At 40.6% G+C, this 106,903-nt stretch overlaps 4 protein-coding genes across 5 annotated transcripts; all 4 read right to left on the bottom strand.

Annotated features, from left to right (window-relative positions):
* Positions 1-11,196: 11,196 nt before the first annotated feature.
* Positions 11,197-50,740, bottom strand: hcn2b (hyperpolarization activated cyclic nucleotide-gated potassium channel 2b). Its single transcript, XM_034582164.1, has 8 exons — positions 49,691-50,740; positions 48,079-48,502; positions 42,932-43,093; positions 33,758-33,976; positions 23,110-23,256; positions 21,854-22,094; positions 16,719-16,883; positions 11,197-12,375 (listed from the first exon to the last, which is right to left on the bottom strand). Exons 1-8 carry the CDS (start codon positions 50,530-50,532, stop codon positions 11,405-11,407), a joined length of 3,171 nt encoding a protein of 1,056 aa, XP_034438055.1. The 5' UTR covers positions 50,533-50,740; the 3' UTR covers positions 11,197-11,404.
* Positions 50,741-52,300: 1,560 nt separating this feature from the next.
* bsg (basigin) lies at positions 52,301-65,978 on the bottom strand. Of its 2 annotated transcripts, none has more exons than XM_034582167.1 (9): positions 65,867-65,978; positions 65,708-65,836; positions 58,615-58,783; positions 57,598-57,686; positions 56,865-57,001; positions 56,372-56,648; positions 54,515-54,527; positions 54,348-54,420; positions 52,301-53,461 (listed from the first exon to the last, which is right to left on the bottom strand). In XM_034582167.1, the coding sequence occupies exons 2-8, from the start codon at positions 65,769-65,771 to the stop codon at positions 54,360-54,362; spliced, it is 810 nt and encodes a 269-aa protein (XP_034438058.1). In that variant the 5' UTR covers positions 65,772-65,836; positions 65,867-65,978; the 3' UTR covers positions 52,301-53,461; positions 54,348-54,359. The 2 variants fall into 2 exon arrangements, with proteins under 2 accessions (XP_034438058.1, XP_034438057.1); XM_034582166.1 differs by having other exon boundaries at positions 54,515-54,539; positions 65,867-65,975.
* A 1,763-nt stretch (positions 65,979-67,741) lies between these two features.
* Positions 67,742-73,979, bottom strand: LOC117759784 (E3 ubiquitin-protein ligase RNF126-like). The gene is made up of 9 exons (XM_034582165.1): positions 73,819-73,979; positions 72,314-72,372; positions 71,395-71,455; positions 70,552-70,787; positions 70,337-70,405; positions 70,156-70,225; positions 69,869-69,962; positions 68,922-69,037; positions 67,742-68,782 (listed from the first exon to the last, which is right to left on the bottom strand). The coding sequence occupies exons 1-9, from the start codon at positions 73,891-73,893 to the stop codon at positions 68,612-68,614; spliced, it is 951 nt and encodes a 316-aa protein (XP_034438056.1). The 5' UTR covers positions 73,894-73,979; the 3' UTR covers positions 67,742-68,611.
* Positions 73,980-83,923: 9,944 nt separating this feature from the next.
* Positions 83,924-88,372, bottom strand: fstl3 (follistatin-like 3 (secreted glycoprotein)). Its single transcript, XM_034583607.1, has 5 exons — positions 88,150-88,372; positions 87,604-87,783; positions 85,714-85,929; positions 85,377-85,604; positions 83,924-85,282 (listed from the first exon to the last, which is right to left on the bottom strand). The coding sequence occupies exons 1-5, from the start codon at positions 88,217-88,219 to the stop codon at positions 85,230-85,232; spliced, it is 747 nt and encodes a 248-aa protein (XP_034439498.1). The 5' UTR covers positions 88,220-88,372; the 3' UTR covers positions 83,924-85,229.
* Positions 88,373-106,903: the final 18,531 nt, after the last annotated feature.

The following is a 106,903-nucleotide window of genomic DNA, read 5'->3' as shown; positions in this document are numbered from 1 at the left end:
AAAGGAAAATGTCGGCTCAGCCAAACAAAGCTGGCTGAGTGACAATGTAATGAAACGGAGATAATCTTTGAGGGGGCATAAATGGTTAGCTGATTAGACTGTAGGTTTTCAGATGATTTGCATGGCAACACACATGCTGACGCTCTTCATATTCTAGGACATGCATGAGATGGGGATTGAGAGTTTTATGCTTTTTTTTTTTTTTTAATGATATATCACCTTAATGATATGACAGCTGTTGAGAAATTAAAGGTACATTCACACACTGAATGTGAAGGAGAAGGTTGAAGGGTGAGTGTGTTTTCTCACCTGATAATATAACCTGATTTCCTTTCATGCCCATAAAGGAAAACCTTTTTAATGGCACCAGACAGCAACAGGAACTGGGATGTAGCTGTTCTCTTATTAGAATGGAGACGTTTGACATCTTTGCCGTCTTGCCTCACGCTGGATAAAAAGACATCACTCGCATATCACATGAGGAATATGAAGTTGGAGCCTGCAGATGTTGACTGGGTTTCTTTAAAAAATAAAGTCCAGAGTTATAATCAGAATTTTAGGCCTTGAAAAGTCCTAAATACATTCAAATGTTAGGTACTAGATCTTGAATATGTTCAGGGAGATTTTAATTATGTTAACATTCATTTGACACTGTCTCCATCTGTTGTAGTTCTTTCTCAGCGATGCAAATATTAGTTAACTGTATTGAAACTACAAATAAGACCAATATGGCTGTGATAACTGAGTCTATAAACACCCTGGTCCGAATTGATCTCTGTACACTCGGGGAAAGACTAAATATACCTACTGTCTCTGCCTAGTTTTGAGGGTTATTCTCTACTTTTCTACTTCATCTTATCTTCAATTATGAAGAAGTATAAGTAATTCAGGGACTTTCTAATTTACCTCACATCTGTCATACTTGACATAGGTCATTAATTTAATTCATGAATGTCTTAAAAAAGTCTTAAATTGAACTTGCTGAAACCTCCAGAAACTCTAGTTTTGCATAAGCACTCGAAGGAGGGAAATATCCAACCGTGCTCTACCTGCACGCAACAAAATATACCTACCATGTAAAAGATTATGAATTTTTAGGAAGTTTTATAATGTTTGTATAAGCTGCAGAAAAATTGGTTTGTGTGCAGAATTGTTTCTTGGGTGCAGGAACAAGGGCATCATGGATTTAGTTTCCTTGGGACACAAGAGTCAGGCTGTTTCACCCTGTTTGTCACACAGGTCACAAGCAGAATAGATGGGACTTGGTCACATTGTGACTCCTGTAGCTGCCAAGCTACTGTTAACTCCATCATCAGCAGCCAGTCCAACCTCCATAACATCTAAATGATGAAGCAAAGTCAAGGTGTCCTCCCAGCATGCATCAGCCCAGCGTGTCTCTCCTTTCCCCTCGTCTCTGTGAGGCCACTTGTCAAGGACAAAGCTCTGTGCTGTAAAGTGCTCTCAGCATCTCACACACTCAACACATATCACATTTCACAACTTAACTCTGACGCACAGCTGCCTGAGAAAAAACCCCCACCTCTGCACTACGTGACCTGAGCTCAACACCCAGGAGTGGTCATGGAGGGATGGGTGGATGGAACTGGGACATGTCGTGTGTATAAGTGGATCAATAGCTGTGACTCATGGCAGAGGGAGGGTTGGACGGTTATTAATTAGCGTTAAAATGCCGACACTACAACAATTAAAATACCTCGGGGTGCAGAGAGGACGGTCAAGGATCACACACTCACTGAATGTGGGTTTTTGATGATGTGTGTGTGTGTGTGTTGTCGGGTGTAAACTACAGTTGACTTTGACCGAGGGAGTAAACAGGATATTGAAGATGTCCTTACAGCTGCCGCATGCCTTGATGGGTCCGTCTCACTTTCCCTGGGGTGATTCCAAGGATGTCTGCTGTCAGACCTCCGAGCTGCACCAGTCCGGCCTGCAGTAAGGGAGCGCAGGTTGTGCTGTAGCAGGAAACGACCAGATCATTGCCATTACCGGACGTCTACAGAGAATACACACACGACCTGCTGATGAGGATTTAATAGAAGAGGAATGGATGGATGTGGCAGAGGATGTTTTTTCTTCTTCACTTTATGTCCATGGTTATACAGGATTTTGATATTGATTGTGACTACTACTGATGGTGGGGTTATCTGTCTGTTTAGAAGAAAGAGATTGTCTTCACGTAACACCATCATAATATATTGTAAAATCTCTGTAATAACCTGGTGAATAAAAATCAGCACTACGCTGCAACAGTCAAAGAATGTTCATCAGTTTATGAAAAGAAAAAATCCATAAAATAATACGAATCATTTTGTATGAGCTGTTAATATTTTTTCTCTTTTATCTCAAATGTTTACCAGCACAGGCTCATTTTATTCTATTTCATCTGTATCTCTCTTTCATCTATGTATGTATGTATTATGCCTTAATGAACAAACTCATGTGCTCTTATAAACCCATTTAATCTGCTCTCCTTTGTAGCCAAAGACTGATGAATACAGATGTTCCATTCTACTCTATCTATTCTATTCTATTCCATTCCATTCTATATTCTAGCCATCCATAATGTACTTCCTGCTCTTTGAAGGTCATGGGGGGAGTTGGAGCCAATCCCAGCTGACATTGGGCAAGAGGCGAGTTACTGGAGAGGTCATGAGCATATCACAGGTTCAACATGCAGTGAGTCATGAGTCTAGTGTCTTCATGTCTATTCTATTCAATTCATCTATATTCAAATCGATTCTATTCTATTTTATTCAATAGATAATTCATGAGGAGTAATTTATGAAATCAAAAAATCCATATTTAACATTCTTAGGTTTTGGTTTGTAATCTGAAATCGTTGATCCTTCAGACGAGGGAAACTTCTGACACCAGTGCAGAGACGATAGTGTGAATACAGAACGTCTCTCAATACCCTGGTGCTGAATTTAATTAATTCACTTAATTAACATTCATTCTTCTAGTATGGGGAACATCTTGATATTTTGCTGTCATTCCTGCTGCATTTTCAATAATTTCCTTGATTTCAATTTCTAAATGTATCTTCTTGGAAAGTTGTAAATGAGGCAGCAGTGTGGCTGAGTGATGCTTGATCGTTGTTTTTCCATGTGGAGTTGTTGTTCGTCCAGGAAGCCTTCGATCAGCTCAGGTTTTTCACCACCACACAACCAAAGCATGCTGGGATAGGGTCCACACCTCTATGTAGAAAAAGCAGTAATCTGGTAAAAAATAATGGACAACGATGTGTTGATGAAAATGAAAAATAAAATCAGTATTTACAAGGCAGGCATATAAATATGGAATGTGGCTTGTTGTCGATGTACCATAAAACAGCATGACTGACATGTTTGCTGATTTGATAATATGTGAATGTCCTGCATGTCACTGACTGATGTCACACCAGCAGCAGTAAGTGTATCACATGCAGTGCAGACCGGAGCGTGGGGCTTTTAGCGAGCTCTCAGCATCAAGAGAGAGCGGACACTGTGGAAGTGCCGGCCGCTATCTGCCAGGCATATGCCGGAGCTGGAAGCCTCTCCCCGATAGCTGGACCACTCACGCTCACTCGGAGCACTTTGATTCCTGTGCCAGGCTGCCCGGGCTCTCCCGGCCTATCTCCTGCCGTGGTGTCGTGAACGGCCGGCACTCAGCAGCACAAGCAGAGGAGCAGAGTGGGCAGACAATCCTGGAGTGGGGGAGAGGAGACGGGAGGAAGCACAGTATGGAGGGAGAGCGGGAGTGTGGGAGTTAAGAAGGAGACAGGGGTAGAGTGTGGGGAGAACTCAGCAGTGATCCTGCACAAACACATATTTAGTCAGTATTTGTTATGTCTGCTGTTTCATGCGGGTCAGAGATAAAAACTATACACTTTGGAGCAGTTTGTCTTTGTCTGGTTCGAGGTGCTCAGCTGCAGAAACCAGGCTCCATCACAGCTTATCAGCTAATCAGTTCTTACAGATCATCATCTCTGTGAGGATGCTTCTTGTGTCCGGGGTTTTCACTGCCAGAGAAACTCTGTTGCTGCACGTTTCCACATGTAATGATGTTCCTTTGTGTCTTTTCCATCATTGTCTCTGCGAACTTGGAAACAACTTGATGCAGTTTAGTAACGACATGTAACACATACATACGTACAGCCGGAAGGGATCCACACTGAAGAACATATTTCCTGAATATTTGTACTTTTTTGTTTTATTGCAGAAACAAATAAAAAATATATATATATATATATTTTTTTTTTTGTTGCTTTTTGTGTTTCTGATTTGTATAGCGACCATATACAGCCCAGATACTGGAGGTTCCACAATAAACAAGTGCACAGTATAGTCTCTTTACATTTGTCTGTCACTCTGCTGCTCATCACGTTTCTCTGCTCTGATTGGCTGAAGGTCTGCTCTGTGACCATTGTCCATTCCAAGTCTTGGAAATTGAAAAGGAATTTTCAGTGAAATGGTTCCAGAGCAATCTACAAATGCGAATTGTTCTGGCAATGCAAGCTCATGTCCTTGTTTGGTCCTGAAGATGGATGAGCAGTCCATTTCAGGTCTTCATGTGTTTTTATTCATGATTCATGTTTTTATTCATGATTATAATTTCAAATATGAAGCAGCCATTCTAATTGTACTAAAATAATGTCCTGTCCTGATCCAACAAAAATATGTTGTTGTCGATGTACTCTTAATTTTTATTGCAGCCTCAGTCTAATTTATCGGAACTTGGCTGTTTAAAAACAATATCATAAGCAGGTGCCCAGGTTTATAGTAACAGTAACTATCAAATATTTGTTCTCATGTTCTGTTGGACTATTTTTTAATTGTGTTTTAGAAAGTAAAAACATTTAAAGGTAAAAAAACAGGATTTACATGTTAAATGCACCTAATCTACTAATTTCATTCTTGGCCTCAAATTTATCCCTGGAAAAATGACGATTAGTGTAATTGATTTAATTTAAGTTTTTGTCCGCTTTTGGTTTATTATTTAATCAAAAGGATATCGGAGAATGTTGAAATCAAAACCCACCTTTGTTTTCATCTGATGAACTTTGATTTGTTTCCTATTCTATCAAGTGCTAATTAATAAATCAACCACTCATCATATTTAATCTCCTCTGTGATTTGGATAATGATTTTTTCTTTTTTAGCAGTCAAGTTTCATTCAGACAAAATATTTTCTGTTTCTTCTCCATAATTAAAGCTTCGAGGGGATCGACAGCTTCCATTTGATTGTTCGCAACAGGAACACTGATTAAATGTTTCCCCATTAATGAATTTAAAAGATAAACATAGATCTGTTCAAGTAGGGGCTCTGATGTAGCGTGAGCAATTTTGTTTCAATTGGACAATGTTAGCACAATTGAATATTCACACTGATCAATAGGTGGCGCTATGACCCTGCACTAATATTAATATATGGAGCTGTTCAGGTCAGGATTGTGATCATAGGTCCGTCCGTCCGAATGTCTGTCCGTCTGGAAAAAATTTAAATGATATGGACAGACAGACGGACGTCCGTCCGTCCATCTGTCCGTCCAAAAAAATTATAATACGGACGGACAGACAGACAGATGTCCCAAAAAATTGCACCTCTGACCTTTTTTGTTTGTCTGGTCATGATACACCTGGGCTACGATTTTTGTGAAGATCGGTGAAAGCTAACTGAGGGGCTTTTCCTTAGATGGCGCTGTTGAGCCATTTTGCCACGCCCATTTCAAATTACTTCAGAATTCAAATACTTTTTAGGGTTTTGAATTTCCTGCAAACCTTGGTGAGAATTTGAGCATGTCTAGGCCCTGAAAAAGCCCCAAAAGGGAAATACAAATCCTTCAAAATACAATAGGGCCTTCCACCGGAGGTGCTCGGGCCCTAATTAACCACCAGAGTTTGAGAAACCCAGGAGGTTGTTACCTCTGTTCTGATGATGTTTCAAGAATCAGAAAATACTCAGACTTCGAACAAAGTAGATGAGTTTTGTCCACTGTAGTTCACCATTATTAATCATCAACCTTCATCAAAACGCAGATCTTTATAAGAATCTGGATAAATGAGCATGAGGTAACTCTCAGACACAGAACCCCACGTTGGTTTGTTGGTTGGTTTGTTTGTTTGTTTGCTGTTTATGTAAAATGATTTATGGATTTCCATGTTACTTAGTAGAAAGAGCATGGAAGAAAACTTGACACTTTAGCACGGATCCAGAGAAAAATTGCAGGTGCAGGATTTTTTATCACCTTTTTAAACATTATGACATTATTTACTTTTATATTTACACTAATTTCCCAGGGAATAATTCATACATGCTTGGATCCTGATGAAATAAATCTAGTATATTTAGGGGACTTATATCTACGAGTTATTTGGTGCATTCAGTTATTCAACATATAAATCAATTTTATCCAATTTCACACTAGTAAAATTAAAATCATTGTATTTAATGTGTTTTGAAAACCACCAGGCAGAAAAATAACACTGAACCAGTAAAAAGATCCAGAGAGCATCGTAACCTTGACACATGACAGCAGGCGGAGCTTTCACCATCACAAGCCTTTCACAAGTTCTGCTTCTGTGAAGAATGTGTAGGTTTAATAAGTGAAGAAGTTTTGGTGCTTTTCAACCAGCTCACACAAAAGTAAACAACCTTAGCATAAAGCAGTGGAATCACACTGTATTCAAATACAGTTTATTGGTTTTCCTCTGTACATGTATTGCAGTGGGATATAACCAACAGTGGTGTTTGCATTGTGGAGGAGCTTGCATTTATTTTGTACAGCCACACACACACAGAGAGTATAGTACATGTATGTGGAGTCTACGATATGCTAGGCACTATAGGAAACAGTACATTATAATGGGAGGTGACAGGTGTGGAGCGGCTCGATAAAAGAAAATCAGGTCCCTGACCCAGAAACACTCGCGCTGCAGCGTCTGCTCTGAGCGCCTGTGATCGTCTGTTTGCTTCTGGGGGATTCATGGTCAGTGGTGAAGAACTCAGTGTATGTTCCCTGCGCACATTCGTCTGTAGTGTTAAGGTATTGATTGCTTTCGGTCTCAGCTTTTTTACCCTCATCATTGAATGCCATTACTCACACCAACATGTCTGGGATCGAAGAATGTACAAAACAAATAAATAAATGCGGACTGCAGTTTGGTATTGACTCATACTGTATTATATTCTGTAAAATACATAAACAACTAGTATAAAAAGTGCATTATATATTGTTTTAGTGTTGGTGTTCCTCATTATTGGCCAATGGAATAGAAAAGAATCTGAACTCATGAGCATCAATGTACATTTGTGAGATAGAGACACAAAATCACATCCTCGCTCAGTTCGAATGAACAGCCCTTGTAAGTAAACATTTGAAGCACTTCCATGTTTTTACTGCCATTGATGAACCCAAAGACACGTGTGAATGAAACATTGGAAAATAGCGTTAAACCCGGAGAAGCTGTGGCATTGAAGACAGGAAGAAAAATGAATGAGTCTTTTGAAAACTTGGCGAACACAGATGTTTGTGTTGACCCTGCTGTGTGTGTGTGTGTGTGTGTGTGTGTGTGTGTGTGTGTGTGTGTGTGTGGTGTGTGTGTGTGTGTGTGTGTGTGTGTGTGTGTGGCACAGATGTCATCCTCACCAAAGCCTGCAGGGCGAACAGCTGAGTTGTTTGTAGCATTTACATAATATGTTTGTAACGTTGCAGAAAAAACAGGGAAAACGTGTTTACAGAGTTCTGTGCAACATGCTATTCAGGTGGTAACGGCAGAGAGAGAGAAAAAATATCAGTGAGCAGCATTGGTCAAAGGTACAGGATTTTCAGGAGGTGTGAGATCCGAGGTGTGAGATCCGAAAGAAAAGAAAACCCAAACAAGAGAAGAAACCGTGCAGACCTCACAGCAACTGGCACAGGACCTGACACAGACTGCGGGTGGTACTGTGAGTCACTGTGGAGAAAGGAGAAGTGAGACATCCTCTGTAATACAAATAGTTTCGCTCTGATTCAATTCCTACGCTCAAGAAATATGGGTTCATTCGAGATGATAATATCCATTTTGTTAAAGATTAAAAAGATTTTTTTCAAACTTGTGTTTGAGTGTGTCTCTGTAGTGACAGTAAATCAATGTAGTCCGATGTCAGCATGGCGATCATGTATTTAAAACTGGATACACGCTCGTACTCTTCCAGACTTTGAACAGATTCTCGTTAAAGTTTGAGAACTCCGTCCATGACGTGAAATATTGCATCTCCATCAACACCTCAAGAGAAAATCATTGCATATAGTGACCACACTCTTCAGCTATTGCTTTGTGTGCCTGTGTGTTAAACTTCACTCTCAGACTGTCGGAATGATTTAAGGGTATTACTCTATTTGTATGTTAGACACAGTGAATAGTTCAGTCTGTGACATGTTGTTTGTGTCTTAACATCCTGAAATATTTGTATCCATGAAAATCCCAGGCCTTGAAACTTTGGTATCATTGGGTTCATTTGTCATTTTGTATCGTTGATCTTTAAATCTAGGGTTGGTAATCTTGGAAAAGCAAGCGAGAACAGGCTACACTTTGGAAATCTGCAACTGATACATCCCGCCCCCTCGCATCAGCAAAGCTACGCCGCCAAAACACGTGAACGTGAATGCCTGACAAATGCTACAAGTCAACTTCTCTGTTACAGACACCGGCCTTTTTTTCAGATGACTTTATTTATTAATGGCGAGAAGATTTCAACACATGGGATAAAAAGAGTTTCGGGAAACAAGTGACCAACCCTACCTCTAAGTTATTAATATCTGATTGTAATTTGACTGAGGTTATTGACCAATTTCTATCCCGTCTTCCTCCTTCTCACCATCTTCTTCTTCTGTGAGCGACATTAAAAGTTTGTAGACTAATTTTTGTCGTTAAATCCATTTGTGCCCTGAGACAGTTCCTTTCAGGAGACAACGTGGAGTTCAGCGAAAAACACTATTCTCATAACAAGCCTCTGTATTAATTATATGTTCCATGATAAGTTCCACAGGGCATCATTTGGGCAGAAAGAGCAGACCTCAAAAACACCGTATAAAAATACTCATAAGCTTTCGACTTTGTCCCGTTTGGAATCTGAACCGAAACATAACACAATGAAAATGCAAAAACGATCATGCGAGAGGATTATTGGCACAGTATAATGAAATCCAATGGAAGGGGAATGGTAACAGTCCCAAACAGACCAGAGAAATTCCAATTTCCACTCTCATTATGCAGTAATGGCTCAGGCATTAGTGAAATGAGGTGAATAGAATGTCAGGTCCGGGAGAAAAGGTCCTCTCCCAAATGCGTTTGGACGCAACTCAGCGGCATCTGATGAACTGTTACTGGGGCATTAATGATAGAGGCACACTGAAAGATGCATCCTGCAAAGTATCTGCACTGTCCTTGGCTGTTGATCAAAACTTTAGCGTTTATAGTGAGGTCGAGCTTTGTAGGAGTTTCATTATCTCTACGAATTGGCTTTGGCAATCGCGACTGCCGCTGCCAGAAATGTGACATTCAGAGTTAGAAAAGAATGGATTTACATTTTGATTGTGTGACTTCGAATGAGTTTACATTTAGACTGGTATAAAATTTCTTGTAATTAACTGGCAGTATATTATTATTTCTACGAAGTAATACTTTCACAAAGTGTGAGATATAACTAATCTATTCAGAAAACATTTCTGCTGTTAAGACGAGGTGTCGTTTACTCAGGTATAGCTGTTGAATTTTAAAGCTACATTAATATATATTCACCCACTTGGAGGCAGAACTCCAAAACAAACAGAGACACAGCTCTGACAATGAGATTACAAACAAAGTCGATGCAAAGAAGCGATACGAGTTTCAATCCTCTCACGTCACAACCGCGCAAAATTTGCATCGTTCACTTCATCCTCTTGAGTTGAGATATTTGAACTGAGTAAGATTTGCACGACACGATGTTGCTAAAGCCAATCAGTGACGTTAACTGTAATGGTAACATTATTTGCTTGCTTGATAGCTTACAATTAGTTTCATGTTTTTATCCAAGACAGTCTGAGTTTAGGCAAGTACGATAGCTATTAAACCAAAGGGTGCAACGTGTCTCTGTGTGTCTGGGACAGACACAGAGACGTCTCACTGTTTATCAAGCAGTTCAGTCAACTCTGTCGCCACTAAGAGTCTTTTGGGTTGACTTACCAATGCAAAATCATAAACTATCAATTAAGTACAAATGAACGAATGAATACAGAATCGTTACCACTTCTCCTCCTTGTTAGTTTACTGTACGCTATACAATGTAAACTACGACTTTGACTTTTCTATTTGCAGATTGACATAGTTTAATGTTTCCTGTTTGTTTGTGATGTTCCTCCCTCACCACTTGTCTTCTCTGTCCAATTTTATTGGAAAATTCCCTTTGAATTATAATTATAATGTAGCAAAGCATAGACTCAATTTGGGATGGTCCACATTCAGAATAGCTTAGATCGTATTTCGGGATGTTCTTTATGGTGAGAATAGTTTAAAGCCCCCGACGCTAGAGTAATTGTGGGTCTTAAAACCAAATGAGCTATATGAGGCTATAAATAAGCAGATTTGAGTGATCACTCGCATTGCACTCATTTGACTAACTGTTACTATAAAAAAATATTGATTAATGCAGTTTTAAATAAAAAAAATAGACATTTCCTTTTGAAATCGATGGCTTGGCTGGAACAAAACATCTTGTCCCACAGATGTAATTTCAGTTTGAAGGATATTCATCGTATATATATATATAAATAGTTCACTTTTGTGCTTACATTTGCTCTGATGTTCTATTTGAGTTGAGAGTCAATAACAGTAAAACACACCTATTTTAATATCAAAATTGTTCATGACTTTTTATGAAGCCATGGATTATTATGCTTTGTGAGGAGAATAATGTGGTAGATACAGTAGTTAAGACACTTTAAAGTGCCAACTTCTGTTATCAGGTCCCTGATTTTCTTTTAGTCCCATCTGGCCCCAGATTTCCATTAAATGAGCGGAATGAAATGGACGGTGAAGCAGATATACCCATTTGGTTTTAACTACTTACTGAAATACAATAAATAAAGGAGGGGGATATCAGCAGATGCTACGTTACCACTACTGTTATGTGCATCTACTATTTGTGTGAGTAGAAATGTCTTGATGCTGCAGATTCACAAGTCACCATACAGGCTTTATTATATTAGAACAGTCATCTCTAAGATTATCCTCGCAGCCACTCAGTCAACATTCATACATTCGGAGAGTCAAACTGGGGTGAGTAGAGAGAAGAGGAACTGTAGGGGGGAGAACAGAAATCCTCCCATGTTCGTGCAGGGATGCCCCCTAACTGAGTCCCTCCTGCAAGAGTTTGATTAACATCACAAGTTTGATGACAGCCTGGATCTAACTTTGATGTGGTCTGTCTCAGGAAGGCTCACAACAGAGTCCTTCTTGGGTCGTCCCGAGTCCCCCAGACCTATTCCCACACCCCCGACCGCCAGTCCTGCAACAGCCCCAAAACTCTGTGCAGAACCAGGCAGCGATGCTACAGGGAACGCCCCCACAGACATTTGGTGGGGCAGTACCACCCTGTGTGGTATAGCGCTGCGAACCCCTGTGTGACCTGATGGGGTCTGAGGGGGTCCAATGGAAGTAGAGGAGACTCGTGTAGAATGGGGTGGACTAGGGCCACCTGGTTGGGCCCCCTCATGAGGCAGTGAGGGCTGAGACACTGACAGTGCTCTGGCGTCTTGGCTCAGACTGGCCATTTGCAAGGAATGGGTGCTCTTATGTGTGCTGAGCCGGTGTGCAGGGCTGGCTATGTGCTGCTGGGCCAGTGAAAGCTGAGAGCCTGAGGCGGGACCAGCCAGTGCACTGGACCCATAATGGAATGACCGTCCTCCAACAGCCAGCGGGCTCTGGACAGGGGGGCTGGTCAGGACCGGAGCAAAGGCACCAGAAGCAAGGAGCTGAGCCTGCAGGGGAGAGGCTGAGACAGGGCTGGACACACTTTGCACCACCTGGAATCTCCTCACCATCCTTGGGGACTGAAGGTTCCCTGCTCCCACTGAGTTCCCCTGCATTGGGGCACAAAAGTTCATGGCGACTGCCTGCTGCAAAGTGGCAATTGCTGAATTTTGAAGCTGGTTGGAGGAACCCGGAGGAGAAAAGATCCCACTATTTAGAGAAGGTGTCATGGACATGGCCCGTGGTCGTGGTACATCCACCTGTTGAACCATCTCCCGATCATATTTAACTATCTCCTGGATCATCTCATTCTCATGGTTGTTGAAAACACCCGAGTTCAGATCATGTTGAACTTTGTGCATCAGGATCGAGTTCTTCTTGCCTGCAATGAGACAGAGACAGAAAAGAGCACTGTTGCTGAAGTAGATACTAATGGTGCTCCTGCCTTTTTTGCTAGAAACAGAAATAACAACTTTATCATTTACCGTTATCTATTTCATTCTATTCCTGGTGATACCACACACAGTGCCCTACACATAACCTATACTTTCCCTGTCATGGGGACAGGGAGTCAGTGTTGTTGTAGACTTACCTCAGCAATGACATTGTGACAAGGAGTATGTGCTTCTACATATGAAACAGCTGATTCGGTGATGCATTTGTGTGTGTCTGTGTATATGTACTCAGATACTCTGCATGCACTGGCCCTCTAGGAGAAAATAGAAGTTACCTTGGTGTAATTCTAGCTCTATAGGTATGTGTGTAGCTGTGACCGTCCGTGTGCTAGAACAGTTGCAGTATTTGAATTTGATGGCGTGAGAGTTACTAGATTACCAGCATCACATGGGCTCCCCTAACCCCCCTGTCTCCACACACTCAAAAATCAGAGAAGAAGTACAGCAGATTGTGTAGAATTCTGATACAACAAGAATTGCACAAACCTGTGGATATACAAAGAACCCAATAAAGGTCAAGGAAGAACCCCTTTTTTTTTTAACTCCTCTTGTATGGATTCAGCAGTCTATGGCATAGTGATGTCCCCTCCCAGGCATTTTCAGTTCACTTCACACTTAAAATCAGGTGACTGATGATCTCTCATGACAGCCACACCACCTTAACAAGTTAAAAATGACCTTGACAACTCTCGTGTGGCATCAAGCTGTGAATGACGCATACAGATTTAATTGACTGTGACTTTTCACCAGTAAGTGAGACTGACGAGGAGGAGGAGGAGGTTTGTTGAATACCCTTGAATGCAGATGACCGATCATCGACCTGCAGAATGCTGCAGAGTTTCGGAATACCTACAGTCACACCATCAAAATGTAAATCAATGCAGCATCGATAAAGTTGTGCAGAGATCCGGACTCATGAGAAGGGGCATAGCCATTAGCAATAAAACATACTGCTGCACCCACTACACGAGTCATGATTGAGACATAACAGAAGGAAAGAGTGTGAGAGAGTCTTCACATCTGTCCTCACATGGTTTATCACTGACCATGGCTGTGCCAGCAGAAGCATGAAGAGCTGAAATTCCATCTTTACTGCTGACAGGAAAGTAAGACGAGTTTGCTGAACATTTTTGTGTCTTAAATCTGCTGAGTTCCTGCTCTCTGCAATGATGCAGGAGGTAAACAGAGACATATCTCTTCTTGATGAACAGAGACAGGAGAAGCCTATTTGGCAAAGGAGTCTTTCTAAAGAGTGAATTACTTGCTTTGACACGTGAAGAAAGGCAACTAATGACAAATTGAGGCAGACAAACCCTCGTTATGCAGCTTTCTTTTATTCAGTTAAGGAGAAAAGTAGAAAATACAAACCAGGTGATTCTCTGTGATAAACACAAATAAGATCCCCACTACTGAATCAGATGTTTCCGTTGATGGATCAGGATGCATTCATTTGTTGGACAACACCTCCTTTTGTCCATTTTTCTCTGGACTTTTTAAAGGATGGATGGGCTGAAATGTTGGTATATCCGGAGCACCCAGCCATTGATAATGATGTTAATGCTAAATGAGCCACAGGGTCAATTCCTGCTCAACAAATGCTGCTCTGGAACAAGTTTGGGACCAAAGACAAAAAAATTCTGCTGCTCCCCACAACATCTGTTGTACCTTAGGGACAGGGAGGGACTTGAACATGTCGAGACATGTGCATGGGCCTGTGGGAAATTGAAGTAGTGCATATAGCTATTTTCCGCACCACCGTCACTAGCAGTAAACTTGGTTCTCCAATGCAGCAGGTGGGCTACAGAGTCAGCCTGAGTGATACCTACTTAAGGAAAAGGTCACCAGGAGGAGAGGGATGGGAGGAGGCAGATGTTGACTGTGATGACTCTTCTGCCCTCCTGTTGCATTGATTCCAGCTGTGCCAAATATACAGAGACTACAGCATGGGCTTCACATGGGAGAAGCCAGAAGAATAACTAAGACTAGGTCTTCATCATAGTTATGGTCTGGCTCGTTCTTGGTATACCTCCTGGGGAATGGTCAGTAGCAAACATATGGTAGGAGCAACACCTAAGGGTGACACTAACTCGCTGATGGAGCTTGAGGGTGGGCTGAAAGAAAAGGGAACAGGGCATCCACATAGGAAGATAGGAACACGAGTTGTCCCAGGTGCCACTAGACGTTATAAGTCCTTTATAGATCAGAGCCCATAAGATACCAAAGTAGTTGATAAGCTGAAGCTGCCACTGTAGCAGACATAAGCAAACACAGGTACAACACATCCACTATAATTCCAATGAAAGACCTCTGTAAACCCTCAAATCACTGGTATCCTGTTTCCTGTACTGATCTTAGGTGACACTGTGTTTACAAGCATCTTCATAACTGTACGAAATAATGACAAAGAATCCTCCAGCTTCTTCTTCTTCTTCTGTATATGAGTAAGGTAATATTATTTAATGTTTTATAGGGTATGGCTGATGTAGGAAGCCTGGTTTCATAAATAACATGTGTAATCATGCATCAGTCTGAACTGGTCCAAAATGTGATATGCAACAAAAAACTCTTGTCAAACATGACAGAACTTTAAGATAAATTTTAGAGGAAGATAATGTTGGAAGCGTTGGAATAAATTGAATTTTAAAATGAGGATCTCGTCAAGTTGCATCCATCTCTGTTTACAGTTCAAACGATATGTTGCGTCATTATTTTAGAGTGTGTCATTAGATTTTATATTCTTACCATGACTTCTGATAACCCCCACTGTGTTTGATCCTTTTTTCTGACGGAGAGTTAATTAAGATCCCGTTAGTAGTCATTAATATGTATTAAGTACACATGGAGTCAAGTGGGGATATTTAGTTGGTGGTTACCTCTTGAAGCAGAGAGGTCAGTCTCCCCCCGAATACGTGATCTGACTGACTGAAGGCTGCTCATGTGTGGAATCTGGCTGCTATGGCAACAGCTGGCAGCTGGCAGATGCAGGGCTTTTGTTAACATGTGAAGTGTGGTCATGTGACAGGCGGATGTGACATCAGCTGCATTGCTGACCTTGGGGGGGCATAATGTCAGAGGACAAAAAAAAAATAGCACGTTTTGTTTACTCCCTTACAATGAGCTCCCAAGGCTCCAGTAAGACAGCCGTGTGTGTGTGTGTGTGTGTGTGTGTGTGTGTGTGTGTGTGTGTGTGTGTGTGTGTGTGTGTGCGTGTGTGTGTGTGTGTGCGTGTGTGCAAATACAAAGCGAGGATTGTCACTGCTGAGCATTCATTCGATCAAATTAGTAAATGCATCTAGAGAGGGATTACAGAGGTACAGTAACACAGGTGATCTTTCTCAGCACATTCTGTCATATTTCAGGTGTCACACACACAGTTTGTTAAGTAACTGTTTTCCACAGGGAACATTCGGTTCTCTTACACAAATAAACCCAATATACTCAGTGATTCACAGCCATGAATACACTTTTACACGCTTCCTTTTCTCCGCCCCACACGTCGTCCCTGTCAGCACCATTCATACATCACACCACAGCTGTCAGACACAGACATCATGCTAATGAATGGACACATTCTCCTTATGCTTCACTTCATCATATGAATGAATCATCTATACCTGGGGGTTGTATCTGGGAGATATGATGCTAATTTTCCAGGAATTAATCTCTTTTTTTAAATGTTTATACGTATATATATATTTATAAAAATACAAAAAAGGACTTAAAAATAAATGCTTCATGGGCTCGTGAGCTGGTTGACTGGACAATAATTTGACAAATTTCATGCCAGCGTTTTGTCTGAGTAAAAATGTATCTGACATTATGTTGGATGGGCAAAAAATAAAATTGAAGTAATGAGGTAATTCTACACAATCAGAGAATAATAATATAACTCAGTGAGCACCTGAGTTTAAAAGATGCTGTGAAAGACATGTGCCCGAAAAAGGGCTGGACGATATGGACAAAATTTTTATTTTTATAGACTGATTTTTGCTCCGATGTAAAGGTTGTTGTTTTAAACTTTTCTTCATGAACAGAGAATTACAAGCGAAAAGCATTGAACAGATCTGATTCAGTTGATCAATTGTGTGTTTTATCTCCTGCTGACACAATATATCAGCATTATGTCAATATATATTGTTCTTCTATTATATTGCTAATGATGAAAATTGTATTGCGCTAATTTATGATATTGTTTTATTGCCAAGCTCTAGCCCAAATTCAAAAGACACTAATCAGCAGTGTTTACAAATACGTCTCCGGGTGATCTTACCTATTCTGTCCAGTCTGTCAATGGCCACCGTCTCAAAGGCCCTCCTCATCATGGGATACTCCTCCAGCACCTCGTTGAAATTGTCCACCGAGAGGGAGTAGAGGCGACAGTATGTGTCCGCTCGCACGCTGGCCGTCCGTCTACCTCGGGTCAGCAGGCAGATCTCTGGTGGGGTGAAAATAAACCAGACGAGGGGCTGTTGGTCAGATTTTTAAAAAAGGCCAGGCCACAACACTTTATATTGTAACAACACTGTTACAATAAAAAAAAATAGAGCTTAAAATATGTGTGGGTTGTACAAAACTATGTGCAAATGTGCGATCATAGTGAAAATGGTTAATGCAGGCAGTCGCTGTGTGGAGTCAGGATGACGCACTGACAGTAACACTGAGTATTTCCTCCAGCACTGTACAGTTATGTTAAGGAACCACACTATATTTGGAGATGTGCAGCTAAGCTTCATTACATTCAGTTGTTCTCTCTCTCCCTCCCTCTAGTATTTTAGCTTTCCTCATCTATGGGCTGGGGATGACTGTTGTCTTGACAACCATATGCCCTCCTTTCACCTCTCGACCTCTCCTCACTCTCTGGGAGGGGGGGGGGGGGAATGAAATGCAAGGAGACTCCACTAGAACGTGCATGGTGGCACTGGACTGAAATAGTCTGTTCATGACTATCTGTAGCAGCAGAGCAGAGAAGAGGTTTCTACTTGCAAATATACAAACCCTAATTCAAATTAAAGAATGCAAAAATTACAAGCATTAGAGGGATAGTTTGAGACTTTGGAGAATATGCATATTTGCTTTTTTGTCGCGAGTTAGATTAGATTGATAGCATTGTAACTATTCAATATGCTACTGCTACCAGCTAGCTTAGCACAAAGACTGTAAAAGGATGGAATTAGCTAACCTGACTCTATCAAAATCAAAATCAAATAGCTTCAAAGTTGACAAAAGCTCAGTTATTATGAGTAGTTATGTAATAAACTATTTCTTGACCAGGTACAGTCTCTTCAGGCGATCTCCACTGGTTGCCTGGCCAACTCACAGTGATGAAAAGACTCAAAATTTTATATTTTTGAACTTAAGTGCTTTGGACAGGCTAGTTCTCTGTAGTCTTTATGCTAAGCTAAGCTAACTTGCCTCTGGTTCAAAGGATTCATTTATGCTACAGACTACTATCTTCTTGTCTAATTTTCAGCAAGAAAGTTTGTCATCAACTGTGTGGGCCTCGTCAACATATATTTGGCAGTGTTTGGTTGTATTTGCCTTTTTTTTTTTGAATAAAGTCATAAAAAACAAGTTATCTTTCTGTTTGAATGGAATGACACAGAACGGTTTGTTAATTTTGTCTCTTCTAATAATATGGTTTTACTACCAACAAAATGGAATGTCCTCCTGGTTGAAAAGTTTTTTTGTTCAAGTTGAAGACTACAAGCGGTCCTGCGAGTCACGTCCAGGTCGGACTGAATTCAGACCCACCGTGGTCCAAGTAACTTTCACACCTGTTATTTTGGTTTGGACTAAACTCAAAAGGTGGTGCAGAAAAAAACAAGATAGTGTCTTTCATATGTCAAAATGTTTTTCTTTCTTTAATTTAAGTTTAGTGATAGGATCCAGGCCATGGCCTATTAATCATACAGTACATTCACATAAACCACATACACTCAAGACTCAGTAGCTTTTTATTCAGAGGTTTTTTTTAAGTGCGACCTTGAGTGTGACTATGTTTTCCGCATATCTAATAAAAGATTTATATTTCCCTGGTATATTAATGATTAATAGCTTACACAGAGAGACGTCACTGTGCTTACAGGACATGAGTGGTTAGACGTCTTATGGTCAACTGCGGTAATGAAAGTATAAGCTGTGGGATGTACTGTACAAAGACAGAGCTGTGACATGCAGTCAAAACATCAGTCTGTTGATAAACAGCTTATTCATTACATATAATCTGGTCAAAATAGCTGAGATGTCAGTGGACAGACATCTTGACCAAACCAAACTCAGTCATGTTTGGAAGGCTAACATTTCATATGTTCCAGTTTTGTGAGAATTGTGGAAAACTCTCCATAAAATGCCCAAGACGTCCTTTCATAAAGTGTCTCTTGGGATTTTCCTGGTTACGCATAACACAGGCATTTGCATATTTCCAGCATCATTACAGTGGAAGCGCTGGGAGAGGATGATAATCTGTATGAAGCCGCTGGGGCTGAATTAAAAAGCTGTTTAACACCACGGGATAACCATTTGCAGCTTGTGGATAGGGCAGCTGTCATTCTCAAATATCATGAAAAATGCAGAGAAATCAATGATGGGTGAAATTTATTCTAGCATTTATTTGAATAGTCCCTGCATTATGGGATCATGACTGCAATCATCCTTTTCCTCCAGTCCAGGCACTGATTCCTGCCCCTATAGTTTTAATATATGAAATCATCCTTTAATGGTCTATTGCCTGATATGTTTACAGGAAAACTCCTTCTGTTTTAGTACCAATATTGACATGTTCTTTCCTTGATCCTTCCTTGGTACTTAGCATGGCATAGAACAAAAGCTGTCTATGTTGCGTGTCCCAATTGAAACTGTGATCATTGTCGTGATGACCATCATGGCAGCACCAAGTCTCAGACCCGCCCACCATCAATTGTAAACAAAATGCATAGGTGTGAGTCCAGTATTACAAGCCCCACAATTGTATGTAACACAGCCTTCTGATGGAGAGCTCTTTAACCTCAATCAGTGCTTGCACCTGCTTTAACTAATTCAAATTCTAAGAAAAAACTGACTTTAAGGCAACATATTGTGAGAGCATGGTCTTCACCATAAATCAATTCAGATTCATTAACTACTCTACTGCACAAAACTCAATACAAAATTTTACCACACATCCATTTTAGGATTACAGACTTATTCTATGAGAAAAACGTGGAAGGACAAATGAGGCATTGTTCTAAATGTTATAGAATTACCGCACTGCGGTTGTATGCCTCCGCCGACCAGGGCAGTTTCCATGTACATACGTATTTCTGTATTTTTTCCGATTCATATGAGATCAGTGTGACCTTTGACCACTGAAATGTAATCACTTCATCTTTGAGTGCGACAACAAAAGTTGAAGAAATTCCCTCAGGCAGTCTTTTAATATCACATTCAAGAGGCCAACAACATGTTTTTATGGCCACTTTCGACAAAAGAAATCTAATCATTGAGTCCAAGTGAGCATGCGTCAAGTTCCCTTTAGAGGTTCCAGGGATATTACATTAAAAAGGAAAAACATGTGTTTGACTGGTCACGGTGACCTTTGACCTCCAAAGTCTAATCAGGTCATCCATGAGTCCAAGTGAATTGTGCCAGATGTAATGAAATTCCTTACGGGCGGTCCTGATATATCACATTCGCAGGGATGTGAGGTCACTGTGACCTTGACCTTTGAACTTTGGCTACCAAAATCAAGTGATTTAGTTTTTGATTCCAAGTGAATGTCTGGCCAAATGTGAAATGTTTCCTTAATGGCATCTCCGAGATATAATTTTAAGGCCAAAAATGTGCTTTGTGAGGTCACTGTGACCTTTGACCATCAAAATCTAATCAGTTCATCCTTGAGTCCAACTGAATATTTCTGCCAAATGTGAAGAAACTCCCTCAAGGCATTCTTGAGATATCTGGCATTAAAACAGATCCATTCAAGCCAAGTTTTACAAGTGAAAAATGAGTATAAAATGTGGAATTCTATGATCTTAGTACTGAAATATGATGGGGGAGATGATGCCTATTGAACCATATGATCTTACTCAGCCTGTCTGACAGGAAGTCCTAATGTCAATCTGTAACATGCAGTCCACAACCACAAGTGTAAGAATAGCAAAATCCTATAAAGAATTTAGTGCATGTTTGGCTTGATACGACTATTTGCTGTTACTTACTAATTCAAGGATTTTACCACAGACACTCTGCTGCAGTTAAAGTCAGCTGTCCCTCCAATCCAAGCTCACCGCTAGTTTTATGTATGAAGAGAGACCTGCGATTCCCTCCCTGGTGGCAGGGGTGACATTATAAATGACCCCGTCCTCACTGTTCTGCGCTGCTAATTAGCTGTTATTAATTGGCTGTGTGATTTGTGTGCCATGCGTCCCTGCCACTGCAACTTCACCCCGGGCTGCCGGCACATCAGCGCTGCTGTCAGTGAACTTTGGTCAACTGCAGAGGGCGAACGGATGTTAAAAACCCCACATAACTTAAAGTTGCAGTGTGTAGAATTTAGTGACATAAAGTGGTGAAGCTGCATGCTGCAGCTGAACACCCCTCACCTCCTCACCCTCCCCTTCCAAACATGGAAGAGAACCTGTGGTAACCTTCAGTTTTCATAAAAACTCAAAGGGTGTTTAGTTTGTCCAGTCTGGGCTACTACAAGAAACATGGCGGCCTCCGTAGAGAGGACCCCCCCTGATGTAAATATAAAGTATTTCAATATAAAGGGCCCATTCTAGGGTAAATAAAACAACAAACAACGGCACCATGTTTCTAAACATCCACAGAGGAACAACAACATGGCAAAGTGGGACATAAGTGGCTGTGAGGCAAAAAGTCAAATGTCAGGGTGCTGTTTTTTTCTCTTTATGTGCTTGTTGCTACAAATAATATTAAACAATAAACATAAGTTATAACTGAATTGAGATTTATGAGGTAATTAACATTTGCATAGGATTATAGAATAGAACAGAAAACAACAGAGTAGAGCAGAATAGAAGAGGAGCTGATGATCCTACACTGTAAAGAATGCACTGTTGTTATGGTTGACATTGACAACCATGATTAAGCAATTTGTCTCGTAAGGATATCACTAGATCTTTTGAAAGATTAATTTCGAGGCTGAGTGCTTTAGTTGTATAATATAAGTCTTCTTATTGTCAGTGGTTTGAATGGCACTTTGAAATAAATAAATAAATTATGAGTAAAAAAATATCATGAGGAATAATCTTTCTCTATTGTGCCTTTGTTTATTTTGGCAATAAAACTCTATATTCTAACAAAAAAAAGACTAAATTGTTTTACCTACCTTTTTCAATGCAATCGGTTTCCTATATTTTTTAAGTAAAACTAACTTGTCAGATTTTACAGTAAACAGCAACAAACCTCCAAAGTAGGATCCGTCCATCAGCTTCATCCCAATGTTTCCTTTGGTCAGGATGCTGACCACGCCGTGCTGGATGAAGTACATCTTCTTACCGATGGTGCCCTCTCTGACGATGTAGTCTCCGGGCTGGAAGACTTCAAATCTCAGTTTGGTCAACATGGCGGTCACAAAGTTGGGATCGGCGTTGGCAAACAGCGGCATGGACGCCACCAGTTTACGACAGTTGAAGTTGACGATTTCCTACGTTATGACAAAAGACGTTGTTTTTTTGCTTCAGCATTTGAAGAAGCACAGCTAATGATGCAACCATGGATGATGTGGGTATCTAGAGTGTTAACTACATGTGTGATAGGTAGAGTTCATTCTTTTATGTAAAAGTTATTTTGAAAAATCCATTAAAAGAAGCTCCATTTTAAGAACAAGCTTTACAGGATAAACATGTTTTAAATTACCCTGAGAGACCCTGGCACAGTGTGAGTACTCTGCCTAGTTTTCTCTTGATTCTCTGATACAGGAGGTGCACTCTGAGCTGCTCTTGAAGGAAAATAATTTACTGTGAACTCATGTGGGCAGCAGGAAAAACATTTTTTGAGTGAGTAGGAGAATAAAGTCAGTGTGAAAATTACCTTAAAATTGAGTAATTTTCGGTGAAGACTGGTATAAGCTTCAGGTGACTAAACTGAATAACTAGAATGTGAGTAAATTAAGAATAATTAATATGTAAATCCATATTGGAGAGGCTGAGAATTATGATTTTTTAACTTCTAAGGGCGTTTTCACATGTGAAAAGCTGGATCAAGGTTCATGTCTTTATGTATTATTTACAGTTGATCCAGTTGGTTTTGAATTCACCACGTAATTTATGGAGCAGACTGTTGACCTATACTTGACGTTTGTTGACAGGCGTGCATCTGATTTCAGCATCTTGTCAAATATGCTATTCTATTAGCAATTTATAAGTTCCAACTATGCAGAAAATGTTTTCACGCTGCAAACCGAGACCACCTGTTTTGGTCGGACAAAGTTTTTGTCCGTTGGTCTGGATCTGGACCTTCACACCTGTTACTTTCATTGAACTGACTAATCTGAAGCTCTTGACCAAACAGGGTAGGTTTGAAAGTACTCAAGTGTCCATAGATGAACTTTGTTATGAATTTATTCTGATCCGCTCAGTGGAGGGTTGAGAGCTGTGTGTCTTTGTGAGCAACTGATCACATTACAGTAGGTGCTGGGTGTTGGATGGGTGTTGCCATACCTCTCGCAGAGGCTCATTGAGCTCCTCCAGGATGCTCTCCTCATCAAACATCTTGCCCTGGTATCTGTGCTCGTAGTAGTCGTGGATTTTCTGTCGGAAGTCGGCCGGAAGTTTGTGGAAGGACATGTACTGCTCCACTTGTTTGTACTAAAGGATAGAAGAGAGAGGCGTGAGGGATTGTGAGTATTGGTGGCAACAGTTTCACAGCATCATGCTTTCACCTGAGATAAAACACTGAAACCATCCCGAAGCATCGTGGGGATTTCTCATTTCCCACTCACTGTTGTTTTCAGACCGTCTTATCACAGGCTGCTAATCAGCTATCAGTGAGAATGAATTTGTGCAGTCATTGAGATGTACAAAGAGATGCTCTAGGTTCTACCTGTAGCTGTGGGGAAAAATACTGTGATGAAGCTATTAAGGAAACATGAGAGCTCCTGAGGATTCTAGTGTCTTTAGAGAAGCAAGATGCTTCTATTGTACATCTTAACCACAGCCAGTGTCTGTCACGTCATTATTTGTCATTTTTCAACAACTCATCTGATCTGTTAAGTCTGTCATAAAGAACCAAAAGAAAGACACAGGTAAATAATTAAAAGGAACCAGTGAGCATTTATGTTCCTGAGCACTATTCTGAGAAAGGAGGATGTTTGATATTTATATTGGAATTGATAAATATGTAATATATGTAGCTAGAAAAAAGGAGTTGCAGTAGATGGAGTAGATGTTGGCTGCAGCACATTGATTGTTCACTGGAGGATCAAACTGAAGAGATTCACACCATCACATATCCACATATTCACCACAGTTGTGCTTAACTACATCACATGCATCCTGACTGTCCTCTTCTCACGACTCATTACGACGCTCCATAACACAGTTAATGTCTGGATTCCCTGGAAAATTGAAGAACTGCTATAAGATAGAATAGCATTGCCCTCTGCCGATTTGGGAATAAATCTTCGCTGTACACAAATGGCTTTTGGCTTTTCTTTATAGGAGGATGGGGGGGCATTCTGTATACTTTCACGCATCACCACCTTTCTGTTACATCAGCAACCAACGTCCTAACACTCTGGAGAGATGCAGAAGGAAGAAACAACCTGCAAGTAAAAAAGCCAAAGTAATTTGGTTCAAAAAAATCATAAGAGCAGGAAGAGGGGGATGAATCAGCTTTTCGTCTACACTTAGACAGAAACGCTGATTCAGTGATTAAAGCTTCTGCGAGAAATGTAACAAATCCATGTTGGAGTTGCTTTAAATTTTATATAAGGCATTTGTCGCTCCCAAGTGTGTGTGTGTGTGTGTGTGTGTGTGTGTGTGTGTGTGTGTGTGTGTGTGTGTGTGTCTGTGTGTGTGTGTGTGTGTGTGTGTGTGTGTGTGTGTGTGTGTGTGTGTGTGTGTGTGTGTTAAACAGTATGAGTCATCCCTCTGTGGAGTAAACTGACAATTGGATGAGTAGTAGATTTCAAGTTAAAGGTCAAGGGAGAACCTCCGCTGTCCGACACCACACTTGAAAAATACAACAAGACACATCTCAAATCTTCCACAGAGTTCAAATATGTTTACTTGGTGAGGATTGATCGTTGATAAAAAGCCTCAGATTGTAAACAATTTGAATCTTTATCGTGACATCCATCGTGTTTTAATTCCCTTGACTTCCAAGAAGAAAAGTTATAGCTCATCTGTTCTCATAGTTCTAACTTCTACCTTGATCACTCTGTAGTGTTTGTCAGCAGCGGACCCAATATGCTAAAGGTCTGTGCACACCAAATCTGTGTTTTTCATCTGAAATTGTCTCATTTAAAAAAAATTATACGACCTCACATAGTCTCAATCACGTTTATACACCGACTCCGAAACCTTTGTCCCTCAGAGATGTTTGAAATGTTCAAGATCACAGAAATGTGTTTTCTCAATTTAATCTCAGTGGTGGCAGCTTATCAAACTAGACCACTGACATCATGAAATAGACTTGATCTGGATCATTTCACATCTCTTTGATCAGAAGATTAAATCATCTTTAGTTGTCGCTGACAGCTTCTCGGGATTGGATGGACCCAAGGTTTTTTTTTTTTTACCAAGTGAGAGGAACACAAAATAATCCTCACTGCTCGACTCCATTGTATCTGCAGCAAATTCTCAGAACGAACAGAATAAAACATCACACTTAGGGCCTGATCTACTAAAGGTTTCTGCGTGTAAAAACGTGTGCAAACTTGATTTCACCTGCAAAAAAACATGCAAGCTGATCTACTAACGGTGAGCACTGGGGATTGCCAGCAGAATAACAGGCGCTGTCCATTTAGTCTGTTTGCCTTAATGAATATGCATTATCGGGCATTTCTACTCGAGTGCGGGTAGAAACATATTGGGAGGAGTATATGCAAATACTTTGATTTAGCAAAAGGATTGTGATTTACAAAGCCTGAAAATAATTGCAGTGATTGTGACGGCATCTTTATTTAATACGTTTGAAAGGTAGCTGCTAATCGGCACAACGTTGGAGCCTCAGATGGCTGCAGTTATTTTGGTGAGGAGGAGACGGCAGGAAGTAGATGGACCCCCACAGGTTTTATTCACCAAGGTTTTATTATGAGCTAATTTTTCTTTTGTTCTTCTTCTAATGTCCTGCCATCTTTTCTTAATTTCATCGGTTGTTCTTTTTGTTTTACCCACAGCATTTACTTTCTAATAAAATACTCTATATCCTCTATATAGGATGATATCCTGAAATTAAGACTCTGAATACAATAAAAAGTGTTTTTTCATTTAACTTGTGTTTTGACTTTTGGACCCACTGAACATTCAGAGAAATCAAATGCTTTAATCATGGAGAGTGTTGATATCTTTCTGCCCTAAGAGTCCATGTTCTGAACCGACACAATCATGATTTATGATGACACGCCTTGTACGGGGGCGCAGCACAGGCATGGCCCGTGACCTTGCCTGTAACAGTTGATGACTCGCATGAGGTGGGATGGCACACTGTCTAGGAAATTACATTTTGTCACACTGTACGGTGACATATGGGTTAGCGAGAAAATGGAGGCTTGACCCTAAGGGCCGGGCTGACACGGCAAATCACAATACCCTTAATACGGCACATACTGGCTGTCATGGGAGGATGATATTAATATTGGTTCTGTACAGGAGGATTTTCTCTTCATATATAATGCGCTGAGTGGTTCTTACGAAAGGGAAAACCTTGGGCTTATATAAGAACTCCAACGGTTGTGGATAAGAATGACATTTGTCCCTATTTTCAGAAATTTAAAGGCATTTGTTGATGTTCATTTCTTAATTTCTATTTAAACTAAATCTACATGTTCTCCTATAATCCCCTTCTGCACACTCTTTCTTTGTCTTTCTCTTTCAGGCTCTTTTGCCCAATTATTATCTAGTAGCACACGGTTCTCCAGCGTGACGTACATCCTGAGGAAACAGATCCTTACATACATAACACACACATACAAAAGAGCGTGACCTTATACATGACAACACGATGATCAGACTGGATCACGTACTTTAATGAACCACATAATTAAATTACATGTGCGAATACAATTTAACGCATCTTTTTCTTACTTACGTAAACCAATTTGAATCTAAACATCATTCAGTCCTAATTAATTGCCTCGGGTCATGGTTCATTTAGCGTGAACAGTCACAGCATAGCTCTGAATGAGGATGTCTTCCTCAGCCATCTTTTCAAAACTCTAACACGTCTGGCAGTTTTCATTTCAAATTATAAAGACGATGTTTGTTTCGGATGTTTAAGGGTATCCCCCCCCCCAATAATCTGTGCTACCCACACATTTGTAGTACAAAAAAACAGGATTAAAGTTCTCTCACTTTAACTTGATAACAACCCTTCACCATTTTCTGTCAGGGACAATAAAGACGCAGCTGACTTCCAGAGTATCCAGCTCATTCAATCAAGCATGAGGATAAACTGGAAGGCTCCCATTAAGTGTTTCCTGCCTGAGGATTCAGTGTGTGACAGTCTCAATTAAACTGAAATGACATCTATCTCTCTCTCTCTCTCTCTCTCTCTCTCTCTCTCTCTCTCTCTCTCTCTCACACACACACACACACTCTCTCTCTCTCTCACACACATCTCTCTCTCTCTCTCTCTCTCTCTCTCTCTCTCTCTCTCTCTCTCTCTCGTTCTCCTTTAACTCTTCTTGGTGAAGGAGACAAGTTTTATTGACTTTCTGATTTTCTCTGCATTAGACGTGGATTAGTGTCAGTCAAAGTCAGCGGAGAGGGACTGAGACCTAAAATTGTCTCATACTTGCAAAGTGAAATAATATTAAATAATCTGCAACTGCAGTCTGAACTACAAAATACACAGTCCTACACAGTTGTCCCATATACAATTTGGTTTGGAAGTGCATAATGCACTGGAAACACTGGATAGATATTCTATCTACATTTCCAGTTTACTATCCAGGTTTTCAGAAAAAAAAGTCCATTTATTTTGTTTGAAAGTCCCCACAGAAGCAAATCCGTTCACATTCGGTTGACATAATACAGGGTTTCTCTTATAGAATCAAACGTTATGGCCAGGAATGCAGTTAAGCCTGGACTTAGATCCTCCGGCCGTATTTGTATACAACTAACAAATGCATTACATTTATGAAATCCAATCTATTCCTTTTAGCCATTGGACTTAGTTAACATGGAGCCAAAACAGCACAGAGGTTTTTTATAGGACGTAAAGCCCCAAGTTGGTGGCTTGTGCACATGATGCATGGTTGTCACTGTAAGCTGCCACAGAGGGAGAGGAGAAATTGAATTGGCCGATCCTATTAATGGGCTGTGCCAGGATGTGACAAGTCTCATGCTGTATCTGTGTGTGTGTGCTTATGTGTTGATGTGCTGTTGTGAGGGTGTAAAACCCAAGTTGACATCAGCTGAAGCTTTAGCTCTCGAAGTGAAGACAGAGAAATAAACACTCACAATCAAATATGCACTCACACACTCGCAGCTCACTGTGTGACGTGGGTGTGCAGAGTCTGAAAGGTTAACGCCACAGCATTTGATGTCCTTGATTAAATAATGCATGATCACAACAGCAGATATGAAAAGGTTGTGATGTTTATGTCGTAAAATGAGTGATGTGAGTCAGCTTTTTCTAAACTTGGATCCATGATGTCATTATGATCAATTTATTCCTAAAATTAGAAAAACACTTCCTCTTTTCATGAAGTGCACTAATGACATGAATCCAGACAAAAAACATCTTGTGTTGATTTCTCAATTAAATATAAATATCACAAAAAGGGGAAATAGGGTGAGAGAAAGAGAAATATGGATTTAGGAAAAGGCTAAAGGAAGGAAATATTAGTCAGTGGATTTTAAAGTGGCACTCTACTAATCATCAAGGTCAGGTTATGCCTGTGAAATACTGTTGTGTCATGTCTTTTGTGGCTCTGGAGGAAGACCTCCAAAGTCTAACAAAGATTATTTTCATTGTTTGACCTTGGAGACCTTACATTTTTCAGAAAAAGAAGGCAGGGTCGGTGAGATGTACACAATTGGTAGTCAGGGACCGCCTAACCAAATACATGATCCACTAACGGGGATAATGTGGGAAATGTTTGATGCAGATTATTTGGTATTTGACCGATGTTAGTCAGGATATGTTAGCCTCAGCTACGTCAAATTTGACCATTCTCCTAACGTTATGGCAATACTTAATCCTTGGAGTAACCCTATAGCTATAAGAAGAACTATCTGAACACTGAGAATTAATGAGCTGCAAGCAACACCTACACTTCATTTCCACCATTTTTTCTAAAAACTCAAACTCAAACCTATTGAAATAATTTGAAAGTAACTGTACTTGTACCTGTTGCATAAAGAGGAAATTTGATAATTGGATTGTCTTAACAATTGAAGAGAACAACCCTGATTCAAATAGATTTCAGATCAAACAAAGCATTCTTGACCTTGAAAATAAATTAAATCCATTTCTGACTCTCGGGGATGGATTGTGGTTATGAGCTCCTCAAAGAGCAAGTGAAATTCTATTTGTTGTCAAACTCCAGTTGAGGTGTGTCTGAGACTCAGGTCAGGCCTTATTGAAAATGAGCAGTTCCTCAAGTCGCTGCTTGATGTGTCAAGGCTGAGCCATCACCGAGGGCCCCAGGGGTCACGTCTCCCTCGTCTCACAGCTATTCGGACACGCTGCTCTGTTGCTCTTGAGGGGATGGGAGTGCAGTTACATAATGGCTAATGTGTGGCGTCCGCTGGCAGATGGTGTATTGCTCAACAGTCAAGGGCGAAAGGATGGAGGGTGAGATGAGATGGAAAGTGTTGTGTAGAAATATGGGATTACCTCAATGTGAGGGGGAGTGGTAGGTTGTCACCACCGTGTCATCATTTTTACTGTAGTACTATTTGTAAAGACTGTGTGAAAAGCATAGACTGTATATGACGATGGAAAATATATCTCCACTTCCCCCCACTATCCAGAAACAAAGCCAAAACACCCTGGATATGAGCGCCGCCATCCTGTGCATTTGGAGTTAATGCAGTATCGATTGGACGATGGCGCCGTGTGAGCGCACTCAACGAGCCGTGTGTCAATCTCAGCTGTCAATCAAGACGTATCACCTCATTCTATAGCATTAAAATGTATAATGAAAACCTTACCGTGGAAAATAAACACTTGAAGAAACACCAGTATGACAAGAACTACCTAAAATGGTAGAAACCATCATTGAAACAAAATATTAGACTTTGGTCCATGTCCCATCCACTAACATGGAAGAGGCAGCGTTAAGGACCTTTGCTGCAGTCAGCCACCAGATGGCGATCAAGATGCTTTGGCTTGATTTTTGGGGAGCTGGCATGTTAAAACTAGTTAGATTTATATAGCTAGTTAAAAGAGAATAAGACAACTACCTATAATTAAAGTATAAACATGCTAATTAGCTAAATGGATTAATTGTTTGAATAGCCAAAAAGTAAAGGAGGGTAAATAATTGGGTAAAAGGATAAACAGTTAAAAAAAATTGCTAAAAGTGACATCAGATGAAAGAGTGAAAAGTAACTGATAAATGTTTAAAACGGGTAGATAGTTCTATCATAAAGAAAATAGCATAAAGTGAAACATGTCAATATTAGATAAAACTAATCAATGAATTGTTGAACGTCGAGCCGCTGACACTCAAAGTGGTAGTAGTGACGCAAACTCAACATTAAACATTGACACAATATTTGAACAGTAATTACCTTCTGTAGTGTTACTTTACATACAGATCATTTGAAGTGAACACATCATGATGGGTGATGCAGATGCAGAGGTAGTTAATCTGACGGGGACGTGGGGGTATATCAGCTCTACAGTGTTTGTCATTATCCCTCTGTTATCTTACATTTACTGTGTGTGTGGGTCTGTGTGTCTCTGTTTAAATCTTGTCGACAGACCTGCTAAACACACAGCTAACCAAACAACATGTGTCAATTCTGATAAGGCTGGGAAAAAAAATGGCCAAACTTTTAAACCCACAGTTAAACAGTTTGATTTCACATCTCTCTTTGGTCAGTGGGGTCGTTGCACATATGCACTCTCTGGAGAAGCTGCTTAGCGGCAGAGCTATTATGACATTTCTGTCTCAACACTGAGCACGAGGCCGGCTGTTTACTCTGTGTTGTGTCAATAAAGGTTCATGCTGTCGCGAGCAGTTGTACAAAGAATCTGTTTTGTCAGGGTGGCACGTTCCAGCCCATAGCTCTGTTTCCAGTCTGTTATCTGACGGACCTACTGCAGACGGCCGTGCAGCACGACTCAGTTCATTGGGTAATGATGAACAAACAGTCATGAAGTTCTGGATGTTGGGTCTGTTGTCTTAGTCAAGCAGGATGTTAGCACTGTGTTCACTAATTCACTGCTGCACATCATGGAAGGAAGAGAGAAGGAGAGCAGCAGCAGGAACTGACGGCTCCAGACGTCACATCACTGACAAACTACAGCCACACGTAACTGACACAAAACAGAGACTCCAGCACAGAGTGGGCAGCTCGTTTGTCTGTTTCTGTTTGTAGCTCGTGAACTGTGCCTGCTGTAAGAAGACATACTATAGCCTGACTGACATCTGGAGTGGTTAAACAGGTCTAACAGTAGTTAGGCAGAAATGGATGGCCTGTGTAGATCATCTGGCTCAAACCAAAGAAAATACAGGAAACAAGAAGTCTTCTTCTGAGTTAAGAAGTAAACTATTTATATAAACAAAAAACCTGGCTCTGGTATTATATTAAAACCCATACCAAAAAAGAATCAAACCTGGATTTCATTTTCATCCCCAAATTCCACTGTAATTTTTCTGTCAAGGAGGGTGTGTTTTCGTTTGTGTTTTTGTCTGTTAGAAAGCAGGATTACTCAAACACTATCATTAAATTTGATGGAACGATGCTGGAAAGTTCAGGATAATAATCCATTCAATTTTGGTACACATCCCGATCAGGCATGTTTAGGAGAGTGATATTTATGACTGTGTGCAATTTGGTCTAGCTCCAGATATAAATCTGGATCTAGAGAATTTGAATTTGGTTTCAAAAAGGGACTGTTGAGCGTTGGCGGAGGTGTGCGCTGTCTGAGTTTAGTTTACTAGTAAGTCTGTGTGATATCTGCTGACTAACAGACAAACAGACACACACATGGGACTGATAGCAGAAGCTTTCACACAGTTAATAAGGACCATGACAAAGAGAAACACTGAAAATAGCACTTAATCAAACAAGGTTAACTACAGAAAATATTAAGAACAAGAAGGAAATAATAAAAGAAAAATGAATAAATAATGAGAAGAGCATTTGGAGACTCCATACCTCTGCCAAGGCTTGTTGTCATTTTAAAGAAAGCAAAACAAAAACAACATTCCTGGATCCACACATTTATCTGGATAACCCAATTTCTTTTTTTTTAATTTGATGGGTTATTCATTGTGGCCTTAACCAGCCCTTCACAAAATTTCTAGGAAATCAGTTCAGTAGTTTTTGCATAATCCTGTTTACTAAAATACAAACTGATAAATTCCAATGAATCAGAATAATAAAAAATAGGAAAGACATCAAAATGAAGAGATTAAAATTACATTTAGGAGCAACATCCCTGATGAGAGACACTTTGAACGGCTCTTTTCTGCAATAAGTAGTTCTAGTCTATGGATTATCCGCAGTAACAGGTTCATTGTCAGTGTAAGAGATGTTTCTGTGAACAAAAGAAATCCTTGTGCGTCCGTAAAGTGCCTATCCACCATGTAGTTACAGTTACAGTATGGATGGTGTAGCCCAGATCCATTGATAATGAATCCGCTCCCTGTTGTGTTTACCGTGCTCATAAATCTGGCACATACATACAGTAGCTTCATTACAATTTAAAGACCATCAGAAGCCTTCCCACAGGAGAACGGGTCTGCTATAAACTCAACATCATCATGGATGCTCACTGATATCACGACCTAGAAAATATAGCAAGATGATTATCTCTCCAACGTGATGCATGACTACGCCACAAGAGTCCGAAAGTAAACAGGGTAGAGCCACATGCTGACGACGACTCAGAGGAAAACATGATCTTTTTGGTAAATCACTCCGATGTGTGTGTGCGTGTCTGCATACATGTGAGTGAGTGACAGATAAGCACGAGACATCCCCACATCAGCCAGGATCTAAGGAAGATAACAAGACACAGAGCAGGGATGACACCGTGGCCTCATAAAGCAGGAGCGTGCTCCCTGGTTTGCAGACACCCGCAGCTTTGATCTGCTGTTGTCTGGAGACGACAGACGACAGACGGGCCGAGGCCCAGCGAGCTCCAGCCATGAATATCTAGCTAATAAAACAGATGCTGTGCCTATCAAAGTGTGTTGGAATCAATTGAGAAACCCCTCTCTGTTCACATTGAATGTGATCACCTTGTCTACAGTGTTGTAACACTGTAGATTAAATATCCTCGTGGAGTCTCCTAGTGGCATCGGGCTCCGCTCTAGACAGTGGGGCCATCTGGGTACCAGTAAGGTAATCCTGGACCCGACAGCCTGATTTATGACGACACCGCAGAGAAATTTTGTTTTTGGTGCTGACGCCATTGAGAATTTCAAATATCAAAAACATCTTTTATCAGAAAAAAAGTGTCCCAGGACCTCGATAGAAAACACAGTACACGGTTTTCAGAGGAATTATTTCCTGCTAACAGCACATTCTGTGGATTATTTGGAGAAACCAGGACCATTACTTCTGAAAAGAGATTTATCAAAATAATTGTTTGATATTGAGCAAATCCCCTTTGTTGTTTTCTTTACTCTGTGTTGAATGAGAAGATTGATACCACGCTCATATCAGTCCATCAAGTACAAAGTCACAGCAGCAAGTTTAACAAGTGAAAGCTGTGGAAAACTGCCTGATAGAAATTGTTCTTACAAGTAAAAATACAATTTGTCATTGCTTCTTTTGTATCTGAATACAGAATAAGTAAACACAACATTCAGTGTTACTTAGTGAGCTTGAGAAGTGCTAATAGGAATGTTGCTCGCTATCTCCTTATCTGGATACTAATCTAAACTGACTGCTGGTGTTCTGTCGGTTTGATAACTTAACATAACACTTTCATTGTAGGTGATAAACACATATTGACCTTTTCCTGGTACTGCCGCCTCGACGAGTCCAGAGACTGGATGAGCGCAGTTGCATGGCCGATGAACATGGCGTAGCAGGTGGCTCCTACGATCATACTCAGCATGGTCAGCCAGATGTCCGACATACTCTCCGGGGCTTGTCTTCCATATCCAATACACAGCATGTGGCTCATGGCCTTGAAGAGGGCGAAGGAGTAGAGCTCGCTCCATGAGTCATTCTGTGGGAAGAGGGAAGGGGAGAGAAGTTAGGATAACAAACTATTAGGACTAAGGAAGTGAAGGTAGATGAATATCAGGGTTTTAATGGTCTCCAATCCTTTGCTCACTGCTAAATGATTATGTTTCTGGACCTGATAAGAAAAAGATGATGCAATGATGTTGCCCTGACCTGAGATAAACACTCAGCATGTTCTTTGGATGCTTCCTTTTAAGGTGGATGAATACTTTTGTCATATTACCCCTGAAACTTCACCTTGAGAAATATCTGACAGTGTTTTGCCAAAAAACTGTCACACTTGTCTGACATCAGATCCTCATCCATCATGCTGCTACCTTATGTTAAAGGTTCAGTGTGTAGAATTTAGTGACATCTAGTGGTGAAGTTGCATGTTGCAGCTGAATACCCCTCACCTCACCCTCCCCCTCCAAACATGACAGAGAACCTGTGGCAGCCTTCAGTTGTCATAAAAACTCAAAAGGTGTTTAGTTTGTCCAGTTTGGGCTACTGTAAAAAACATGGCGACCTCCGCAGAGAGGACCCGCTCCCGACGTAAAGATAAAGTTGCCCATTCTAGGGTAAAGACAACAACAATCTGTACATTTAGATGAAACACACTAGTGAAAACATCACTAGGATTATTTTATGATCAATTGGTGCTAATAGATCCCTTTCACTTAAATCTTACACACTGAACCTTTAAACTGTTTTGCATACACATGAAAGAGACATGATAAAGATAAAGACATGTGGCCAATCAACGGGCAATAATGCTGGTTTATAAATGTAGCACGGATCCACATTATTAGAGTAAACTGAGTGTAGTTGAGGATGGATTTCTTCAAGATTTGTCAAGATAAATATATAATCCTCAGAGTGCCCACTCCTATAGAATAGATTATTACTACGTATTTTTACTCTTCTGCTTCAGTGGTTTTGACCTGATGACCTGAGCCTGTCATCTCTGCCAAAGGTAGTATACTGTTAAGACACATTGCACTGAATATATGTGTGGGGATAGAAATAGTGAATTCAAGAATGAGAGGGCTAAAGTGTGTAAGACAGTCCTGAAAAATATGAAGGCCCTGTGTCTGGTGATTGTTGCAGGTTTGGTGGAGAGCCTAATCATCATCACTGTGCTGCCTCGCCTTGTCTTGGACAAGCAGAAGGAGATGAGGGATACAAGTGAGTGTTAATGAGAAGCTCGTTCATGTGCCTGCTCCAGTCTGCCTTTGATTGATGCTCAAGCACTCAGTCAACTCTAATTCCCCATGTTAGAGTCATTAGAAACTCTGCAACACAGCTGAACCTCACACCCCCCCTCAAACAGGTGTGGCTCACACACTGTCCGAAGTTCACCAATCTGTGTTTGTGAGTGTTTGTCCTTGGACGAGTGGCGTCCTCAGCCTCTGATTGACTGGTTGGGTTTTCATCTGATTTGTTTTTTTTCCAGGGTCATTTGCATTTCATTTGAGATTCAAATGTAGTTGGTTTTGGAGGAGGTGAAAGAGGGCCGCTATCAAACGAGTATTCAGAAAGAGGATTTGAAGAACCGCATAGACAAAAGAAGAGATTTTAAAGGCACTCAGCCTTCGAGCAACAGGACAACCGCAAACTCAGTCCTGTTGTCACAATGTGAGCTTTATAGCTCAAGCCCCAAGCATGACTCATATTTACATGTCGTGTTTTGAGCTGTCAGCTGGATAAATTGTTAAGATTTGCTGGAGGAGTTAAACTCGGCCTGCTAGTCTTCGATTAAAGACAGAAGATCAGTTTGAAGCCTTTACGATTTGAAGCGCCATCATAAATCTACAGCTTTGCTGTTACAATGATGTATCCTTGCAACTGCAAGGTGACTGTATCCACAGCCCCTGAAGCCCATTATAATAAAAAATATTTCCTACAGACCCTGACAGAACATTTAAACTCTGGAGCCTCAGTCTGAGCCTCATCCCCTTTGCCCCAGGTGGTGAACAGACCTGGAGCTGAATCCCTCCAGGTAGCACCATCATGCTGGCCACATTACTGATGGATATACAGCAGGAGAAGGCCCTAACCCAGAGGCAGAGCACAGAAATAAATACCTTTTTACACATGGCTAGCTTTCTCTCACACTCACAGTGTTGATCAGGTCATAACCGTACCATTGATAAAATCACGAAATAGCCTTTAGTCTGTCTGTGATCTATACAAGACTTGATAGTAAAACAGCCTATCTACTACTGCCATATGCTATAGTGGCATTTATTGCTGTTATTATTGTTAATCTGTGGAAACCTGCAACAGGACTATCTTGTCAAAAAAACAAAGAAAGTACAACAATGCTTTGCAGATGCATGATTTTGTCTCTGTGACAAACTGCTGGTATAAAAATGTATAAATCCCTTCATCCCACTGTATTCATATAGATGATTGTGTCTTTGTCAAGGCCTATGTTTTATACAACACAACCTTAAAGCTGCAATAGGCTGCAATTTATAACATCAAATAACTGATTAAAACCAAAGTTACTAGAAGCATGAACACTTAAACAAACATTAGTGGGATAAGACCTACCTAAAATGGCAGAAACCACCTTTGAGATGAATTTATTTGACACATACATTGACTTTTTAGACCTGGAGGAGGTGGGGTTTATGACATATACTGCAGCCAGCCACCAAGACAGTTCGGCTTCACTTTTGAGGATCTGTCATAACGTCCATCTTTATTTTCATTCTATGATCTCACTAGGACGACAAAAATTCAAGAAACACACAATTGAGATGTCATGTGATTACTAATGAGTTCTGGAGGATCTGGTGGGTGGGGACAGAGCCAGGTTAGCTGTTTCCAACTCTTTGCAGCTAGTCTTAAGCTAAGCTAATTGGCTGCTAGCCCACGGAAAGATAAGTCAGTGGTGTTGATGTTCCAACTGCCTATCTCTCTTTGAGAAAGTACATTTTTGCATGTGACTGTATGAGCCCGACAACTCATACTGCCCAGCTACTGTTTGTCTTGTCCGTATGAATTTATCTTTGAGATAATAGCTTATTAAAACTGACAGTGTACAGCTGTCTCTTACTATTGAAAATTACAACTTTCGCAGTAACACAATAAACTAATTCTTCAGAGATACCACCCTGAGTGAAGAGGGGAGAGGGAAGAGAAAACTAATGAAATCAGCTCTTGTTTTCATTTTATTTTCCATCGCTCTTCACTGAGCAGTGTGGATGATAGCTAATTGTACATAATATATTTAGCGAGGAACACAAAGGGAGCATGGGACATCTATGATGCATGATGGCGTAATTATAGAATAGTGAATGTACATGCATGCTGACACTCTCGTCATACATGGTGTTTGACTCTCAGCTTGTATTTGAGTGTGTGCGGGTTTTCACGCTGCTCAGCATCTCTCTGACAGGGTGCGGTCGCTCTCTGACTCTGTCGTCTAAATCTGACACGGGGAGTTTGGCTGATTTGAAAGTAGACCTACTGACATTTAGATGACATTGACATCTAGAATTTTAATAAGTAAAGTGCCAGAAAAGAGCTTGTTAGCAATGAATAGATTCATTATTTAGAGCCTGTGGGTTTATGTTTTTATTCATTATTTAAAACCAAGTGAGTAGGGAAAGTTGGAAGATGCTTTGGTGTCTCCCATAATTACTTAACAATGTAAATGAAGAATGCTTTTACCTTTCCTAAAACTTTGACTTTATTTATTTCAGTCACATATAAAAATTCCATGTAACTTTATTACATAACTTTAATGTTAAGGTCACATTGAATGTAATGTTTTCTATCATGTTGAGTTACCTTGAATAAATCAAATAACTTGAGAGTGTTTTCATTAAATACAGTTAAACTTATACATAGATCTATATGTTAAGCACACCATTTCAAGTGATTTGATTTATTCAGGCTAACTCAATATGATAGAAAACACTGACAATGTCCCACATTTGAATAATGCCTGCTCAGCGGCTAGTCTTGGTTGTAGCCACACCAACATGGGCTCTGTACTTCAGACGATCCAGCATCTGTGCTGAGCCACAGCTGTAGATTTCCGACAGCCGTTGATGTGCAACCATGTGCATATGGACAGTATGTCTCTCGGATGATTGCAAGCTGCGGCCATATAACTTGAGCTGAAACCATCTGCTCTGCTCGTGACAATTAGGTGTGAGGCAAAGCTTTTGTAGTAATATTTAAAGAAGAAGAAGTTGTTTTTTTAGCCTCATTAAAAGTGGGATTCAATTGGCAATATCGATCTGTCAGTTCACCACTGAAATGCCAGGCTATTTATACACTCATTTCCCACTCAGGATCCTGCAAAACCATTGTGTGTATAAAGATGGACAACACATCTCCATTTCCTCCCATTGTACCAAAACGACGCCAAAATATCGGGTGTTGCATCTTGAGCAAAAAAAAAAAAAAATCTGATAATGAACACAAACATGGACAAACATCAGTGTAATAAGAAATACAAAAAATTACAAGAAGCACCTTTACGAAAAAAATGATTCACATTTACTTTGATCCCTGTCCCATCTGGTAACATGGAGGAGGCAGAGGACCCTCAACAGCCAGTCACCAGGAAGTGATCATGATGATTTGGATTTACTTTTGGGGATCTGTCATGTCGTCCATCTTTACAGTCAAAGCTACCGTTCCATTAGCATCAGCTGTACCTTGTATTTGTCTTGTTAGCAGTAAGACTACAAATCTTAGCGTTGTAATATTGCGAAACTAAGATGATGTACGAAGTAAACATTACATATGCTAAACATCTGCCTGTTAGCAATGTAACTGTGGGCATGTTAGTATGTCAGAGTTAGCATTGAGCTTAAAGTACAGCCTCACAGAATCACCTGTATAGCTATAGACTTGAGTCTTATTAAAAAGGGAAACACGAGAATCCATAAAGTTCTCTATCCTAGAGAAACTATGGTTTATGCGTGAAATTTGATTTTAAATAAGTCTCTTGTATCTGTGAGTAATGTTTCTTACTTTTCACAGAGTTTATAGATGTTTTTTATTCTACTAATATTACAAGATATAAAAACAAAACTACAGAACCTTTTACCGAAAACTGCATTTGCTGCAGGCAGGAAGTATATGGTTAAATAAGACAGTACAACTTTTCTTCTGGAAGTGGGGCTGGTCTCATAGGGGCAACTTGACCCACAAAGACGACCGCTCCAACCAGATTGTGAGGCTATTTTATTTTAATCACATGGTTTAGCAAATAGCAAAAATAAATTCAGATGGAGCAAATAATAGATATACAGGTGTACCCTCAACCCTGGTTTAGTTTACATTGAATTAAAACACATTTAAAATACTGAAGAACATGTAAAATTACTGTAGGCTGCCTCAAAGTTTCAGGTCTCTGCAATAAAAAAAAACATGTGAGGCAGAATAAAACTTTCTCGCTCGGGGGTACGTGTACTGGTCTAGCTCAGGGGTACTATGTACTGATCTAGCTCAGGGGTACGTGTACTGGTCTAGCTCAGGGGTACTATGTACTGGTCTAGCTCAGGGGTCCTGTGTACTGGTCTAGCTCAGGGGTCCTGTGTACTGGTGTACTGTGGATACAGAAGCTCCTTTTCTTCTACAGAAAAATATCTAAACATTAAATACTGAGACATATTCGTACTAAAACAGAGAGAAGGTTGGGAGGAAGAAAGAGGCTTTATTCTCATGCCACTGATCCAACAGCCAATCACTCTGCGGTATAAGGGACAAAACCACCTGTCATCCACGTAACAGAGAGTCACTTACATAACAGGCCATGATCTCTCGTGATCACTGTGCTGCAGGAGCCTGATCATCCGGCGTGTAATAAACACCAGTGTCTGCTACGTGCACTTTACAAGTTACAGATACTGTGTACGAGTATTAAGACCCAGAGCTGAATACTGTTGTAGGGGGGGGGGGGGTTTGGTTATTTCAAATATTTCTCAATGGTCGGATAAAGAAACCGACTTCACGTGCCTCTGAGCAAGTGAATGAATCATGTGTTGTTTCTATACAAAGGCAATCTGGCTGCATTTCCACAGCCTAAGTACACAGAAGATGCAAAACAGAAAAAGCAGGGTGGGGTCCAGGTTATAGTTGAGCGCAGGCCGACAGCCAGTGGTAGAAGCACGAGGAGGAGGAGGAGGATCACATAACACAGCTCACGCATCTAAAGCCATTCTAAAAAGGATCCCTGAGCGTGATTACACCGATATGGCAGCAGCACAGCACATCAGGCGGCCACGCCCACAACCCACACAGGCGCTCGCCGGAATTGTGACATCGATCTCGGAAAACAGCACACAGGAAGAAACAACACTCATCAATCTGAGACATGAGAGAGAGAAGTGAGCGTAAACACGGGGAGGAGGAAGAGGGGGAGACAAGGAACAAAACAAGTCAGGAGGAAGAAGACGGGCCGTTTGGATTCATGCATTCATGGATGAGAGCAGAGAACAATATATCTTCTCTGCATTCATTCCCTTTGGTGTTTATTAACATTACAGAAAGAAATCCCAGCCTGCTTTATAGAAACTGCTCGTGAAAACAACAACACAACATGTTGCTGTGAATTGGGGTTTAATGCTAATAAGAGACTATCAAGTATGATAGTCTGAGGTTTTCTGCATCTGTATTAGAAGTGTAGTTAAGAATTGATGGACAGCGGGGGTCTACACAGACAGGAAAGTCGTGTGTGTGTATGTGTGTGTTTGTGTGTGTGTGTGTGTGTGTGTGTTTGTGTGTGGAGAGAGAGGGAAAGTGAGAAAAAAACAAAGATGGTCAGGGATGAAGCGAGAGGAAATGGAATGAGAGAGAGCAACAGTGATGATCCCCTTGGGGTCAGTGGGTGTGAGATCCATCTGTTCCTGGAGATCTCACCCACACACATCCAAACACGCTTGTGCACGCACACCGCGTGTCACAGTGTAATCAGAGGACTATTTCCGAGGTCTGAATGTCACAAATCTATGTGCCAAATTTAGAAAGTTCCTTCTCAGCATATGAAACTTTTCTCGGCGTCAGCGGCGTTAGACTTCTCAGGAAACAGCCGGCGCCTGACAAACGTATAAAGACGGAATTATCCAGTCTGCTGAACTTCCACAGAGACACAACACAAAATGTGGTGTTCCCTCCGAGAAGTAGTTTGAGCAATCTCACAAGCCAAAGTTATTTTCACCTTCTTATCGTACAGCAGTAAGAAGCAGTCAACCTCTTGGCTCTGTCACAGATTATGTTAATGTCAATCAGGAAACTGTATTTTAAAACCATTTGTCCACGGCTTTATCCAGCTTCACATGATTGTCTCTCCTGTGAATGCAACCTGTCCTCTCCAAGTCCCACACCTCATCCTGTTAGTGCAATTCTCTGTTTCTCTGGAGTCACACCCAATCTTCTCCCACAGCTGCACCCACGTTAATTAAAACCTCATTTTCACATTGTACGTGTGAAAACCTCATATGTTCTGTGTGTGTCACAGCCCATCATCAAGTTCTCATCAGCCCCTCCTATGACCTGAGTTTCTTGTAATAGTTCACTGTGACCTCTGACCTTTGGCCACCAACAATCAGTTCATCTGTGAGTCGAATCGCTCGTGCCAAATTTGAAAGGAATCTCTTCAGGCATTCTTAAGATGATGCAGCTTGACTCATCTCAGTGACATGAAGGTATCAAAGGCAGATTTTAAAAGATTTATGCATAAACAGAAAAACAGACATAAAATGTATTAGGCAGGAACTGAAATTAACTTGCACTTATTTAAAGTTACAGAGAAAATGTCTAATTTAAAAATGTCTGATGTAAAAACCTTTTGTGGGACAGGGTAATAAATAGAATAGAAGGAAACGCATGATGGTCAACATGATGATGAATATTAATCTCACATGAGGAATAAATCAAACAGAGCAGCAAGTGCCCAGGGTGTGAGAAACAGCTCTGAAAAAACATCAGAATGTAGTTTTTAATAAAGTTTTTGGAGAATTTTTTTATTTTAGGGTATTTACACATGACATATAACATATGCCAAAAGATTTACTACCCCAATTAGATTTTTTTTTTTTTTATTTCAAATGTTTAGGAAAAAAGTAATAGAGCTGTAACAAAGAGATAAAGAACTGCCACCAGTTGTTGGTTTATTGAGTGTACCAGGCTTAACGCTGTGTTTCCTGAAATCCTTCTCATATTTAGTCGATGATAATTAAAACCTTGTTAAACCTATATAAACTGACAACTTAATGCATATGTGATATTATTATACAATGTGAGCTTAACTGAAAACACAATTCTCTTGTTCTGCAAAATCCTTGAAGTGTGTTATAGGCTGCAGGTCCAAAACAAATGCTTTTAATGCTGATTATTAATTAATTATCTGGCGAGATAATTGGTTTTCATGCCAGCACTTTCTCTCCAGAGAGTTCTCCTTTTCATGCCAGCAATGACTTGGGAGAAAACCTCTCCTCATGGTCTGTCTATCAGCAGACGGTCAGAAGCTACCTGTCATGACTCAGAGGAGGCATAAAGGATAAATAAAGACAAGAACAAGCCACACGACATGAAGACTGAACCGAGTGGAAACAGGCTCTTTTTGTCATCCCTCGCTCCTGCTGTCTGCGCACTGCCATGTCTCCTGGGTTTTACTGGAGAGGGTTTAATTAAGGCCGTGTGTGTGTGTGTGTGTGTGTGTGTGTGTGTGTGTGTGTGTGTGTGTGTGTGTGTGTGTGTGTGAGTGCGTGTTGTATGTCTGTGTTGTGTGAGGGTGTGTGTGCAGACTCAACTTTAAATAAATCCCTTTTCCCCATCTGCCTGCAACACACTTTGAGCTCCATGGGGGATGTGATTTGCACGCTGGTTTTGCAGTCGTTGTCTTGTTAAACACTTTTGCATACGTATGTGCATGTGATTGCAAACACACATTATGTAAACACAAAAACAGGCCAAGCGTGTCGCTTACCACCATCTTGTTGAGGGAGACCCAGCAGTCGGACGGGAAGTCCTGCAGCATGGGAACCAGGAACTGGAGACAGCCGTCCCAGTGACACAGCAGCAGCATCATACCAATCAGGTTGAATATTCGCATCACAGCGCTGGCCAGGTCATAGGTCATGTGGAAGATCTGTCAGGAGGAGAGGAGATGGGCGGACAGAGGGTTACAGACGTGGAGAGGAGGAAAGGCAAAGACAGATGTGTGAAGAGAATGACAAAGCAGTGGATACAGACTGAATCCAAATCAACACTGACTGTTTTAATCTGACTTCTTCTGAATGTCTTGTAATCAATAGTTTTACAAATACAATCAAAGGTCAATGTCAGAGATAAACCCGACGTGAAACTCTATACTGAGTTTCAGGTCATTTTTAGACCGTTGTGTTCACATCTCGGTTGTTCCAGTTCACTCTCACCACTCTCACAGTTTCATTTACAGCTGTTTTTAACAAAAACCTCTATAAAAACACTGTAAACTATCTGTTAGTGGCTAGCTAGTAAACATAATGAAGCATTTAGCAGCTGAAGAGACAATTATTTCCACCAGTAGCTTTTGTGAGACCAAAAGCAAAACTAAAGGTGAGTGAATATTGGGCTTAAGTTCAACAGGTAACCAAAAACAAGAGTACAATGAGTGACAATATTGGTAAATTTGTTGCAGCTCAGACTGAGATTATATTTTTGAACATCTTAGTAACTACTTGCTAAAAATCATTCTTATTCTTATCTTATACCTCAACACCTCTTATACCAATTTTAAATCAGTATTAACTGATTTTCTTGGGAACAACACGACTCTGACATATAATCACATTATAATGTGTTAGCAAATAGTTGTCTATGTGCAGGATGCCATAGCAGAACAGGTATTCATTTGAAGTCATATTTTCCATTGCTTTATTTTTTGTTCTGATATAAAACGTTGCCTAATGTGTCTAAATATTACACTGTGAAATTGTTGTACACCAGAGAAGTAGAGTTGAGAACCAGGACACCAAAACAACGAGCTGAAAGATGCTAAAAAGCTCCTTGAAGTTTAGAGAAACTGCAGATGCTGGTGATAATTAATACAATAAGCAACACCTCTCAAATCACGGGTAGATATTCAACCAATGGCCAAAATATCAATATGATTGATGCAGGTTTAATTAAATCAGCAGCCTGTGTGGATGAGCTGCTGGGTGGAGTGAAAAACTATAGGTTTCACAAGCTTTCTTCTGAAACGTGATCAATATCATGCCTCCTCACTCAGACTTAAATAACGAGTCTCTAAATTATAAGCAGGTGTAGAAAGTGAACCAGCACAGTCTGTGGTCTGTGCTCAGTCATGATCAGACCTCATCAGACACTGACGAAGCTTTGATCAACAGGCCGGCCGCCTCTCTCTGCTGTTTCTCAGCATCGCTCGCCTCAGGTATGAAGGCTCATTTGTGTGGAGCTGGTATTGTGGTCACAGTCTTGTAAACACCTCTCACTGTGGCTTTGCTGGCTATCAGCCAAACCTTGTTACCATTGTGTGGGTCTGTGATTGTGTGTGTGTGTGTGTGTGTGTGTGTGTGTGTGTGTGTGTGTGTGTGTGTGTGTGTGTAGTTTTACATGCATGTGTGTGTACTGGTGTGAAATCCTTGCTTAGCTGTATCAAATGAATGCTAAGATAAATCATAATAAACGTTGTTTTGTGTGTGTGAGTGTGTGTGAGTGTCTGTGTGTGTGTGTGTCTGTCTGTCCGTCTATAGAATATCTATTTATGCATTTTGGAAAACCGTGCTTTATGAGCCAATTTAATGATTTCTTAAATTCGAAACAAAAGCTAATTTCTCACTTGAGACATTTGTCCTACATGTGAAGCAGGCCACATTCTCCCTTTATGTGTGTGTGTGTGTGTGTGTGTGTGTGTGTGTGTGTGTGTGTGTGTGTGTGTGTGTGTGTGTGTGTGTGTGTGTCTGGAGACATGAAAGAGATGCCTCTGTTGTGATTTCACAGTTTGGGAGCAGCCGGGTCGGGACTTTCGGTGACTCATCCCGTCACCTCAGAGGCTTTGCAGCGCTCATCTCGCAGCTCACTTGAACGTCAGAACCTGCTCTCCTACTAAATCCCAGGATGCAACTGTCTCTCGTTAGTTACGGCGCCAACACCAGGAGGCCGACAAGTGAAACATATCAATCCATCGCACCTGGCCAACACTCTTATTCCACTTTCCAATGTGTGTGATTGTTGTTCATAAAGCTCTGTGCCAACAATTTAGAAATGTTATCTGCTGCAGAAGAAATACCAAAGACACTACTTACTTACTTTCTGTTATAATAGCTAATGGCCTGTGCCAGTTTGTAGAAGGAGAAAGGGCAACCCACTGTGAGGTCCTGCTCTGTGATTAGGAAGCATACCCATCAAGATTAATGAGGCTCCAGGACTAATGTTCCCCCCGACACCAGAACAGCACCTTGCCATGTGTCACTGTCAGACCACAATCTGGGTCAGGGCACATTACTGAGACCACAGCTCGCTGCCTGGAAAACACAGATGGAATATGTTCTTCTCCCGTCTGCGGCACCACAGTTGACCCAGAGGATTCAGGTGAGAACATTTAGACAAAACTAGCAAACTTGATTAAACTTTATCCACCACCACCGAATCCAATGCCCACCCTCGTGCATTCGCTCGCACTCATTCACCTTCATATCCTACCTCATGAAAACCACATGCCAGCAAGTGGAGAGCCTTGATACAAGCTTCCTGCCTCAGGAAATTGCTCCGGCTATTCCTGACAACGCTTATCTCTGCTGCTGTGTTGGCTGCACAACAAACACACACACGTCACTCTATTCTAACATCATGTCAAAAATACCGGACGTGCTGGTAATCAGCATCAATTTGAACAAGGTTATTGTCGACTCAGCCATTCTACTGCTGGGCTAAACAGTGAAATCATCACAACTCTAAGATGATCTATAGGAAACCCAGCTGCAGTGAGCCGAGCTGAGCTGAGCCGAGCTGAGCTGAGCCGAGCCGAGCTGAGCTGAACTGAGCTGAGCCGAGCAGTGGGGTAAGACAGTCGGCCACATTTGGATCGAGCTGAGCAGAGCAGAGCACAGCTCATCTGAGCTGATCAGGGCAGGGGCTCAGTACAGGAGCATTGGGTTGTGTGTGTGTGTGTGTGTGTGTGTGTGTGTGTGTGTGTGTGTGTGTGTGTGTGTGTGTGTGTGTGTGTGTGTGTGTGTGTGTGTGTGTGTGTGTGTGTGTGTGTGTGTGTGTGAGTCAGTAATTATGGTTCTCCTCAGGCTCAAATTACCTCTCTGTAATCAGAAAAGCACCGGCTATTCTCAGAGTGAGGAAACACTGAGTTTTTTCTTAGATGACTGGTTTGTCCGAAAGAGGAATCATTGGTTTATATACAGATAAAAAGGGTTTATGTGTTGGTAAATGATGGATAATAGATTAATATTATTTTCTGCTGTGTAATGTAAAGCTTGAGTTCTTTTATTATCCACTCTGTCAGTATCCATTTAAAACTGCTTTGATTGGTTAATATGTCATAAGAAAACAATTATAAAAATGTGGAAAATGTTGGTTGTCTTGATTTATGGGAAATTCCTTTTTCAGTTTCCCACTGATGAGCACAAATTAAATTTCATTTATTATTAACTGCATTGGTTTATGATGAGCTTTTATCCAGCTATCAGACTTAGAGTGTGTCAGGAAGTGATTATACAGAGGAAGAGGAAGGATTGTTTCGAAACTGAAATTATTTGTATTTTGACATAAATCACCATGTTGAAATTCAATATTGCATTATTAATGAGAGTGTGACTGTAGTTTCTCTTTAATTATGAGCAAATATAATGCAATACTTTGTCATCATATCCAAGATGCATATTTCTTCTACACTAAAACATCACAGACCATCAGTGTGGAGGAAGTGATGCTGATACGTCTTTTATCCTAAAATCCATCATAAGAATTCATGCATAATAAACTCCTGTGTGAACAATTTCTTCTGATCTACAAGTTGTGCCACATAATAGTGAACCTGCATCCTGTCTGTCTACAAGGTAGCTTAGGATACTGCATGATGTAAAGAGAAGATATTGGCAGGAATTTAATGAGCAACAGAAGATTGAAGACAGCATGCAGTATCGTATATAGTCCCAAAATAGACTTTTACATAAAATGTATTTTGTACTCGAAATAATTCTGGTCTGTTATCAGCCAACATATACTCTGATATGATTTAGCGGCCATTTGTCCCATCAGTCCATATATTGGTACATCCAATTCATCCGCTTTATTTATTTCTATAAACAAAAAGCAAGAGGAACATTCAAAAAAGTGTTCATTTAATTTTCTGTGTCATTACTTTTTATTACTGTACATAATAAAAAGGGTTATTTTTGTAGATTTCAGTAAGACACTAAAACTATTCAAACAGCACTTTAAGTAATAGAAGAGAGGAAGATGTAATTCGAGGCTATGAAAACAGATCAATAAATGTGTTTTTACTGTGAGATACTGGCTCACCAGATAGATATAATTATGCCTATATTGACACACAGTACATGATAAAATACTGATATCAACTACAGAATATAAATGTTTAAACTCTCTTTTTTTATGTTTTAGTGACCCTCGTTTTCCAAAATTTGAATAATTTCTTTGTATTTCTATTTTTATCAATGCTATTATGACTATGGTCTCACAAAATGTTGACTGTTGCAGTTAGAATTTTGTTGTTTAACGCTTAAATATATGTACATATTTTTTCAAGTCTCTAAATAGGTCAGGAGAGAGATATAAACAGCTGCACTTGTGTCGTAGTTTTTGTACGATTTACCTCTGAAATACAAAACACAACCTAAAACAGAGGTGTCCCTTGTGTTTAAGCCTCACTTGTGCATTGTGTGTTTCTCATATATCACTAATAGGATTTATACCCTATTCATTAACATGGGTTCTAGGCCCATATTCTTGTCCTACACCTCATTCGGCTGTAATCATTAAGAAAATGTCATCAGTAACTATCCAACCAAACTCTTCCGTCCTTTCATTTTCAAACTAAAGTAATCCTGAACCCTCCTTCTTTCCATGTGATTGTATGATAAATGTTAGAACTCCGCCTACCTCCTCCCACTGGTGGATGTAACGGATGAGTCTGGAGAGCCTCAGCAGTCGCAGCAGACTGAGGATCTTTGTGAAGCGGACGATGCGGAGCGCCCGGGCCGTCTTGTAAACCTCCGAGTCGATCCCTTTCTCCACGATGAGAAAGATATAATCCACAGGTATGGAGGAGACAAAGTCCACCACGAACCAGCTCTTCAGGTACTTCTTCTTGATCTTCTTGGGGTCGAGGATGATCTCGGTGTTGTCCTCAAACACGATGCCCGTCCTGAAGTTGAGAACCAGGTCCATGAGGAAGAAGGTGTCGGAAACCACATTGAAGATGATCCAGGGCGCTGTGGTCTCGTCCTTGAAGAAGGTGATGCCCACGGGGATGATGATCAGGTTGCCCACCATGAACATCAGCATGGTGAAGTCCCAGTAGAACCTGACGGGATGGAAGAAGAAAATACAAAGGGCAAAAACACATGAGAGCTGCACAGTAAATCTGAGCCAGTAAAACTGAAATGTCTAGATGGTTATAGTGTTGCTATTTTCAGTGCACATCACATTCTGATTGGGCTTGATTTATGACAAGTGGAATTTCCAGCTTGCTCTGTATCTTGAAGTAAAACACTCTCACAGGCCACTCACACACACACACACAGTCAAGAAACAGCACCACCTTTATAACCACAGTGAAAAATGGCTGAGCTTTGATGAACGCCTGCTTTTAAAAAAAAACAAGTGCCCTGTATCTGCTCCAGGTCAGATAACCAATATCATCTGACAAAAGAAACAGGGTCACACCAAGGACAGACAGAGACGAGAGTGTCACAGGAAAGACAAGCTGGGTTCTGAGTTCATTTCAAATCAAAAAAACAAAGGATACAGAGACCTGTGCAGTGAACATGGCCACAGTTTAATGCTCCATCACCCAAATACCCAGTTGGTTTACCGAAACATTTATTCATCTAAAACAGGAGTTGTACAAATGCCAGTCATGCCATACAACTGCCCTGTGACTTTATTAGTTCACATCAAAATAATTAATCAGCAACTATTTCGATAGCTGATCAATTTGTCAATGCAATCTTGTTCAGAGAGCCCAAATTACTCTGGTTTGGGATCAGTTAGAAGTGAGGAACTGAGTGAAGTGCATTGCTGAGTCATGGATCCCATAATTTATAAGCTGTGCCAGTTATGGGGCATTCAAATAATGAATAATTAATGTTATCGTTAGTAATGTTTTAATAGCAAAATTCAAATTAAGAGCTCAAATCATCAGTCCTTATACAGATCAGTGGGGGAGCTGTCCGTGGTGCTGAAACAGATGTTCAGACACATTCCAGCTCAGTGACGCAACTTTTTCAACTTATTATAACTTATTCAAATTGCACATTATCTTTCTTTAGGACAAGTTTAACCTATTTGGTCAAATTACAAGTTAAAATGTAAGCATTAATAATAACTGTCTGCTGTCTCTTGCTAAGGTGCTAAGGTGCCTTTAATGGGAAACGTTGTATTTTTTGTATTTCCTCATATAAAGTTGTATGTATGGAGAAGGGAGGTTCCACTATATCCACAGTATGAAGCAGACATCATCCGCTCTGTATCTTCTCAGTGGGGCCCCTACCTGAAGTCGCTGTACGGGTGGATAATCCAATTACCCGCTGACTTTACGCGCTCCTGCTCCTTCTCCACCGCCTTCTGGCTGCCAAACATGCGCAGGGAGAACTTGTTAACTCCGGGCTGAAGCATGGAGCTGAACTGCCGCTGCATGTACGTCTGATTCCCTCTGGAGTCCCCATCGTCCGGAACTATCTGAGAACCATCCTCGGCTTTGGAGAACGTGACAGAATGTCTCGACTGCAGACTCGGAGTCTGTCCTTTGCCAGTCGGGGCGTAGGAGAAGGAAACTCTGGAGTCCTTCTTCTCCATCGATGCCCCGGTCCTGACCTCGGCTCCGCGTCCCTGCGTCAGGGACCCCGGTGAAGTTATGGAGCCGTCCATGCTCTCAGCCTCTGGTCCTCCTGCCGCCGCTACTCCTCCATCTGCCTGCTTCTCCTGCCTGGAGATGAGGGAGGAGAGGCTCCCTGAGCTGGTCGGGTCCCTTCTACAATCTCCGTTTTTGTTGCATATCATACCGAAGCCTGCCTCTGACGCTGCGTCCCCTGCGCTCCTGTGGTCTGACTCTGAGCCACCTCCAGCAGCAGCAGCCCTGTGGCGCGGCGGAGAGGTTGCGCTGCCGCCGGCACTGAGAGGCGCAGAGTCCTCGGGGCACAGGAGCCACAGCTCGTTAATGTTGGAGTTTTTGCGCGCAACGGACGCGGCTCCGCCTCCTGGCGTGAATTTCTTCATCTCGGCTCCTCTGCCGGTGCCATGATCCGCGCGTCCGGTCGGGCTGGCGACTTGAGGTGGAAGAAGAAACAGCTGCTGGAATTTGGACTCCTCCTCGCCGTCCTCAGCCTCGTCCATCACCGGCAGACGAAGACACACACACACACCTCGAACCTGGCGAGACTGGGCGGCGGCAGAGGAGGAGGAGGAAGGTGTGAGTTCAAAGCAGCAGCTGCAGCAGCAGCAGCAGCCTCCTGCTCTCCATTCACAACACTTCAGGATAATAGCGTTGCTATGGTTACAACCTGGCTTCTGTCATTTTATGCCCAGTGTGTGTGTGTGTGTGTGTGTGAGGGAGGTAGAGAGACAATACCATTATCCTTGGGCTGCAACCGTCTACAGGTAGCTCATGTTGAGTATTAAATAAAATATTGAAAAACCAACTGACTCACTCAGTCTCAGTGTTATCAGAAAACCCATAAAAATGATTCCTATATAAGGATATTGGTAAATACTAAATAAACTCATCTGACAGGAACATCAGCCACTGCTGATCTCAGGTAACTAAATCAAAGAAGCTGATCAGCCAATAATCCGCGTTGCCATGGTCAGGTGATCAATAACAAGTAGCCATTTACTAAAACTAGACTGGGCGCGTGATTCTACAGCATCTGCCTGTTGCTTTGTGTCAGTTGTAGTCTGGCCTCCGTATCTTGGTTGAAAGGCTCCACCTTGTGGACGAATGACCAGACTGCACACTCTCAGGCTTCCCAGGGGTTTCTACTGTAGAACTCAGCAGAGCCTGTAACAACACTTAGGAAACAAAGTGTTCATTGTATACTGCACTTGGCTTTCTTTTCAAAGAGAAACTGATTAGGCTTAATCCACATTTTACACTAAGGTACACACTGAGGTAAACACACATATCAAAGTGATAAAAAAAACGATGCAGCGTCCGCTTTCTGTTCAGGTTGTTGTGTATGTTTCAGTTTATAATATTTAGGTTATGTTTTCACCCCTGTCCACAAAACAATGAACAGAGTTCCACAAAACCTGATGTAAGGATGCTGTGTGTATGGGGCCAGGCAAGATGTCATTACATGTTGGGGCAGATCCAGATCAGGGGTGGAACCATTTAATATAGATTTCAAGGTTTTCTCTATTCTCAGAGAATAATTCATTGGGTCTAGATGAAAAAAATTAAAACTTAATGCAGCTCCATTGAATTTAAGGGGACTGTTGGGCCTTGGTGGAGGTATGTGCTCTAGTGTTATTCTGGTTCCTCCTGTTAGTCTCTCTTCTTTCCGTGATGGTGACAAAGTTTTCAAGTTGGTCCGAGGTTAGAATGAGGATTAAGTGGAGTACGAGAAATAAACAACGTGGATTTCTTAAGTCAGTCTTTTTAGTGTGAAATTCCCACATTGTGTTACTGTCCCTCCACCACAGCTCAATAAGGCAAGAGTGAGGGAAAACACAGAGGACATTTTGTACTTTGGCAAGAACTACTTGATTTGCATTATTTGGACTGTTCAACCGTGTAGTAGCTTTGGCTTTAGAATGGAATGTATTTTTGCACCAGACGACCATGGATTCTGTCCCCATCACCTGAACAGGAAGCCCCCTACAGAGAGATATTTACAAGTCAAGCAGGGCAGGAAAGATTGTGCCAAGTGAAACCGGTTTTTCGCACCTGTTGTAAGACATGTGAACTTCTTTCATAACTAAGTAAACATGTCAGTGGACACACCCTAAATGCTTTACTGCTGTTTTAAAAGTTAATGTTTGTGTTAGGCATAAAGGAGTCTATAGGAAAACAATTATTAATATTCAAAATGTATTTTCTGCAGTTTATACCTTGAAAAGTCAACATTTCATTGGAATAAAGTTAGAGAAGTAAACACAGGTAAAATCAAATACCTTTATTCAGTTTGTGCAAGTTGTTCAACAGATGGTGTTCCATGTAATTGGATGGTACAACAGTTTGCACAAATCCTGTTAGGTCTTTTTTTATTCGTTAAACTCTGAAATGGTAACATCCAATCACAACACTATTCAGGTTAAATGTATGGCTTTGAATCATCTACACAGTGAAGGGGACAGAGACAGTGGTCCGACAGTCGCACAGAAAATGATTTAGCGCAGATCACAATGAGTGAAAAAGACAAAACAACTTATTGAATGTTCATCTGCAGTTTCTTAACATTAGTGTACATCAGTATTTACGTTGCATTCAACTGAAGCAACACAATTTGCATCTCTTGCACTTGGTCCTTAAAAAGGTTTTTTATTGTGGATGTGACATCGGCAACAAACACAAGAGGTGAATAAAAATTTATTTTAAAATATGTGAAAATTAAAATTAAATAAAAGCATGACAAATTTATTATGGCAACCAAACCTAAAAACATTGAATCTTCACAATTTCCGCATTTTAATTTAAGCCTCACATTTTAAATTGTAACAAGTGAAAAAATGCAAAGAGGAGTGAGGAGAAACGGTGCTTGTTAAGGCAAAGTATAAAACTCTGCAGAGAAAGGTTTGCGGTGGTTTCGAGACAGATCAAAACGTGTGAATTCAAACACGCTTCAGTCGTCGCTATAAGAATGGCAGTGATGGATCAGGATCAAAAAACGTGTTTCAGATCCTCTAAACAAAACTTGTGCTGCTTTACAAGTCACCATTCCTGATCGGAGAATATAAAAAGTAAAGACTGACAACTGTGTGGTCAGTGTAGGAAGCATCAGCATGAACAGAAAAGAACCACAAACTAAGCATTCCTCACATGAACCTGCTAATGATTTCACAACAAATACACACACTTGGCTAGAACAGCGTTTAAACTCATGCAATATTTGCCCCGGAGGCCTCAAGCAGAAAATATTATTTCACACTATGTTCTCTGGTTGCACAATGTGGAGAAGAATATAGAAGAAAAGTAAATGAGAGGAAATCCTTCAGGTTCTTAAAACATCAACACCCGAGCACAAAAAGGTACTTATAATTGCAGGGTGCACAAAAGAATGTGCCAAAAAACAGCCGAGTCATGGACTGCCATCTGCGCGTCCATCTAGGAGGAGAAAAACAGAGACATGAGTGAAATACAGTGTTTGACCGTGGCGGAAAAAAACTCACTTTTCAAATGCTGGATAGAAGAGTTTGAAAATAAAATAAGATCTTATTTTTTTAATACATATTCTATTGTTCAAGTGCATATTTGTATTTTAATGGAGACATATTATACTATTTGTTCATGTGAACTGCCCATGTTAAAAACAGTTGATGGTGAAAGCCATGGCTACTGGAAGAGCGGAGAGGCCTCTCTCTTCATTTGGGCTTCCTGAAATAAATATACTGGTGACATAACCCACACATAAGACTAATGTTTCCCACAGAACTCAGTCTTTCACACAGACTAGAGTGACGCAAAAGGCAAAAGGCAAGTGGTGCAGACAGTTCTACAATGTATCAACAGAGTAAAACGCTAACTTAGAGATCTCTTAACTTATTATAAGGAATGTGCATTTCTTTGGTCGTTATAAAACTGTGGCAGGACAAATCAGAATATGACAGGCCTCTAAATAAATGACAGCAACGAATACAATTTCTCTATTGTTCAAATTGCACTCTAACAGTTTAACAAGTAAATATTTAACATTTCAGTTAAATGTATATTTTTTTAAAAGGTCAGCAGCTGGAAATTTTGCAAAAGTTGCCAATTATACAAGTTCTTTAATAAACAGAAAGATGGTGATCCGATTCAAACCATGAGTTCTGTGATCCGTGGTAACCCTAGTGAGCATAGACGCTGATGTCATGTATCATTTATTATGCAAATGTGGGCCATCATGATGCAAACCAAATGAAAAATGATGAACTGAAAAGTAGGTTTGAACCTGAATGAGGATTATCGGTCTCCTTTAAGTAGATGAAGTGGATCTATCTTACACACTCACCACTTTCAGCTTCTAGTTAGAATTCCTCTGCCTCACAGTCTTGTCTTTGTGGTTGTCATTAGAGTTGCTCTTCCTGAAAAACACATTATAGAACAAACATTACGTTCTGTAACAGAAGTCAAAATCCAAAGTGACGATCAAGGTAGGAAGCTGTTGAGAGCACTTACAGAGGAGCAGATCCTGAGTCGTCATCTAGAGTCGATCAGTGAAGGGAGGAAAACAAAAAGAACAGTGAGTTGATAGCAGGTTACACTTGTGACTGGTGTGAGTAGTAGTACATGCCCCCTCCCCACGGATGATGAAAGCAAATGTTATAACATAGTATCCTCTGCAACATGACTCCAATGAGGTTATGATCAAATCCAACTAAACATGAACTGAAGCATGCCCACCACCTGTTGAGTATCTGACAATGAATGAACAAAGTCCTTGGATCGATTATCAAGCACACAATCACTGTTGTGTGCTAAATGTCACTGTTTAAAAATACTTTATATAAATGGATCTCAAGTAACATTTGAAAATTGCCATTCATGGACACTTTTGTACACTGTTGAGTATCACCCCGTAGCATCACAGACGCTCATGCAAAACAAGCAGAGGACACCAAAGGAACACTGCAGAGGCCATATTGAGATAAAAGACAGTAGGCATCTAAAAACTGGCAGAGCTAACACACAACCTGGCATGTACAGTGTCCGTTTCGACACCAGAGCAGCAGCACGTAGTCACAAGGTAAGGCAGAATAGCCGATATCTGGCCAAACGGCGAATGAGTTAAATGGTATCTGGTCTGGAGAAGAGGGTTGCCTATCCTTTATCATGCATAAAGAACAAGATGCAGAAAGGCATGCAGACACAATGGTGAAACTTCTCACTTATCAACCTGTCTTATTTCAAGTCAAACCAGTACACTACACTGAGTGACCCCATATGACTCTTTCAATGGCTCAAACACTTGGATTTGATAAAAGAAACGTAGCCAGGAAATGAGGTGGAGAGAAAACAGTTGAAGCTTGCTCTGTATACATTGCCGGGCCAGTGAAAGAGTGACCTAATCTTTGAGCACATTCCTCAGGTGGCTCTGGTGAATAAGGAAAGCAGTTCATTCAGGCTCCACGGGCATTTCTCCTTGTCGTCATCTCAGCTCAACCACTTCAGTCTGACATGCAGTTTTGTTCACTTACCAAAATGCAAAATCAGCAGCGAACAGAGAGGTAAAAATGTAAATAATAAAAAAAATAATAGTGTCTATCACAGATTGCTTAAAACAGAGGCAAACACTAAACACTGATATATAAAATGTAAATAATGACAAAACCATAAGACAATAAGGCATCATATGGAATTCATGCTACATTCCATACAGCTCGACCTAAAGAGCAATGCTTGCTTTTGATAATCTCCTTGCAACTTGAGGGCACATCATCTTCTCAGCTCAATGTTCAGTAACGAGCCCTACAGTTTGATCTATTTTTATAAAAGGACTTAAACAGGCTCATTTTCATTCATTTAGTCTGACATTACATCAGAGGGAAATAGTAACTAGCTACTCATGGCTTTATTTCCTACTACAGTCATTATTAAATTGGCCACTAAGTTTTTGAATATACCAACAACTGTGGCCGACTGGCAATGACAGTCCATGTGACTGTTCAGACCAAAAAATAACAGATAAAAAAGTGATATGAGACCAGAATTTTAAACCTTGGTAAAATATCACACTGATAATCCCTTCATTTTATGTTTTGATACATGTATGGCAGTCAATTAAAGTTACAAAATAATGTAAAAGGATAATGACTTTGCATGTGCTTCACTGGCAAATTAATGCCAGAGAATGTTCAACCTGTTTGTTTATGTTCTAATGGTTTTTTATATTTTCCCTGAACCCTGTGGCAACCAAACAGTAGCCGATTTGAAATAAATGAGAAGTCAGCCTATTACACCAGTACTAATGTCCGTCTGAACACGTCCTGACAGTTCAGCACATGTGTTGTGTTCTAAGCAGCATGGCGTACATACCGTCGGTGATCTCATCGGGCTTTCTCCTCTTTTCATAGATGAAGATGATGGCCACCAAGATGATGACCTCGGCCACAATGCCAAGGAAGGGCCAGAGAGCGGCCAGGCGACTGCGAACACGCAAGTGGATCTTATCGGAGGCTGTGCCGAGTTCGTTGGTTCCAGAGCAGATGTAGTCTCCAATGTCGCTTTCGATACTCAGGTTATTAATGGTCAGGATGGTCTTGTTGGGGGTGCTCTTGATCTCGTATTTGTCGCTTGTGCCATTGACGATAGGCTGAGGGTTAATATAAAAAAAAAAGACGTATGCAATCATTCTGCATCATTCCATTTTGATTTATATAATAAATATTTATTTTATTTTCATTTTAACTGCCATTACAATATTAATAATGATTGAAATCTTTAGGTTCATGTTCCTATTATAAATAATTTGAAGTGTAGATTGATGCTATTTGAATAGCAGAGCTTGAAGAGCCGGAGAGATACGTACTGTTTGCACGTCATCGACCTCTTTGGCCCAGGTCCAGTCAGTGGGCAGTGGATAGCCATGGCCATCACACATCAGCACAGCTTGGTCGTTCTCATTGCCATGCTCGGAGTGTTTGTGGGTAGAAACATGGGGGAGTGCTGCAGCAAGGAGAGAAACACGTATTCAAATGAAGAATATGAAGGTTTGTAAAAAGAATACACTAATCTTGATGTTAGGGGGTTATTGGAGGCATCTTCTATGGTTGTCATGATACCAAAATGTTATACTTCAACAAGATACTAGTAGGAAAAAACAATTCTCAATACGACTTTCGGTGCCACAACAAAAAGACAAAAGGTCCCGTTATGTTGAGAACTAAGGTTGATATAATATTTTTCTTTGAAGCATATTCATTTATTTCATAAATAAATACATATAATGGGGTATCAATACTTTAGACCACCTTAGCTCCTGGTTTTTCAGTAATAAATTGCTTAATCCAATTCCAAAAGTCAAATAGATGGAATGTATTCCAAATAAATCAGGAGGGCACTGTCAATATCTTGATGTTGTGAACAAATGGATCAGACAGTCTGGACATCAGAACCTACTGTTAATAAAAACATTGGATATCACATGATGCTTCCTGGAAAGTGGCTGCTAACATTTATAAGTGACCCAATCAGTAACTATAAAAAACATTTAAGTTGCAAACATTTGACGTGACCATGGACATTTAAATGACCAAACTTACTTTTGACTTCGATTGTCTGCTTCACCTCAGGCTCAGTCATGAACACACATTCATACTTCCCAGCTGAACGGTGAGTGATCGTGTGCAAACTATGCAAAGACAAGAAAATTCAGGATTTGACAACACCAAGCAAAGCCATACATAGAAATTGGACGCAATTATCTGTACGGACCTGGCAACCTAGCATATAGCAGGTAGAAAACTGTGACCACTTTAATCAAAGTGATTAGTTTTACAGTTGATTGGAGTAGAATATCTACAGTAGAACTCTGTTTAAGCTCAAGGGCTGCGTGTAAAAATAGAGCTGCTTGTCCTAGCAACAAATATTTCATATTTTCCAGAGTAATAACAATCGCACTTTTGTTTGGTGCTGTTGTCTCGTGCAGTCCGGCCTGCTCTCACTAATGGGGAATTAAGGTCAGGGCAAGTGAGCACACTGCTAGGGGCGCTTATCCCTGCTGCCAAGACTACCGGCAAACCTGCACATCTACACAGTCCATCTCTCTGCTAATCAAGAGCGGTGAGCGCCCCTAGCTCTGCAGCTGATGGAGGCAGCCACGGAGGAAGGGGGGAAAAATGCGAGGGAGAGAACATCAGAGGATAAAGATGGAAATGCACTGTAGTAAGAGAGCCAGAAATGGAAAGCTTAACAATCAAAGTAAAGGACAAAAGAAGGAAGATAATAAAAGCTAGAAGAAGAGAAGAAAAGCAAACAGCTCTATCTAGGCTCAGGGATTATTGAATGTCTTCTACATCAATGTTTCTCAGTGCATATTTCAGACTGTAGGTAAATCAAGAAAAATAAAAGACAACTGGGCTTTTCAATTTCTTGTATGGTTCATTCACTCAGTAGTACAACTCAGTCGATTGACAATTAACTGAGTTATTCGGCTCTACCAGTAAGATTATGCAAACACTTCCAGATAAGAACACGTATATTACTATAAGAGGTTGAGTGCCAGAGAATCTGCAGCGTAGATATGCCTGTATAACACACTGATAGATGCAGCTACTCACTAGAGGGCCGTGAATGGAGTGGAATTTTTGGACACTGAACTATCGATGATCTTGCCGTTGTGCGTCCAGTGGGATCCCTTGATGGGAAGGCTGGACTCTGTCAAGTTGCAGCTGAGGATTGCGGCGGTCTGATTGCTGACCTCCGTAGGATCGGCAATGATGTTTGGGGCTTATGGTAAACATAGAAAAAAGAAAAGGAAATTATTATACATTCTTGTATTGAAATGAAACAAAAAATCTGCTCATTGGCATTAATCTAAATTCTTGGAGGTTTAGTCACAAATGTTTGTTTTAACACAGGATCTAAAATTTCTGTCTTGAAATGTACCTTTAAATTTTTTTTCTACAGTCTTGATTTCCATTTTGTCTCACGGCACTCAACAGTTGCCTTAACAGAAATTATATTGATGGTCATGGACATACTGTGTACACGATAGCCCTATGCTATTACACTCTGTAATGAGCAGAGAAATAAAAGTCCCCAGGTGGTACAGGGTTGGGACACAAATATTTTTGTAGAAGCAACTGTTGAGTGTTGTGTTGAGAACACATTTTCCTTCTAAGTTTGAGACAGAAAACAAATTTTATGTGACACGTGTTAGTTCTGCACTATACCACACAGAACTTTCAAAAAAGTGGAAAAAGACATGAGATCTGTCCCACCAACAGCAGAATGAAGGGAAGTAGAGGAGTTATGCCGAAAGCTAATAGATGAACTACAAAGGGTCACAGGGAAAAGATATGTTTAAAAGTTTCATGCAGAAGAAGCAACAAGGGAGGGATGTAAGGTTGTTGGCAGTTTCTCTGCCAATTCTCTGATAAAATGTAATAATTCAGTATTTTTGCTTCAATTGGGTAGAAGCGGACCAATTCTTCTAAAGTGACAAAAGTATAATACTGGACCACAGGAGAGGAACATGCCCCATGGCTGAAAATAATTGGTTGCCATCTTCTGTGCCTAAAGCTCAGTTATAAAGTCACTTTGGTTGTAAAACACAGGAAATGTGTACAAGAATGAACAATAGGGGTATTGCCAGTGTTAGTATCAATTAATGGAAATTGGTAGCAAAATGAATATCTACCAAGAAGCAACCCTAGTCAAGTAATCTGACACCCCATTTGTTTTTCTTTAAATTATTAAACATTCATGTTTTCCTTCAGTTGCCATGTGCAAATTTCCAGCCTTATGACCAGTATTAAAGCATCTTAACGTAGCATGGTGCTGCCTAAACCATGAAACCAGGCAAAAAAAGGCATCATGTTTAAGATATGTTGTGTATCAGGGAATGGGGGATTAGGGGGCGGCTTAGCCACACTGTATGACCAGGTTCATTCTCTTCTACGGGACAACTTCAGTGCTTTTGAGGAGAGGGAGAGTGGACACTGGGTGAAGCAGGATGGAGAGGGTACTGGTTTGGTAAGCATGGGAGTTTGATTGTAACAGGAGCTGAATGTCCAGGACTGAACTAATGAGGAGATAGTAGCCAAACTACGTTGACTGGCATCTCCTCATGCTTCCTCTGCCACTCACTTTCAATCACAATAATGTTTGCCTGCGAGCGGATCCACTTGATTTTGGGCGTCTTCTTCAGTTCATTGCGGTCAGGGTCGTTGGAAGCTCGGCACTCATATGTGCCCGAGTCGTCGAGGGTGAGGCTAGTGAGGTGAATGGTGCTTGTGGCATGTGCTACGTATGTGGCGTTAATTTGCACACGGTAGTCCCGTGCCCCATCAAAGAGCTGCGTGAAGGTCTCGTTGGGCTCTTCACCCTGTACAAACCACCACTGCACCTCTGGGATGGGGTTCCCTATCACCTCGCAATACAGCTCTGCACTGTCATTGATCAGCTTCATCTTAGACAGTGGAGACTTGATAAACCCAGCTGAGCCCCGGTAACAGTCGGCCCAGCAGGCAAAGGTTAAGAGAAATGTTGAATTTGGTGAGTGTAAAGAAAGACAGGTGATATCATGGATTGGTGATAAAAGGCAGTGATGGAAGAAAGACAAGCAAACAGGACAAAAAAAGAAAGAAGAAATAACGTTAATAACACACAAAATGAAATTATGAAAGTAAAGCACATAGAATAGGTTCAGATCAGAGCAACTTCTGGTACTCTGACCCACAAAGACAAAACAAAAAAATGCTACATGAAAGGTTATCAGGGGTGACTCAAGTCTACTTCAGAGCCCAAAATAAAGGCATGCACTCAGGTTCCAATTATGCCACAGCCTACAATTCTGAATGTTATAATGTTTAGTTTTATTGAAGAAAGGTGGTGATTAAATGTTATTACCTTCTTGGAGGCTGTAGTTTGTGATGCAGTTAAATTGTATGAATTAAAATCAGGAGTGGTATAAAATGTTGGTTTTCTATGTGTGTTATATGTAAAGGCTTCCATAGTATTAAGGTTAGTGACTAATAAATGTTTAGACTTATTGAGACATCCTAATGGAACAGAATGAAACAGAACAAATAAAGCAGATGTGGTTGAAATGAAAAAGAAAATTCACATAAAATCCAATTAAAAATCCATGAAAGCTTCAGAACATGCATTTAGAATTTGGGGGTTGAGAGGCTTTTCTCTGCTGTGTCGAGGGTAGTAACCCAGCAGCAGTTTAGTGTGTCAAGCCAGGCTAACACATCATGAAGACCTATTTCTACGTACATTCCTCCACTGATTTAATGGAGGCAATGCACATGACATCAATGTACATGCGAGTCACCAAGGTCACCCTCCACTAAGCAGCAAATGCAAACATCCATATACAGCGATCAGGGCATTCACATGGAAATAAACAGACAAAAAACACTGACATGCATCTTAACAAGAGAAAAGATTGTCACACTGGTTATACAAGTGCAACTGTGATGGAAAACTTTGGCTAGGAAGCTCCTATTAATTTCCATTTCACCCCTGGCCATTATTTGGTTGGTTGGTTTGATTGTAAGCAAGATAACACAAAAACAATTAAACATCATGTGCAGATCGAGACCAGGGGGCAGATCCAGGCATTTACTGTGAGTTCTGTGACATTGTGATATTGAGGGTTTTTCACAATATTTCCAGAGACAAATTAATTGATCTTGATGAAAAAATCTAGCACATTTAGGGCAGTGATATCTATGAGCGTGTGAAATTTGTGTTGTGCCTTAACGTGTGTTGTCTTTCCAGTACTGGAGCTTTCTACATTCACAGCAGGTTAAGTGGATTTGTCTGGCAACTCAGTGGTGGCTGGGGTGTTATCACGATGTTGGTTCAAGGGAAGAATAACATTCTCACACCACAGGCAAAACCAGAGTGTACATACCCCACTCCCATCTTAAAAACATTCTTACCTCAACAACAAAAAAAAAAGAACACCATCTTTTCTTCATTTTATTATTGAGATGTATTAAATTTTGTGGTGGATGATAAATTTAAAAACACTGTCAGTCAAGCAAACAAATTGCCAGCATTTATCAATATACGGCAATATAGAGCCTTGTGAACAACAAGAGCCCCAGAGGCTACATGTCTTGTTTCTGTTTTAAAGTGGCTAACCAGCCATTCCCAAAGGTCACCTTCACAGCACATGCTGTACAAAAGTTCAAAATTAAATATAGTCTAAGCTCCAGTCCCTGCTGTGCTTAGATGCAAACCAGATGAATCTTGACAATGTAAGTGACTGCTTATAACCCTCTGCGCCATAACATAAGAGAATCGCCCGTGTGTCCACAGCCCTTGAAATGAGATTTGTTTAGCACAAAAAGAAAGTAGCAAAATACCCCCAACTGTGTATACATTCTTTATCTTCTTCATTGCTGTTTCCATTCAAATAGCTGGTTGAAAATTAACAACAGCAGTAATTTACTCTTTCGGGAAAAAAGGACACACACAGACCAAAACCTGTAAAACTCTAGTCACAGAGTACATTGACATTTTCACACTGAACAGGAAAGGCTAATACAATGTAATGCCTTTTCCAATACAAGATGGATGCCAACAGCTCCAACATGATCAAAGAGGTGAAACACTGGGAAATGATTGTATTGTTCAAAGAGGTCATTTCAGTAGGGGTGCGTGATATGAATTGTCTACGATAAAATCATACTAGTTGTTTTAATGATGTGTGAACTGACCTTTTGAATGTGTGAAAAATGTAAAAAACAAGCCATGAGAGCCAACAGTTACTGCACCATGTAGGATGCTTGTATATGTAGGACTTTCTTAAGAACAATATATGACAAAAGCTTGAGACTTGACAGCAATAATTTATTAAGAAGTGAATCGTTTTTTTGCGGTATTTTAGATAACTTACTGTGACCTACATAGTACAACATGTTAAAAATTAGTTATTGCTTGTATACTGTTCAAACTGTTTGTCCACCTGTTTATCCAGGTTCTAGTGTTCATGCCCTGCAGTGAAATTGTGATGAGTAATCTATTTGCCTTGGATTCATGTCTTGTGTACATTAAGGCGAATTGTCTGTTCAAAATGTTGTCATTATAACCGCTTGTGAAGGACTTTGTGTAAAATTTACTAAGCAAATCCTTTCGAAGTGGTTTATATATACTTACACACACCTTTCTTTGTATCGTTTTACTTGAAAGACTTTTATACGCAAATATTTCAAGAATGCGAAATATTGTCTATTTATTGTTAGGGACAAGATCCCAGAAAATAGAGATACAATTTTTGTCAGTATCACACACCCCTACTTGTCACCGTCAAATATACTGAATGTGACCTGATTTGTCTAATGTAATCATTCAGCTGTGGTGGATTAGCACAGATTTGTTGCTTGTATTAGAAGGATGTCAACTCCCATTTGAAAAAACAAAAAAAATTGCACTGTTTCTGCACGACTGCTGCTTTGACTGCAGGCTTTTATCATATAAGGACAATTTAAGTAAGAGCAGGTTAAGCAGCTCGACTCTCAAAATAATCATCAATAAGTAAATGAGTCTGTATTCAACACCACTTATAAAATTGGGATAGAGACGTGGAGGTGCTAAACATATGTGGAAAAACTGGCTTTTCCTGCTTCTTTTCCCCACACAGATGGAGCTGGGATCTTATTCTCACGATATAAGATCAGTCGATTTAAGTCAAATAACTAGAAAATAATTTGTTGGCACATTTGTGTTTATGTAGTTTTTCCCTTCCATACAAACGTTGTTTCTTATGCACAAAATGGATTTTACTTGCTCGTACAAATCATCCTGTGCCACTGCACTTTACTTATAATATTTCATACAAACCACTACAGTGAGAAGGTGTATATGATTTACATAGTCAGCATTTTTATTTAATAAAAATGTATTCTCGAGTCTACCTCATTCTGACATGCCGTCTCTGTTACAACTGAATTTTCCTGATGTGTGGATTAGTAAAGTTTTATCTTAAATCAGCTCCACTGAGGAGCATTACTCCGCTGGTCAACAAATGACTCTGCTCCTCCTCTGAACACCCACACATACAACTGATCTTTAGAAAAACCTCCTGAATTCATACTTATGTTCCTGGATAATTGGGGCGTCGCTTCTGTGCTGCAAAACACTCTGCGTCATAATCTGAGGGAAGAATTTATGCAGGAGTGTGTGTTTCTCTGTGTGTGTGTGTGTGTGTCCGCTCGTCTCTGTCCCTCCTCACACACAAACTGATAATCACATGGGATATTCACCATCTAGTCCTATATTCTAGAAAAGTTATTAATCGATGATGTCGGAGCATGACTCCGGATCGTAAAATTTCCCCTACTTAACTTTACAATGTGTTGTTAGTGCAACAACACATTAGGTGATGAAATACTGAAGTGGAAAGAGTCTAGTGTATTTGTAAGTGTACCTGTAAGACTGTGCTGTGGGTGGCTCTTTTAAAGCTTTTTAAAGCAATTCCAACATTATTTTGAAATAACAAAACACACAATACATTTAAATCCTGACATGGCAGAGTACAACAACAATGGAGTCAGCAACCTGTGTGTAAATTATGTACAATGTGGGCTATTGTCATATTGTTAAGACTCCAGAGCTCAGTTGAGTGCTCATTCTCAGGCACGGCAACAACTGTTAGCTTTGTAATGTGACAGAAAATTATGGTCAGTTGCAATGCTGACATAAACAAATCAAGTAGTTAAAATATCCTTATGAATACTGCTCCCAGGGACATTTCAATTGTGACTAGTCAACGTTGCCTAAAGAAACAGCTGTTGCCACAATGCTGACAAACACATCCTGTGACACAGCCGACTGATCATGATAACTGATCACTGTAACCAAGCAAAGATCTATGGATGAATCTAGGTATGGATTCAAATGAAGACTTTGTTCAGTAACGTTTGAGTTTGGTGACCAAGGTCGATGAACCAACAGGGAGCAGAGGGGTTAGTGGTGGCTAACATATTAATGTACTATAGCACAGAGGCTGGAAAATACTGTGACACACACACACGACCTAGTGGCTCATTAAATCAGAGACATCAGATCATCGTTTCATCAGAAACAAGCCACCGACCATAGCAAGGGTGTGACGCTAATTCAGGTCCCTGTTATTAAAATCCTTCACTAAAAGAACTATGTTGAAGACTGTATAGAAGACTATGTTGGGCATAACAGTTAACGTATATAATTAATAGACAACAACCCTTAGTAGCGTTACGCAACAGCAACTTCTGATGGCACCGAACGACACAACAAGCAAACGCGTCGCTGAGCCAACACTCGTCGTAGAATAACAAGACCGATCACACGTATTAGCATTTGGCTAACGTAGAATAAATCCAAACGCGTGAAGAGATTTCATACGACGCAGATTGAAGAAAACCACATTCGACGTAAACGCCGTGTAAACCGCAGTGACGCGTCGGCCCGAGTGGCTCGTGCAAGACCGCAAATTAGCAAAGAAATGTGTCGCTAGCATCGACGCTAAGCCTGACACAGCTGATGTCATCACGGCTGTGTGTCGCTAACACTAACAGCCTTTTGTTTTATGTTAGCAGCGTCAAAAACACACCAGTCTCAGTGTTGGGACGCAGGCATTTACATGGACATTTATAGTCAGGGCAAAGTCTACATCTTCGACCAACATGGCTGACACCGAATTCTTCTTACCTGTGGACGCATTGGCTCGCCAGCAGCTGAGCAGAAGGGCACTGACAGCCCACAGGAGCTTCATGGCGAACACAATTCACCGAGCCGTCGAGTGAACAGTAATAATGTCGGAGAGAACGAGTCTTCTTCCTCCTCGGCTTCTTCTTCTTCTTCTTCTTCTTCTCCTGCTCGGGAACTCGCAGCGGGGATGAGGCAGCTGAATGTCCGGTCGCGCTGCTCGTCCTCTACCAGCGGCCGCGCGCACACGCCCTCGTCGTCACGTACGCGTGACGCACACGTTGGCGGGCGTGGTTACGTCAAATGTGACGTAAATGTGTCCCTATACAGTTTGTAAATGGTTGATCTTCATTTACAGCAGATTTAACTTATTCAGTGATAATGTTATTTTATAATGAGGAAAAATATTCTCTGTTTGATTGTGAAGTATTTCAAGCCAAATCAAATGAAAGTTTAGAAGTGTTCGAATTTGATTTTCAAATATATGGTCTAAAAATGATATCAAGATTGTTTGTTTAAGTCTTCCCTGTTGGCACCATCCTTTTATTAAATCAAATAACAAATTTGCTACCCTGGACTCCAACTCTAACTCATTTATTTCTTATTCCTTTCATCCATTATTTTATTCTCCATATAACTCTTTTAAAATTGTTTAAATACTTCTTATTTTATTGTCTTATGTTGCTTTTACAATGTTGCCATGCCTTTCATATTTCATATTAGACACTTTGAATTGCCTTGTTGAAATGTGCTAATGAACTTATATGTATTTGTTTTATTGCCTTTGTTTTATTGCTATGGATGAAATTTATACTGCAGTAATTATTGGAATGTTTTATTACCCAGCCCTACTATGGAAGTGAAAGTAAAACAAATGAAGGAAAATTAGTGATGTAACTCTTCACCGTCTTTGCTCATTTCAGATGATAAAAAAAAAGAAAGAAATGAAATTAGACGAAATTCCTGACATCCAATGTTCAAGCACAGCATTAGGGAAAAAATGGGGAAAAAAGCTCAGAATCCATTACTGCCATGCTTTCTGAAAAGATTTTACTTGCCAACCCATAAAAAATATTTTTGTAAATTGAATGTTAGATTCACAAAAACCAAAATATTTTTTACATTCCACCTGCAACACTCACATCTACCCACCTGTACATTCAGATTGCTTAGAGCTTAAGTGGAAGCTGAACCTACTGATCTGCAGAGACTATTTTTCAAGGTGCACATATGAGAAGATACAAATTCCATATCTGCACAATGTTAACAATAAATTATGAATACGAGGCAGCATGTCCACATTGTACAGTCAAACTAATGAGCACAAGTCATGTTGATCCATTTGTCTTTCAGCTCGACCAAGACGGAAAGTCCACAACAATGATCCCTCCAGAAAAAAGGCCTTTGAACCTAAACCTCAGAGACGTGGTACAGTGTGGAGGAAATACACCCATACGGCTGAACAATCAAAAAGGAAGCAGAATTTATTGGCTCATTGATAACATTTAGCAGGCAAGTAGCCCATTAAAGGATATAGGCTGTTTTCTATCAGCATGCCTTTGGAGCAAGAACAAAACAATCTCAACACAGCATTATGCATTGAAATCACCTCCAGCAGTGTTTGCTATGTTATTGTTCCCTGCTTGGTTGATCTAAGACCCTGTGAATCTACATTAAATGAACAAATTATGTATCTGGGACATGCATAGCAGCCCAGTTCATAGCTAATCTGTTAAATATTTTAACATAACACCATTTGGTTTATTTAGTATGAGGACAAACATGTTTGATCTTTGGTCAATTTGAACATTATCTGCTGTGCCAATGAACAAATTCAGGAGTTGTTGTTGCCTGTGTTTCTTGAACACCAATGACTAGTGGAAGGTTTCAGGTAATACACCTTTGTGGTTTTCTGCTGCGTTGTTGTTCTTGAAACGAGAGCTTAATTTGACCATGTCTCTAAATACATTTTAAGACCACAGTTGTACACAAGACTTTGAAAGATCATATAAACACACACTGAGAATACGTCACTTGAAATTTGAGTGGCACCACCAAAACATCTTTATTTTGATTTCCAATATTCTTTATTGTACACGAACATACTGCAAATCAATCATTTTCAACTGGCAACTTTAGAAAATATTGAATTTACCTTTAAGTTAAAATGCACAAATGCAATGAAATGTAGAAGTGTGTCATCTGAAAACGTGACCCTCAATTTAGCAGATAAAAGAAAAATATCTGTGTGTGTTTGTAATGATTAGCCACATCACTATCCAAACAGCACAAAATTACGGCAATTTGACATCTTTTCTAGTGCAACCAATGGTAATTGTGCTAAAACTGATTATAGAGAATTAAAATCAAACATATTTCCAAACCATGAAAGAGCATAAGTGCCCACTTACAGTGCACTGCACTGCACATTGGGTCATTTTATCTGTCAGAAATGAATACTAATTATAAAGGAATAACTGTACATATCCTTTTTGCTGAATTGGCAAAAAGGGGTCATTTTAAATCATAGAAGTCTCGTGATTAAAAAAGAAAAAAGGACAGCAACTGTGTTGTTGTCCCAAGTTCTCTACCATTGGATTTCCTTTGCTTTCTCTTCCTTGTATGAGGTGATTCAGGCAGATCAAACCCTTTTGAAGTCTCTACATCCTCCTTGACAGAAGCTGCACTCCAGGGCCTCTGCCCTTCCTCTGTTCAGATTCCTGATGAGGGTGGGAGCATCAGGTTGAGCCTCACGTATCACTTACCCCTGAGTCAGGTGAGAGTGCTCCTGACGAGATGCACTCAGGTCTCTACCCTAGGACAGGGAGAAACTGGAGGTCACTGCTCTGAAGTAAAGCAGCCTCAGAGCTATAAACAGCTCATAGGGTGATAAGGAGAAATGTCTCTCTAGGAGTTATCAGTGGAGTTGTCATTGCTAGTCGAACTTGAGGACTGAGGGGTTGAGGAGGATGAAGAGGAGGAAGAGGAGGAGGTAAAGTTCATCCCTGATAGTTCTGGAGGGTTTGTTGCGGTGTTCTGTCCACACAAGCTTTTCCTGCACACAGGACACGTATCATGCTGGAAAAGAAAGGGAAAAAAAGGGGGCAACAATATAATTAGTCTTATTGCTGCTGTTTTTCGACTGCCACATAGTTCCACATAGCAACTGGTGAACAAGGTAAGACGATTAAATTGGTGGGGCTTAAATGACAAATACCTGTTCCAGCCAGGGTACTATGCAATCATTGTGGAACATGTGATTGCACGGGAGCTGCCTCACGTTTTCTCCAACACTGTAATCTTCTTTACACACTGGACATTCCAGCCCTGAAGCTGAAACGACAGAAAATGATGAATATCATTTGTAGAGTGGAAATAATGACATTAAGGTCTTTCAATTTTTATATTATAATGGCCAACATCCTGGTCTATACAAATTCAAAACTGGTTAAGAAACCAAAGTGGATCTTATAACTACAGTTCAATATATTATTCAGAATCAAATCATACAGGTATTTTTCCACAGCAAGAGTTTTCATGAGGTCAACATGGGAAACCTGTCCCTATACTAAGATATACATCTAGGGTGGAGCGACTCCAGCCTCCAGGCTGAATAAGGCTTACAAAACAATTCATAAATACTTAAGAGTAACTGAGAAATACAAAAAATAATCAGCAATTATTTGTTTTCTTCAAGAAAACGACATAAAACATTAGAGTAACATGCTTCACAGTGGTCCCTTGTGGCTGTGCACCTGTCAAATTTTCCAAATGGAATTTTTTTTTAATTATTCAAAGTCATCCAAAAGGGAATCCTTACAGCTGCCGATAGCTCCATTAATCTATTATCATCCTCGGCAGGCAGACAGAACTCAACATGACATTGGTAGTTTCTACTTAAGCTGTGCGCAATCCTGGGACAGTCAGACCCTGGCTTAACACAAGTCCTCTTCTGTGTACCTGTCACTCAGGTGCCCATGAAAGTGTGGCAATCATAATAATCAACCCTCATTGGTCTGATATAGCCCAGCCCCTGTGTAGAGCTACCTCCACAAGTAGAATCTAATTTTGTGGGAAACCCTGAAACAAACAAGCAATTTTGAAGAAAATTATACTACTTCACAATCATTACAGCAGTTGTGACTATTATGTATTCTAACTTACCAACATGCACATCTGTAATTTGTACTGTAGGAAGATTTTTTATTTTATCTCTATCAGCAGGCGGGGGTCCCGTATTCTCAAACTGGTTTAATAACTAAAGAGAGAAAAAGGGAAAGAAAATAGGAAGAAAATTGTGAGATAGATTTTGCATTATATGTATCACATATACTCAATATCCCCAATATGTAATTTAAAGTGTAATATATATATTTATCAATTTCAGAATGAGCAAAAAAAAACAAACACAAAAAAACCCTTCAGAAACAAGTTGAAAGTCTTTACAGTACCTGTGTTATAATTGCATCTAGTCCATTAGCTCCCCAGGCATAATCCATGGGATTTGAATGAAGAACACCCCTTAAAAAACAAACAAAAAAAAACAATGAAACATCAATCCAGCTAGAAGGAAACCAAGGGTAAATTGTGGAGAAGTTGCTACAATTTTACAACTCTGCTCCAGATACTCACCATGGCCCAACACCTATATTTGGCATTGCAGTAGGTGCAATTATTCCATTCACTAGCTGCTGAATGATTCTACAAAAGAGAAAATACAGGTATAGTACAGATATTGTGATGGAACATTTTAATTAGGTTCTGCATATCAAGACATTTAGCTATTACAGAAGACAAACACCATAAAACAAGCACGAGTGGGACTTGTCACAGAATATATTTCTTACCCTTCTAAAGTGGGTACTCCCTCGTGCCTCCCAGCTTGCCGCCTCGAACCATGACGACTCCTTGGTTGCCTAGCACCATATCGTTGCCGTGATGCTGTTTCCCTTTCCCTCCTGTTTTCAACATCCCGGTTGTCCTCTGTTCCCAGTCCAGCCCCAAAGTCAAAACTGTCGTCAAAGACACCCAGGGCAAACTGACCATAGCCCGACGGGAATGTGAACAAGTGCTGGTCTGGAGTCTGTGAGGCAAAGATAAAAATAAAAGACACCAGAATAACCCAGGTGTCCTGATGCTGGCGGTGGAAATCAGTACAGCTCAGTGGTTTTTCCAAAGTAAATCATCAAGCTAACAACAAATATCTGGGGTCAACACAACAAACCTGAAGTGAAGTTTGTTTTACTATTATGTAAATCATAGAATATTACAGAATATGTGTTAACATACAGTATTTCCATGAAATATTAATAATTGTGGGTTTTCAGAAAGCACTGACTTGAACTACACATCAGGCTAAGGGTGATAGCTAAGGGTGAGCACAGTAAAAAACAAACAACCAAATCACCCAATAACATATGACAGTAAAAGGTATAGACTGTAGTTGAAAAAGCAGAAGTTAAAGAGAAATGTCCATTACTTCTAGTCCCAGATCAACAAAACGTCAATGCAATAATACTAAGAAATGCTGCCGTAGGGCAACTGTATAGAAGACCAGAGGGACATTATGTGTGAGAGAGAGAGAGAGAGAGAGAGAGAGAGAGAGAGAGAGAGAGAGAGAGAGAGAGAGAGAGAGAGAGAGAGAGAGAGAGTGTGTGAGTGTGTGAGTGAGGAGTGAGTAACTTAGAAACCTCAAATGGTTGCTGGTTCTGGGGCCCGCTGGAGAGGGTAGACATGGAGCCATTGTCAGCACTAAACAGGGAACAGAATGTTGACAGTTTGTGTCGACTTTATGATGTCAAAGGAAATTTTATATTTTTCATCCTTCCGAACTATTACCCTAACATGTTTCACTGGGTCCTTTTTCTTCTACCTATACTTGCCCCTGCATCTTTTGACTTCTCGTGTTTTGGCTGATTTCACATGCAGTCATATAAAATGATTGTGTTCCCAATTTTAATTGTCACATCTTATGATAATGTGAAAAAAGGTTTTTAAAAAAAAGGATGACAGCCAGTGAAGCAATGCTAATCAAAACCAAGAGAGGCCCTTAATGCCCCTGTTGTAGAGTAGTGTAGAGGCATTAATGAATTTTCCTTTTTTCAATGACACTTCAAATGACAAACAGGGTCTGTTCTACACAAATCAATGCGTAAGACCGACATAACATACTCACAATATAAACCACTTATTTGAGAGCCAAAATAAAGACAAATGTTTTAAGTTGTCGCTAAAACAGTTCATTCAATAAGGGACAGAGGCCAAGATGATGATAAATGGAGGCATAGAAAGCATTATTTGATTCAATGTATTACAGAAAGGAGTCAAAGCCTGTGTTGCCGGCTCTTACAGGTGTTGGTACAAAGCTGAGTGTGTGAATCCTAAATGTGGTTAGTGAGGGATGTAACTGTTTGGAATGATGGCCAAACATAGATGATAAGTCCCAGGTTTTAAAAAACAATGAAAACTTTTCTCTATGGAGATAAAAAAGACTGCTGCCATAATAAATGGTAGCAGTTTGTGTGAGTTTCTAAATTATACAGAAAACTTTGAATGAATAAGTAAGTAGATGGTCCCTGTGATGAGGTAAAGTAGGGTTGATATACACACCTTCTCTCCTCTAGCAGCTCCTCAATAAACCCGGAGTCACATCTCGGACACGTATAGTCCTGTTAAAGAAAAACAAAAAGCAGCTTAGGGATGGACTTTGGGATAAAGAAGACAGAACATGCTTATACCTTTTTACCTTTTCAGGTTCGTTCACACACACACACACACACACACACACACACACACACACACACACACACACACACACACACACACACACACACACACACACACACACACACACACACACACACACACACACACACACACACACACACACACATGAATCTGAAAATAAAGACGAACACCAGATTTTTTTGGAGTGCAGATCACTGATGATCTCTAAGGACTCAGGAGAGAGTGTTCTACAAACAAAGACTTTCCCTCCCCCAACAAAACCCTGTTCTAGTGAAACTGTTGAAAGTGTCATAACCAGCTGTGTCACTTTCTGGTGTGGGAACCGTGTGTCCATAGGCCCTTTTGGCAAACACTGAGGATAACTGACATCTCTCTTCTCTACCTCCATGACGTCAATCAAGAATTCTTTGTACAAAAAGCCTCCAGCACATTAGAGGATAGAAACCCTGCCGATAGCTCAAAACGCAAATAATGAGGAACAGCTTCTTCCTCCAGGGTGGAAGACACCTTACACTAACCCATCAGTCAACAGAGAGCGAAGATACAAACACAAACCTTATTGCCTCATATATGTTATTAAACCTTCACGTGATTGTATCAATATTTTACTCACATTTAGCTATTTTTCCACTCAGATGCATTTCTATAGGAGAAGAGTAGCTCCTCTTATCAATAAAACCAGTAGTGAGAGAGTTGTGAGGTATAGCTGCCACCACCAGTCAGTACCAGCACCCTACACACACACACACACACCTATGGCTGATCGCTCACATTGTGACGGCCACATGCAGACAGATCATTCTAGCCTGTGACAGACGCTCACTTACTGAATGGCAGGACAAGAAAAGCACGGAGTGGTATTGTTGCCACCGGATCATTCACACGTGTTATCACAGGTCTGGTGCACGAAGTCTTAAGTGAGACGACAGCTCTGCATTAGTAAAAATGAGAAGCTGGAGTCGATAGTTCCCGTAAGATGCGCTGACAGTGTTGCTGGTGAATATAGCTAACACTCCAGGCTATATAGAAGCGTATTATTGTCCCAACTGTTAGCTATGTTAACTAGCAAACCATAATTACAAACGCAGGCTACTGCTACGCCTCGTTACAGCGCATGTGGCCGAAGAAGCAGCCCCGTGATCGTACGTGTTTGCGCACTGACAGGTCCAGCACCCAGATAACAAGCTAACTGACACTGAGCTCCGTTAGCGCGATATACGGGAACTCAGAGGGGCCGGCTAACGCTGTTAGCATGCTAACAGTTGACTCCGCGCTTACTACGATTTCTATTAAGAGAAACAACAACGCCGCCTTGTTTTTTATTCGCCCATCAGTCTCCACCTTGACTCTGTGTCTGTGTTACTTACGGGAAGCCGGGGGCTGATCTCTGCAGAGCATCTGTGACAGAAGAAGCGACTGGGCCATAGGGGAGCTTCAGCCATCTTTAGCCACTGAACAGGGAGAGAGCGGAAGGACTACGGAGCACCGCGAAGGACAATAATGTCAACATCCCCGAAACCACGACGACAGCGTCATGGCTGCATTGCATCATATATAATATTTAAAATGGAGAGAAACAATTATGCACTTGTTTGGTCACTGTCCCTACTCTTCATCTTTTGGGAATACACATATATTTTTTCCCCCTTTACAATGAGACTGGTCAATCTGTAACAATTATACCTCAAGATATGATGACTAAATTGAGATGTAATAAAAAGTTACATTTTATTGCATGTAGAAATTAAGCCTTATCAAAAACAAAAAAGTGAGCGCAGACTTTTTCACTTTGAATATAATATTACCTGTGACCCTGGATTAACATTATTAAGTATCATATCACAGGTAGTTCATTTATTTTTTTCGTTAATTTAACATGGTTATTTTTATGTTATTTGATTTATATTTAAATAATAATAAATTCAGTTTTATTACAATTGTATTTGATTGATATTGCATTTAATTATTGGACTGTTTATCTACATATTCTGTATGTTTTGTACTTAAGTGACTAATTAAACATGGTTATAGATAAAAGCAATGTGAGCTTCACTTGAAAAGGAGGAGAACAACTGAATGAATAATAAATAATATATTGGGCTGTAAAATTACAGACTAAGATTAATTTGAACATTTAAAATGTTTTTTGTGCATTAAGTAACTGTGTTACAAATGGTTTAAATATGAAGAAACATAAAAACAGCTTAAATAATCACTATTAACCTTTCTTCATTTGAAAACCACTATCAACAATGTGTCTTATAAAATACTGCCACATGGTGGTGCTTTTGTGTATCAAGTGTTGAGGGGTGTCACACTATTTCACTTTGTAGCCACTGGCTGAAGATACAATTCACTTATGCTTAGTTTCCAGGGGAATTTATAAAATCTTCAGGTGAAAGCTGGGTTAAGATGTCTTCAGTTCACAATGCAAAAGCCACACATCAAGTCAAGACCTCGATAACTCCCAGAACAAATCTGTATCATGTACCACCAAGCTGAGTCTCCACTGGACTCATGTGTTATCCTGCAGGTTCAGCGCCCCCCCTCAACTGCATAGAGATGTGTTTTTGTAATTTGGCATCCGACTGGATTTATTTTTGACACGTTACTTTTCCATTGGATTCCTGTCAACCACCTCTCGAGCCCAACAGGCGTCCAGCAAAGTCGTGCAGCATCTGTTTTTGAGCATCACAACCTGTCAAAGGTGGATTTGTCCTTGATTGTTGGATGGTGGTTTTTGGAAGCATTTTAATCAAGTGTCAAACAGGAGATGTGAAACAGTAAATAAGTAGCCTCGCACATGGGAAAGATGTCTTGTTTTATGTGGACACCACCAAGCTGTTATTGGCAGCCATCTGGTAGCCCTGAGATAGCAGTGAATGTCGAGGAGATCACTCACAGTTACATAAGATCTGGAGGCGAAAAACTATTTATTTTATTTTGTGTTCAGGTCTGTTTTTATTTTCATTGTCATAAATTAAAATGTCCTTATTTTTTTGACAGATATTCTCAATGTGATTACCATAACAGCAGATTGACAGCTATAAACATGTCACACAAGTAGGAGCACCTCCAGTGCTTGGCACAACATGTGGAGAGTGAGTAGGAGTTCCCATCCGACGACCTGTCAGCCAATCACATCCCTCAAGCCGTCTGGCCTGATTTTTATGCACGAATGTCCAGTTTCACGTCTGTTGATGAGAGAAGCCCTGGATGCAACCAGCTCTTGTGGTGTTTCATGGGTGTAGTGTTTTAAATAAAAATATATGGATACAGCCATACATCCACATGGTATCTAAACATGAGACATAAAGCAAACACAGTGCTCTGTATCAGTATTATACAAAATATTATTCTGTTACTTGTGTAGTACAAAAACTGCTATTTCCCAACCAGATATGATAAATAACAACAAGACTGCATGTTTCTGCACAGCAAAGCTGGGAACGTAACCCAGTTATATCCTCATGTCCTCTTTAGGCCGGTGTTGTGTCTGATGGGGCCATGTGGGAGCGGGAAAGATGCGGCTGTCCCATGGGCTGAGATTAGATAGGGTCTGATAGCACAGAGGTCTGCTATGTCTGCAAAACTGAGGTTAGCTATTGTGTCTCCGAGCCCAGTCAGAGGCGAATGCTCAATGTAGCAATGCACTCTGGGGAGTGAGCGCCTGTGGGTCAGAAACAAATCAGCCCAGACCAAGATCTCCCACATCAAACCAATCTGGATATGGACTATGTTGACAAAAAAAAAATCCTACATTATTCAGCACCTCATTGCTTGTAAGGGACTTTAAGTATTAGACATTTTCTTTCTATTTCTTCTTGCCAAATAAGTACATATGCATGTATGTGCAGATGCGTGCACACATCTATGCACAGTGACTTAGATAATGGAAAGGGAAATGTCTTCTTGGCCTACTTTCACAGTTTGATTTCCATTTTGCGCCAAGAGCCAATATAGTGTTGCAGCCAAGGCAGCAGACAGATATGCTGCAAGGGACACTGCTGCTTTTGTCACTCCATAGAGTTTTTCCAGACACTCCAGTCGGGACTGCCCCACACAGGCCCTCTGGGCCCCGAAATCACACTCACATGCACACATAAACACACACATAGACACACACTCAGCAATAACAGCCGTCTGTTGGAACTTCCTGGGCCTCTTAGTCATGCGTGACTTGTTTTCAGTCCCGCCCATTGAAAACTCTGTCTCCTCCAGACACAATCTGTCTGAGGCCGTGTGTCACAAGACCTCCGCATTAGACCCACTCACATGCACACACGGGACACACAGTAAGAAGGCCGTGAAGATCAACATTAGTGACGGATGAAGCTGTCTTTAAAAAATAAACACGACACATCCATGAACATGTACAGCATATACTCATGTCTGAAGCGCAGCAGGTATCCCCGCTGTTGTGTGCAGTGTTTTTCTGCACTGCTTGTGTTCCAGAGCTCAATCCCAGGGTACTGCGTTGGTGCATACCTGTTTTGGATTACATCACTGAGCAGCTAACAAAATATAGATGTTTTTTGGACGAACATATGTGCACAATTTGCAGCCTAGTATAAGCCGTCTTTGTTGTGAGTGTTTGTGGTTGCTCAGTGCAGGGGTTTTATTGTTCACTATCTGTTTTTAATGACTCATTGCTTCAATACATTGTGGTTAAATGTAGGACAGCGTTTTTTTTGCTGATTTCACCCTTTCGTTGACTCATTGTGTTTACTACTATTATATTGGGATTGTTAGTCCAAACACATTTTAACTCTGACAATGGTGTTTCAGTCTAGATTTTTATCAGGGAGTAGGGCATACTTTCTTATACATGGTCCCCACAGTATGAAACCAACTAACTAAAGTGAACACTGATTTTCTTATTCACATTCACAAGGTCACTGCAAAAGCCTAACAACCTAAACTCAATCTGCATGTCTCTAGACTGTGGGAGTAAGCCGGAGAAAACCCTCGTAGATGTGAAAATAACATGCCAACTCCAACCAGAAAGACCCCGACCAAGCTGAGATTCAGACCAGATTCCTTCTTGTGGGAGGTGAGAGTGCTAACCACTGAGTCACCCTGCCACAAACATGATAAACAAAGATGGTAAACATTAAAATGTTAGCTTTGTCACCTTGTCACTGTTTCTGTTCCTTGACGTTTGGTTTTATTGAGTGATAAACACTATATGTCATTTTTTAATGGCATTTGAAATGTGTGCATTGTATGAATACAGTATGACCAGCTTTCAGAGTCACAAAACAGAGTGACAACATTCTAGTCAACAAAAAAAACAAGTGCACAACACACAAAAGATAGCCTGCTGGAAAGATATGTGTTGTGTTATCTCTTCTACCCAGCACATCTCCCATATGAAGACCTCCCACAAACACACAGGGGCCAAGAAGAACTCTTAGATTAAAAGAAGCAAGAATTAGCTTTTCAACAAGAAATTACCCAGCAGGTTGCTGTGTGTGTGAAATGAGGACAATAAGGGATCATTAGGAGTTGTGTGTGTGTGTATTGTGTATATAAATTCCCTACTGGGTTGTTATTGGCCTACGATATATACACGTGTGTGTTAATGCGTGTCTGTGTGAATGAGAATGTGGGTGTAACATGGGTTCCCAAGATTTTGCGTGCATAAGGTGTATACAGTGTGTGTGACGGTCTCTGGATGTTTGTGTTGTTTCTCATGCAGTTGCACAGTATGTCTCATCGCATCCACAGTCCACTCCAAACAACACCGGAGCTCGTAACATTATGCATGGGTGCCGTTACTCCTGTTCGCTAAAACTGACCAACAGTCTGTTTACAACATGTGCAGCTCGGCAGCCTGGGTGAATAGCTACCACATGGGCCTCTTGACTTCATTAGTGATACACTGTCCCACTTCAACAAGTCGAGGATGATTTAATCAAGTGCATCCTGGTGACTATTGTAGCTGCTCAACTAAAAGAAGCTGTTGACAATGAGCAGGCAAAATCAAATGAAATCCGAACCACGGAAACAGTCCCGCTCTTATCTGTGCTGCATTTGCAGGGCATACCTTAACGCATGGCAGCCAAATATATATACTAAACCAACTTTTCATGATAAACAGTCTGCGAGCCAAGGTTCTTAAAATAAGGTATTTCAGTTTTTTTCCCTCTGTGAGAGCCACCTGAAAAGCTGATGTGAAATTACGGTCACGGCCTGGTGATCTTCCAAACCTCAAATTGCACAATTGGTCTCAATTTGAGTCAAGTTTAGGGACTAAGTGCAGCACAATTATAACACTTCATTGACTTGTTTCCCTCAGGTATGTGGCTCGATATCTCAACAAGGATTCAAACCAAAGTGGACTCAACGACATTGTGAGCGGCAACAGTCTCATATATTAAACAGACCCAGGCGCACATGTTCCCAAACACTTTTAAAAACCCTCAGACTCAAAAAGTCTCAGACTGTACATACATTTTTTCTGAATACCGTATACATATAAACTTAAAATATTAACAAAGCCTATATTTTCTAGTATTCCCTTTGTCATTAATTTTAACTTCTATTAGACTTACAACATACGAGCCAGACCACACACAGAGTGAGCAGAGAACTCGTCCGAGAGGTCACAATGAGGAAGTGAAACAATTCACCACGAATAATTGTGGACTATTAGCATTTGTAAACTTCCTACCTCGGCTGATTTGCTGGTAATGATCCGATCTCATCCAGATAATTGACAAACACTGCTTGTGTGCTGTAAACCTGCATGGAGTTTCGAATCTTTCGTAATATAGTAAATACCCAGCCCGGCCAGATTCCCACTACAAAGATTAATCATTAGATTTGCTGTCAATGGACATTTTTTTATGTCGGCCCTTATGTCAGTCAATTGCCTGACATCCACCCTGAGGCTCTGATTATTTGAACTGGTAATTTGTGTTATGTGCCGTAACAAGAGAGCTATGGTTCAAAATTAAATATTGAATGGTTTTCCTTTTCTGTATAAAACATTGTCATCTTCATCTGGTCTATAATCTGATGAAATTAGCATTAATCTTTGAGCAACGACTGGTAGTGTGCTCCCCCTCATTACCTCAGATCAGACATCATATGAAGAAAAAAAGCATTTCTGAGAAATCCAAAAAAACATTATCTGTAACAGTATACGTGATCGGAGTGTGGGCTCTTGTCTCAGTATAATAATCACCTGTCAGAATTGAAATGTCATACAGATGGAGGAAATTAAAACTCGTCATCTAAAAAAAAAAAGCAAGTCTCTGAGGCAGATGTACTCTGATGGAGTGATGGATCTGATATCTATTAGTTTCAGATGTTGGACAGAACTGTTTACAATCCAGTGGCGCGATCCAGAGAGTGGGTGGTCCCTGAAAACTCTCCACGGTGCCGGTTTTCATCAGAACATCATTTGAGATAGATGTTGGCTGTTAGCTTACTGGAAGTTGTAGAGCAAGTTGTCGGAAATGATCCCATGTGGTGGACGTTGAGAAAGAAGCGTGACATATCAGAGCGTGATGATTAGGCATCCCTGAAATGTCAGTGTGGGCGTCACATTATAACCTCATGTGTTTGCCGGGATATAAACAACTCAGCCAGAGACTGTGACGTAATGTGTGTGACTGATCCCATGCTTATTACAGGTGAGCTCCAGCAGGAGAGATGCGCCCACGTTCACACCCACGCACTCAAACATACACAGACAAACACACACACACACAAGGCCACCTTCCAGTGGATGTGAGGCTCATGTGCCACACCACAAACCATAATATATAGAAAAAAGAGATGAAATATGGGGGTCAAGTGGGCAGAGAATTCCTGAGGTCTCGTGTTGAGTGTAATTACAATAGCTCTGAAATGTCTCGTAGGTTTACACTGCGGTCATGCCATTACTACCACTGGTGTGACAGAGGTGCATCATCTCCGACATCAGTCAGAGGCCTGTGTGGTAATGAGATACAGGTTGCTTCTGCTGAAGGTATTACGCAGTCATAATGACAAGAGCAAATGGGGTTTTATCTGTCTTGAACAACATGCATCTATTGGGACCAGTTTGTCCCGATACATGCACCAAAAATCTGCTGTCTCAACTTATTGTTTTTCACTTGTGTGTTTTACTGGAAGCATACAGCGTGAACCCCAAAGTGAGGCAAGAGTGGCGAAAGCTTTATTATAGTGGCTGTTTATTGCAAATTCCTGTGGGGTGGCCACGTTTTAAACTATGGTGAGAAACACCGGCTTGGTGAGTTTATTGTGTCAGTCCAAGAAGAATTTTTTGATGAATTGCACTCATAAAGGTATATGAATAATTCACTCAAAATACTTCTTACACAATGATGCATATTTGAAAGTTAGAGTTTTGTAGAATCCCAACAATGAAAAACTAAACTGGCGGGCCTCATTGGACGGTTGTCTACTACGGCCAATACAAGTTCAGTGGGCCACACTCATCATGTGTTTCTCATTATTATTCCTCTTTGTCCCTTAAGGAGTATAAGGCATTGACGACCTGTCTCAAACTTGGTCTGTCCTGGGCTACGTGTTGGACCTCTTCCCACGTCTGAACCATCTCTTTCAGTTCGGCCGTCACAGTTCGCCACCATGTTGTTTTGGGCCGACCTTGTTTGCGTTTTCCAGGTGGTCTTCTTAGGGTGGTCCTTGTTATGTGGTCCTTTCCAAGCCATTGTATGCACCAACGTCTGATCTCTAGCCCTCCACTCTGGCTCTGTGGCTAAATCCACACTAATACTTTTTCATTTGAAAAAATGCATCATCTCTGCTACGTATACACTTGGTGTCAACGCCACTTTAGACTTTTAGAGCTGCTACAATGAAAAAGTTTGGAGACGCTGCTGGCACTGACAACTCCCAGGCAGACACGGAGAGGTTTGGAAAGAATGACGTTAACACTCACAACTGCCTGCTGATTGGGTCCTTTTGGTTACAGCGTGACCCTCTTCCAGAAGAATACAATCACATCAGCCTCGTCACCAGAGTAGAGCGCAACATTAATCAATTACGAGAGTTGCTGACCACGATGTCTTGGCTGACGGCTGGTGTGCACTTAAATTCGGTATTTTACAATGATACAACTGCTTACATGAGAATGAGACCTGTCCTGCCTCCAGCTGGATGCAAATTCTGTCCCGTTTGCACCGGCACATGCGTACCCAGTGTACGTGTGTGGTCATGTGATATGAATTTTTCAGGCGTCTTGGTATAGACATGGATTAAAAGTAATATGGTGCCAAAACGGTCATGTGGACAGGGAAGGATGTAGAGTATGAAGGTAGCCGTAGTCTTCATTCTTCATTTGGGATCTTTTTTAGTCCAGAAGATGTGGCATATTTTCCCTCAGGTATCCATTGCTTAAGTCAAAGTTTCTCAACAAATGTCTTTGGATCATATCGGTCACATATAATTTAATGCACAAAATACAGAAAACATTTAAAGATACAACACTGAAAACTCAATTTTGTGTGTGGGCACAGCAACGTCCACTCAGTGCCATCGTTATTTGCCTTGTTTGAACTAACAAAACATCTAACTCCATTCCCAGTGTAATAAAAGGGCACTTGGACAGGAATATAAACATCTCCCTAAAGTTGAACCAGATGCTGCAGCATGACGGAGCGCAGGACCCAGAGACGGGAGAGAGAGAGAAAGACAGAAAAACAAGGGAGGCACTCTACACAGGAAAGTGAGTCAGTACCGAGGTCTCAGCTTTTTGATACGTTTGTTCCTCGGATCCCTCTGACCCATCCGGAGCAGGGGGATATCCCTGAGGGGAGACAGGGGCTTGAATTTGTTTCTCTGCCGCCCCACACATGGGCCTTTAAAGAGACCGCTCAGAGGAGGTTTAACCATCGCACACATTAAACTGAGTGGCTGGCTGCTGAAGCCTGACCCTCCACCCTAAACCCCAGCATGAGACTAACTCTGCATAATCCATGTACAGTGCAATTATGATCTGATTGGGCTGAAAGTGGCTGTGACACGGTTTAGAAAAATTGAAATATTATAAAGTGCATGTCCGACAGTTTCACAGTTACATTATGTTTCAATTGAAACAACCAATGCGAGGTGAACAAAGATACAATAGGAAAAAACGATTTCAAAATTTACTCTGACGCTAAGTATGTTACTCTTCCACACTTTTCATTAGTCCTCTTACAGTATTTCTCACTATCCGGTTGATTAAACTCATGTAACGTGAGTAATGAAACTTGTTTAGCTGAAAACAAGTATAAAACTATGTTGACTTGAGTAACCTGTATTGCAGGGCGTTGGGGGTATAGGGGCGGAGCCTCCCTGCATGCTCGGAGACAATGTTGTGTTATTATAGATCTTACTAACTGTTGTAAAGGATTTATTTTGGTAGCATGAGTGGAGCTATGTGCACAGGTAGTAACACCCAGAACGTGCTGCGAACGGATCGGGTCCAGTCTACATCCAGGACATGGTCAAACCTTACACCCCAGCCCGTTCACTCCGCTCTGCATCTGCCAATCGGCTTGTTGCTCCCTCACTGCGAGCTAAACACTCAACAAAATCACGACTGTTTGCTGTCCTGGCTCCTAAATGGTGGAATGAGCTCCCCAACGACATCAGGACAGTGGAAAGTCTACACATCTTCCACTGCTAACTAAAAACACATCTCTTCCGACTATACCTTGAATAAAAGTTTAAACTAACAATTTAGTAGAACTTATATGGCACTTACCTATAGCACTTTGTAGTTTGGCTTTCTTGAAGAAATTGTACTTTCTTGATTCTTGTTCTGGGTTTGTACCCTCATGGTTGAATGCACTTATTGTAAGTCACTTTGGATAAAAGCGTCAGCCAAATGAAATGTAATAATGTAATGTAACAGGTGTGTGGAAAAACGAATATGGTTTTTATATGATAAAGTTCAACAATTCTCTCCACTTGAGTTCTTGCCTTTGAGAAATCCCAGCCTGTCCCAGTATCATGGGCTACTGGAGGATAATGTAATCATGGATGACAATAAAGCCATTCTCAAGCTGTTTGCTTAGTATGAATATTTGTATTTGAGTAGAGTAATAAAGACTAACTTGTTTTACTTAAAGCTAGGTTTGGTAATCTTGGAAAAGCTGGCAAGAGCAGACTACACGTGTCAAAGCTCCGCCCCAAAATCACATGAACGTGAACTGAAGCGGACTTTTCCTGACTCGTTTGCTAAAATCTGACCATCAACTCTGGTTCAGCGGTTTCTCTGTTTCTGTTTCTATCTATCTATCTATCAACCCTACCTTTAAATTGGAAAAACAAGTTAATCTCTACTTGTTATACACAATTAAGTAAACACAACTAGTTAAAATAAAATCAGCAATTATATATAAAGTAATAATAACTTAAGACTAATAGTTATATTTATTGCCTTTTCAAAGAAGTTTGAAATAAACCTGTCAAATTGCTGTTAAAAAAAGGGAAGAGGACACATTGTGACAAATATTAAACTTTATGTTATTTTGCAGTGGCAGTACAAAAATACAAAAATATGCTGATGCATTTATCATTCAGATTTCACAGTAGGTACTCAGGTAGGTACACACAAGACTGTTATTTACAGGAGAGTAATTGAAATATTCCATTATACACTAAAAAGATTATTCAAAGCATCCAGACACCTGCTTTGAGTTTGAAGATTAACTTGGACCACTGGACATTGTTTGACATCCACCAGGTTCACCAGTGTCCGTGCTGGACTGATTGACTCTTCTCCGATGACGACATAATCAGGTGCGTTCAGCTCGCCTAAATTTGAGTCCCATTCCCAGACAAATTTAATTTCCCTGTCAATCAGACGATGCTAATTGGATTTATCTGTCCAGTAAAATTCCAATCAAGTCAAAGCAGCAAAACAGCATCTGAATAAAAAGCACGACCTTCAAAAATGCACTTACAAAATAAAGCTGTGTGTTCAACGGAGGAGGTATTGCGAAAGGTTTTGTGGGGTTGTACCAACAGTCGTCTGAGACAAACACAACCAAGCTGTTACTTGTAGTGGTCGGCGGTGGCAGACAGTTTGGATCAGGTTCCACAGTAAACATGCAGAGCCGGTTTGTTTAGACTGAACCCCTTCCTCACTCACTCACTCACTCACCCCCTCCCAGACAAAGAGCTGAAGTACGTACAGTGCAGCTGTAGTTGTCTTGTTCTTGTTTGTGGTGGATTGAAACCACACTGGCGGGCTACAGAGGCGGAATCAACTTTCCAAACAAATTAGCGCTGCTTTCCATTAGCTTAAGAGGGAAAACTGTTTTGTTTGTTGGGGGAATGGAGACTACAAAAACTGTAAAAAAGTTGTGACACGCCACTGCCAGTGACCGCCAGTCTGCTTTCGTACATACACAATAAACAAAAAACACAATAAATACACTTTTTATTGCATCAGCTTTCCCATGGATATATGCAGCTGTTACCAAGATAAAGACATAAATAGAGTTAGATACCTTCTCCAATAAATAGTAGTGGTATTCTATTTACAATATGCATACATCTCCCAAAGAGCTCATGAGATATTTCTGTCTCGTGCTTTCCTCTGCCTCCGCCTTGCAGCGTCACGCAACATCAACACGGCCGAGGCAGCTACACACCTAGTGTTGAACCCCAAAAGAGGTCTTCGATATTAAAAACACATCGTCATTCTGTGTACAAGGGGGAGGGGGAGTGATTGTCAAAAAGGAGAAAAAGAGGTCATCGCGGGAAGCTAGTGGTGTGTCACTTGGAAACCGACTCTGGAATGGTCCATCTAGACTGCGTTTTCCTCGCTGCCATCGAAAACGTGAGCTTTCCGTGGGGGACCTGCACCAAAGGGAGACAGACACTTAACAAATCTAAATTCTTACATCATCACAGGAAAGAACAGGTGAGAAAATGAATGGTTTCGCAGTCTTACTGTTGCAGTGGCCGTAGTGGCGGACGCCTATGGAGCGGCCCAGGAAGCAGGTGGCCCGGCGGAGGTGGCAGGCGCTGGGGTAGGTGATGTTGTCATTGCCGCAGATCGGCTGCTCGGACAGCATGGGTATTGGGCAAGGTGTGGTGCGGCACATGACGCAGTGGGCACTGTTGGTCTGGTCCGTCACGCAGGTGTGGGTTCCTGGACACACCACGTTGGAGCACGACTCTGTGCCAGACAAGAAACGGTAAGATCACGCATTAAAAGAGAATGTCATACTTTTGTTTATGTGCAGAGGAGCTGACATGCAAATATACATGTGTGAATTATTGCTCACTTTTGCAGTCGCCCTGGTACATGACCTCCAGGTCTGGGTGACCCATGCAGCGGGCCATCAGCATAGCGCACTCATCCATGTATGTCTTTCCATCGCTGCCGCACACAGCGTGCGTCTGGGAAACGTCAGAGCAGTCCGGAGAGCACACACACTGAGGCCTCCCCATCTTCATGCTGCAGACCTTCCCAGGGCTGCATTTCACTCCCTCACAGGTCTCTGCAAAAGCAGTGTCAGTGTAATATTACTTTATTTACAAGGCAGCAGACATCTGGTGACCCACGAGGCATTTTCATACAAAACAAGCTTAAATTCTGGGGTTTCTTCCCCAGACTGTACACATTTTCACCTTTTGTACAAAATTTACAAATAATCACATCTCTTTATTGACCGTGACACAGGGGGTTGCCTCGCCTGGTGGAATGTAAGACTGGCCCTGTTTTCATAACAGATCTATGTGTATCGGCTGCACACAGGACGGGCCTAGCTCCCGTAGAGGGACGGAAGGGCTCAGAGGTAGAGGGAGTTCAAATAGCCGTTGAAGAAGTTTGCAGACTGTTAAATGAAGATGCCCTGGGCTCTTTCTGATGGCCCATAATGTCAGAGTACAGGAGGAGCTGTAATTCTACACAAAGCAGAGTCAATATTAGACAATGCATGCAGGTCTCTTCCCAGGACCTTTTCACAGTCTTAAGAGATGTTCTGAGTCCTGTTAACAGTCAGTGACTTATTTCCTACCTCTACCAGAGATTCAATATCCTGCTTTATTCCATATCTCTGCTTTTTGTCCACTCTCAGTTCTCTATCAGCAGCACGTTGTTTTTGTGTCTGTTGCAATAAGAGGACATCTGAAAACCATGATGATGTTGGTGTCTCTCTATGGATCGACAAGCCTTTTATTCGAATAGCATTTCAAATTATCAAGATGGTATTTATGCTTCCCAGACATCTGGGCATGTGGCAGGCTTTAATTCCAACCTGCAGGAATGTATTTACTTATTTTCTTCTTGGAAACAAGCAGGGCTCCTTATTTAACAAGCTTTGGAAATAGTGAAGACATAATGAAGGGAGCGAAGGAGAAAAAACAAGGATGATTGTTCTGATTCATTTTCCATGTGATTTAACTGTTTTTCTCTACGTGGGTAACATTTATATGAACCTATCGATTATCATTTCAAGTGTATCTACGTACAAACCACATCTCTGTCTTTAAACAATGTGATGATGCCAGAATAACCTGGGGCTGTGTTTGGGTGTGTTTTCCTAAAAAATACAGCAGTAGCCAGGTTTTTACTGGAATTCATCAACATTGGAGAAAGTCAAATTTTTGGCCTGTGATCACATGGTGCGAGGGCTGCTTTTACGAGAACAGAATTTATCTGTTAGTGAGCCGGGGTGAACCTCGCTGAGATTCCAGGGGAGGAAACTGTCTCAGGACAGCTGGGTGGAGTGATGTGGAACGACTCTCTCCCCGATCCACGTCTGCGTTTTGTTAGAAAGCTGCATCGGGAACTCATTGTGTAAATATCTCCATTCACACATGACGTGACTCAAATTAGGTTTCCCCTACGCTCCGGGAACCACAACAGTTATTTTTATGTAACGGAAAATAACCAAATTACCAATGATGACTCCGAGATCGTATAAGATTATATGTTTAAAGTCTGCAAATGATGCCTAAGCAGTGATTAAAACTCACTCTAGCAACCAGATTCCTGTTAGATATCTTTTGTTTATTTAGAAATGGGGATTTAAAGCCTTTAAATAAAGAATCTTACTTTTGATGACTATAACTTCACCCCACATAAATAAATGACAGCAATGCACACGTAACTTTCTTGTCTATTCAATTAAAAAAAAAGTACTTTTATTCGTGTTGGTTTGTTTGTTTACCTTTGCATGGTTTACAGGAGACGATCCCCAGGAAGCCCAGCAGGCTGACCTCGTTTATGGGCAGGCTGCTGTTGGACCAGGCTGTGTCCAGACGGTTCCCGGCACAGCACTCCTCTCTGTTCACCCCTCTCATCAGCACCATGTCGCACCTCTGGTCCTGCTGCAGCCAGCACATCCCAGCTAAAGGCACGGACATTTGAATAAAAACACTTCAGTCCACTCAAACATCATTAACAATTAAACACATGTAAATAAGTGTATTCCGTTTTTCAGAATCCATGTATTGTAGTATAACATTGCTTTTTCCCCCCTATTTACAATACTAATGTATAGCACCTGAATGCCAGGACGTGTTTATAGGAAGAAAAACTTGATTATTCTAATAACTAAATATACAAAGAGTGGACAACATATCTACTTTTTGGAAAACAGACAGTTGTTTAAAACAGAGAGACACACTACACTGGTAGGGCTACGTAAATATGAATACTGAAAAAAAGTGCCTCACTATAATAGCCACAGTAAAGTAAAAAGAAGTTCACTCACCACTGGTCGGATTACTCCCAATCTGATACAAAGGGAGAATCACCCCGAAAACAAAGCTGAAGTAGCTCATTGTGTTCTTTGCTTATTCAAAAAAATCTTCCTCTGAAAACTTCAATATCAGTGAGAACAAGTGAGGTTTCTCTCTGACAGAGCTCTGGAAGTAGCCGTCCCTTATGTGAATGAATGTGTTGTGGATAAGTGATGTCGTTCCCCCTCAGTATAAATATTTAGCCCAGATGGAATTATGCTGCTGGGATGGGCGATCCTCTCAGCCAGTAATAAGCCAGGGCAGGACACAGTTTGACTCTGACTCAATTTTCAGAGTCGGGAAATGATCCATGCCCCGCAGCAGCAGACGCTGGGCACTCGTGTGACCTCACCAAACATTTTCACACCATATTAGACTAATGAAAGGCTCATTAAGTCCTGGAAAAGACTGGAAGATACGTTTAGATGAGTTTTTCTCTAGTAATTAAGTTCCTTTCTTCCCATTCAGACGAGTTTCTTCATGCAGCCTATTGAATTAACTGATTGAACTTGAAATTTACCTTATCTGAATTCTAAGCAAAAGCCATTGTTTAAGCCGTGTGGTGGGTCAGAGTTGTTTTCTTCTGTATTGTCTCATCTCCCTCTTAAATGTGGCATAGCTCTGAGGTATTTATTCTCCCCACAGTCCATACACCGTTTGATCATGAAAGTTTCCAGCTGATCTGTGTGGTTTTATTGGGTATAGAAACTGCATTCTCGCTTTTTATCTTATTATTGTTTTCAAACCATAATCCCTTTAAGTGTTGTGATCCGGCACTGACCCTCGCTTGTGCCTCGATTTAACGTAAATGTAGATGAGGGAAAGTACAACTACGACAAAGTGGTTAAACTCTAAGGTTTTTTCTAAAGAATTTGGGATTTGTTATGTTAAACCAAATTAATATCAAGTGCCTGAAAGATACCCACAACTGCAACACTTGAGGACAAATGACGTCATTCGCCTCACAGACACTCTCTTACCTCCTTGTGTTGACTGTCTGGACCTTATCTATGAATCCTGATATCATAATACAGAGAAATGAAGGGAGGAGTGCTTGTGAAGGTGGTCTGCCCTTAAGCAATATGTGAAGTTTAATAAAAAGAAACCACTATGTAAGAGCTTATCAGAAACATCTACCCCATTCTTTATTACCAAACTCAGACAGCCACAGCGAGTGAGACTGAAAACACTGAGGATACAAAGACAGTATCTGTCGAGCGTAGGCACAGACGTGTTTGCTTAACGCCATCCAGTATTCACAAACAGCTCACTATAATGTGTCTGGAGGCTAATCTGTATTATCATCCTGTGTGATCAGAACATCTGCACTGCTCCTCTCTTCTCCTGCACTCATTCACCCCCTGACACCGAGAGGTATGCACTCATGCTAAAGTAATGTGAGTCTACCCATCTGTCTGTCACAGGTTTTTTTTTAATGCTCCCTTTTGATCGTTGAGGAAGGGGGGAGCCAGGGGTGAGCATATGCTGTAGTATCTGAGTCTTTGTGAATGATGTCGACTCCTTCGGCGGAGATCCCCAGGGGCCCTGCAGGAATGCTGCATGACCTAGGGAGGGGAGGAGAGACGAAAGAAGGAGAGCGGTGAGCGGCGGCTGTGGGTGGCCTGCCTCCTCACTGGGTCTCTGCAGATCCACTCAGCTCAGCTCATATGGTTTGGATCATCGCTGTCGAGCCATACAAATGGATGCAGCATGGTGGGGACTTTGGAGCGCCCCCGCTAATATATGATCTTTATTAGTGTGCAGCTTACTGTGTCCCATCTCATTGAAATATTGGTCTCTTTCAAGTGGCCGGGGTCTGTGGGGTAGCATGAAATCCAGAAGGGTGGACTGAGTGTGTGTTTCTGAGAGGGCAGGTGTGGAGCTCAGTCTGTCACAACATGTGGCTGTAGGAGAAAATGGAGGGAAAAAACAGCACTGCCATCTAGCGGAGGAAGTGGACAATTCATAAACCCTTATGCTCCTCTGACAATGTAAGAAATTTCAAAGTTATAACATAGCCTGAGAAACACAGGAAACTTTTAACCAAAAATGCACATACACTGCTGAATTCAAGGGAAACAAAAGAACCATAGCACAAATAATTTAAGAAAAGACAAACCTTTGTTTAAGAAAGTGGTTGAATTATGTAACACATATACTATAATTACACAAAACTTAGCGTGTATATATGCAGGGTTTTAAAACATTGGTGAACCTAGAAAGCATTTGATTCCTTTCAAATCAACAGTAGACGAGTTTATCTCTTCATGTGAGAAGCCTCTGTGGTGAATGTGTGTTTTTAAAACCTTTTTGGGGACTGGGGACTTTGGATATTAGCTGGTAGCCAGTTTGCATCTGTGCTGTGAACTTCATCAAGTGAATTTCATTGGTAGAGTGCATTCCTAGCCAAGGCCCAAAAGTCCCCTTAAATTAAAACAGGTCTTGTAGCTCAGGCCACGTTACATTTCTCAGCTACTTTCTCAGCAACTGGTGATGGTTACAGGTTTCTAGCTCTGTCAGATACACATTTAAATCCACCAAATCCATTCATAATATTTTGGATTATTAAACTCAAGATTCTCACGTAATTCTCTGGGAAATCAACGAAAAAAATGTCCTATCTCAAATGTGAAACCAAAAAATTCCTGGATCTGCCCCTTGATCTGTATCGACACCAAAATAGTTAACTAGTAAACACAGATGAAAACATGAAGAGAAGGTCAAAAGTGTCTGATTTAACAGGACCACAGGTTTTTCCGGTGTCCTCTGAAAGAAAATGAACATGTCCCCCCAGTCACTGTGTCTACATTTCTGCCGATCGGAGCAAACATGTTTGCAGAAACGTACTATAACAGGAAAAAACAAACCCAGTGACACGCATCTGGCTTTTGTTGTCAGTGTGAAAGACTACAGTTCGTTCCCGGGTCACATGACTCCGCAGTGGTCACGCTCCATGAAACAGGCCCAACTTTGTTCATCAAAATCCATGAATCATTCACGGAGAAATCAAGGAAAATGTTGAGAAATGCTCAAAATGTTAAATCAAATATTCCTGGATCTGCCCCCTGGTTCCGGATCCACAACAAAATTGAATGGGTTCATTTTGGGGTCATGCAACACCCCTCCAAAAACAATTGTTTGCGTGCGATCCTGTTAATAAACAAACACAAAGAATACATGGTGGAAGTAACTTCCATGTCTAAGGTGGTTAACAGTTAGTAACTAAGTCAACAAGCTAAAACCTCTATGACCTTATAGTTTGGCTTGTGCAACATGTGACTGACAGATTTCCTCAATGGCTCCCTTCACCATATACAGATCAGAAGGTTTAATAACAGTTATGTATATATTGAAATATCTAGATAGGCATTATGGCTAAAATAGTACTTTTAACTACTTCTTATGTCCCTTTTTATTCACTATAGCTTCTGCTATTCATACACATCTAACATTTTTTGGTAAACCCTTATGTTGCTTCTCCATACAGCAATCACCTTATGGCCGTCCACACTGTGTAGCTGCAATGAACCCAAACTCCCAGATGAGGGCGTCACTCACCCATCTTTCCTTCTCCCATTCTTTCCTTCCTTTGTCTGGTGTTTGTTACATCTCTGCTGCCTCCTTAAGTCACCATATGTCCCCACTTCATCAAAACGCCATTAGCCGTTAATTTTGGACATCGCAGCAGTTCTGCATTTAATTTGTGCTCTTTATCTCGCAGATGCACATGTCATCCTATAGGTACGCACAGTCAGTGATGTGTGCCACAAGGCCTGCCTGCCCCTGAGGAATTACAGCTGACAAGTTAGTGTCAGTGAACTGGTTATCGTTAGTCTTTGAGGATGAGTCACTGGGTTTTCAAGTTGCAACATTTCTACTTTCTTACCTGTTCTTTCGTCATCGCTAAGATGATTGTGTGTCCAATGGGTGAACTTGGCTTTTTGGCTGATTTAATTGGGAATATGAAGGCGACAGTTTATCTCCTGTTCATTAAAGAAAAAACTAGTTCTATTGATTTCCATCTGCAGGTATCAAATGAGGAGAAAGTAGCCCTCCCACCCCACTTCTATCCACCCACTGCCCCGTCTGAAGTCACATTGTTGGTTTGTACGTCACAGAGCTATACAGGGCTCGGCGCTGGTAATTGCTCAGTGTGCCCCAGACTGACTGAAAGCAGCTGCATCATCTATCCACTCAATTTACTCCTAATGCGTGTTACTGATTGAACCGGCAATGAGGGCAGCAAAAGTGACGGGGCCGGATAGAATCACCCCCTCTGTCCCTCGGCACACAACCTTCCTCCTCCTCCTCCTCCTCCTCCTCCTCTCTGTCCCTGCTTCCTTCCTGTGCTCAGTATTGCTGATGAGAAGTCCCTCCAGCGGTTCATTAATGGGGAAGGTTAATGTGGGCCCACGCGCTGCTCATACACAAACAGCACCCCCACCTCTTTCTTCTTCACCTTTCTCCCTCCCTTCCTCTCGACCAGCCCTCCCCCTCTGCCCCATGTCACCTTTTTCCGCTCTCTCCAACTCCTCTCTTCCTCTTCTCGCTTTGCAACCAGAGCAGGACACAGCCGGTGCTGTCGTGACTAAGGGTCTCCCCGAGGGTTTGAAGAGTGACTGTCATCGTGTCCTGCTCTGGATCTCTGTGCTCGCCCACAGTAGGCTGAAACAAGCCCCAGTGTCATACACTTGCGTTCTTGAAGACTTGTTAAGAACTCTCAAGTATTTTTATTCAACTTGAACAACGGCCTCTCTGATCTCATGAGCTTCATTCACTAACCCCCTACAAATTTATTTTGCTGAATTTCTCAGTTCAAAGTTAAGAAAGGTTTTTTTGTCCAAACTTTTCAAGTATGCTTTCCAATATCTTCATCTAATGCAAATGTTGCTGTTGTTGCCACAATATACTGAACTTATGAACATCCATGTATCAAATATACAAATGTAATCTGTGTCAGATGGAAGATGCTTGTTCACCTCGGCCACAAACTCCCCTTCCCAGGAGAAATTGCCAGCACAACCTTGAAAACAAACCTGGTTTTCTGGTCAGAAGTTCTCAAGTGTGTCTTTGTCATTGAGCTAACAGACCCTTGGGAGGATGCTCTGGATGAGGCACATAAACTGAGAAGGCTGAGATATGCCGACCTCGCAGGGGAAGCAGAAAACCGAGGCTGGGTGAATTGTCAAGATGCGCTCAGTTCAGGTGGGATGGAGGGGATTTGTGGACAACTCCACAACAAAACGACAGGAGTTAGAGGAAAGGACTGGAGGGGGACAATAAAAACACTTGCAGAGACTGTTTAGTGAAGCAGACATTGGCTATGGTTGAACAGAAAGGACATCATCTGGTCCAATAATCACCATAAAATGCAACAAGAGGGGAGCTGCTCCTGTAGGAACAAGAAACTACCAAGAGTCCAATAATAAAAACAGTCCATAATAATAATAATAATAATAATAATAATAATTAATAATAATAATAATTGATATATTTATACAGCACCTTTCATACATAAAATGCAGCTCAAAGTGCTTTACGATCAAATCAATAAAATCAAAGACATGAAATAAGAGATCAATAAGAACATGTTAGCAATAAAACAAAGACCCCTCATCCAGATATCAGTGTTTATTATTAGTTATTAGTGTTTATCAACAGGGATTGTAACACCCTATATCAATCTATATCAACATCTATATCAATATTATCATACGTGGTGATGAAAGCATCTAATTTGCCTCTTTACTGCTGTTGACTGCAGCTGAGTTTGCCTCAGTCGATGGTTTTGCTCTTTGCAATATGTCTGCTGGTAATTTCTTTAACTGTGTTATGTGGTGATTGACCGCCAAGTCGGGTGGATCCAGGAAATTCCACATATTTTTCCCGAGAAAAGCTTTATTGAGTTTCGACTGTGTGTAATTACGTTATTTCTGCATATCAATGATTGCTGCAGTATTTTTATTATACAATCACTGTAAACAACATAAGTGCTCAATGTCACGTTGTGTATCCTTTTGTTGGCCATTTCTGCAAGTTGTTAAATTGTTTGCAGCACTGGAACAGTGACAACAAACATATTAGGCTGAGGAATCACAAAGAGATTGCTCTGATGTCAGTATTTAGGTGGAGTATTGACATTGATTAATATTAATCGGATTTGAAATCGTTTATGTCTTTCTACCTTACTGTATCTTGCTTTAAAGCGTCTTCATTTGTCTCTACGTTTTAGATGTTATGTTCTGTGATAGAATACAATGGTTCTATTGTCTAATTATCCCAGGCATAATATAATGAACGCTAACAACGTTGTCTATCTTATCAAGCTTCCACTTGATTATTTTACACTGTATTGTATCACTCAACCCTACCAGTTTAAATAACTTTAAGTAAATGACACCAATGTTTTTTTGGGGGGCTGACCCACAAAACAAGTGATGTGATCGTCCGTGGCTAAGTCATCGACTAAGTGAGGGATGAAGTCACATCATTGGTCGACTGGCTGAGAATAATTGGAATCTTCCCATTGGCCATTGCTTTTGGTCAGCGGGTGGATTACAGGCAATGTTGCTAACACCTTTGTTACCTCCACAGAGGAAGTTGTGCTGCTCTCTGCATTTGTTTGTTTGTTTGTTAGCAGGATTACCCAAACAACTACTCAACTGATATCCATACAACTTTGCAGAGGAGTGGGCCCTGACCCAGGGAAGAACCCATAAAATTTCCGCATCAGGGGGCGGATCCAGGAATTTATTTTCACTTTCTTAGGATGACAGGGTGTTTTCAACATTTCCCTGGATTTCTCAGAGAATGATTCATGCATCTCGCTGAAAAAAATATCAGGTATGTTTAGGGAACCTATATTTATGAGTCTGGGCAATATGGTGCAGGTCAGAGTAAAAGTCAGAATCGAGTGAATTAAAATGTGTTTCAATAAGGGCACTGTTAGGCCTTGGTGGAGGCAGCACTCTATTCAGTGACAATTTCATTGTTAGTTTCACAGATTTGTTTTTTTTAATGAAAGCAGTGGGCGACAAATGTTTGTAATCTTTGGTCAAACCTAGCTACTCCCTATGGCTAGAATTGCCATAAGTATTGCACACAAATATACTCTCCCTCCATTCTTTGCATACAGTAGCTGTCACACATGTGCCTGATCTTCTAACTTTATCTCTCGGTGATTATTTTCCACGTAACTGAACTCACAGTGCAGCTGTTTTCTATAACTTGTGTAGATGGTTTTATTTTTTCATACAACATCTCAGTGCAGAGCAGCAGCTTTGAAGTGACTCCCGGGTAACATTTGCATATTTCACACTTGTTCCATTGTCTGAAAACAGAAACTAATATTCAACTAGTTATGACTCACTTACTGTAGGCAGGCAGCGGCTGAATGTGTAGTTGCTCCCTGGATTGCAGGTGCATCAGTAAGAGACACTGCAAAATGATGTAATGTGGAGAGGGCAAAAAGTCTCAGTCACGATGATGTTTAACAAACACAGAAAGTTTATTAAAAAAGAACATGGATCACAAAGAGATTCTCTGACTGAAGGACGTTTAGAAGATACTTTCTCAACAACAACAAAAACTTTCAGTTGGAATCATTGTATAAGACAGTTTGAAAAAAAACAAACATTTTGGAGCTCTTTGAGATGTTTATGTACTTCTGTGCAAAAGGGAGACCATCATGTTTCCAAAATACTGCTTATGAGATGAAGTATTTGTAACTGTTGAGTAATAAAGTATATCAAATAATACACATAATCCTTTCGGACCCTTATGGTCCATGCATGATGTATAATTCATCTGCAGTTGTACACGTTTTACACTTAAAAATGACACGAAAAATAACTTTACTAATTTGATTATATTGAGTGTACATATGTAAATTAATGTTGATGAGTGTGATTTTATTGTCCAATAACATTTCTGTCTAAACGCTGTTAAAGTTAGCTTTTAGCTAGTGTTGCGTCGAATAAAGACGGACGATGTAATTCAGCACAAAACAGTGTCAACTTGTTTCTTTATCCAACTTCTACTATGAAAATTGAAGAAAGAAATCTAGAGAGACGAAAACAGAGCCTTTAAAGTAAAAGTTTTGGGTTGTGAGCTGCTTTGGCTGCAGGGCTCATTACAGAGAGCTTACTAAATAAATTGAAATAATATCTGATTTATATTTCTGTCTATTTTCACAAAGCTTCTTGTGAGTAAATTGCCAATGGGCATAAACACTGGAATACAGGGTTAGGTTATATATTCAATGTATTTTATTAAGTTGCTTATTTATTTTGTATTAATTCATAATGATCAAGCAGAAATCAGCCTTAAATAAATGAGATCATTACTTAAAACAAGATGATTGGGTGTCACATGCTTGGCAGTCAGCATTTAGGTGAGAGAACATCATAAAAATTTAGCACATATCAAAACTGTATTTGGATTGCAGCTGTGAAAGTCTCCCATAAATACAGTGGGGTTGTGAGTCACAGGTGTACAACAGCCTCCTGCCAGTCAGCCTCATGACGACTTCATCACCAACATCAGTTTCTATTCCAGATACATTCAACCTCTCAGTGTGGAGCAGCAAGTGGTTACTTCCCCCGAAACAAATGTAGAAGTTAATGATCTTTAACAAAACATGTGTATTGAGTGTTGCTGAAAATCAGCGTGGATAATTGAAAAGTATTGTATCATTCGACAGCAATTTAAGCAAATTCTGTTAGTTGTTTGTCACCAAAAACAGTGTCCCCCTCTCCATCAGTCCAGGATGCTTGAATGTGACCCTGCACAGAGGCTCATGATACAACATACAACAGAATGAATTATCCTGTATTCATTCTCACCCTCATACAGGCCTGAGGGAGAGGGCTTCAAAAAAATGAACAACAGCTTGAATTAGAAAAATTAAATGCAACTACGTATTTAATATGTTTTCCGCCGGCCAACACAGTAAATGGTGTTGTGTATTTGTGTGTGAGAGAAAGACAAAATAAAGCAATTTTGTTCTTTCATTTGCATTAAACACTGTGTTGTGGGTTCCTTTGTTTCCTCTCTATTGTGTTGAAATGACGGTTATTTACTTTGAGCCTTTCATCGTCATCTTGTTTGCCGCAAATTGCCGTCCGACCTGTTCTCATCAAACCTTGTGCTGAGATTACTCTCCGCAAAATGGGGCCGGGTGTGGAGTATCACTTAGCCCAAACATAGAAAAATGAAAATGAAACCTGCCCTTTTATCCACTGTCTAAAAATACATTTTCCACAGTGTTTGTATCAAAACACTGAAAAAGAACGAGAAACAGATTCTATTACATCTGATTCATGCATAGGTTTTCAGATCATCTGTTGTACTAACAAGAGGTGCTTCAGCAAGCTCACACCAGAAAGTGATACTCGTATTTGTTGTCAAACTGGCCGGACCTGCCGAATCGTCGCTACACCGTCCAACCTCCTGCGATTTCACAGCCTGTCTCTTCGCGAGCGAGCCCTTTAAAGACTCTTAACGGCACAAGAGCTGCTGCTTATGCCGGCAGCAGTTACCATGGCAACATGTGACTGAAGTGTATCTGTTGCCGCTGAAACAGAGATGAAAACGAAACAGAGAAGGGGAAAGTTTTGATATTTGTCTTTATAGAATTGATCGGCGTGTGACAGCTCCGAGACCATGTGACTGGGATTCAGGCTGAAAATGAGAAAATGGATCAGTCAGATGGGAAAACAGGCACATTCATGGATCAGGGATACGCACTGACTGATATTACCATTGATTACCGTGGTTTTACATTGCCGTCCCTGATGTTTGCAGCTGTTTCTTTTAGTCGCAGAAAAATGTTCGACAAACTGATTAATGAGCTTCCTCCCTGGTCATCGACGCTGATGAATTATTTCAGAGAATCAGATCAATCTCACAGCCGAACATGGGAGCTGTATTCTGACAGTCTGGCAAAAACCAGACGACAGAAGACGGGAATGGAGGGTAAGTGAAAAAAGACTGACTGCTGTATAAATATTTAAACAAGCAAAAGGGCAGATTGGCCTGTAGAATTAATTGCCCTGCTCAGTGTAAATATGAACATTAGGGGCAGCTGACAATGAGCAGAGGCACCATGCTGGAGTCTATGCAGTATTAATGACTGACGGCAAAAGGCTCCTCACCTCTTACATTATAATATGCCCACTGGACTACAGATGCAAGCAGGGATACTGCTGCTGTAAGAGGGAATGCTGTTTGAATTCATAGTATTCTTAGAGTCTCAGCATTTTTATAGGTTTGTCTTTACCACAACGTTTCTAAATATACTAGGGGGATAAAGCGACACAAAACTTGTACATTACAAAGCTCTATTAATAAGATATGCAATATCATAAGTTAGGAAATAGAAGATTTACAATATATTTGTAAATATATTGATAATAAAAACTCGGTCCCCTTAAATTCAATCAAGGTGCATATTAGTCCCCTAAATACGCCTGATTTTTCTATCAAGATCCATGAATTATTCCCTGGTTAAATCAGTGAAAATATAAAAAAATGAAATGATCCACACAAACCTTTAATTGGCTCTTCCCTGAGACCTTTACTGCATCCTTCCACCAAGTGTCATGGTAATCTGTCCAATTTGTTTGTTATTCTGTTAACTAGCAAACAAACAAACAAACAACGAAAACACCAGAATGTCACTCGGTAGAGCGCTTACCTCCGCCATGGCACAACAGTCCACTTACATTAAGTTTCTCACTTTAACATTGTTGGCTACAGGTTTTTAGCTTTATTTGCTACCATAGAGTGTCTGAAAAAAGCCTAAATCCCTCTGAAACACATTCAAATCCACTAGATCCATTTGGATCTAGTGGATTTATACCAGCACCGTAATTATGTCTGAATGTTTTCATCTATTAAGAGAAAAGAAAGTCCAAAAAAGGTCTGGATCCGCACCAAAATTTAATTGGTTCCGTCCTGACCCATAGTTTCATAATTTCCTCATACAACAATACTGTTAAATGGGCCAGAATGGGTTGAGAAACCCTGTTGTACAGCACGGTGACGGAAATAGTCAGATATAAAAGACGCCTAAAGCTTGAAGCCGTAGGTGCAGCATGACATAAGTCCAACAATCAACTCTTTAAAAAGCATTTCCTGCTCATTGTTGAACTTGTGGAGAGTCACACATAATTGCCTCTCTTTAAAGATTCTTTATATAACTGCAATGATGGAGGTGGCACAGTGAGATGAGCTGCTGGAGAATGGGAGTGGGTTGAGGAGCTGTTACAGTCGCAGGAAAAGGGAAGAAAAAGTCATTTCTGGACATAATGGCTTTTGATGATTGAAGGGAAGGGAAAAAAAAGGAGCGGACGATAACAAGGTAAGCAAACATGGACAGTTCATGTGACAAGGACACACAGAAGCCAATATTTCCCTCGGTGTGCGTTTCTTTACCTACAGTATGAAGCACACACATGTACCCTCCCACGCATCACACACTTGTCAGCGCACTCACACCCTCCTCACTCGTGCCCACACATACACATACACCACTATTTCGCGGTTGGTTATAAAAACGCTCCACACATGCACACACATACACTCACACACACACACACACACACACACACACACACACACACACACACACACACACACACACACACACACACACACACACACACACACACCTACCTCGTGCCCCTGTGGCTCAGCTGGCATCACTCATGCTCTGTGAGCTGTTACAAAACAAAAGGTCTTCATCCCTCCACTGCCAAACATTACTCACCGCTCTCACAGAGAGGATGCTGTGTGTTACATGTGTGGGCCGCTCTGTTCAATATTTCTGGCGATAGGAAGAACATGCGGGCCATTTTGTGTCCCGAGCAGAACTGCTGAGGACACATCAAGTGACAGTGAATACATCATTTATAAAAACCCTCTTTAATGAGTCTCTTTTTTGTCATCGGATGAAGATGAAAGCCAAGCTGTTCATTTTTGTGTTACATTGTGTTGCTCAGGTGTAGCAATGGCAAAGTCGCCTCACAGCAAGAAGGTTAAATCCAGGTTTGGCCGGGGTCTTTCTGTTTGGAGTTTACATGTTTTTCCCGTGTTTGCGTAGGTTTTCTCCGGGTACTCCAGCTTCATCCCACAGACCAAAGACATGCAGATTGGGGTTTAAGTAAGTCGAGACTCTTAGTCTGTGGGTTTGAATGTGAGAGGGAATGGTTCTTTGTTTCTGTATGTAGGCTCATTGATGCACTGGCCTACCCCGCCCATTGTCAGGACAGTTATTCTCCAGCTTATATCTGTGCTGTGCTGATATCCACTGTGTCAAATAAAGGTAATTTTAAATGAACTAAACTTTAAAGGCATAATTCAACCATTGCTATAAATCTCACTAGCTTTCAAATGTAACAGAGTACATTTACCTCGCTAATGTATTTAAGTATATTCTTATGTATCTGTACTTTACTTCAGTACATTTATTATTATTATTCAGTACTTTTCACTTTTACTCCACTACATATATCGGCAATATCTGAACTTTCTATTCCTGAAATTTTCCAATACATAGCTTTACATTTTTTTAAATATATTTTTATTTACATTTAAGTAGATTTAAAATGAAGTGCTTACTGACTGATTGAAACGTGTGAAAGAGAAAGGACACATTCCATAATGAGATGACGTGAGTCACGACCCGGTATTGTGCCTGCCCAACACACACACACACACACGCACACGCACACGCACGCGCACGCGCACACACGCACATGCACACTTGTCGGTATGTCCTTTGTAGACGTGTTAGCTGGTTTCTTATCTGCTAACAAGCTGTCAGGGGCTTGATGTGTTGTCTTTGTTACGCCGGTTTAGTTTTGATTAATATATATATATATATATAACGTCAGGAGAACACTTTGTTCTTTTACTGTTGTTTTTCCTACCACAGATTGTTTATGGTGTTGTGAGGAGGAGGAAGAGTAGGAGGAGGATGAAGAGAAGGAGGACGAGGTGGAAGACGAGCCAGTCTCTGGGAGGAGAATGATGTAATTTACCCCCAGTTAAGCATGTGCTTTATAAAGCCCTGGAGAGTAGAGGATAAGGACCTAAAGGGTGGGGGGTTCAAAGACCATGGATTGACAAATCAGATTTAAGTCATATACTGAAAATACCACAGGTAAATTATTAACCTACCTAACAAATAAGAATAGTAACAAGGTTCTGTTCTGTGACCTATCATTACAGACTTCTAGCCAAGGTGAAGTCCTTTAACTCTACCGAAGACTAAGTTCATTCTTTTATTATCTCTTGTTAGATTTTTATAATTCTCTCCATGCTGGTGTGTAGAGCAGTCGTTTCCTCATCAGCTGCAGTTAATACAAAATGCAGCAGCAAAAACAAAGCGTGATCACAATAGACCAATACTGGCTCCTCTTTACTGACGTCCTGTCAAATTCAGGTTTTCATGATTGTGGCAATTGACGATGCCCCCAGGGTCTCCCAAACACAGCCAGAGACAAACAAGTTGCTTTTCAGCATCTTTTATTCTTCATCACACAAGTGGGAAAACATAAATTCAACTAAACATAAATTGTCCGACACGTAATCTTTTCAGGTTTCTCATCTCGGCTCAGCTCAGCTCAGCTCAGCTCTGTCCTCTCCAGTCCTCTGTGTGTGCACCTGTCTTCCTCCTCTTCGGCAGCTCTGCTGCTGCCTTTTGAATATGAGGAGTAATCATCTAACAGCCCTCTGCTGCACTGATTAATCCTAGTACATTCCCACAATGATTCTAAGATTTTATTGCTGATTTTTAAAGATTTTTAATGACCCGACAACAGTTTATTTTGCTGAACCTTTGTACACCATCCCAAGCAATGAGGTCGACTAACCTGGTGCTTCTGGATGTCACCAGATCTTTTCATATCAGAACCACCATTGAACCAACATTTAAACCATCACTTAGGAACCACTTCTTCTCACTGGCTTTTCAACTTGGGCTGAGATTGAGACCTTGACTTCACCTGCTATTGTGCAATATTATACATTCTCAAGTATTTATTTAGTTTAATATCTTGTATTTAATTTTATTTGTATTAAGTCTCTGTTATTTATCTTTTTTTATTTTCATGTTTTAAGCCTGTTCTGAACTTTTGTCCACTTTAGTTGTTTTAAATTTGCTATATCAATACATTTTTAGTTTAACTTTGAATACATACTCTTTTATATCCATTAATGAGACTGCACATGATCTGTTTCTGTGGTACACAGATTATTTTCATTATTTGTGTGGGATTTTTTTGTGCTTCAATTATCCTCAAAACATCGATGGGGACGGGGAATTCTCATGACGGAGACACAAATGAACATGGAGGAGAGTGACAGAGAACATCTAGTTTTAGTCATTTTATTTAATCCAAACAGGATAATTACTCCAACCAGTCAAAATAGTCCCACTCCCTAACCGCCTTGTAACACCCTTAACCTCTTTGACCACTTGTGCAAAAATCATTAATTGATTAATATCAAACACTTTTGAGAGAATCTGTGGATGACGACGTGAGAGGTTTTTGCTTCCGAGACATTACATTGTAAAGAATCATCAAAGATGGAGGGAGCTATCAGGTTATCTGCAAAGACGTGGTCCCAATTTACACAGTGAATAAAAGGACAACAATCATAAAATGGACTGATATGTGTGGTTATAGTTTTGGTTATATTGCACAGCCCTGTCAAACAGTATGATTGAAAAATTGGGAAATGCCACTTTGTCTTACAACAGTAAAACATGAATGATGAGAGAATATTTGCGGGCAATTCAAGAGGAAATGCATGCTATAGTAAATATTAACAGATTATCAAGAGCAACTGTTATACAACATGACCTCTTTTTTTCTGAATGCTGTCTAGACCTGCGGTTTGTGCCAACATTTTTCAGAAATAAATACAACAAATGAAGTCTCTCTCCAAGTGTGTGTGTGTGTGTGTGTGTGTGTGTGTGTGTGTGTGCGCGCCTTGTTCAGCAGCCTCATTTATCTTTCACTCAGCTGTTACTCACACAGCAAATAAACCTCCCCACTCCCCTTTCAGTCTTTCTTGGCTCATTTTCATTGCTCTTTTCTTGAATGTTTTATTCTCTTTTACTTCCTCCACGCACCCCTCTGCTCTGATTGAATCACCTTTTGTCCTTTTCACTGACTGAAAGGGGAGCTTCTCCAGGAAGATGTCTTTGCTCCTCGTGTGATGAGGCACTCCATCAGGGTACCACAGTATTTTCCGGTTTAATGAAAAATTTTGTAACAGATCCAGATAAACAGCCGGAAGGAGGAATTTTACTTCACTCTCTTTAACATGGCGATGTAGGGTGTAGATAGGTATGTGGTTCCTGAGAGCCCTTCTAATTGGGCAAAGAAATTGACATGACTCTGTATTGTGTCTTGTTTGCTCCAGTGATAAGTTATTGTAATGAAAAGTTCCAGCACTGGTACTGCCGTAGTGTTTTGATGAGTGCTGAGAAATGAAAACCACTAGCTTTCTATGGTGTAACAACCATTTTATAAAAAAATTTAGTTTTGGACATTTGTTTTTTAAATAATGGATAATCCATATAAACTTGACTTCACTTGAATAATGATTTGAGCTTATTTTGAGCAGATTTAGATAATTAGTTAGAAAAAGTTGTTTGCAATTTATCTTTGCTGTATATTTTAAATTGTGACAAAAAGTATTTTGTTAATTGTACACAGTGATATTTGTTTTCTTAAAGTGTGACCTGCTACAGCAGAAGATGGTGAGTGATGGTGCTCAGGAGGATACTCTGGTTGTGTCAGCAGCGATGGCCTGAAGAGGGATTTGTAGGCTGACTAACAGAAGGTGCTAGCAGCCCTCAATATGTCATTGTCTCTTGTTTGGCTAATTGCAGCATGGTGTCGGTGTCAGCCCTCCAGCAAGCCAACACACCAAAGACACACACACACACACACACACACACACACACACACACACACACACACACACACACACACACACACACACACACACACACACACACACACATTTGTGCACATTTGCAGACTACATCCACATAAACACATGCATCACACTGATGATGATGATGATGATGATGATGATGATGATTACAACCATTTGGACTGAATCAAACATGATCAAATATTAATTTGTGTTGGCTAAGATTTGTATTCTTCTATAGAGGTTGCATGACTTTAGAGTCAGTAAACGCTGTATCATCGGCTGCATTGTGCGTACAAGCTTCAACACAACAATCGAACAATTATGTTTACGGTTTGGATTCAATTTAATGCAAAGGTTACTCAGAGATCTTGTTATATCCGCAGCATCTTAACTGAGACATTTTTTATTGAAATGGCTTTTCAGTATTTCAGTGCAAAAGTGTTTTTTTTTTGTTGAGTTTTGCTTTTTTCATTCTTATTAAATTCTGAGTCAATCAAGGTGACCAAACGCTCCAGTGTAGCAGCCTCTTCAGATCTGTTCATAATCACAGTTCATATAATTACAAACTGTCAGTGTGTTCCTGGGTGCCAGGCTATAAGGAATTATGGACAGAGGGACACCTTTTTTTCTAAATTGGGCACCTCATTCACATCCACTTCACCACACAACCACCCACCTTTAGCTCTATGGCTACATCTACACTACCATGTTTTACATTTCTGTCTGTCATCCACACCACTCCAGAGGTTTTGGTGAGTGCAAAGCGTTGCTAACATGACCTGTCACTAACAGTTCCACCTCAATGTCTGTCCAAGAAAGCAAATCCCTCGTCTTACTCTTCACCATTTCTGTTTCTCATCTGTAGTATTTTTTTGGAACATAACAACTGACTGCAGAGTAGACAGCTTCCCAGCATGCACTTGCCCAGCACATGAACGGTCATGTGATATACATTCTCAGACATGTTAATATGAGCAAAGATTATTTCTGAAACTCATCTAAAAATACTAAAGCTATTAACTTTTTCTGATGAAGTTCATACAAAGTGTTCATATGGAGGCAGCCAAACAACCAATATGGTCCATTTCAAGCAATCTCTTGGCATTAGTCAGTTGTATAGAGTACATAGTAAATCGTCCTACATACCTAAATTAGGGTCAATCATAGACCTTGTATGACTTTTGCGTGAGCCCCACCTGGGCTTTGGGCCGGGGTCATCTGAAGCCTTTGACCCCCCTGGAGGTGGAGCTGGCTGTGGCAGGCAGTCGGATGTTAAAGATGAGTCTTTTTATTTTCTGTTATTACCTGTTGTCTGACCGCTGTACAGTATACAATCTACTTCTCCTGAAGTCAGACCTGTCTCTGGGCTCACGGGGGAAATTACATCTATTTATTTATTAGCCTATCTTGTTTTATTGTGTTAGTCTTTGAATTGGAACATTTATTTTTCCATAGTGGAGGTTAATGAGCTGCCTGGAACTGTGACTGTGTCCACAAAGGACCCAATTAAATTAAACATGAGGACTATAATTCTTCTCAGCCCTCGCCTGTGTGTTTTGTGATTCTGCCTCCTCCAGAATGGTGGGACGTACAGAGGGGAATCATCTGATTCATTTTCTGTTGCCATTTAAAAGTTCAGTGTGTAAGATTTAGGTGAAAGGGATCTATCGGCAGAAATTTTATATAAAATAATCCTAGTGATGATTTAATTTGCATGTAATCATCTTAATTGTATGAACTGTTGTTTTCTTTACCCTCAAATGAGCAACTTTATAATAAAAACTTTATATTTACATCAGGAGCAGGTCCTCTTTACAGAGGCCGCCATGTTTTTTAAAGTAGCCAAAACTGGACAAACTAAAGACCTTTTGAGTTTTTATGACAACTGAAGGCTGCCACAGGTTCTCTTTTATGTTTGGAAGGGGAGGGGACGGTGAGGGGTATTCAACTGCAACATGCAACTTCACCACTAGATGGCAATAGATTCTAAACACTGAACCTTTAATTGTGGGTAAAGTATGTCAGAGCAGACTTTTGTTTGTATGTGGAGGGAAATTAGATTAATTCTTCTTCAATCGGAAACCGAAGACACATTTTATTATATCACAACTTAGGGACTGCACACAAGTTATTAGGGGGTTGGGGTGTGTATACCAACAGTCCTGTCTACCAAAAGTCATTTCATCTTTCACTTTCCTCTGCATCATGATAATAAGTTTTAAAACTGTGTTATTTAACATTTTATAATAATTCAGCTTCAGCCTTTTGTTATATTTACCATGAAGTTAGAGATTGTCAATTCTAATTTGTGCATTGGTGGCTGAAATTGCTTACCAATAAATATATAAAGCTTTAAATAAGACATAGACACCTTCGAGTTTGCTATGCTTTGCCTTTTGTGATTGATGGCTGAACAAATTATATCAAACTAGTACAATATTTTGAGATATTCAGGGGGAGTATGTTGCAGATTTTTTTGCATTGATTATGCTTTCAAAGACATTATATTTTCAAAAAATGGAAACATTGGATCAAATCACCCCTGCCAATCCTTGTGCAGTTGCTTCACTCAGCAGTTCTGTTCTTTGTGGACTTCTGTTCATCTTCTGTTTAATATTCATTATTATCACTATTTCATTTTCACAATTGTATTATTTTCATTTCAGACATCCTCAGCGTTCTCATCTGTATTTCTATTGTTATTTTGCAGCATATGCACTTGTACATTAGTCAAAATCAGGCCTGGTTGGAAATGTATCACAGGGTGAT

This window comes from Hippoglossus hippoglossus, chromosome 4, assembly GCF_009819705.1.
Source record: "Hippoglossus hippoglossus isolate fHipHip1 chromosome 4, fHipHip1.pri, whole genome shotgun sequence".
NCBI classification, from domain to species: Eukaryota; Metazoa; Chordata; class Actinopteri; order Pleuronectiformes; family Pleuronectidae; genus Hippoglossus; species Hippoglossus hippoglossus.
Note: the sequence above shows the minus strand (reverse complement) of the source record. Positions and strands in the feature narration are given on the sequence as shown.

Coding starts and splice junctions, on each gene's coding strand:
- fstl3 (XM_034583607.1), bottom strand. CDS start 88,219: ATGAGCTACTTCAGCTTTGTTTTCGGGGTGATTCTCCCTTTGTATCAG. Junction 85,605..85,713: donor GTACCAGGGCGACTGCAAAA/GTGAGCAATAAT, acceptor TGTCTGGCACAG/AGTCGTGCTCCAACGTGGTG. Junction 85,283..85,376: donor CCACTACGGCCACTGCAACA/GTAAGACTGCGA, acceptor CCTTTGGTGCAG/GTCCCCCACGGAAAGCTCAC.
- hcn2b (XM_034582164.1), bottom strand. CDS start 50,532: ATGGACGAGGCTGAGGACGGCGAGGAGGAGTCCAAATTCCAGCAGCTG. Junction 43,094..48,078: donor ACATCCACCAGTGGGAGGAG/GTAGGCGGAGTT, acceptor TCCTCCTGACAG/ATCTTCCACATGACCTATGA. Junction 23,257..33,757: donor GGCGGCAGTACCAGGAAAAG/GTCAATATGTGT, acceptor TCTATCCTTTAG/TACAAACAAGTGGAGCAGTA.
- LOC117759784 (XM_034582165.1), bottom strand. CDS start 73,893: ATGGCTGAAGCTCCCCTATGGCCCAGTCGCTTCTTCTGTCACAGATGC. Junction 72,373..73,818: donor AGATCAGCCCCCGGCTTCCC/GTAAGTAACACA, acceptor TTTCTTTAACAG/GACTATACGTGTCCGAGATG. Junction 71,456..72,313: donor GAGCTGCTAGAGGAGAGAAG/GTGTGTATATCA, acceptor TTCCCTGTTTAG/TGCTGACAATGGCTCCATGT.
- bsg (XM_034582166.1), bottom strand. CDS start 65,771: ATGAAGCTCCTGTGGGCTGTCAGTGCCCTTCTGCTCAGCTGCTGGCGA. Junction 57,687..58,614: donor ACTCCATTCACGGCCCTCTA/GTGAGTAGCTGC, acceptor GTCTTTGCATAG/TTTGCACACGATCACTCACC. Junction 54,421..54,514: donor GACTCAGGATCTGCTCCTCT/GTAAGTGCTCTC, acceptor TGTGTTTTTCAG/GAAGAGCAACTCTAATGACA.